Raw genomic sequence first — 116,891 nt, forward strand, 5'->3', positions numbered from 1 at the left:
TAGGAGTCACCTTCTAGAAAGACACTTCTCGGGCTTCCCTGGTGGCGCAGTGGTTGAGAGTCCGCCTGCCGATGCAGGGGACGCGGGTTCGTGGGCCGGTCCGGGAAGATCCCACATGCCGCGGAGCGGCTGGGCCCGTGAGCCGTGGCCGCTGCGCCTGCGCGTCCGGAGCCTGTGCTCCGCAACGGGAGAGGCCCACGTACCGAAAAAAAAAAAAAAAAAAGAAAGAAAGAAAGACACTTCTCATCATTCCTGACCCCCAATCAGAGACCTCCCATGGTGCCCCAGTGCTTCTCTCCTGGCTTTGGCTTTCGAACTCCATCCTTCTTGACTAGCCTCCCAGGCTCCCTCCTTTCCCCAGGCTCATCCTCCACGCTGTTGAGACCAAGCTCACATCTCACACTTCTCGTCCACTTTCCGAGCGGTCCCACCTCTAGACGCTTTGGAGTGGGCTGTGCCCTCTTCGCACAGTGCTCGTTGCTGTAGGCTGTACCCGGCTCCAATGCCCCTGGCCTGTGTATCTGAGCCGACCCAGGACGTACAAGCCCCTCCGGAGGCACGGCGGGAAGAGGCGGTGGTGGGGAGGAAGGAGGGAGATCAGGGGCCTTGGGGGCAGGTAGGCCACGATCCCTCTGAGCCGCAGTTTCTGCAAAATGGGAATATTCATCCCAGCTTTTCATGAGGTTTAATCACGATGTAGGTGAAAATGCCGACACGGTAGGTCTGTGGCCACCTGTTGAGATAAGTGTACGGCGGTCCCTCCTCCGCTTGTGGAGCCCAGCGAAGACCCACTGGTGTTGGCAATGCTGGAAAAGCCATCACCTGAGTCCCTTGTCCCTAGGGAGCCACCTACCCTCAGTCCCTCTCTGCTCTGGTCCCACCACTAACAGACTGGGAAGGGGCTTCTCCGTACACAAGGCAGCCCCCAGTGACCATCCTGGTGGCGGGCCCACCCCCCATCTCTGAGAGCCCAGCACCAACCGTCCCCCGCTCTGGGAGGGGGTGGGTGGCACCCTCTCTCCTCCACATCGCTGCCACCTCAAAGAGTCAGAATCCAGGGAGACGGTCTCCTGGCAGCACAGCTTCTGCTGCTGGCCCTGCCTGGGTGTCTGTGATGCTGTCACGCCCGGAGACCACAGGCGCTCGGGCATCAGGGCTGACTAGACCCCGGGAGTGGGCCGGGGGCCTGGCCAGGGAGGCTGGAGACAGGGCCAGCCCCAGGTGTGCACTTGCCAGGGGGCAGGTGACAGCGTGGCACACCCCGCAGGGAGCGTGGGCAGGCGAGACAGCGGTCCTGGCTGCCCGAGGCCTGTTCCACGACGAGCGAAAGCACCTGGCACAGGGACACGGCAGGTGCTCGTTGAGGGGGAGGAGCCTTCCCTGATGGGATTCTGAACGCTTCGGGTGCCAGCAGGGCCAGAATCCCCAGGGGAGGGGGTGGGCATTTGATCATGGCTGTTGAGAAGATGTGGCGTGTTCATTGTTTCTGCACATGAGGAACAGAAGTGGTGACCTCAACGCCACGACCCTCTCGTATCCGTCCCACCCCCCACCCCCCCCTCCGCATGCCCGCTCTGTGCCAGCCTCAGCCAGATGTGGGCAGAAGGTAATGAGGGCCGACCTGTCCTCCAGGACTTTATACCAACTTTGGGGCCATGGCGGAGCAGGTGCCAATGTAGCTCCTTGGTCCCAACATTTTTCTGCCTTTGGGGTGGACTTGAGGTCACAGGCCTGGCCCACCCATCTCCTGGGGGTCCCACCTCGCTGCCCAGACCCCTGGGCCCAGCTTCTGAGGTTCCCACCCCTGGAAACATGGATCCAAAAGCACATCTAAAGGTCCGTCTCAGCCAGGAGAGTCTAATTTTAAAAACGGACATTTTTTTAAAAATCACCAAAAAATTTTTAAAAAATAATTTACCTTTGTATTTTGAATAGGTAATGCATTCACAGGACTCAGAATTCAAAAGGACACATACCTGATTCACTTCGTTGTACAGCAGAACTAACACAACGTTGTAAAGCAACCACACCCCAATTAAAAAAAAATTCAAACGGGACCTACAGCGGAAGGCCATTCCTCTACTCCGGCCCGGCCACCCAGGTCCCCTCTCCAGAGAGGGGCACTGTTGCCAGCTCCTGTGTGTTCTTCCAGAGGTATTCTATTCCATGTATCAACCATCACCTTCATACCTGTTCTCATTTGCTCTGCTTTTAAAATGCATACACACCCTGCTCTGTACCTGGCTTTCTTCTCTTAAAACTATCTCTTGGGGCTTCCCTGGTGGCGCAGTGGTTGAGAGTCCGCCTGCCGATGCAGGGGTCACGGGTTCGTGCCCTGGTCCGGGAGGATCCCACATGCCGCGGAGCGACTAGGCCCGTGAGCCATGGCCGCTGGGCCTGCGCGTCCGGAGCCTGTGCTCCGCAGCGGGAGAGGCCACAGCAGTGAGAGGCCCACATACCACAAAACAAACAAACAAACAAACAAACAAACAAACAAAAAAACAAAAAAACTATCTCTTGGCTATTGTTGTATGTCAGTTGAAAAACCGTTCCCCATTCTTGCTTTATGGCTGCATATTACCTCATTGTATGGAGGGGCCAAAAATTATTTAACTGATCTACTGATGCACGTTTAGCTTGTTTCCAGTGTTGGGTAATAACATTAAATATTGTAATAAATAACTGTGTACGTATGCCACTTCAAATGTGTGCTAGTAAACCTACAGAGAAATTCCAACGAGTGGAACAGCTGATTGGGACGTGGGTACGAGCAGCCATAAAGGAAAGGAGGGAGTGAAATCGCCCTCACCGGGGCTGCGTGATGCTACCCTCCTGCCAGCCGTGTCTGCATTTGCCTGTTCTCCCATAGTTTTGCCACCACAGTGTTTTACCAAACTCGGTGAGCTTTGCCAATCAGATATTTGAATAATGGTACGTCACGGTGGTTAGAAATTTTAAAACAGCAATTATGGGACTTCTCTGGTGGCGCAGTGGTTAAGAATCCGCCTGCCAGTGCAGGGGACATGGATTCGAGCCCTGGTCTGGGAAGATCCCACATGCCGCAGAGCAACTAAGCCCGTGCGCCACAACTACTGAAGCCCACGCGCCTAGAGCCCGTGATCCACAACAAGAGAAGCCACCGCAGTGAGAAGCACCTGCACCGCATCGAGAGCAGCCCCCGCTCGCCGCAACTAGAGGAAGCCCGCGCGCAGCAACGAAGACCCAACGCAGCCAAAAATAAATAAATAAATTTAAATAAATAAATAGAGCAGCAAATATACCCGTGGCTGTTTCCTGAGCAGGAAGACACCGTGCCAGGCACGTGTTGCATGTGATGTTATGTTCATTTCTCACACAGAACAGTGGGAAGCAGATAGCAGTTGTCCCATTTTATACGGGAGAAAACTGAAGCCCAGAGAGGTTAGGTATTTCCCTAAGATCCCACAGCCTTGAAGAGGCAGAGGAGAGATTTGAACTCAGCTTGTCTGCCTGGAGCCCATGCCCCTTCCTCATTTCTGGCTGCCATCCAGTGCTGGGCTGCTGAAGATGCCCCAGGGTGAGGACCACCCCCTCCTTGCCCTCCCCAGCCCCACCCGGGCTCTGGGCCCACCCGTGGATGTTCCTCTCCAGGAGTAGGTGATGGACAAGACCTGGTTCCCCACAGCGCTGGCTGGGGATGGGGCCTCCCTGAGAAGGAGTCCCAGAGCCCCAGCGCTGCCCTTCGAGGGCAGAGGCTCAGCAGGGGGCGGACTCTGCTGGCCCTCAGCTCCAGGCAGGTTGGCATCCCCAGAGGGCAGAGCCAATACTAGCTCCCGTGGCACCCACGGGGGTACGTTTTCGCAGCAGCAACTTCTGCGGGCGGCTCCCCCAGGCCTCTCTCTTTCCAGAACCCTACCCCCCCTACCCTCCCCAGGCAACCCACAGCCTCAGCGACCTGTCCGCATTTAGCGCTGGGGCCCTCAGGCCTGGCCCCTCTGCTCCCTGAGTCCAGCTGGTGAATGTTTCTGGATTCTCCCCGGCAGGCCCAGAGGCCCTGGGCCCTCTGCCTCCCGGCCTCACCTCACCCACACCTCCTGCAAGCAAGAGTCAAGTGCCTCCCTGATCTGCCCCCTCTTCCAGGCTGGCCTCCGTCCCAAGAAGGCTGAGGAGACTCCAGCTGCCCAGGAGGGGCTGTTCCCCTTATACCACCCACCAGGCGGCTCTGGGGAGACTGTGAGGCCTTCACTACTAAGGCCTTTGTCTCCTGCTCCCCTCTTTCGAGCCCCAAAGGCCCAAGAACAGCTCTGAACTCTGGACCGGCCTGTCCAGCACGGTGAGGCAATGTCAATAGGATCAGAGGCTCTGATGGTCCAGTGGCTGAGTGTGATGTGACGTGACGTGATGGACGGTGGAGAAGGGCTCCCCGGGGCAGGGGTGTGCATGTGTGTGTGCATGTGCATATGTGCGTGAGGGCTGGGGAGAGAGAGAGAAAGAGAAAGAGTAAGTTTGCAAATGCAGATTGAGCCCGGAGAAGTATTCTGCCTGGAAGCCTTCCGAGGAGGCTGTGGACAGCCTCCCAGGGGGACTCAGAGTGACAGGTGTGTCACTCAGGCAAGGATGAGCTGTATCAAGCACCCACGGGGTGTCAAGCTCTGCACTGGTTGCGGCTGGGGTGGGTGGGAGCTGGAAGAGCAAAGAGAGAAGAACGTTTTCAGCCCTGGGGGCTTCCAGACACACGGAGGAGCGGGCAGGGGGCCGACTTAGAAAGATCTCTGGCCGTCGCCCTTGGGTCACCACCGAGTCCGAGGCTCAGAGAGGCTACGTGGAGGTCTCGAGGTCACTCAGCAAGCCCGGCGCAGATCGGGTCCTGAGCCCAGGACTCCTGGCCCCGTGCTGACTGCAGAGCACTGCACACCGCACAGCTGAGTGGGACAAACGCACAGACTCTCGGTGCCTGGTGCAGGGTGAGGAGGACATCTTTTCAGGTCTTCTGGGCTAAGTGGCCAGGAATGGTGGGGCTGAGGAAAGCGTAGAAACCTGCTCCCTGCATGTCGGAGACGATGGAGACCCGGGTCTGAGTCCCAGCCCCGCAACTCAGTGCGTCTCTGATCTTGCCAAGGGACTTCCTTCTCTGAACCTCAGTTTCCTCTCCTGGGACAGCAGGATGATAATAACAGAATGTTAGCAGGTTTAAAGGAAAGGCCCTGGCCTGTAGCAGGACTCCACGATTCTGCCCGGGAAGGCCAGTAAAGTCTCATGGAATGGAATTGGCCCTGGACAGAATCTGAGGGAAGCCAGGGAAGCAGAAAGGAGGGCTGGTTGGGGTCCAGTTGTTCTTGTCTGGCCCCTAGGACCTCTCAGCTGTGGAGCCAGTAGAACTGGTGGTGGAGATCCCAGGCAGACAGCCAGGGTCCAGCAGCATATGCGCCTCACCCCAGCAGCCAGAGCAGCCGTGCCGGGCCCTGCTGGGGTCCCTCCCCTCACCATACCCCGGAGCCCTCCTTGGGGAGGTGCCCGCAGCAGTGGGGAATCCCAGAGCTACCCAGTCCTGGGCACTACCCAGGACATCTGTTGTGCCCGTGTTGCCCAGGCTGCTGGCTGGCATACGGACAGGCCGGCAGGCTGGCCAGCGGGCACTCGGGAGTGTAAATTCCACATTTGCATCGTGGATATTCCTGGCCCCAAGGGCTGACCTTTACAGCTGCTGCCTCGGTCCTGCTTCCCCTTCCAGGCCTCTGGGCTCAGCCTGGCTGGCTGTCCCTTGGAGTCTTGTAGAAGAGCAGGAGGGGCAGGGGGCCAGGGGGCTGGGGACTGATGGGCAGCGCCCCTGAGAGGTGGGCCCTGCCTCTTCACCCAAGCAGGGGGAGCCCACTGTCCGCTGACTCAGCATCAGTTACCCAGTTACCCAGCCCAGTCACTGCCTGACTCACGGGCAGCTTGGGTTAGCTATGTCACTGAGACATCATTGGCCCGCAGCGGGCACCTCCCCAGGGATTGTCCCGTCTGTGCCGAGTGACAGCATGCTGGGCGCGCGGTCAGTTTTTCTGGGCTCAGCAGTCAGGCCTGCCCTTCTGAGGGGCAGAGACCCTGCCCGGGCCCACCCCTACCCCTCCTGGCCCCAGGGGACTGCTGTCCCGGGTGGCTCGGTCACCCAGCTGGCTGCGAGAATGCCCCAAGAAGCATGTAAATTAAAATCCATCTAAGGCCTTCCAGGAAGGTTCCTCTGCCCCGGGTCCTAGGAACATGGAGCTGGGAATGCTGAGTCCTACCCCTGGGGGCTCACAATCAGGAGACCCCATTTATTCATTTTTTATTGTCCGTCCCGCTTATCTCTCGAGGACCAGGTGCTGGGGATGCTTTGATGAGTGTTATGGGTTGAACTGGGTCCCCGCAGAGGCTACTTTGAAGTCCTTAACCCCCAGGACTTCAGAACAGGACCTTGTTGCGAAATAGGGTCATTGCAGATGTAATCAGGTTAAGAGGAGGTCACGCTGAAGTAGGGTGGCCCTTAATTCAATATGACTGTTGGTGTCTTTATAAGAAGAGGGAAGATGGCAGCGTGAAGACAGAGACACGAGAAGAGAACGCCATGTAGCAGCAGAGGCAGGGACTGGAGAGATGCATCTGCGTGCGTAGGGACGCCAGTATTGCTGGCGACGCTGGAAGCCAGGAAAAGGCAAGAGGGGATTCCCCACAGACTTCAAGGGCACCAGGGCCCCGCTGACACCTTGGCTTCAGACTTCCGGCCTCCAGAACTGTGAGGCGATACATTATTGTGGTTGTAAGGCACCCAGTTTGTGGTACTTTGTTGCAGCAGCTCTGGGAAATGAATACAAAGAGGGGCAGGGTCCTAAGCTACTGGAACTTACCGTCTAGCAAGGGGAGATGGGACTCATTAACAAGCAGGTGTAGAATCAGACAGCTGGCTCAACTAACAGTAGCTGACCTTTATGGAGTGTTAGCTACCTGCCTGGCACTGTTAAAAGACTTTTTAGATAACAGTTTTAATACCCACGGCAAAACTATGAAGTAGGTACTCTTAGGATGCCCATTTTACGGATGAAGAAACTGAGGGACAGAAAGTTTTTGGATAGCTTGCCTGAGGTCACACAGTTGGCGTATTGCAGAGAGAGGATTTGAACCCAGGCCGTTTGGCTCTGGATCCCGCGCACTTAACCACCACTCTCCATCTCCACGTAGGAAACAGGAGGAAAATCAAGAATATGGACTTTGGGGGTGGCGTTTAGAAAGACAACCAAGGATCCTCTTAAATACAGATGGGACCATATCACCTTCCTCTTGCTCAGACCTTCAACGGGCTCCCCGTTCGCCAAGTCCGGGCTCTGCTATTGGCCCCTCATCCCCCCTTCCAACGGCAGGCAGCCGAGCCACGTGGAGGCTAAGAGTGCAGACTCAGGAGGGAGGCAGACCTGAGCTTGAATCTCTGTCCTGCCGCCGACGAGCTGTGTGACTTCGGAGCCTCAGCCCCTTCACCTATGAAATGGGAGTGCAAGGAGGACCCCGTGGCTCTTGGCGGGTTTCACCCCCTCGCAGCAGTTACTGCGTAAGTTGTCCCCACCCCCACCACGTGCCTTGAGCTGCCCCGCACTGGGAGTTGCAGCAAAACGGACCCTGACAGGCTGGCAGTCCCCCATGCCTTTGCTCATGCCGTGCCCTCTGCCTGGGATGCCTTCCGTGCCCTCCTTTGCTTCCTCCAACTTGAAGCATCCTCTGCCCTGCCCTCCGCCCCCATTTGGGGTGGGGTGGCCCCCATCAGGGCCTCCCAGGAACGTCTCCCAAGGAGCCTGGAGACCCAGCCACAAGAGAAGTCCTACACATCAGCTCACTCTGTCCCTGGGGCAGGGGTGTAACCTCGGGCTTGCCTCAGTTTACCCACCCTGATGGTGCTGCGGCGCCTGGCATCCTTTCTCTGCCCCGAGCCCCACTGTCTTCTCTCACGTGCCTCTCTGCCTACCAGCTGGGCCCCCATCACCTCCTCCCTCACTGGCTGCCCTGCCATCCCCTGCCTGTCAAGTGTCAGCCCCAGCAGGGGGTAGAGGAGGGGGGGCTCCCCTCTCTCCAGCTGACAGGCAGATTATATGGCTGTCTCACCCAGAAAACAGTGGGTGACAAGGGTAATTAACTGCCTGTCAGCTAGCCACCCCGAGAAGCCTGCCCTGCCCCTGGGCGATGGGGGACAGTAGGGAAGGCCTCCTTCACCTCCCACTACGGTCCCTGTCTCTCCTCTTCCAGAACGATTCTGGGTGCGGGAGGCTTGGGGTCACCAGCTCCTGAGTCCTCTAATGGGGGCTTGGCAATGAAGTCATAGCTTGTTGGCCAGTGGGGACAGCAGAAAGAGTTCTGCCTGTGCGCTCTGAAGGCCTGGGCTTCAGTACTCCCTTGCTTTGCTGTGTGACCTTCGGCAAGTCACTTCCCCCTCTAAATCCTGGTGCCCTAATATACACATGGGGGGGATGAGCTTCAAGCCCCCTCCAGCATGTGGCTTGTGGCAAACGCTGCTGGCTGCCCACCTAATACCCATCCCCCTGCCTTGCTAGCCACAATCCAGTTTTTTTTCGGGGTTGCCTTGTCCCCCATCCTCATGGATGGATCAGGGATGATCTGAGCTAATCATGTTCCCCGATTTCCCAGCTTCCCCTGAGTCTATGGCTGACCAATGAGGCATAAACAGAAGTTGACTGTGGGAACTTCAGGAGAGTATTTGTTTGTTTGTTTGTTTTTTCATAAGGGGCAGACTGGGCTGGTAGGGTTCCTTTTGATTCCAACCTCCCTTCTTCTTTTTCTGATATAAATTTATTTATTTATTTATTTATTTATTTATTTATTTATTTATTCATTTATGTTTGGCTGCGTTGGGTCTTCGTTGCTGTGCGCAGGCTTTCTCTAGTTGCGGCGAGCGGGGGCTACTCTTAGTCACAGTGCGCAGGATTCTCATCCCGGTGGCTTCTCTTGTGGAGCACGGGCTCTAGGCACGCGGGCTTCAGTAGTTGTGGCTCGCGGGCTCTAAAGCACAGGCTCAGTAGTTGTGACGCACGGGCTTACTTGCTCTGCAGCGTGTGGGATCTTCCCGGGCTCAAGCCCGTGTCGCCTGCATTGGAAGGTGGATGCTTAACTACTGTGCCACCAGGGAAGTCCCAACCTCCCTTTTTCTTGCAAGGAACCTAGACATGATGCCTGGAGGTATGGCAGCCCCTGTGGCACCATGCGTTTGAAAACCAACCTCTAAGGATGGTAGAAGACATCATGAGGCCAGCCAGCCCTGGGCAGCTTACCTCTAGATTCCTTGTCATGCGAGAAGAGGAAGCCTTGAAATGTTTAAGCCACAGTTTTCAGGTTTTCTTTGACTTGTGCCCAAATGTGTTTCTCACAGATGCAGACTGAAATCTGTCTGTGGATGTCTCCATTGCTCTAGGCCACTGTAGGATATTTGGACCCTGTGCCTGGTAGCACTATTACATGTCTGTTGACTGACTGAGTGAGTGAATAGTAAGGATCAAGTTTATATAAGTTCATGATAATAATAATAAAAATTGTCATATCATCATCATCATTACAATCCCACATACTGAGGACTTGCTATACCCTCTATACGAAGCATTATCTCATTTAATCCTTACAGCAACGCTATGAAGTAGAACTGTAACTGTTCCCATTTTATAGATGAGGAAAACTGAGGTCAGGATGGGTCACACAGATGGCAGGTGGTGAGCCTGGAGTTTGCCCTGGGTCTGTGAGCTCCAATGCATGCTTTCTGTTCTCCTCACCTCACACCTTCAAGTTGAGGGAACCAGCTTGATCATTTTGTCTTTTGGCCGAAGAACAGTACAGGGAGAGAGGGTGGTCTTGCTAGACAGGGTGGCCTGGAGTTTCCCTGAATCTCAGCTGTCATGTGCAACTCTGCCGAGCTTGGAGAGCTGAGGGCTAGGGTGAGGGCTGGAAGTCAGGGGAGGCTGAAAGAGGGGACCTGGGAGGGAGGGAGTCAGAGAGCTCACGGTGGACCAGGCAAGGAAGAGTCTGTCCCCAGGGCCTCTGGCCTCAGCGACCCAGATCATGACGGGACCACGAGGTGCCGCCCACCTGGCCCCAGACCCCTCTGGGAGGAAACCACTTGTCCTCGGAGATGTCACCACCGAGGAAAAGGCTATGGAGGAAACCGGGCCCCGCATCTCTCCTAGCACTTTAGGGCTGCGCTTCCTTGCTCAGCCAACTTGGCCAGGGCCCTGTTCTGGGAGGGACCCCTGAGCCAGGCAGCAGGTTCCTGCCCTCTAAGGGCTCATCCTCTAGGTAAGAGGAGCGGGGCCAGGGCAACGTGAGAGCCACTGCCAGAGAAGAGAGAGGAGAAGGAGTGTTCCCGGGAGTGGGACCCGCATGGCAGAGGCTTGCTGGCTGGGCGGCGAGGAGGTTTCAGAACAGCAGCCTGAGGGGCAGAGGAGAGAGAGGAGGCTGGGGGGTAAGCGAGGGCTGGCCCTGGGGCTTGAAAAGCCACACTGTGCCGCAAGGAGGTGTGGCGTGTGGAAGGGTGAGGGGCAAGCCAGAAGGAACAGGCATTGGGCTAGCATTTGAAGCATCCCTCAGCTCTCTCCTGGCTTAGATGTTCTGTGTCTCTGAGGCCATAGTTTCAAAAACCACGCAGAATGGGTACCAGCCACGTGGAAACATTTTTGAGAATGAACCCGCAGGAATGGGAGACCCAGGGAAGGTCTGCAATTTCCCTCAGTCCCACCCTCAGACTAGGCGTCGAGAGTCACTTTCTGGTTCTTCTTCATGTACTAACTCTTGGTTCCAGCAGTTCTTGTGAATTAATGCAATATCCACAATGATGCCCGTGGTTGCTGAGGAACATTTATCTTGCAATGTTTAAACAATTTCTATTACTCCTGAATCTGTACATATAAATTTAGATGTAATGTGCATGGAGTGTGATACCATTTCTTTACATTACCAGCTAGATGGGCATTGAACACGAGAACTGCTAAGGACATTATTTTTTCAAAAATGTTTCATAACTAAGGTTTCAAGAGATTAATAAAAATTCAGATTTTATTTTAAATGTTTTCTTAATTAGAGTTTGTATCCTGCCTTTTGATTTCAGTAAATATCTTTTTTGAAAACTATTGTTAACTTTTTACATTTACTATTATCATTTTCGTGAAACCATTTTATTTCTTTAGTCTTTTCAGATCACTCCTTTTAGTAGAAAGCAAATTAGTATTTTTGGTGAAATGAAGGCATGAACATTTTTGTGGAATAAACCTATAATAATTCATGAATTATGTATGTCTTTATTTTGTCACTTGTTCAAAGAGAGCTGTTCTATCAACAGAATACCCAAACATGCCAGCTTTTAAGCATATATGAAACTTAGCTTTATACATACTCTTCAATTTTGCCACTATGGAGGTATATTTGTCAAGGTAAGAGAAGGGAACATATTTTATTTGATAGCTTGTTTGCTTGATTTTTAAACATTTAGGCATATGGTATGTGTATCTCCATTTATGCTCTTGCAAATATTAGAGACAGATCTGGGTTGTTTTATTGATATATAATTCACATACCATAAAGTCCAACCTTTTCAAGTGTACAATTCAGTAGTTTTTAGTATATTCATAAAGTTATTCATCTACAACCACCATCTTATTCTAGAACATCACGCCCCAAAGAAACTCTGCCCCCTTAGCAGTCCCTTCCTATCCTCCCCTGACCCCGAGCCCCTGGAAGTCACTAATCTACTTTCTGTTTCTATAAATTTGCCTATTCTGGGTATTTCATATAAATGGAATCATGTGTGTGGGCTTTGTGTCTGGATCTTTCACTTAGTATAATGTCTTCAAGGATCATTCATGTTGTACCATGTGCCAGAATTTCACCCTTTTTAAAGGTTGAATAACATTCCATCACATGGATACACCATGTTGCTATCCGTTCATCAGCTGATAGGCATTTGGATTGTTTGCACTCTTTTGGCTCTTATGAATAATGCAGCTGTGAACATTCATGTACAATTTTTTTGTGGACATATGTTTTCAGTTCTCTTGGGTATATACCTATGAGTGGAATTGCAGGGTCTTACGGTAATCCATATTTAATTTTTTGAGGAATTGCCAAACGGTTTTCCGAAGAGGCTGCGCCATGGTTTTGCATTCCCACCAGCAATGCACGGGGGCTCCGATTTCTTCGCATCCTCAGCAGCGTTTGTTATTGTCTGACTTTTTGACTCTAGCCATCCTAGTGGGTGTGAAGTGGATCTCGTTGTGGTTTCACTTTGCATTTCTGTGATGACGAATGGTGTCGAAAATCTTTCATGTGCTTGTTAGCCATTTGCAGCTCTTCTTTGGAGAAATGCTTATTCAATTCCTTTGCCTGCTTCTGAACTGGGTGATTCAGGTCTGGTTTTAATAGTTGTAAAGATAAAGCAACAGTTATTACCGATCCAACGATCCAACACAGAAGCCTTGTGCTTCCTTCCTCGTCAGCCTGTGCACGTTGGGATGCACAGACCAGCTTTTTTTTTTTTTTTCTTTTTTCTTTTTTTGTGGCTGCCCACGTAGCTTGCAGGATCTTAGTTCCCCGACCAGGGATCGAACCCGGGCCCTCAGCAGTGAAAGCGTGGAGTCCTAACCACTGGACCACCAGGGAACTCCTCAGACTGCCTTTTAGTCTTTGCAGAGTCAGTTCCTACTGCCTAGAATTCCTTCCCTTCTTACCTTCTCAGCAAAGCCTTCTAGGTAATCCTTCTCTACTTCACAGAGTGATAACTGATCACACTATGGTGGACCAGTGTCGCTTGTAGCCCGTGGCTAAGAACTCAGGCTCTGGAGCCAGCCTACATGGTTCATACCTGGAAGTTCCTACCCCAAGTCTCAGCTGTGCGAACCTGGGCAGCTAACTTCTCAGTGTCCTCCTCTGTGAGATGAGATTGCAATGCCTTCCTTATGGCCCTGTCGGAAGGACTTGCCGAGAACATACACGGAAATCCTGCTGCATATTATGCGTGATCAGTACTTGGTGGACGTCCCTCTGGGCAGAGCACTGCCAATGACAAGAGGGTCGCTACTTTCAGGGCAGGACTTGCCGTTTATGGATGATATGAATTGGAGGAAGCCGTTGGGGTATCTGGCTGAAAATCTCCTGCCTGTGATCTCCCCCTGCAGGGTCCTGGGGCAGCAGCCCCAGCTTCCTGAGCCCTTGAGTCTGGAGCGAAGGCTGTGGGTACCCCCACCTCTTCTGGCCCCAACCGTCCATCCACTCCTCCCCTCTGTGTCACCCATGCCTCCTCCCTCCTTCCCGAGTGGCGTGTGACTGCTCAGGGGACGGGAGAGGCAGCTGGAAATCAACACAACGTCCCTACTTACCCTTGTTCCTTCTATATCCCAGCACCTAAATTTAGCCAGCAGAGCCTGGGCACTGGGGACCCGGTTCCTCCCCACCAGACACCCCGCCCTCGACAGAGGCAGGAAAATGAGCCCCAGGACAGGGTTCCTTACCCAGCACCTGCTCCTCACCGCCCTGGGGGTGGGTCAGGGACGTTGCTAAGAGGGTGGCTGGGGGCACTGGGCTCCTAGAGGGATCCTTCCTGCCGCAGCTGCCAGCTGAGCCCCCAAGTCATGAGAGAGCAGAGTGCCACTTGCCCCCCCCTTCTTAATGATGGGGATGCCTATAGGATCTCCCAAGCAATGTAGTTGTGAAATTGAAATGAGATGATGCAAATGAAGCATGTAGCACCAAGTGGGTGCCCAACAGACTATTTCAAAGCCCACCCCCTCCAGGAAGTCTTCCTGGCTGACTCCAGCACAGGTCCCCCCATGTTCCCCAGGGGCAGAGTGTGTCTGCTGCAGACCACCATCCCCTCCCAGGCTCCAAGACAAGCTCCACAAGGGGAGGGCTTACTTGTTGCTTCTGTGAGCCTTTAAGGCTGCAGGACAGAGCTGCTGTGAACTACAAGTCACTGTCTATTTGGAAGAAATAGACAAATGGGGAGCCAGCAGGCGGGACTAGAAAAGTGAGTTGGGGTAGAAGATTGGAGCTGGAGGAAGAGAGTCAGCTGAGGAAGGTGTGCCCGGCCCACTCTGTACCCCAGGGAGGTGACAGTGGCTTCACCCCGGAGCCGGGAGGCCAGGATGTCCTGATCGGGGTGGGGGCCTCCAGGGTCGGTCAAGGCTGGGATTGACACGCCGTTTCTGGGTCTCTGGGCCTCAGTTCCTCATCTGCAGAATGGGGCAGTAAACGCCAGCCTCCTAGAGGTGGAGAGAGGATGAATTAGGGCAGGCGACTAGGCACCCACCCTGTGCGCCTCGTGGGTGGGCCCCCCAGCGGGCTGGGAAATCTGGATGGACCCTGAATCTCCTGTTTCACCTGAGGCAGGTATGGCCCCTCTGGGCAACTTCCCTGAGTACAGCTCTCTCTCTCTCACACACACATGCATGCATACACGCACACGCACACACAAACACTGCTTCTTGGCCGCACTGGAGCTCCAGAGCACCATCCCTCAGGAGCACAGAGGGAGGTGCTGTGGCGACCACTCTCCCTACTGCACTGGCTCCTGGTGTCCCCACACCACCAGCGCCGGCTGTTATCCCAGCTCATGCGGCACTTACTGTCTCACTGATTCATTATCCTGGGTCACCGGTGAGGAAACGGGGGCACAGAGGGGTTCCGGAATGTTCCAGAAGGACAGAACTTGGGTTCAGACCCAGGCAGTCTGGCCTCAGAGTCTGTGCTGGAAACTACTACACTTCTCCGCCTCCCTGGATGCATGAGACCTTCTCTCCTGCTGGGCTGGAGTGATTAGACAGCTTTACAAAGCGAGAGGTGATGTTTCAGGGTGTGTGCTAAGGTAGCAGCACCTCAAGAGTTAAATTCTTCTATGGGAACATATGTATATGTATAACTGATTCACTTTGTTGTAAAGGAGAAACTAACCCACTATTGTAAAACAGTTATACTCAAATAAAGATGTTAAAAAAAAAAAAAAAAAAAAAAAAAAAAAGAGTTAAATTCTTCACCGGAAGTTCCTTCACTGAGGGGACTCACTGAGTTTGAGCTTCTCTCTTGCAATATGTAATAGTAATAATCATCATAACAAACTAGCAGCTGATATTCTTCCAGCCCGTTTTATACACTGTGCGCCCACCCTAAAACTTGACATGTGTGAACTCATTTAATCCTCCCGACAGCCCAAAGAGGAAGGTATTGTGAATTTCTTCATTGTCCAGATGAGGAAACGGAGGCTCAGAGAGGATGAATCACTGGGCGAATCCCAGAGCCGCTGGTGGAGCCAGGATCAAACACAGGCATCCATTCATCCCAGGCCCTCTTAATCTCAGCCGCCTGCCTTCTCCCGCCATAGCTGGTGCAAAGAACCTCTCCCTTTCCCCCTGTCCACCCCCGTGCTGGGAAGCTGCATCCTGGCCACCAGGAGGGACCTTCCCCCAGCAGCCAGGATAATGAGCAATGGTCCGGGCAGTCCCCACCCACACCCCCGCCCAGGGAGGCGGGGGAGGCTTGGCCCCAGTGACAGCCCCGGGGGGTCGTGCTGGCAGAGCCCCTGCTGGCCCACGCCGCCTCCCGCTGCAGGCGTGGCCCGGCTGAAAGCTCTGGGAGCCTCACAGGCCACTACTGAACGCAAACGTAAGTCTCAGAGACAGAACAACCTGAGCCGCGTAGCGAGGAGGAAAACATTTCCCCCGGCTGCTTCCCTTTCTCAGCAGGGCTCCTGCCTGGATCCAGTAAGTGGCATGATCATAAGAGCAGCGCCCAGGCCTTTAACAGCTGCTGCCTCAGTCACGTAAGGAGGTTATTCCCGTAAAGGGCTCCATTAAATCCTTAGCCGAGGCCTGTATTCTCCATCTCAGCTGAGGGGGCGAGGCCGCTTGACCAGTCCTCTCAGACAGAGCTGAACGCTAGAGGGGCTTCAAAGTGGCAACTTACTATCATCATTATTTATCATTATCATTTCATCATGGCAGAGAGAAGACCACACAAGCCTATTGGGAAAGGGGTTAGAAGGACCCACCCAAGCACGCCAAGGGGGCTATAACTGAAGTTTCTTTCATGTATTTACTCCTCCAACCGTGAGTGGCTCAAGCCTCTGGTGCCTCTCTGAGCATGTGACTCTCAGGCCAGGGGATGGGGTCCGTGAGTCATGGCATCCAGAAGAACAGGTAGTCTGGCTTTCTCAGGATGTTGCATCTTATCTGCAGTAAAAGCAGTGCGTCTCCAAGCATCTTATTGAAACTACAGGGAAGGGAGACTCTGGAAAGGGTCCAGTGGATGAGGGTTGATACCTGGAATGGAATTGTACCGTGCCTGTTGTTACTGCTTAACAGGTATAAAAAAACCCTGGGGTTTTCCTTTTTTGTTTTGTTTTGTTCTGTTTACGGATTGATCGCAGTGGTAGATCAATTGGGTATAAGGGTTCTCAAGGTTCACTTCTGACCTGTGTGTTGTTTAGAATTACGTTCTGCCGAATGAGACAGAAAAGCTCAAAGAAACAGGGTGTCAAACAATATAGAAGTCTCTTTTCTCCCAAGTAAACAACATTTGGACATATCTCGTCTAGGACTGATGTGGCAGCTTCACGAACATCAGAACGCAGATCACTTCCTTCTGGTTGCTCATTGGGTCATCCTTAACACATGGTGTCTACCTCATGATCCAAGGTGGCTGCTCCAGCTCCAGCAATCATATGAATATTCCAACCAGTGGAAAGAAGAAGAGGCAGAAAGGGTGCAAACCTCTGTCTTTAAATAACATTTCTTACACCCCAGTGGTAGAGCTTATCCACGTGACCATAGCTAGCTATAAGGGAGGCTGGGAAATGTCTTTATTTCAAATGGTTATATGCCTAGCTAAAAATCAGGAGCACTAGGGCAAAGAAGACGGGGAGCACAGATTTGGGGGAGTCGTTAGCAGTCTCTAGCACACCATGACATTCTTCCATTCCACTGGGGAAGGATGGCCATGTACTTTCTGGCACTGTGTTCCAGGCAGCCTGGGCTTGCCCTCAGCTTGTTCTCATGTGTTATTCTTGACTCCCCCTCACAAAACCAGAACTAGTCTGAGAGCAAGACGCGGCTCCCAGAGCATAGCCCTCACCCTGGCATCCAAGGCCCTTGGGCATTGGGTTTCCTCACCCGTCACAACCCCCTGCAGCCTGCGCCCAGCGACCCCGAGCCCCCCCGCTGCTCCATTTCTTGCTTAACCAGATCGTTGCTGCTGCCTGAATTCCTCCTCCCAGGCCTCCTCTGCCAGGGCGACTCCTATTCAACCCCGAAGGCTCACCACGGAAATGTTGCCTTGTCATTGCAGCCTCACTGGGCCCCTCTGGGGAGAATCAGAATCCCTCTCTCCTGCTCTCCCTTGGGCTTCCGGAGCCTTCCACCATCCCTCTATTTATAGCCTGTTCAAGTCAGGTGGCCCTGGACATGTTGCCGGGACGGAGGGCGGGGCCCCAGGCTGGGAGAGCAGGTTCTGTGACCTTCCTGGGGAAGGGCTGGGAGTTTCCAGGATGATGGCTCTTCTGGCCCCCTTCATTCATCTGTCTATGGGGGAGACGGAGCTCCCACACCTGGAGCAGTCCCATCGTGGTGCATGTGGCTGGTCATGTGTCTCCCCAGGTTTGCCGCTTGTCCTGGGGGTTGGACCGCGCTCATCTTCGTCCCCCGAGGCCAGAGCCCGGCCCTGGGCCTCACACTGACTCCACCATTGCTGCCCTGATTAATGGCGTGGGGTTAGATGTCTCCATGCTGGGGAAGGGGCTGACTCAGCCCTGCTCTGGGGGGGCATCCTGGCTGGAATGCCCTGACTGGGTGGGAGGGCAGGGGCTGGCTGTAAGTTTGGGGAGGCTAGGAGGCTCTCTCCCCAGACGCTCGGCTTCCTTCCTGCTTTTCCTGGCTGATCCAGGCCCCCCGCCCTGGGTGGTAGAGAAGCATCCACGCTTCGGAAAGCCAATCAGGAAGATGAGGGCCCCGCAGCCTCACACTCTGCCACTGTCACCTCCCCTCCTGTCAGCTCTGCACCAACTGACACTGGATCCGTTGCTCAACACCCCTCCCCAGACGACAGCCTTCTCGGCCCATCTCCGAAGGCCTCTCCCCACCCCAGTTCCCCAGGCAGCTGCATCCTCAGTACTCCCATACGCTGACAAACCTGAATCCTAAGCCAGAGTGACCTGGGGCTCCTGAGCCCGACGCACGCCCCCTCCTCTCCCACCTCCCACGTGCACACCCACTCTCCTTTCCGGTAAAGATGTCGACACCCATGTCAAGGATATCCGCCAGCTGCCAACTGAGCGCCTCCCCTGCCCTTTCACAAGCCTCCATGCCCGCCCCTGACTGCCTGGACTGAAGGACATTTGGGGGAAGGCTCAGCCCTTTTGCCACCACCAGGGCTCACAGGCCCAGCTGACAAGGACCTTCCCGCCTGCCCTGGGACACCTGAAGGGCTGAGTCCAGTGCACGTGCCCAGAGCCTCCCCTGAACCAGGACTGGGCTCCGGCATCTAGAAGCAGACGAACCTGGCTGCGTGGCCTCAAGCAAGTTCCTAACCCTCTCTGAGCCTCTGACACTTGTAGCTGACCCCGATCTGGCACGTGGGGCTCCCAAGGGACCCAAAGAAGGAACCAATGGGCCCTGTGGGTTTGAGACCCCTCTCTTTTCTCCCTCAGCCTTGAAGAAGGCTCCTCCATAGGTGGTGGGTTGGGAGGGAGAGAGAGGACCAGTGTGCCTTCTGACCTTGCCCCAGGAGCTGGCAGCCCAGCCCCCCCAGCTCAGAGAGCACCCATCGGGCGGGGTGGGTGAGGGGGGAGACCACAAGGGCTGAGGAGGAAGGTGCTGGTGCCAACAGGAGGAGCGGTGTGGGGCGCCTCCTAGTGGACACCAAGGGAATGTCTACCTGGACAGAGAACACTCACCCGGCTTCTAGTCCAGCCGGGTAATGAACGGCTCTCAGCTTGGAGTCGGGGTCCAGTACTGACCCATCACTGCCAGCTCTGGCAGAGGTCACCTCTCCTCAGGGAACCTCAACTTCTTCATCCCTCAAACGGAGCTGGCGATAACGATACCACTCCTGGGACCACAGCGAGGCTCCAGTCGCGTGGCCCGGCCACGCCTCCTTGCACACAGCAGTGTTTCTCAAGGTCCAGAGAGGCAGGAGCTTGCCGGGGGCCACAGCGAGCTGGTGGCCAAGCCGGGGTGAGGAGCTGGGGGCTCAGACTCCTGGTCCAGTGCTCTTTCCACTCCTGGGTGCTGTTCAACTTGACCTTGGACTCTCCCGGGCCTGTTAATTCCTCTGTGTGGCTCTGGGCGTTTTCAGATGTTTTAGTGCTATTAGCATGCCTGTCCCAGGAACAAGCTTACGACCGTGTCCAATTAACCTTCCTGCCAACCATTATGGGATGTGATATCTTTTCAAGCGCTGGGAGGGATATCTCTGTTCCCATCTCTTTCCCAAAAGACAGAAGCCTCACTTGAGCCCGGAGGCAGCCGTCATGTCGTCATGTCGCTCCAGCTGGTGCCATGAGACCACAAGCAAGGCTGACCTGCTCAGCCAGGCCCCAGGTGGGACCTTGCTTCCGCTGCAGGAGAGAAACTGCGTGTGTCTGTTGTGGGGTCAGAGGAGAGAGGCCTCCCCAGGGGAGAAAGGGGATGTGGAAGGGGAGCCCCAGCCCCAGCCCCGGAGGACACGTTTATTTGGTCTCTCATGAAAAGGGCCCTTCCTGAAACACACGCTCCTGAATTCCTCTACGGTGGGGCTCGGGGTGACCTTGGGGACACAGAGGGGACCGGACGGGAACTGAGCCCAGCCCGATGCTGTGCTCGCACAGCAGGCTCTCTCTTTTTACTTGGGTTGCGTGCTTATCTGGGGGCAGCTGGAGACCCCCTACATCCCTCCCCTGGCTCCCTCAGGCCGACTCCATAATTCTGGGCCCCCAGAATCCCCTCTTTCCTGGGAAGGCCCTGGGGCCTCACTGAGAATCTGAAGGGGTTACATTCATATACCTGTACGCGCTGTGGCACACCCAGCTTTTAAGAAACATCCACAGGTGGGGCTTCCCTGGTGGTTCAGTGGTTGAGAATCCGCCTGCCAATGCAGGGCACACGGGTTCGAGCCCTGGTCCGGGAAGATCCCACGTGCCGTGGAGCAACTAAGCCCGTGCACCACAACTACTGAGCCCGCGTGCCGCAACTACTGAAGCCCAAGCGCCTAGAGCCTGTGCTCCACCATGAGAGAAGCCACCTCAATGAGAAGCCCGTGCACCACAACGAAGAGTAGCCCCCGCTCGCAGCAACTAGAGAAAGCCCACGTGTAGCAACGAAGACCCAATGCAGCCAAAAACAAATAAATAAAATAAATAAATTTATTAAAAAAAAAAAAAAAGAAACACCCACAGGTACACAGATGCACAGACAGGCAAAGACAGAGACTGCATGATCACATGACCCTGAAAAGACTCACACACACACACACACACACTCACAGCGTCCAAAGGATAGGGTCAGGCCCTTGGGAAGTGAGCTGAGCTATGGGTGTTATGGATGGTTGGGGCGCTGTGGCAGTTCCAAGCAAACAGAGCTGTGCCCCCTCCCAGGCAGAGCACCTTGCAGAGGGAGGCCCCCACGAGCTTGTGGAGCAGTGAGGACTCACTTAGGCCTGAAGCTGGTAAACTGATCCACACTGGGCATCTGACGGCTGCAGGAGGCCAGGGTGGAGCCAGCCCTGTAAGCTCTCCCCCACTGGGTCCCAGTTGAACAGACTTTTACCTTCTCCCTGCTCAGCCCTCACAGACCTCTTCTCCCCCCTCATCTTTCGCTGTTCTCCCAGCTCCCCCCGCCCCCAATCCCCTCCCCTCAGGGCCTTCCCCTCCTGGCTTTTGCCTAGCTGGCCCCTTACCCCGGTCCTTGACAGACACCAGCTTACCCTCCAAGGCCCAGCGCCGTGCCTCCTTCTCTGGGAAACTTTCCTGCCACCCCCTCCCTGAAGCAGGATTAATCCCTGCCTCCTGGTGCCCCAGGGCCCTTGCACAAACCTCTGCCATATCTCCAAAGGCTTCCTGGTGTAATGCTCCATGAACACACCTAACTCCTTGACTCTGCTGAGAGGGCTGTGCTTTTTTCTATTTCGTACTAAGGGCAACAGAATGCCGTGCAACGGTTTTACTGGAGCTGTGTAGGATCAGATTTGTGATTTGGAAAGGTCACGGGGCAGCTGCCTGGCAGAAAAAGGCAGGGAGAGAGGGCCTATGGGACTTTTCATCGTCAGGGTGGGTGGCCGAGGCGGGGGAGGTGGGCAGATTTGGGGCACATTCAGGGTATAGCTTCCCTGCCCCCAGGGGTCCCCAAGCCTGGCTGTGCACCCGATCCCTGGGGGAGAGTTGAAAAAATAGATTGCTAAGCTCTACCTCAGCTATACCTAAATAGGATCTCAGGAGTCAGGGACAGAATCAGTCATTTTTTTTTTAATTGTGGTAAAAAGCACGCTACATAAAATTTACCATCTTGATCATTTCTCAGGGTACCATGCAGTAGTGTTAAGTAAATCCACGTTGTTGTGAAACAGATCTCCAGAACTTTTTTTATCTCACAGATCTGAAATTCAACATGCATTAAACAGCTCACACACACACCCCGCCACCCAACCCGTGGTGACCACCATTCCTCTTTCTGTTTCTTGGAATTTGACTACTTTAGATGCCTCATGTAAGTAGAATCATGCAGTATTTTTGTCTTTTCGTGACTCAGACTCTGTACTTTTTCGAATCCCAAGTAGCTCTGATCCAGGTGGTGTGCGGCCCAGAGTTTGGAAACCACTGTCTACGTTAACCAAGCTGAAAGGGGCCCTCTCCCTGTCTCTTTGCTCTTAGGAGCAAATTCAGATCCTCGTGACCTCTGACCTTCAGGGGGTGCTCCCCTTGACCTCTGGGGAGAATTGTCTCTCAGACAGGGCCCTGTAGTCTACTAAAGTCAGACCAGATAATAACTCAGTCACCCACATTATTATTAGCTTTCATGACCTACGTTTATATAATGTTTTGGATCCTGGCTCCTCAAGTCTGGTCCCAAACCAGCAGTGACGGCATGCTTGGGGGCCGGTGAGAAATACAGGGTCTCAGGCCCAGCTTTAAGGCTTACAGAGTGGGTCGGCTGGGGGCTGGGGGAGGGAGGGGTAGTCGAGAGGCTGGGGAGGTGGCCCAGGCTGAAGTGGGCTTGATTTGTCTCTCCCACCCCATGGCCACAGTCTTGAACTTGAATAAGTTCCCCACACCAGGCTTAGCCCCTCTGTCGCCTGCCTCACGGTCAGCTCTCCAGGGCCTCGGCTACAAATTCCTGGGGCTTGGCCTCCGTGTGGGACACAGTCTGTCTCCTTCGCAGCCCAGCCGTGAAATGATGCCCTGGGCCTCTTCCTTCCCTGGCCTGGCCTGGCACTGACTCTTCCACCAGGCCACCAGCTCTTGTGACGTCCCAGCAATCCCATCTGGTCTTCACAATGACCCTGAGGGGTCATGGTCGTAATAATGGCTTACTGAACACTTATGAAGCCCCAGACACTGGGAAAAGGGCTCAGGCCTCCCAGGACTCCGTGAGGTTGCCACGGGGATTATCTCTACTTGGCAGACGAGGAAACCGAGGCTCAGAAAGGTGAAGTGACTTGTGCAAATTCCCATCACTCAGAACTGCTAGAGTTGGGGTTTGAATTCCCATCAGTGTGTCGCACCTGAGTTCTTAACAGGGATGCCTCTGTGCTTTCTGTCTTTTTACAGAAGGGGACTCTGAAATTCACTTCTGTGACATGCCCAAGGTCATATGGCTGGTAAGTGCCGGACCTGGGACTTGAACTCAGGACCGTATACGTCCGCACCCTGAATTCTTCACTGATGGGCCTGCTTTCTTTACCCCAGTAGCATCTCCGAGTGCTGGTCTGTGCGCCCCATTTCCGGCCGCATCAGACCCTTCCGCTTGGGTTGTCATGTCAATGATAACTGGCACCGGCGGACCAGGTCCCTGGAGTCACAGCTGCAGCCGAGAATGCACGGGAGCTCAGCAGTGCGAGTTGAAATGGAAAGTGACACTTCCTGGCCTCACGGCTCTGCGCCTGGGCGGGGGAGCAGATCGCGCACCTGGGCACAGGAGGTGGCAGAGAGAGCGCAGCAGCTGTCGGAGGATCAGGAGGCGGAGGGAATGGAAACTGACAGCTCACCCACCCGGGCACCGCTGGGCACTCACCACAGCTGGGATGGAAGCTGGCAGGGCCGGGGCTGCAGAGCTCCTGCGATGGCCTCTGGCTACCCAGGCAGGAAGGGGCAGGGGCTTTCAGCAGCCTCCCCATAAAAATGGCAGGAGGACTAGGGGCTACAAGCATGGATTCAAACAGCAGGTGACCCCTCACAACGAGCTCTGCAACTGCAGGCAAGTTGCTTAACCTCTCTGGGTCTCAGTGCCTCACGTATCAAACGTGGACGGCCATAGTATCTCTGGCGCCGCTAAGAGGCTTAGGCGTATCAGCATATATAAAATGCCTAGCAACCAGTAAATATCATCATCCAGGCTGACCAAGTATAAGAGAGGCAATTTACACCTGGGTGTTGTGGGGGACAGATGAATTATAAATAGGAGAAGCAAGTAGTACCTGGCATACAGCAAGCTTTTTATCAGTAATAGGTATGATTAATAGGAGCAGGGCAGGCTACATAACTTGCAGAACCCAGTACAAATGAACACGTGGGGCCTCTGCTAAAAAAGGATTAAGAATTTCAAGATGGTGACAGCAGACCGTTAAACCAAGCTTGGGGCCCTGAGCCACCGCACAGGTTAGCCCCCCGTGAAGCTGGCCCTGATCAGGAGGTAGGACACCCAGGTCCCTACAGTGGCTCCGCGGTCTTTCTTCGGGAAGGTTGTCTACCTGCTCAGTGCTGGAGCTGGATGGGAGCTTCCCTGACTCTGCCTTCCATGGTCTCCAGATTATTCCAGGAGACCCCCTTGTGACCGGGAGCTCCTGACAGCCCCCTCTCATTTAGCCCAGGCCCAGATTCACTTGTCCTGCGTAAGGGGAGGGCCTTGGGGCTGCCCTGGGCTTTGAACCCTTCCTGACAGCCCCAGAGTCTTTGAGTGTTAGGGCCCTTCGAGATCATCCCTGTACTCACCCCAAGACAGGCAGGCACCCGCCCGAGGGCACACAGGGCCCAGTGGCAGGATGAGGACCCGGCCTCTGACTGTCAGCCTGGGAGTTCTGTCTCGGGGAAATCGGCTCAGACACAACGGGGGGGTCCCAGGGCTGTGGTGGGAAAAGGGTGTGCCGGGGAAGGACATTCTTCCGTGGGGGAGGGGGGAGTTTCAGGACGGGGGAGTTTCTGTTCTCTTGGCTTCTCTGTGTTTTCTGCAATGGCACGAACTCCTTTTGTAATATCAGGAAAAAAAATAAAACATAAATGAACCTGCAGTTAAGGAAAAGCACGGCGTTCTCATAGGAACCAAGAAGACAAGCCCTTGATGCAAAGTATATTCAGAGGGAAGAAAATTTTTTGTAAAAATAGAGAGACGGTTAGATTAGAGCAACTGCTCTTGCTGTAACAGATCCTCAACGCTCACCCCCTCTGGTGTGAGGGGCTAAGACATCTTGGCCAGTCTCTGAGATTCCGGATAGGGGCCCGTCCCGTGTGTGTGTGTGTGTGTGTGTGTGTGAGTATATAGTGTGCTGTGTGTGTGAGTGACTGTGTGAGGTGAGGGACAGTCGGTCCCTCCAGAAGCCAGGCATGAGGTGCCCCAGGGGAGCTGAGGGAGGCAGATGGTCCCGGAAAGCACACAGGCTCTGGAGCTAGACCCAGGAGAGTCAGAATCCAGACCCATCAATGACTCTGGCACTTCATTGCTCTGAGCTGCAGTTTCCTCATTTATGAAATGGAGAAAATGACATCCGCTTCACAGGCTGGCAGCTGTGGGGATTAAAGAAAACGAGCTGGCACAAAGAGTTTGTGCATAGTAGGTGTTCCACCGCCATGAACCACCCCCCCAACAGTGACCCCTCCCTCTTACCCTGACATTGCGCTGGACAGTTTCAGAAGCTGATCCTCACCGTCATCTGTGATCTGACCCCAGGAGGGATCAAGGGGTATGGGTGGCATCCTGAAGGCCAGGGCATGGCAGCCCAAGCGGGTCGCCATCTAGCCTGTGCCCAGCGGGGCGGACCCTCCTCCCAAGTCAGCCAAGGCCAGCGGAACCCTTGGAGGGACCCTAGAGGAGCCATTGTGCGGAGCGTGGAGACCCCTAGTGGCCTCATGGGGCATTGCAGTCTCCTTGTGAAACCCACCAGCAGTGTGGCAACTATCCTCTGTGGCAATATTTCTTTTTCTTTTCTTTTTTTTTTTTTTTTTTTTTTTGCGGTACGCGGGCCTCTCACTGCTGTGGCCTCTCCCGTTGCGGAGCACAGGCTCCGGACGCGCAGGCTCAGCGGCCATGGCTCACGGGACCAGCCGCTCCGCGGCACGTGGGATCTTCCCGGACCGGGGCACGAACCCGCGTCCCCTGCATCGGCAGGCGGACTCTCAACCACTGCGCCACCAGGGAAGCCATGTGGCAATACTTCTTGAGTCCCTATTAAGTGTCAAGGCTTGTGCTAGGTGCTGTGGAAGCAAAGAGGAGAGAAGCCCACCACCCCAGAGAAGCCCACCACCAGGAGAGTTGCAGGGGCTGCCTCCCTGCCTTGTACGCCCACATCCATCCACAAAGAAGAGAACGCAGGGGTCATTCAGAGACCTGGGGCAAGACACCCCCTCTCCCACAAAGCACCTGGAATGAGCAAGATTTTTAAATTATTACGATTATTAAACGTATAAAAGGGCAAATGCATTGGGTTAGGGGTTATGCTCCCTTGCTTTTCTCAGAGCACGCTGGAAGCCGCTAGATACTTGCATAAAACAAGTGCTGACGCATATGGCATCTGTCTGATCCCTGAGGAACAGATACTACTAGCCTGTGGATGAGAAAACTAGCGCTCAGGGAGGTTTAGGTAATGAAGTAAGAGTTGGGATTTGAACCCAAGTCTACCTGGCTCCAGAGCCTATGCTCTTATGCAAGAGGTAATATGTCTGCCAAGTGAGGCAGCCTGTGACTTGTCAAGAAAATTGATTCACCTCTCCGGGTATCAGAGCCCTCCTCGGACAGGCCAGATGTTACACTTAGTTTGTTTTGTTGTTGTTGTTTTTCAAGCTCCCACGGACACCTGTTCTGAGTCCCGGCTGTGCATGGGATTCACTGGATTTCCTTGGTCTGGGTGCATCCAGGGCATTTGGGATGATAAAGCTTCCCAGGTGATTCTAAGGTGCAAGGAGGACTTGGGAGAGCCTTGCTGGCCATGACACAGAGATTAAACTTTATTCTGCTCGGTATTAAGCCTGTGGGGCTCCCTCCAGCATTCCTCCTTCTAAAGTGTACAGTTCACTGGGTTTTAGTATTTTCACAAGGTTGTACAAGCATTCCATATCAGATTGCAGGAAGTTTTCATCACTTGGAAAAGAAACCCTGTACCTGTTAGCAATCCCTCCCCATCAGCTCTCCCTGGCAATCACTAATCTACCTTCTGTCTCTGCAGATTTGCCTCTTCTGGACATTTTATGTAAATGGAATCATTCAGTACGTGGCTTTATGTGTTCAGCTTCTTTCATTTACCTTTATAACTTCAAGGTTCATCCTCATTGTAACGTGTACCAGTTCCTTTTTATTGCTGAATAATACTCCATCATATGGCTAGATCACATGTAAAATATCCATTCATCAGTTAACAGATGGTTTGAAGGCTCTGATGTCCTCTTGGCCAAGAGAGGTGACTTGATTTACCCAGGTGGAGGGGCCAAGAGAGGAAAAAGGGACCCCAGACAATGCCTCTCATGCCTGCATGAAGGAAAACCCAGAGGGGCAGAGATGTGAAAATCAACCCTCAGAAGCTCCAAGGGGGCACAGTGGGACAGAACCTGAGCAGCCGTGAGAGGTGGGTCATACCTGGTCCCCCACTTCCTTTCACAAAGATAACCAGGGACCCAGCAAAGCTGTATGCACAAAGCTGCATTATTGCCACATAGCTGAACAGTGAAAAACAGAAATAACCTGGGTGTCCAACAATAGGGAACTTGTTCAGTAAGCGGTGCTACTTCTATCCAAGGGGATACCATGCGGTCAAAAATGATGCAGTTATCAGCTCACTTTTATTATAGTGCCAAACCCTCCTTGTGCATTTCACATGTGCCGACTCACTCAATCCTCAGGGCAACCCCATAAAGTAGGTGCTCTTAGGATCCCTGTTTTAAATGAGGAGATGGAAGTAGAGAACAGTTAGGTAACTTGCCCAATGCTGTGGAGCTAGAAAGTGATAGGGCTAAGATTTGAACCAGGGTCCGCTTGCTTAATATATCAGCTCTACCACCTCTCCGAGGGTAGAAAAAAATATTTACCAACAAGAGAAACCGTTCACAAAATATTGGTTCAGTGAATAAATCAGATTGTGGAATAGGATGCAGGGTACGAAGCAAGACTTGAAGGAAATATACCAGACTCTGGATAGGACAGATCTCTGCAGAGCCAGAGCAAATATAATTTGTGCTTTCTGCTTTGTGTTTGCATTTTCCCAGTTTCACACAAGGAGCATGTTTTCGTTTTTAGGAAGAAAAATATTTTATTTGATTCACTTTAAAAGATAAATGACTTTCATATATTCCTGGTGGGAATTCAATATGGCGCATTCCCTAAGAAAGGCAACTTTGTAGTATTTATCAAAGTTGCAAATGCATTTGCCCTTTGACTCAGCAATCCTGAATCTACATTTTATCCTATAGGTAGAGCTGTTCATGGATGACATATGAGGCTACTCCCTACACCATTGCTTATTATATAGCAAAAGATTGGAAACAAATTAAACATGCACTGTATAGGGGTTTGGTTAAATAATCTTTGAAAGGAATACTATACAGCTGTAAAAAAGAATGAGGACGCTTTCTATACTTCTCGGGAAAGGGCACTGGGATATTTTTTAATGAAAAGGGCAACATTCAGAACACTGTATTCATAACTTCTGTGTGAAAGACAGGAAGGGAGAAAATATATTTTGTATCCGCTTGTACTTTATCATAATGATGCTGAAAGGCACGGTGACAATGAGAATATTTAACAGCTAGTACACAACAGATTACAGCTGGCCTTAGAACCACTGAAGAAGGGGAACCCAAGAAACTAAAGAAGTAGCTGCCCTTAGAGACGGGAAAGTGGGATGCACAGGACAGGGGTTGTGACAAGACTGACTTCTCAGACTCTGCCATTTTATACCGTTTTAATTTTTGAACCATGGAACTGTATTACCTGGTCAAAAAATAATAATTTCAAAAACACCACACACCAAATAGTGGCTTTCAGTCCCTGTTAACCCCACCCCTGAGACATGAGGAAGGGGAGACGGCTCGTTGGATTGCGTGAGCAATGGGTATCAGGACGTCCCCTGTTGTACTGGCCCAGGCTTGTAGAAGACGGCATAGGTAAAGGTCAGGGGTGTTCCTCCTGTCCTCAAAGACCTCCACAGGCTTCCTGGTGGGAGCAAAGGCCTTGGGGCTTTCTTGGCTGCCTCAGCCTGGCACAGAGCCTGGCACAGTGCCTGGCACATGGCAGGCTCTTAGTAAGCGTATGTCTAATTAATTGCTCTGCCGCTGGCCTGATTATTTCACCCTTGGGGTGTAGGTAAGCCTCTTACCTACACAGATCTGCCCCCGTGGCTTAAGCCGTGGAGTTGCTGGTATGTGGGGCCATATTACTTTAATCAGATAATCAGATTACTCTTTCCCCTTGCATCTGGCAGAGACCAGGGCATTACTGAACGGGAAAGGAAAGCATAAAGCGTCCATCCCGTTGGGGAGATGTTTATCAAGTACGTGCCATGCACGGGCCCCAGGCCTAGGATCTGCAATACAACATGCCCTTGGACTTCTTCTCCCAGGGCAGCCGTTCTCTGTGCACCCCCTTGCAGCTAATGTCTATGCAGCACTCACACGCAGCATCTCTCTTGGTCCTCCCTCTAGCCCTGCATGAGAAGCGCTTTCATTATTCAGTGCCTGCGGGTGCAAGTGACACAAACCAGATTCGAACTCACTTAAGCAAGAGGAGATTTTTTTTTTAATAAATTTATTTATTTTATTTTTGGTTGTGTTGGGTCTTCGTTGCTGCACGTGGTCTTTCTGTAGTTGCGGTGAGCAGGGGCTACTCTTCATTGCGGTGCGCGGGCTTCTCATTGCAGTGGCTACTCTTGTTGCAGAGCACGGGCTCTAGGTGTGCGGGCTTCAGTAGTTGTGGCGCGTGGGCTCAGTAGTTGTGGCTCGCAGGCTCTAGAGAGCAGGCTCAGTCGTTGTGGCGCACGGGCTTAGTTGCTCCGTGGCATGTGGGATCTTCCCGGACCAGGGCTGGAACCCGTGTCCCCTGAATTGGCAGGCGGATTCTTAACTACTGCACCACCAGGGAAGCCCAAGAGGAGATTCTTATTGGCTTGTACAACTGAAGGTTAGTAGGTTTCAGGTATGGTGAAATCAAGGCTCTGGCTGTTTCTGTTTTCTTCTGTATCCACTTTGTCCTGAGGCCGGCTTCCCTCATAGCAGTGAGATGTCAGCAGTAACAGGGGGCAGTATGTTTCCCTGTTCATGTTCATCAGAAGAGAGACTGAGCTTTCCAGTTCTCTCTCTCAAGAATAAGAAGATTCTTTCCCAAAAGCCTTGAGTAAACCTAACCTCACATCTCATTAGCACACATTGGCTTAGACTTTCCCACCCCCAAATCCAGTGGTTCTCAACCCTGGGCTGCACATCAGAATTACACAGGGAGTTTTTGAAAAAATATCTGGTGCCCAAGTCCTTCTACCCTGGTCCTATTAAATCAGAAAATTTGTAGGGGGGCCCAGGCATCAGCATTTTATGAAAGCTTCCCAGGTGTTTCTTTTTTTTTCTTTCTTTTTTTTTTTTTTTTGTGGTACACGGGCCTCTCACCACTGCAGCCTCTCCCGTTGCAGAGCACAGGCTCTGGATGAACAGGCCCAGCGGCCATGGCTCACGGGCCCAGTCGCTCCGCGGCATGTGGGATCCTCCCGGACCGGGGCACGAACCCGCGTCCCCTGCATCGGCAGGCGGACTCTCAACCACTGCGCCACCAGGGAAGCCCCTCTTTTCTTTCTTTTTTAAAAAAATTATTTATTTAGGCTGCGCCGGGTCTTCATTGCGGCATGAAGGATCTCTACTTGCAGCATGCAGACTGTCAGTTGCGGCATGCATGTGAGATCTAGTTCCCCAACCAGGGATCGAACCCGGGCCCCCTGCATGGGGAGCACAGAGTCTTACCCACTGGACCACCAGGGAAGTCCCTTCCTACGTGTTTCTAATGCACAATGAGGGCCTCAGGATTAGGCTTGGGGAATTTTCTCCCAAGGAAGTCATCTGTCCAGTGACAGAGAGCCTGGCCTGACTGAATCAGAAAACTTCACACTTGTAGCCCATTGCTGGACTCCGCCGCCTGTCACACCAGCAATTAATAATTTTAATAAATCCTATAATTTTCTTGTGAATAGCGTAATTATATTGCTTAGCAATTTGTGTGTGTACTAAAAGCATTAATTTGTTAAATGTAAACATCTAAAATATGCCACAATTATTGTAAGCCCTGTTAGCATGTCTTGGTTTTTTAATAAGCTGGGAGCTTCCAGAACTGGATGTAGCCCAGGCCTCTAGGCTTCTGGGAGAGTCCCAGCCTGATGTCCAGCCCCAGGCTGAGTCACCCAGCCCCGGACCCTTCCTTTTTTTGGAATTTGAAGTACTGATCCCAATTCTTCATTGCCCTGTAGTGGTTTGGGCAATACCCCTTCACAGGGGCCTTGTGGTGGGTCGGGTGCCCTCCCTGCTCTTGACCGTGAGCTTGATCACGTGACTTGCTTTGACTGGTGGGGGATGAGGTGAACCAAGGCTTGAAATGTGCTTTCCTGGCGAAGCTTGTTCCCTACCTTGAACATCTGTCAGAGCCCCTGGAGAACCACATCCCAGATGCGTGGCCCCTTCAGTCGGGGCCGAGGATGAGACATGCATCCGAGCCGAGCTGGATCTGCTGCCTGGAGCAGAGCCACATAGCCAAGCCCAACCCTGCTGCAGACCCATGAGTGTGAGAAGTCGTGATTGTCCTTTTAAGCCACTGAGTTTGGGCGTGTCTTGTTATACATCACGATTGCCGCATTCATTGCCTGATGTAGCTTCTCAAACTGTGCGGTGGACAGACATATCAGCCCCAAGCTCTTTGGCCCCAGAGGACATGAGGGACCAAGCATGGTGACAAGGAGAGTCTGAACAGAAAGCATTTCTCTTCTGCGACCCAGGGATAGCACCCAATGCTTATGAAGGTTATGGCCAAGCCTTAGTCTAAGTGTAGTGATTACAAGAATAGGTTAATTTGGAGTCAGTTTGCCTGGATTTAAAGCCCAGCTCCACCACTTACATGCTGTGTGACCTTGAACAGGTCACTTAACTTCTCTGGGCCTCAGGTACCTCATCTGTCAAATGAGGATGTTAATAAGAATACCTACCTCTGTTGTGAAGATTAAACAAATTAATGTGTATAAGATGCGTAAAGCAGTGCTTGACACATAATAAACAGTATACAAGTGTGAGTTCCTATTACTAAGCACTCTCCATGCGTTTAATTCTCTCAACAAAGCAACCAGAGGATCTTATCACCGTTTTGTGGATAAAGGAACTGAGGTTAAGAGAGGTCAAATAACTTGTCCAAGGTTACATAACATGTGAGTCACTGAGCCAAGGTATGAAAACAATGCCATCTGATTCCAAAACATTTTTTTATCTCTGTATCCCCACATTTAGTGCGAACTTGGTGCCCGTCAGGAAACGATGCATGTTGATGAATGAATGAACAGGCATGGCTGGTGGGCAGCAGGCTGGACTGTGACCAGAACTCCTTATCCAGTGCTCTCTTTACTTCTCCCAGTTTTTAACTGGGCTGGGCCTGGTTGATGAGTGGGAACCTACCACAGGATGGAGTGGGGGATGGGGTGCCATGGAAGCTGCCCCACGTTGGGAGGCCAGGTCCCACATTCCAGTCCTGGCTCTGCCCCGTCCAGCTGTGTGTCCCAAGGCCAGAGGCTTTGAAAACTCCCCGAGACTCCGTTTACTCTCCGATTAAAGCAGGATCCTGCGGGAAGGAGAGCCAGGGAGCAGCAGGGCAGCCAAAGCCAAGGTCTCCCCTCTGTCCTCTGCTGCCTGCAGAAAGGCTCTGTCCCCCGAGGGAAATCTGAGCCCTGCTGAGCTGGCACATTCTGGGGTCCAGACAGCTGTGTCCCCTTTACCCCCAGCCCAGAGTGAAGGCCTGCGCCTCCAAAAGGCAAGGACAGGTATGGGGCCTTCTCAGGATAGCAACGTGCCCTGGGCTGGACCCATAGGCTGAGCCCAGAGGGCTCAAGGGCCCGACACACCGAGGTGTCTCCTAACGGAAAAGGGCAGGCCGAGCCCTGTGGCCCGGTGTAAGGGAGAGAAAGGACCCGGAGGCAGAGCCCAGGCCTCACGTCCCAGCTCTGGTCTCTCAGCCACGTGGAGCCTCAGTTTCGTCGGAATGGGAATCATAGTTCCTGCATCTCAGGGTTGCGCCGGAGCTACAAAGGGGGGTCCTGGAGGGAGAGGGCCCTCTGTAAACTGTAAGGGCATCTGCTCCAGGAGGCTGCTTTCTGGATCTCAGTTTCCATGTCTTAAATGACAGCAGGGAGCTCAAAGGAGGCGTCTAGCTGGGAAGACCCTTGGCCCAGCCCTCTAAGAAATGGTGACCATAAGTCAGCATCCCTTATGAGACATTAGGCGGCTTCTGGTGTGCTGCATTGCCAAGGAGACCACCACCAACCACCCTCCAGGAGTCCTCGTCCAAAACGCCTCATAACTGGAGTCCAACAATTTTCCTGGCGGTACAGCAGACAAAGGGATGAACTCAACAAGGCAAGAGGGAAACAGGGAAACAAATCCTGCAGGTGGAGCATTTGGCAAGACAACCGGTCTCGTCCTCACAAATCACTGTCATAAGGAAAGGACCTGCCAAACCCAAAGAGACCTAAGTGCAGCCAACCAGAGGGTCCTGATAGCACCCTAGTTTACACAAATCAGCTTAAAGGACGTTTGGAGGACAAGGAGGGAATTTGAATATGTGCTGTGCCCTAGATAAGATAAAAATGTATCGATGGAGAGGCCGAGATTGTTAATGTTAAAAAAAATCAGATTACAATGCAGCAAGGACATTTTGAGCTTGTCTTAATAAAAATATAGGGACTGCCCTGGTGGCGCAGTGGTTAAGAATCCGCCTGCCGATGCAGGGGACACGGGTTCGAGCCCTGGTCCGGGAAGATCCCACGTGCCATGGAGCAACTAAGCCCATGCGCCACAACTACTGAGCCTGTGCTCTAAAGCCCGCAAGCCATAAGCACTGGGGCCCGTGCGCCTAGAGCTTGTGTTCCGCAACAAGAGAGGCCACCACAGTGAGAGGCCCGCGCACCGCAATGAAGAGTGGACCCCACTCGCCGCAACTAGAGAAGGCCCGCGTGCAGCAATAAAGACCCAGTGCAGCCAAAAATAAATAAATTAAATTAATTAATTTTAAAAAAAAAAAAGAATCTGCCTGCCAATACAGGGGACACGGGTTCGAGCCCTGGTCCAGGAAGATCCCACATGCCGCAGAGCTACTAAGCCCGTGCGCCACAAACAACTGAGCCTGTGCTCTAGAGCCTGTGAGCCACAACTACTGAAGCCTGTGCGCCTGTAGCCCGAGGAGCCACTGCAATGAAGAGTAGCCCCTGCTCGCCGAAACTAGAAAAAGCCACGCGCAGCAATGAAGAACCAATGCAGCCAAAAATAAATAAATAAATAAATAAAATTTAAAAATATATATGTATATATATTCATAAAAAGAGATCTGGGAAGACAGACAAGAAGGTGTTTACAGCCATCCTTCCCAGATGGTAGGAATAGAGTGGTTTGTTTTATTTTTGCTTATCTGCATGTTCCAACTTTCTACAATGCACATATACAGCTTTGGTGATAGTCAAAGGTTATTTTCTTTTATTTATTTATTTGCCGAGTCATGCAGCATGTAGGATCTTAGTTCCCCATCCAGGGATCAAACCCAAGTCCCTGCACTGGGAGCATGGAGTCTTAACCACTGGACCGCCAGAGAAGTCCCTCAAAGGTTATTTTAAATTAGAGAAGTTCTCTGCACAGTCCCTAACTCTGATGGTCCCCTCAGGCCTCAGCCTCCTCTCCCGAGCTCCTGCCGCATCTGGGACCTGCTATGGACACCGATCAGGCACTGGTGTCTCCCTCCCTCCCTCCCTCCCATCATGTTTCCCCCATGGAGGAGTGTCCGTTGAATTACAGTAAGATTCCAGCCTCTCCCATGAAGCTCACTCCCTCCTTCTCCCCTGCAGAGAAGTGACTGATGGTCAAGTTTCAGAGGAGCTCTTGGGCACACCCAGCCCAGCCCCTTCTCTTTTGGAAGCCTTTACTGCATCCCCACTTGGGCCAGGGATTGGGTAGTTTTGGTGGGTGAATGTCAATTTCAAGGGTGGGATTGTAGGAAGCCCCCTTGGTCACCGATCTGAAAATATTTCCCTGAAGAGGGAAATGTTTTGACCTCTGTCTGGGTGGCTGCTGTGTGCTTCTCTCAGTGGGTTCCAGGCTTGGATGGGGAAGAGGAGTGTTCTTTGCTGAATTCTCTAAAACCCGCATCTTGCTCTCCCTCCCCCAGTGGCCACTGCTTCCCTGCTCAACTCCAGGCCTCAGAGGAAACCCATCTTCTACCAGTGGAACTTCAGGACAGAGTTTCTACTGAAGAGGAGCATAAGGCATCCCTGGGTGTGAAACCATGCACCTCAGATTGGGACTTGAACCCACGTGCTGGGCCTCTAACCCAGCCTAAACCCAGATTGGGACTCGAACCCAAGCAGCCAGGACTCAAACCTGGCCAAAACCCATGGCCTTCCAAATGAGATCACACGCCTGCTTTCAGGACTTAATGAAGCTCAGGTTCTTTTTTTTTTTTTTTTGGCAGTACGCGGGCCTCTCACCGCTGTGGCCTCCTCTCCCGTTGCGGAGCACAGGCTCCAGACGCGCAGGCTCAGCGGCCACGGCTCACGGGCCCAGCTGCTCCGCCCATGTGGGATCTTCCCGGACCGGGGCACGAAACCGTGTCCCCCGCATCGGCAGGCGGGCTCTCAACCACTGCGCCACCAGGGAAGCCCAGGCTCAGGTTCTTGATGTCTCATGGCAGGAAGAATTCAGTGAGAGAAAGTGATAGGGTAGAAGTGGATTTATTTAGAGAGAAACACACTCCACAGACTACGTGTGGGCCGTCTCAGAAGGTGGGAGTGGCCCCAGGGTATGGGGTTGCCGGTTTTTATAGGGGTGGGTAATTTCATAGGCTAATGAGTGGGAGGAGTATTCCAGCTATTTTGGGAAGGGGCGGGGATTTCCAGGAATTGGGCCACCGCCCCCTTTTTGATCTGTATTGTCTGCCTTGGAACTGTCATGGCGCCTGTGGGTATGTCATTCAGCTTGCTGACGTGTTACAATGAGTGTATACTGAAGTTCAAGGTCTAGGCGACTTGTCCGCCATCTTGGACCCATTTGGTTCTAATCCGTTTATGTCCTGTCCTTGGGCTACATCATTTTTTCAAAGGTTGTGCCCTCCCCCCTTCCCTCCTGTTTCCAATCAGAGTTTTGTTGGGTTTGAGTCCCAATGTGAGTTGCACGGTTTCAGGTGGATGGAGCTGAGAGTGGTGGTGAGGCTCAGGCATCCAGACAGAGGAAGCGGCCTGGGCCCAGGTACAAAGGCTGGATGGCAAGGTGGGAGGGAGAAGTGAGCAGAGAGGAAGCCGTGCCCTGTGCCCAGGCTCAGCGGGCACCCTGCAAGCCAGGCTGAGGGAGTCGAATGTGGGGCCACAGACCGGTTTTAGGTCCCGATGGGGCACAGTCACCTTCAGATATTGCGACCATCACCTGGGGCCACTTTGTGAGGACAGACCAAGGAGGAAGTGGCCTAGGAGTGAGGGGACTTGGCAGTGAGATGGTTAACCCAGAACATTTACAGGGAAGGAAAAAAAAAAAATTTACAGGGGAGAGGAAAAAGAGCTGTTTAAAATAAATGATGGCAGCAGCCTCCACATTCAAGTGAGCTGAGAACTTCAGTTCAGAGACAAATCACTCCTGGTCGGCAAGAGCTCAGGAGTGGGCTCTTAATTATGCATAGGTGGACCCTTGAGCAGTGGCTGGCAACCCCAGCAGACCCAAGCACCCTTTGGATGACAAATATTTTGTAACTACCCCTGTTACCAAGCAGAAATGAAATTCCTAAGTAAACACACGTGACCTCATAAATGCTTTTTAAAAAAAAAATCAGGGCTTCCCTGGTGGCGCAGTGGTTGAGAGTCCACCTGCCGATGCAGGGGACGCGGGTTCGTGCCCCGGTCTGGGAAGATCCCGCATGCCGCGGAGCGGCTGGGCCCGTGAGCCATGGCCACTGAGCCTGAGCATCCGGAGCCTGTGCTCCGCAGCGGGAGAAGCCACAACAGTGAGAGGCCTGCATACAGCAAAAAAATAAAAATAAAAAATAAATAAAAAATAAAAAATCAGTGTAATATCCTAACTATAATATGCAGGAGAAATTAAAGGAAAGTAATTTATAATAAAATCATTTCAAGGACTTCCCTGGTGGTGCAGTGATTAAGAATCCACCTGCCAATGCAGGGGACACGGGTTCGAGCCCTGGTCCGGGAAGATCCCACACGCCATGGAGCAGCTAAGCCCGTGCGCCACAACTACTGAGCCCGCATGCCTAGAGCCTGTGCTCCGCAACAAGAGAAGCCACCGCAATGAGAAACCTGCACACCGCAGCGAAGAGTAACCCCCGCTTGCTGCAACTAGAGGAAGCCCACGCACAACAACAAAGACCCAACGCAGCCAAAAATATTTAAATAAAATAAAAAATAAATTTATAAAAAAACATCATTTCAGGGTGAAAACGCACAAGCCGACTGCAGAGGAGATGGGATGACGTGGCCCTGACACTTGATCCTAGTGTGACCACTGGGAATACGACAGCCAGGAAGGCAGACGGACCCAGGTGGTCCTGATGGTGACTCAGACACCACGAGCCGTGCTGTGGCTGGTGATGTGAAATGGGCAACAAGTCTTGGCAAAATTCCAAACAGAACAAGGGACAATCTTTTCCTTCCGTGTACGTAATAGTCGTGTTACTGGAAAATTCTGTGTGTATTAGAAGCATGCAGAATTACTTTGTGTTTATATATAGTGACTGGTTACACACACATTGTGACAAAGAAAAATGCCCTTACAGATTTCCCTGACCCCTCCTAACAGGGCTGTCTGGGTCTCACTGAGCATCCTTGTCTTAGAGCCTCTTCTGCAACGACAGCAATTGAAGCCAAAATGTAGATGCCCTGAAAAATCAACTTTGCGTCTTCTGGTGGCTGAGAAGGGGGCAGAAGCCTATGTAAGTGGGAGGAGGGTATGGAAAAGGGGATGGTGGGCAAGCCCCAAGAAATGGCATCAGATCTGGGCCAGAGGAGGCAGCGGGCTGGTGAGACACTTCCTGAGATGGGCATGGACAAGAGATGCTAAACACGGTGAGGTCCGTGGTTCAGCTGTAAACTGTTCTGAGGCTGCACTGTAATCCCCCTCCTCTGTCCCCAGACCTTCCATAAAATCAGTTATAAATAGTAATGCTCAGTGGGGGATAAATAAAAATGATGGCTCATGCCCTGTAACTGCCAGGCACTGGAGGCTTTACCCACATCAACTCATGTGACCTTCAACCAGCCCAAAGAGGAGGGGCCACACTAGCCCCTAGTTTATAAATTTATTTATTTTTTGTTTATTTATTTTTGGCTGCGTTGGGTCTTCATTGCGGCGCACGGGCTTTCTCTAGTTGCGGCGAGCAGGGGGTTACTCTTTGTTGTGGTGCAGAGGCTCCTCACGGAGGTGGCTTCTCTTGTTGCAGAGCACGGGCTCTAGGCACGCGGGCTCTAGAGCGCGGGCTCGGTAGTTGTGGTGCACGGGCTTAGTTGCCCCGCGGCACGTGGGATCTTCCCGGACCAGGGATCGAACCCGTCTCCCCTGCATTGGCAGGCGGATTCTTAACCGCTGCGCTACCAGGGAAGCCCGCCCCTATTTTATAATGAGAAAATCAAAGCCCAGAGGGACAAAGAACCTTGCCCAAGGTCAGGCAGCTGTCTGTCAATAGCAGAGCTGGGCTTTGAACCTGGACAGTCTTGCCGTTGTGGTCCCGCTTGATCACCCCATCAGCAAGGGCCAGGCCTGTGCTTGGGTGAAGCACTATGGAGAAAAATCGCTGCAGGGGGGACCTGAGACAAGGTTGCAGAAATCTGGACTAGGAGGAACCAGGAGGGTGGTCATGAGCGTCTATTGGTGATTCTCAGAGACGCAGAGAAGGACGCCAGACTTCCCCACTACAAAGAAGAGGGACTCTGGGCTTCCCTGGTGGCGCAGTGGTTGAGAATCCGCCTGCCGATGCAGGGGATACGGGTTCGTGCCCCGGTCCGGGAAGATCCCACATGCCGCGGAGCGGCTGGGCCCGTGAGCCATGGCCGCTGAGCCTGCGCGTCCGGAGCCTGTGCCCCGCAACGGGAGAGGCCACAACAGTGAGAGGCCCGCGTACCACAAAAAAAAAAAAAAAAAAAGAAGAGGGACTCAAGCCACTTCAGCTGGATCTTTGGGGGAAGGGTGACTCGAGGGAGGTGGAAGACTTGAAACATTCCATCTCCCCCCACATTTTGGTTACCCCCAAATGGCCATACTGGCTGACATCCAGGGCCGACTGATCTCTTTTTGTTTTCTGAACTCCTACATTTCAGTTTCACCTATTCCCACCCCATTTATCAACAGTTGTATTTTTTAATTTTATTTTTTATTTCTTTTGCGGTACGCGGGCCTCTCACTGTTGTGGCCCCTCCCGTTGCGGAGCACAGGCTCCAGACGCGCAGGCGCAGCGGCCACGGCTCACGGGCCCAGCCGCTCCGCGGCACGTGGGATCTTCCCGGACCGGGGCGCGAACCCGCGTCCCCTGCATCGGCAGGCGGACTCTCAACCGCTGCGCCACCAGGGAAGCCCAACAGTTGTATTTTTGTGAATTCACTAAGAAAATATAACACAAAGACGACTGTGAATACTGAAAAGCTTTCAGTAAACTTGAATGTTATTAATCACAATGGGATCCACATACATTGAAAAACATTACATACGCAGAAGCCAAATGCTTTCCAGCTACAATGCTTGAGGACCTACAGGTGATGCTGGGTTAAGGGCACAGGTGGGAACCAGAGGCATAGTAGGGGCAGGCGATGCATCAGTCACACAGTTCTCCCAGGCCCCAGATCACCCCATGGTCGGGGTGGGGGGGGAAGGCGCTTAGGGTCACCACAACAGTACTGATCCATATCACCGGCTCCCTGCTGGTACTATCCGTCCTGAGGAAGGGCTTTGACTGGGTGGTCCTAATGCCACACTTTTTGAGATTCCTGGACCCAATTTCAATGTGTGTGGGGGGCTTCCCTGCACCAACAAGCAATTCCGCCGCACCATCGGGGTGTCTGAGAATTCAGCTCAATCCTGACGCCATCTACCCACATAGCATCAGTTTCCACAGGTTAAGGGCTCCGTTCCGCAAGACTGCTAGTCACAAGCCCAGGTTATTACCTGTGCTTCTGGCCGACCAGCTGTAAATCAAAAGTTCCTCCTTGGGTTCAGTTAATTTGCTAGAGCGAAGCCAGTTTACTCACCAGATTACAGCTTTATCACAAAGGACACGAGTCAACAGCCAGATGAAGAGGGTGAGGTCTCAAACAAAGGAGCTTCTGTCCTCAGGCAGTTTGGGGCTGGACCTGGTGGCCCATGGAAGCATTCTGGTTCCCCAACCTGGAAGCTCTTCCAACCCCCATCCCTTTTGTTTTTTTAATGGAGACTTTATTACTTAAGCATGATTGATTAACTCTTTGTCAATGTGATTGATTCAACCTCCAGCCCTTCGCCCCAACCTGGGAATCAGCCCCACCTCTCCCTCTGCGCCTGGTGGTTCCCCTGACAACCAGCCACCATTAGGCACTTTCCAGAAGCCACCTCATTAACATAAACCCAGTTGGGGTGGAAAGGGGTTGGTTATGAAAAAACAAAACACCCATTTCACCTGTATGTATGTGGAGAGATTTCAGGAACTGAGGACAAGAGGCCAAATATTGTTATGATGATTTTTTAAATAAATAAATTATTTATTTATTTTTGGCTGCGTTGGGTCTTTGTTGCTGCGCACGGGCTTTCTCCGGTTGTGGTGCCCGGGCTTCTCATTGCGGTGACTTCTCTTTTTGCGGAGCACGGGCTCTAGGTGCGTGGGCTTCAGTAGTTGCGGCATGTGGGCTCAGTAGTTGTGGCACACGGGCTTAGTTGCTCTGAGGCATGTGGGATCTTCCCGGATCAGGGCTCGAACCCGTGTCCCCTGCATCAGCAGGTGGATTCTTAACCACTGCACCACCAGGGAAGCCCTAAATACTATTATAAAAGATGCTCCCATTGGTCTTACTGCAAAGGAAATTCCAACGGTTTTGGGAGCTGCGAGCCAGGAACCATGGACAAAAGCCAAATATATGAGAAATATATGTTTGGCCATCTGAATGACCAAATATATATTTCTTATGTATCTGTCACAGCATCAAAAACTCATTATAGTGTGACTCCATGGGGTGGAGCTTAGATCAACCCCCACCAGGGGGTTAACTGACCTTCTGTCCAGTCCGTAGAGAGGTGCCTTCAGACCAGGCGCCAGCACAGGGCAATCAGCTCTGACCAATAGAGTCACTGCAGGGAGTGGGAAGGGGAACAAGTTGGGTCACATTAGCTGGAAAGTTGGCTAAAACTCAAAGGAGAGACACTACCAAATGTTGGCAAGGATGTGGAGCAATGGGAACTCTCGTACATGGTTGGTAGGAGTGTAAATCGGTAAAGGCACTTTGTGAAACTGGAAGAATTGACCAAACCTAACATACATATATCCTATGACCCAGCAAATCTACCCCTTGGAATATACTCAACAGAAATGGGTGCATGCATATGCTCACCAAGACATATAAACAAATGCTCATAGCAGCAAATATCTATCGACTATAGAGTGGATAAATATTAGATTGAACCTTATGAAATGGTCTTTTATATTGTAGATTAAGAGGCTGAAGATTTGCAATTTCATAATAGATTGTAGTATAGCCATGCAATGGAATACTACACAGCAATGAAAAAGAATGAGCGACTACTATATGCAGTGATATTAATGAATCTCACAGATATAACAAAGAGTGAAAGAAGCCAATAACAAAAAGAAACACACTCTATGATTCCATTTATTTGAAGTTCTAGAAAAGGTAACATTATCCATGGTGATATACATCAGAATGGTAGTTTCCTTCATGGAATACTGACTGGGGGGGAGCCACAAGGACTCTTCTGGGATGCTGGAATGTTCTAAGTTTTGATCTGTATGATGGTTACCCATTTGTTTAATAAATTAATCAAGCTGCACACACTGAAGATTTGTATGTAACTTATACCTCAATAAGAATAAAAAAGAAAAAAAAACTACTTAGAAATGGCCAATAAGCACATGAAAAGATGCTGAACATCACAAATCAAAATCACAGTGAGAGGGACTCCCCTGGTGGTACAGTGGTTAAGAATCCGCCTGCTAATGCAGGGAACACGGGTTCGAGCCCTGGTCCGGGAAGATCCCACATGCTGCAGAGCAACTAAGCCCGTGCACCACAACTACAGAGCCTGCGCTCTAGAGCTCATGAGCCACAACTACTGAGCCCGCGTGCTACAACTACTGAAGCCAGCGCTCCTAGAGTCTGTGCTCCGAAACAAGAGAAGCCACCGCAATGAGAAGCCCGCACACCGCAGCGAAGAGTAACCCCCGCTCGCCGCAACTAGAGAAAGCCCATGGGCAGCAATGAAGACCCAATGCAGCCGTAAATAAATAAAGAAACAAATTTTTAAAATCACAGTGAGACACCACTTCACATCCATTAGGATGGCTATGATAAAAAATAAACAAATAGGGAATTCCCTATGGTTAGGACTCTGTGTTCTCACTGCCCAGGTTCAATCCCTGGTTGGGGAATTAAGATCCCACAGGCCATGCCGTGTGGCCAAAAAATAAACAAAAAACAAACAGAACATAAGTGTTGGCATGGATGTGGAGAAATTGGAACACTTGGGCATTACTGGTGGGAATGTAAAACGTGTAGCTGCTATGGTAAACAGTATGGTGGTTCCTCAAAATATTAAACGTAGAATTACCATATGATCCAGCAATTCCACTTCTGGGTGTTAAAAACAAGATAACAGGCCCAAAATAAAGTTGCTTAAACCCCATGTCACCAAACTGAGACTTAATTAGTTCTGGCTTTCCCAGAAATGGAATCTTAAACCAGCCAATCAGGAATCGCCTGGCCAGTATTAGTTAGTTCCTCTTCCTGATAGACCCCTAGCAACCCCTAAAGAAAAGTAGTTTTTCAATAACCAACCTGCTTTTTTGCCTAGTGTAATTTGCTTGTTCCCATTCCCTTCTGCCCATAGAAGTCTTTCCTTCTATTCAGATCCTCAGAGCTCCTTTCTATCTGCTAGTTGGATGCTGCCTGATTCGAATCAATTTTTGTTCAAATTATTAAAATTTTTAATATGCCTCAGTTTATCTTTTGACATAGGTATATACCCAACAGAATTGAAAGCAGGGGCTTGATCAGATATTAGTACATCCATGTTCACAGCACTACTATTGTTATTATTACCAAAAGGTAGAAATAACCCAAATGCCCATTGATGGATGAAATGTAGTCTATACATACAATGGTATATTATTGGGCCTTAGAAAGGAAGGAAATTCTGTCACATGCTATAATATGGATGAGCCTTGAAGACATGATGTCCAAGTGAAAAAAGCCAGACACAGAAGGAAAAATATTGTGTGATGCCACTTATAGGAGGTACCTAGTGTAGTCAAATTCATCCAGACAGAAAGTAGAACAGTGGTTATAAGGGGCTGGGGAGAGAGGGAAATGGTGAGTTCTTGTTTAATGATACAGAGTTTCTGGATGGGGTGAAGAAGAAGTTCCGGAAACGGTTGCACAGCACTGCGAATGTACTTAATGCCACTGAACGGTACACTTAAAAATGGTTAAAATGGGGCTTCCCTGGTGGCGCAGTGGTTGAGGGTCCGCCTGCCGATGCGGGGGACACGGGTTCGTGCCCCGGTCCGGGAGGATCCCACATGCCGCGGAGAGGCTGGGCCAGTGAGCCATGGCCGCTGAGCCTGCGCGTCCGGAGCCTGTGCTCCGCAACGGGAGAGGCCACAACGGTGAGAGTCCCGCGTACCGCCAAAAAAAAAAAAAAAAAAAAGGGTTAATTTTAGCTCATGTATATTTCACTGTGCGCGCCCGCGCACGCGCATACACACACACACACACACACGTTTTTGAACCGCTAAGAAAAGGGTGTCTGAGAGCTAGTCCTGAGGCCAGTCCTGAGGTTTCCTGAGTTCATCCTGCCCACTGCAGCCCATCAAGTTCTGTCCCCTCTGATATATGCTCTCCCAAGAAGACCCATCACAAACCTGCTTCCAGTGCCCTGTGGTGCAAATGCCAGCTTACCCTTCTTGAGGTAGCTTCAAAAGGCAAGGAAAACAACAGGGTCCTGCTGTAGAGCACAGGGAACTATATTCAATACCCTGTGATAAACCATAATGGCAAAGAATATGAAAAAGAATGTATATATATGAATAATTGAATCACTTTGCTGTACAGTAGAAATTAACACAACATTGTAAATCAGTCATACTTCAATAAAACAAATTTTTTTTAAAAAAGGCAGGGAAGGGAATTCCCTAGAAGTCCAATGGTTAGGACTGTGAGCTTCCAATGCCGGGGGCCCAGGTTCAATCCCTGGTTGGGGAACTAGGATCCCACAAGCCACTCCTTGTGGCCAAAAAAAAAAAAAAAAAAAAAGTTAAAAAAAAAAAAACGGCAGGGAAGTCTCTGAAAGGTGCCCCATCCCCTTAGAGCCCATTGGGAAGCCATTTGCATACATGAAATTACCACCTTCTGACTCACAGCTCAGGATGAGGATGGATGACATCAGTTTGTCCAATCAGGGGATCAGCCTTGAGTTCCTGCTAACTGTGCTCACGTCCAGCCTAAAATGTCAGTGAGACCCCAGGGCAAAGGCTCCGGGAAAGCACCTTGGCTGAGCACCTAAGAGGGTGCCCAGCGCCATACATGGCATCCTCACCACCCCCAAGCCGGGCAGTGTTATTAGACTCATTTTCCTGATTAGGAAACTGAGCCTCGTGGAGGGTTTTACAGCCAGGAAAAGCAGGGGTGGGGGTTGTTTATCTGGCTCTACTTGGCTCCAAAACCTGCTTGCAGACTCTCCAGCTTGGGACTGGCCTGGGGAGAAGCAGCCTCCTTGAGCTTGGAGCCAGCTCCGTCCTTCCTCCGAGGTGAGAGGAGGTGGCGGGGAGGGCAAGGTCCAGCCTGTGAAGCTCATCCACATAGATTTCCCTCCACACCTTGCAAGTCTGTTTGGTAGAGGAGGCTTCAAGCTAGAGGGACTTCTGGTGTTTTCTACAGAATTTATGTCTCCTCCCCCCTTTGCCTGTCTCCTCACCCACTGCGAGGGTCACCCTGACCCTTCCCAGCAGGGAAGCCTTGGAAGAGGATGTGGGGGGGGGGGCGGGGGCGGGTCTGTAGGGGGAGAGCTTGAAAGGAGGAGGAGCTGATGACTCAGAACAGGGCTGAGAGGGGTGGGGCAGGCGGGAGTAGAGGTGGGGCACTCCTAAGTTGTACGGAGTGGAAAGACCCCTGGAACAGGAATCAAAGTCTTGAGCTTTAGTCCTAACTCAGCCTCCACCATGCTGTGCAACCTGGGGCAGGTCCCTTCCCTCTCTGTGCTTCTGTTTCCTTATCTGTACAAGGACAAGGTTAGAGTTCATAATTGCTAAGGGTTCATCCACTAGGTACACAAATATTCACTGAGCTCCAGCCACCAGCCGAGGTCCGGGAACACAGAATACAGACCCGTGCCCTGCCCTCCTGAAGCTGAGTCTAGTGCGGAAGACAGACGTGGCGTGACGAGGAAGTATACGCGCACTGCGTGCTCTGGGGAAGAAGTATGGGGGTGCTACAGACACCCACAGCCAGCAGATCCAACCCAGCCACAAGTATTGGGCTCAAAGAACAACCTGCTTCCTGCCTGGCCTTGACCCTGGATCCCCAAGAGGCTCCCCGGGTGCTCCAGCTCCCAGCAGGGGCACAAGGATCCCAGACGGGGGCTCTCACACCTGCTTTCCTAATGAGCCTGGGGGTAACGGGAACTGTCCTTCTCTGAAACGGACCCTCTCCGGAATCAACCAGAAACGGCTGAGAGGAGCTGAGAGCAGGAGGGCCTACAGCAGAGTGCTTTGCAAAGGGGAGCAGCTGAGGCTGCGGGGTTTCCCAAGGCTCTTCCAGGAGACAAAGGCAGAACTATCGTGCCCTTAGCAGCCAAGAAGCGAGTTCTGCTACACAGTGGTTCTCAACCTCAGCTGCCTGCTGGAATCGCCAGGGGAGCTTTGAAAACCCCTGATGCCTGAGTCCAACCCCCAGAGATTCTGCTGTAATCGGCCCGCGGTACAGTCTGGACAGAATTCTAAGGTTTTAAGTTGAGAACCAGTGTCCTGGCAGCAGGCTGGGGGTCCGCTCAGAGGCTGGGGACCGTGAGTCAAGGAGGCCAACGAGGTCAGAGGGTGGCCAGCTCTGTCCAGGGGACAAACAGGCTGTGTGTCCTGGAGAGCATGAGGGCTCCGGTCCCCAGATAGGCCTGCTTAGTAGTGAAGCAGGGACTAACCCTCACCCCACTCCTGCAACCACATTGCCAGACAAAATATAGGATGCCCAGTTAACTTTGAATTTCAGAAGAATGACAATAATTATGTAGTATAAGTAGGTCCCATATTATACTTGGGACCTACTTATACTAAAAAATTATTTGTTGTTCATCTGAAATTCTAATTGAATTGGGCATCCTGTTTTTTTATTTATTTATTTTTATTTTTTTATTTTTTTGCTGTACGCGAGCCTCTCACTGCTGTGGCCTCTCCCGTTGAGGAGCACAGGCTCCGGACGCGCAGGCCCAGCGGCCATGGCTCACGGGCCCAGCCGCTCCGCGGCACGCAGGATCCTCCGGGACCGGGGCACAAACCCAGGTCCCCTGCGTCGGCAGGCGGACTCCCAACCACTGCGCCACCAGGGAAGCCCGGGCATCCTGTTTTTTAATTTGCTAAATCTGTCATCCCTACCCTACCCCACTACTGAGCTGGGAGTCAAGAGCCCCACTCTCAGGTCCCAGCTCTGATTCTAACATGTTGGGGAGCCCACTGCCTCTCTTGGAGTCTTGGTCATCTCCAGACTCATATATAACACCTCTCCTGCCTCAGGGGCCAGGCTGACTGTTTCCAAGGCAGTAAGTATGAGTCACAGGTCCCTGCAAAGGCATCAAGCTGTCTGTAAAGGAATACAGGGCCTTTCTCACTAAGAGATCAGCATTTCACTCCTGAGGGTTTGATTCACATGAATGGTTTCCAAAAGCCTTCTTGCCCTGGGGATGCTGGTGAAATGAGACTGAAACTGAGGGCAGAATCTGGGCCTTGGTGGTCTCCAGGGTGTGTGTTTCTGTCTTTCCTCCTGTCTCCTTTCTTCCCCTTCCTTCCCCTTCTCCTCACTTCCTCTGACATCCTCACTGTACCCAGACATCTCCCCCTCCCTATCAAAGAGAAGTTTATTCATTCGATAGGGAGGAGGTAGCTGCGGTGGGCCCACTGTGTGCCAGGCTCTGGAGCTATGTGCTAAGGACATGGAGGTGACCCACTCCCTACCCACATGGAGCTTCTAGTCTGGGGATGGGGTCTTGGGGAGGAGATGGGGGGCAAACTCAACCACCTAGATGAATATGTCATGGCAAGCCTTGACAAGTGGCCTGGAGGAAAAGAAAAGCGTGCTTGGATAGCACATCAGTAACTGAGAACCTGACCTTCTTTCCCTGAGGAAGCATCCTGGGAACTGACAGCTAAAGAGTGGAGGAGGGGAGAGCCTTGCCAGCAGAGGGAACAGCACACGTAAAGGGCACCTCTGAGGAACATCGTGGTTGGCTTGCCTGATGTGGCTGGAGGGCAGAGAGAAGAGCCGAGAGTGGCCCAGGTTGGGGGTGGACACGTTGGCAGGGCCAGACACGCTGGGTGGTGGAGATCACAAGAAGAATTTGAGTCTTTTGCCCATCCTACGACCCAGCAATTCCACTCCTAAGCATCTACCTGTATTGGTTTCCTATTGCAGCTGTTATGAATTGCCACAAAGTTGGTGGCTTAAAACAAATCTATGTCTTAGAGTTCTGAAGGTCAGAGGTCCAGAATGAGTCTCACTGGGCTAAAATCAAGGTGTCGGTCGGGCTGTGCTCCTTCTGGAGCCTCTAGAAAGATGATCTGTTTCCTTGCCTTTTCCGACTCCTTGGCTCATCTTCAAAGCCAGCAATGGCTTGTTGAGTCTTTCTCACGCTGTCCTCTCTCCGGTTCTCTCACCTAGCTTCTCTCTCCCAGTTATAAGGACGCTTGTGATTACTCTGAGCCCACCCAGATAAGCCAGGATAATCTCCCATCTCAAAGTTAACTGATTAGCAACCTTAATTCCACCTGCAATCTGAATTCCCCTTTTTCATGCACTCGAAGCTATTTACAGGTTCTGGGGATTAGGACGTGGACATCACTGGGGGACCGTATTCTGCCTTCCACCCAACCTAAGAGAAATAAGTGCAATGTCCACCAAAAGACTTGTACAAGAATGTTCATAGCAGCCTTATTCATTAGAGCCCCAAGCTGGAAAAAGCCATATATCCATCAACAGCAGAATAGACAAACCAATCATGGTCTACTTATCTAATGAAATATCACACAGCAATAAAAAGAATGAACTATTTATACACATAATAACGTGGATGAATCTCACAGACATAATGTTGTGCAAAAGAAGCCAGAAACAAAAGAGTATGTCCTCTATGATTCCATTTGTAGGAAGTTCAGGAATAGACAAACCTCTGGCATAGAAGTCACATAGTGTTTGCTTCTGGCGGGTGGCTATCGACCATTAAGGACACAAAGAACTGGAAATGTTCTGTATCTTTGTCTGGGTCTGGTCACAGGTATGGTATATACACATGTAGAAATTCATTATCTGTACACTTTACTGTATACCCAACAAAAATTGGGGTCTGTATTTTAAGAGCGATAAGAAACCAGAGCAGGGTTTTAAGCAGTGGCATGATATAAGCTGATGTTCATTTATAGAAGGTCACTGTACCTGTTTGGTGCAAAATCGATGAGAAGTAAGAGCAGTTAGGAGTCTATGGCAGTGGCCCTAAAGAGACAAGTGTGTCCTGGACTTGGGTGGTACTGCTAGCAATGGACAGAAGTGGGTAGTTGCAAAGATATTTAGGAGAAAAAAATCAACTGGACGTGATTTAGGACATAGTTGGGTGGATGGATGGGTGGATGGATGGAAGAGTTGATGGATAGATAGGTGGATGGGTGGATGGGTTGATGGATCTGTGGGTGAGTAGATGGGTGGGTAGGTGGATGGAGGAGTGAGTAGATGGGTAGATAAGTGGGCAATGGACAGACTGGGTAGAAGAATGGGTGAGTGGGTGAATGGGTGGGTGAAGAGGCAGGTGGGAGAATGAGTTGTTGGGTGAATGGGTGGATGGATGGAGTACTCTCTACTCTTGTTATTATTGTCCAGAAAGCGCAGATGAATCACACTAGTCAGTAAGCAGGCAATCTTTCCCCTGAGACATCTGTGTTTACATCCCATAGCTCCCTAGTGCCCCAAGGAGAAAAACTAGTTACTACAATGCTCATTAGGGACCAGACGCTTACAAATAGGCTGGTTTAATGAGATGCAAGGATCCCCCAATCCTCTGAGCATTACAGTGAAAGTGCTGGTGATACCCAAGTGAATGGAGGATGAGGTGGGAATGGAAAAACCCCTTGGAAGCCATCAGTCCTCTTTCTCCTCCTTATCATCACCACCACCTAGACTACCATCACTCTCACCTCCTCCAGCATCTCCACTATTATCACTCCATCACCACAGAGATTTGTCGAGACCCTGACGGCAAATTATGCTTACTCAGGTAAAAGGTATGGGTTGTAGGCTCCCCTCTGGTGGGAGGGGACAACTTGCTTCTTGTACAGGACCTCAGCACATCCCAGTGGTGGCTGATCTTTTAATCCGTGGCTGGTCCAGCCCCTACTTCCAGGTTATTTGCCCGCATGACACATACCTGTACCTCACAGCAGGAGGAACAAGAAGGCAGGAAAGAAGCTGTTTTCAGAGGGAAGGAGGATTGAAATCCTGCCAGGAGATAGCCAGGATGATTCTGAGCTGGGTCCAGGTGTCCCAAACCCCAATTCGTATGCATTGTCTAGACCTCGCAACTGGCTAATTTCTCTCCCTGTGGGAGTCTGACAGCTCAGCCTCCAGAGCTTTTCTCTCGCCTCCCCAGGCAGGCTGGGTTTGTGCTATGTGGGTAAACAACGTTCCCCTTGGTTGTCAGATGCAAACATTTACCTGGTGGTGGGACTGAGTGATTCCTTCCCATTCACCCCATCATGGGTACTGGGATCCTGGGTGAGAGCCAGCACTGTACAACACTCAGAGATGGGGGACCCAGCATCTGGGAGTGGTCAGTGATCTCACACTGACGACTGGGAAAGGCATTCACTGTCTCACTCAGGGGCCTCCCTGGATTTTTGCATTTGGGAACAAGCCAGGCTAAAGTCGCCATGCACGGAACTATGATTTCGTCCATTATCCGATACCCTGCATCCAAGCTAAAATGCAGTCATTGGATCTCCTGTGGCCATAAGCAGATACTATATACTTCAAAACACTGCATGCTTTGAATTCCCGCAGCCTTAAGCCAGTATGCCACATTGGCTTTCCTTCCCTCGGGTTGTGAGGAAAGGCAGTCAGTCGCTGGGACCACAGGGCAATGCAGTCAGGGGGTTGGTACCCAGCTCAGGAATTCTGCAGTTGTCTTTCTGCAGGCAGTTCTAACCTGATGCAATCACCAGCCAAGCTATCCCATCCTGCAGCTGCTGGGAGCTGAAAGTCTGGGGCAGGGCACAGCTGTGCCAGCTGTCGGAGACAGATTATTCTACAAAGCTGGGCCTTGACTCACGTTCCAGTACAGGGGAAATGAGCAAAAGTTATACACCGACTTTGGGGGGTGCCAAAAATCACCTTGGTTTTGTCTTGCAGGGTGTTCGGCTTGCCGAGCATGGGGCAGACGGAGGAAGAGGGCGGGGAGGAGGCGAGGGGAGCAGATCCGTCTCCAGTCTACTCTGCCTGTCACACACACGCCATTACTCTAATAACAACACGCAGCATTTAATCAGCCCCTGTGTGGAAGCAGACGAGGTCACACTCATTAATTAGTTAATCCACACAGCGCCCCTGGGAGGAGGAGCCATGTTATTATCCCCACTGGGACCTAGAGGGAAACTGAGGCCAAAGTGGGAATTTGGCACCGAGCTGAGGGAACACAGCCTGGCAGCTGGACCGGGACCAACCTGTGGGCTTGTGGCCCATTCTGGAACCCTCACTCTTGTCCTCCTCCCCTGCTCCACTCTGCTGACAATGCTCGTAGCTGTCTCCAAAGACACCTGGTCAGACTCTGTCAGAATGGGGCCGGAGGGCATTCAGAGGGGAGGACAAACGTGATGTTGGAGTGGAGGGGGAGCAGCCTGGTGGCTGGAGCAGGTAAGGCCCCCAGCGAATGCGTGCTCTGAACCAGACATCTGTTATGGTATGTTTCCTCCAAAGGGTCTGGGAACTAGGGGTGGAGGCGGTGATGTGAGTTTCACAATTGTCAAAATGCCTGCTGTCTGGTTCCTGTTCAGGCAATTCTGAGTTTTGATTGTCTGGTGGTCTTAGAACTGAAGGGAGGAACATTTCCACCAGGAGGCACAATAGTGGTTCCACTGAATTGGACACTGGGACTGCCACCTGGCCACTTGGGGATCGTCACCTCACACACACACACACACACACACACACAGGAAGGATATGGGTGGAACGCAGGGTCCCTGTGGAGTACCTCCTACACCATCATGCCCAGTGGTAAAGGCAGACACAATTCTGCTGTGATGCTTTACAGCCAGGATCACCAACGGCTCAGGCCCTCAAGGATGGAGACTCGGGTCAGTCCCCCAGGAAAATGAGATGCAGGCAGGAGGCAAGTGAACCAAGGAATAAAGAGTTAGAGGAAGAAAGCCATAAACACCTTTTAGGAGTTTGCAACCGGGTGCAAAAATAAAGACTGCAGCCGCTACCTTGATGGTTACTGGAGTTGGTTATTTCTTTGTTGGTTACTGGAGTTGCTGAAGATTAAATAATTAATCCCTCCCCCTTTTCTTTTTAAACAGCAATGATCACCATGGAAAAGCATTTTTCATACATTTCCTTTTCCTTTCCATCCATATTTATAATAGCAGTGCTTCTCCAACTGTAATGTGCATACAGATCACCGGGGGATCTTTTCAACCTGCCGAGATGTGGGGGCCTGAGATTCTGCATTTCTCACAAGCTCCTCGATGGTGCTAATGCCACCCTTTGTGCAGCGAGAGTTCGAAGGACATGTCTGTGGTAGTTAAATGCACCCTTTAATTCAGTTGCTAGATGCCCAGATGGGATCACCAGAAACCTTGAAGAAAAAGAGACATGGACATCACCTTGAAGACCTTGAACTTGGATTTTGATCATGACAGCAAGTCTGGAGGTGGCCGACCAGAGAATATTGGAACACAATATTGTTTGGTGAAGATGACTTTGGATGAATGGAAGGAAGGTGTGTGCGTGGATGTGGGTGTGCGTACATGTGTGAATTTGAGTGCACTGGGCAGCTAAGGGGGTAGAATGTAGCTGCTGTGATTGACCATGGCCCAAGCTGGACCAACAAACTTCTTTCTTTTGGGAATCTAGAACTTTGAACCAAGAGACATTACATCTGGCAGTTTTGATTCTGATTAATTGTAAAATGATCTAGACAGAAGGTCGCCACACTGCTATGTTACAGTCAGTCCTTAAAGCCTCCCTGATACTCTGCCCTTCCTGAGGCTGGGAGGACCCAACTCTTTCTTGAATCCCCTGAGGTATCCCACCCAGTATTTGCCCTCCCCAGCCCCATTTTTTTAAAAAAATAAGTCGGAGTTTGCCTTCAAAATAACCATGGGTAATACAGAATTCCAGAAGTAGGTCCCACCTGCTTCGGCAGAGGGGAAGACTGCCCTGGACTCAGAGTCTCACTTTAAACCGAGAAGTCCGGGCTTCCTTGGTGGCGCAGTGGTTAAGAATCCACCTGCCAATGCAGGGGACACGGGTTCGAGCCCTGGTCCGGGAAGATCCCACATGCTGCGGAGCAACTAAGCCCGTGCGCCACAACTACTGAGCCTGTGCTCTAGAGCCCGCGTGCCACAACTACTGAGCCCACGTGCCACAACTACTGAAGCCCGCGTGCCTAGAGCCTGTGCTCCACAACAAGAGAAGCCACCACAATGAGAAGCCCGTGCACTGCAACAGAGAGTATGCCCCGCTCACCGCAACTAGAGAAAGCCCGCGCCCCAAAACGAAGACCCAACACAGCCAAAAATTAAAAATAAAATAAATAAATTTATTTAAAAAAAACAAAACAAAACCCAGAAGTCCAGATAATTTTCAGGCAGATACTCCACCGCAGGCCCCTGTACACATAGCTCTTTACGTTCCCACTTACACTAAACTGCCGTGTATCACACTGTTTTCTTGGGATGACAACAGGGCCCAGAGAACATTTTAGAGGCACTCCCCCTGCTGAAACATGCTACTCCCCTTTTTGCCTCTGAATTCTACTCCACCTTTGAGACCCAGGTGGGTCATCTCAGCCTCCGGACCCAACTCCCTCCCCCACGGCTTGCTTAAGTGCCCCTCAGAGAGCTCCACCCGCCCTCTCTGCTGAGCTCCTACACCACAAGCACCCTGTACTGTGATGGTCTAGTAACCCCTAGACCGAACTGAAGGGCAGGGCCTGGGTTCTGCTTGTCTTTGGGCTCACTCATTCCCCCAGCTTAGCACAAGGCACGTGGACAGTGATGCTCCCATTCAAGGCTAGCTCTCAGGGAAGGTGTGTTAAGTGAATGAATGGATGCGTGTGAAGCAGACTAGGAAGGGCAATTTTCTGTATTTTCCAGGAATTCAAAATTGACCAAGCGCCCTTTTGGATGCCAGGCACGATGCTGGGCCCTGCAGGGCTAGACGGTGAGGGGAGGACACAGATGATTATGATGTGCTCTGATCCCTCCCCCCCAAGGAGCGCTCAGCACCCCGAGGAGGTGGAACCCATCTCTCTCTTTCCTCCCCCCAAATGAACCAGTTCTCCAGTGATCCTTCATGCTTTTTTGCCTCTCCCACGCTGAACCCGGTCACGCGGGGCCTGAAGGAGGGGGACCCAGGCGGCTCCGTTCCCCGCATGCAGCGCGGCCGGTCCTGCCCCTCCCGGCCGCCCACGAAGCTGCAGCGGCGGCTGGAGTCCTGCGCCCACCGCCCCCACGCGTGGAGCCCCGCGAAAGACTCTGCTCACTCCTGCCTCGGCGCCGCTCCCCTCCCTGGCACCAGGGGGCGCTGCCGCCCCGCGGTCGTCGCCATGGTCACCGCTGGCGGCGGAGTGGGGTTTACGTAAAGGACGCAACGTCCCCCGGGGGGCGGAGGCGGCCTTCGCGCCGGCGCCGGCGCCCTGCGGAAGCGGCGTTAGTGAATTGGGGCCTTGGGGAGCCCAGGATGGAGGTGGCGGTCGCGGTGGCGGCCGCGGGCCGAGCCCTGCGGCGGGCTGGAGGTAAGGGGGGCCGCGGGTGCGGCGGGCCGGGCCCCGGACTCGGGCATGGTGTGAGCGGTGCGGCAGCTGGGCAGTGTCCAGGGCGCGCGGTGTGGCAGGTGTGAGATCCGTGGAGCCCCTGGCACCAGTGTGGGAACGGTGACACCCGTGGCACGGGCGTGGGCAGCGTGGGTCTGGCACCGGCAGCGTGGTTTTCCCGGCACGGGTGTCAGAAGACTCACCCCCACCTTGGTGCGGTGGTGGCTGCCCAGGTGTGAGGCGGGCGCAGCCCTCAGTGCAGGTTGGTGATGGGCTCGACACTTGGACTGGTTCTGGAGTGGCGGTGGCCAGCTTGTGGGCGCATGGTGGTGCCCCTGGCAGGGGTGTGACGAAGTGCTCTCATTAATAAGGTGTCGGATGGTTCTGGCTTTGACATGGTCTGGAGTGATGGCACCCAGGGCTTGAAGAATTCGTGTCCTCAGTGTGGCAGGAGTTCCTAGCGTGACTGTGAGAAATGGCCCTGGCACAGCGTGGTGCCGGGGCAGCCTGGCCCTGCGAGGGGAGAATCCATGGCCCTCAGACCCTGGTGGATGGGAAGGGTAAATGCCCATCCTCCCACTCTGGTGACGATGAGGGGGCATTGCCTCTGGCACTGCGGGCCCAGCTTTAATATCTGTTGGGTACGCTGGACTGAGGAAGGCAGAAAGCTGAGAGAAGGTTGGTGTCCTTTATAATGGACGTGAAAGAGAGATGCCTGGAGATGCTTCTACCCTGAGGACGCTGATGGTGACCCAGATGGAGACCTGTCCTAGCGTTGTCCTGGGCTCATGAATTCATCCAGCTTTGGGGAGGAGAGGAGAGGTGGACAGTTCTCAGCCCTGTTCACTCTCCCTGAACATGTGTCCTGAGGAATGTGCAGGGCTGAGAGGTGGGTCATGTTGGTTGGGGGGGGGGGGGGGTGTTGCTCCATCCATCTGTAGTTCCCGGGCCCTGCCTTTTCCTTCGCTCCTGGGTGTCTGGGAGTTGCCTCTCTTCTGTGATGCTTGGAAGCCTTTGGGTCCAGAGGATCATTTGGGTGATGTCTGAAAGATGAGTCTGCAGCCACCAGGAGTGTGCTAGGGTTGCGTCTGCCTTCACCAGTCCTTTGAGAAGCTCTGGGTGAGGGTCACACTCAGCATCACATGTGTTCTACTTCACAGAGGGGCAATTTACGACCCCCAGAGAAGCCTTAGGATGTGGGGGAATTTGTTAGGTCTTTGTGGATCTCTTGGGGGTAGAAGAATAAATGAGGCTGGGCCTAGAGAAGACCTTTAGGAGTCCAGAAAGACCAAGTTGAGGGTATGGGAGACTAGGGTGGGGGTGGCAGCTCACTTGCCAAAGTGGGTGCTTGGAGATGCTGCTGAGGTTCCTCAAAGCTAGAGTGTTGTCCAGTGCATCAGGGGCCAGAAAACTTGAATTGCAGTCTTGCCGGTGTGACCTTGAGCAGGTGACTTTACCTCTCAGAGCCACATCAGAAAGTGGTAGCAGAGGATGAAAGATGGTCGCTGTGGAAACCGTTTGTGAAAGGCTGTCCAAAGGTCAGGGATTTTCATCAGGTAAAGAGACCACGGCAGGAGGCAGAGGAAATGGAAGCGTGGAACGTGACTGGGGAGGAAGGCAGCCGGAAGTTTGAGGGCCTGTCATAGGGAATTAGAGGCCCTGAGCGTAAGTAAGGGCTCCTGGTGGGGAAAGTGGGATCTGTTGACATTGTGAGTCAGCTGCCGAATAGGAACCAGGCCCCAGGGCTTCCGAGGACTGTCCGAGCGTGGCCGTGGCCGCAGCAACTGTAGCATCCTGCAGGAGTGGCCAGAGCAAGAGGCAGCCCTTCGCCGGGGGCTGCAGACGTGCTCGTGGCCGCGCAGGGCTGGGAGGTGTCCTTGGCTGACAGATCTGGGGTACCTGGATGGGAGTGAGACTTGGAAGTGTGCACTTTCTCTTGAGAATTTCCTTTGGCTCTGGGTTCAGAGGCTGGGGGTGGGGAGCGGCCCCATCAGAGTTTGGGGGGCTGTGGCCTGGAGAAAGCCCAGTGGGTCAGAGTCACCAGAGGGATGCAGGGCTGGGTGGTCCTGTGAGCGAGGTTGAGGCTGGTTGGCAGGAGGCTGGGGCCCATGGGGGATGCCCTCGGATACACGGGGCAAGGAGAAGGGGTGATGGGCACCCTCATAGGGGGGTGTCTGAGGGCAGACAGGTGTAGCAGGAATTCCCCAGGACGTGGGCCCACTTCTGCCTGAAGGGCCTTCCCAGGTGGAGAAGCTGAGGGTGGCTGCCAGTTGCTTTACTTTCTGCCACCGGGGCCTAGTTCCTGATAATGGGCTGCAGAGCCTGGATTACATACCCCACGGCTAGAAGGCTTTGCACTGAAAAGCACGATTCCGTGAACCCAGGCCCGGTTTCTCCAGCATTCCATGTGAGTGTCTGCCTTAGCCAGCAACCCATTTCACAAGCTTGGTCCCGAGGCAGAAAGTTTTTGTCCTGTGTCCATGCTGCAGTGTCAAGCCACAAGGGGAGAAAGAGGACAAGGCCCCCCCAGCCACCTGCCCAGGGGTTGCCGCCTGGACACCGCCTGGCGCTGCAAGTGCCTCCTCGGCCACTTATTCCCGGGTCATCCGTGGGGTGTCCGAGGCCTGTCTCACGTGCTCCCTGGGCCCCTTTGGCTGCCTCCGCAGGAGTTTCCAGCACTTCAGCTCCTGCTTGGAAAGCTCTCCTAGTGCAAGTCCATTAAGAGGAAGCCTCAGGCCTCCCTGATGTGAATATTCAGCATTCACGTCCCCTCAGCTCACCCTCCACACCTCCGCCTGTTTGTTCTGATTTGTGGCTCAGCCTCAGGGTTTGGGGATCCAGGAGCCACCCCTTTGCAGCCACCCCTTGCCATCTGCTTGGGATGCTGGGACTCTGCACAGCAGAGCTGGGTGCCAGGTGGGGCAGATCAGAGACATCGACAGGAGGAATTGGCCTCTGGTTCCCAAAAGCAGAGCAGGGCTTTCTTCTGAGTCCTCAGGGTTTGAGGCCACAGGGAGCCCAGCCAGGTCGCCACCACCCCTCATCGTGCTGCACAGCTGCTGCCTTTGAGCAGATTCCAGCTGGGGCAGGGGGCTGGTAACGCAGGAGTGGCCATCGAGGGCAAGTGGCTCTCTGGAGCTGAGATTGTTTTCAACTCTGGTCCTCAGTCCTATTCCTATTTCTTTGTCCATGTTTCTCCAAAAGTTGCTTAACTCAGCTCCTGGCAACCTTTCCTTCCTCAGCCACCTCATAAATCATGGTGCCCGGTGGCTCAGCTTCAGGGGTGCCAGGGAATCAGGCATCTTTGGACAGAGGCTTCCTGGGCCACAGCTGAAGGCCCGGACCCTCCCCGCAGTCCCCCTCGCCGGGACCAGAAAGGGATCCCCCTTAGGGTTTAATCGCCTGTTGGCCCGCGTTCCATCTGAGTTCCGTTTCTCTCTGGAATCGCTTTACATTACAGTCTAGTGGACTGGGTGAGTGGCGCTGGGGAAATTTCAATGAGCGTGTGGTCAGAGGACAATAAATCTTTTAGAGCCATGGAGCCCAGGACACTGTGGGATGTGGTTACATCTCAGCGGGTAGGGCTAAAGACTGTTAATCTTGATTTTTCTTTTTCCTTTCTGATACCGACTTTGGCTGGACTGGATCTCCCTGGGTGGACGGGACACTGGGCGTGTAGGCGAGGAGGATCCAGGAAAGCCCCTTCCCTGTGGGGGACTCTCGGCTGCTGAGGGGGGTCCAGGGAGGTGATGTGGAGGGGAGTGGTTTGGTGGGCAGGAGTGCCCAAGTCCTCTGCAGGATCACGGTGGAGACGGGCAGGGGTGGGGCCGTTGTCACTGCATGGCTGCCGGGCGATTGCACGTGTGCAAAGCCGCGTGTGCCCGTAAGTAAGCGTTTCTGTGGGAAGTGAGGGCTGAGGGGGTGCGGAGCGCCTGGTGGCGGGGGAGCCTGTGGGCTCCTGTGTCTGGCTGGCCTGGTGTCAGTGGGTGTGTGCAGTGGGGTGTTGCTGGGCCCCACGAAGCAGGAGAGAACAGTGGGAGTCGGGGGGAGGTCTCCTTTCAGCTCCAGGAGGGTGAGTTTAACGTCTCCATGTGATTCTTACGAGAGCAACCTTTCTGCTTTCTCAGTATTCCTTAGAAGGACGCCCAGGCTGGGGGTGTGGCTCTCTGCCGCCCCTATGTACTCACACACGCCTGCTTCCGCCTCCTCCCCAAGCCCACTGGGAAGTCACCGGGGGACAGTCCGCCCGGGTGACAGAAGAGAGCACTGTGGCCCAGAGGCCTTACGACTTGGGACTCTGAAGTCAGACCCGAGTTTGAATCCTGCTATCTCTTTACACATCAGTTTCCCCATCTGTAAGATGGGGGCAGTAAAACCTCCCACAGGGGTTGTTGTAAGAATCCCATGCCTGAAAGCAGTTACATCATGATCTGCATACGTTAGCACCAGGGGGGATGTCATAGGTCACGTCCCTTTTCTCGATAGAGAAATCAGCTCCACCCTACCCTTGGCATGGGTGGAATCTGGCCTATCTGTTAATAGAATCACACGCGAGATAATGTTTTGGCCCCTGGGGAGTGGTTCCACTCCGACTCCGGAGTCGATAGGTATTTCTTGAGCATCCACCAGAGGGTTGGGGTCATTGAGGGTCATGAAGATGAAGTGGACACACTAGCACCTCTACGGTGTAGATTCTGGTGTCCACAATCTATTGAGAAGATATGAGACGGACACAGAGGTCTACGCTGTAACGTCAAGAGGCGGGTGCCACTGGCGGTCAAAGGAGATCAGGGGAGACTTAAGTGGTGGTGACCCTTAACCTGGGCCAGCCAGGTGATCGTAGAGGAAACGGCAGCAACGGGGGGTATGGCTGGGAAAGCGAGGGGCTGACCGTCTGTGCTCTGGCTTGACTATGGGCGCCGGAAACGGGAGTGATGAAAAGTTGAGATCGTGAGTTGGGGCTGGGTCCCCAAGAGCCACGACAGTGAGGCTGAAGGTTTGGCCCGTGAACGTGGGCAGGCACTCAAGTGTTCTGAGCGAGAGTCTGGCAGCCAGGGCCGGCGGGACCGGGGGTCGGGGGGGCAGGAGTGGGGAGGCCAGCTGGAGTCTCGGGCAGGTGCCGGGTTTGGAGGGCTTGAACCGGGGGCAGGGGCCGCCCTGGGGAGGGCGGGGAGAGACCACCCTGACTGCTTACGGAGGGGAGGTGGAGGCCCCGAGGTTTGTCACTTTGGTCAGTAGAGGCGGGCCCCGGAACAGGGCCTCTTCCCTGCCTCTGATGCGGCTCCCACACTTGACTTTCAGCTGCTTTGACTCTGGTGGGTTGCAGGCCCAGAGTGTGAGTGGGAGGCTGTTGGGGATCCCCTGAAGGAGGCTGTTCTCGTCCCTGAAGACCCGCTGAGGGGGTTCCAGTATTCTTAGCACTTATTTCCCGGTGTTTGATCATTTTCTCACCAAATTACCCCTTGAAATTTCTCCTGCCTGAGTTCAGCCCAGGGGGTTACTATTCTGGGAAGTTTCATCAAAACCCTCTGGGCATTTGAGAGTTCTCTGAGCCTTGGGGGTGGGGTGGGCCGGAGGGGAGAGGGGATGGGGATGGGGAGGGGTTGGGGGAGAGCGGGGCTTATCTTCACCTGTGTTTGGGGAGCTGCTCCTGAGAACCAGTTCCTCCACCTGGAGATGCTCCTGGCCACAGGGCCTGCAGGCGGGGGCCAGAGAGGGTGGGCTGTGCCGTGTAAGGTGAGGCAGGATGCCGCCTCTGATTCATCCCAAAGAGGCCCCTTGTCCTCGTGTCTCCTGGAGCCATTTAATTAATTTATGATTGATGTTCCTGGACTTACTTGAGGTTAATTTATTATTGATGTCTCTTCTATAGACAGTCTACCCTGCACCTCCCAGCACATGGCTGCGCCTGCCGGGCAGGCCTCACTGTGGGGTGAGCTTGGTGGGGCTGCTCCTCTGGCCCCCACCCCCACCCCAGGGACAAGCGCCCTGCACTTGGCTGTTGCCAAACCCTCTCAGGTTTGGGGGTCGGGAGGCCTCAGGGCATCTGTCTCCAGGAGCCTTTGCTCAGCCACAAAATAACAGTAATAATATCAATAGTTTCCATTATGAATAAACCAATAGTTTCCATAGTGAATTCGGGGAACTCAACCTGGCACAGCATACAGTGTAGAAAGGATCCCATTTACTCCTTGTACTAGGTATCCCTCTACTCCCCCCATCCCTCTACCCCTGTCTTACAGGAGGCTCAGACAGGGTGAGTTACCTGCCCAAGGACACACAGCAAGTAGGTGGGAAGCCAGAGTTTGAAACCCCTCCCTCTGCTCTGTGAGCCCTGCCTCTCCTTCAGGTCCACACAGCGCCCCTCTCCTTTGACGCCTTTCTTCCAGCCCCATTGCACTCCAGGACTGTCCTGCGTGACGTGCTCAGGGGACAGAGCACTGGCGCCCCTCTGAGCGTGTGTTGTTAAACGTTCGTGGCTTGTTCCCCTCACTAATCCGTGTCCTCATCGAAGGCTAACGGTGATGGCAAATAGCACTTACTGAGTGTACATGCCAGGCGCCACGCTAAGTCCTTTACATGCGTGAGCTCACGCGAGAGGCAGGTGGTATTAACCCATTTTATAGGTGAGGTTTAGAAATGTGCTCTAGGCGCTCGGCTAATAGAGGGCAGGGCCTCCTGGACTCCAGCGGCCTTGAGATACAGGATGCTGGTCTCGTTCTTCCTGTAATTCTCATCTCTCTCCATCTCCTCTGGCCTGTATATCAGATATCTGTATATTTATCCAACGCCTCAAACCTTTCGCCTGTCTGGCCTGATGTGTCGGGCGCCCTCCTTTGCCATGGGGACCAGGAGTACCCACTCCTGGGATCCTAAGATGGGTGATTTTAGGGAGACAGCAAGGCAGGTGGAGGGTGCTGGGCCTGGATTCTGCCCCTGGCTCTGCTGGGCAACTTCAGATGAGTCACTCAGCCTTTCTGAGCCTCAGTCACCCCAGTTGTATAAGAGCAACAATGATTCTGTCCCTCCTTCATGGGCTGCCCCCATGCTCAGAGGTGATGCTGGATGGGAAAGACACCGTACTGATCAAGGGTTAGAATTGCTTGTGTGTGAGATTCAAAACTTCAGGAGCTGGCGTGAAGGCCAGGAATGCTTAAGACGGGGCATAGTCCCGGGCCGGGGCATCTGCACCCACCCTGTGAGTTGCCCGGATGGGCTAGTGAATTCCATGGTTTGCCAGCTGGAAGGCCTTGCTCAAGGACCCTGTTGGGCCAAGAGCTGGGCAGGAGGTCCCTAGAGTGGGGGCCAGACCGCAGTCCGGTGTCCCGGTTGGCTGACCGGTGCCTGGGCCCTTGGAGGCCGCCCCACCTGCGCTGGGGCCTTGGGTTGTGTGGAAGTGCGTGGGGCCCACCTGGGGTTCTGGACCTCACCACCCCCCTGGTCTCCCACACGCCTGTGCAGCCTGACCAGGTCGCTTCAGGCAGGGTTTGGTGAGGAAGGAGGGTAGCTCACCACACAGCTGCCGGGACCTCTCCTCACCCCTCAAAATATGCAGAAAGCCTGGTGAAGAGGTGAGCCCTGCCTCTGTTCCGGAAAGCAGTGAGACTGTCAGCCTCTCGGTGGCAGGCTTCCCAGGGCGTTGGCTAGAAACCCTCTGCTTTCTCATCAGCTTTACTCCGAGCACGTTTCAGCGCCGAGCTGGACGTGGGGAGCGCAACGTGTGCTTCCAGGGCTCCCCCGGGCCCCGGAGAGGAGGGCAGAGGCCTCAGACTGTGGGTAGGGGCGAGGCCTGCCTGGCATGACTGTTGGAAATCTGTGGCCGGGCTGCAGTGAGGTGACAGCTGGTTTCACTTCCCAAGTTTCCACCCTCTGCAGGCGGGGATTACATCAGGCACTTCCTCCACGCTCCTGCCCTGCCCTGGGACAGCTGCCCTGCTGCAGCTCAGGCCAGCTGCGGGACCTCCCGGCAGCCCTGGGCCCAGCAGCCGAGGGCACTGTCCTGGCCTTTGCAGTCTCACTGGATGCGCCACCTCCCAGTTGGCACTGCCCACCTGGCCCGCTCGGGACTGCCGGGTCTCCAAGACGATGCTGCCCTTTCCTTCCTCCCATCACCCACCTCTGATTCATTTTCTTTCTCTTTAAATTCAGTGTAACATAGGCCTGCAGACATGGACTTTAGCATAAAGCTCCATTCGAGTCCACTACTACTTGGGCAAGTCACTTAACCTCTCAGAGCCTCGGTTTCCTCCTCATCTCTAAAATGGGGGCTCTCGTGGAATATGGCACACTGGGCGGCTGTCAGGATCAAATGAGACGCTACCTCTTTGGAAGTTCCACCCAATGCCAAGAGCACTGTCAGTGTTACCTGCTGTCTACTCTTCTGTCCCCCCAGGCAGTGCTAAACTGAGAGGACCCTCCCTTTCCTGAGGCTGCGTCCTGCAGCCAGGCAACCCTTGCACCACCCCTGGCACTTCTCGGGGCTGGCAGGGTCTCAGTGTCCCTCTGGCACTGACCCTGTTCCCGCCCCAGCGCTCTCTGAGGCTGGCCGTCCTTCTTTGGTTCCTCTCCTCGTTTGGTTTCCTTCCCTTTGGCGCCTCTTCCATCCGGCTGCCTTTTTTTTTTTTTTTTTGGTCCACCTTTTCCTCCCCTGAGGCCTTTGGGGGAAGCCAGGTCTTTCCTTAGAGACTCTGACCCCTCCTGTGCCAAGTGGCAGCCCCCCAGCCCCTCCCGCTCCCCTCCGCTGTGGGAAGATGGCCTGTGGGTGAGCTTGTGATCCTGAGCATGGCAGTCAGGACTTCGCCTCACAGCCAAGAACACTGGCAGCCTTGACAAGTCCAGAGTCCCGTCTGGTCTGTTCCAGCCCTGGGAGCCTGTCGGTTGGGGCAGCGACTGGAGAAGGAGGCCAGCCTGCGGGGCCACAAAGCCCCACCTGAGGCTGGAGGTTCCCGTCGCAGCAAACCCTCCCCGTCCTCCTCGGTTCCAGGGACGTGTGGAAGGAGAAGGCCAGAGTCAACCCCAGCGTCCCGGAGCCAGAAAAACCAGGCGCATCTGGAGTCTCTTTCCTCCTGGGAAGCCAAGGAATTTTTCTCAAGAGGTGGTTTCAGCCTCATACCTTTGAGAGAACTTGGTCTTCTGCCGACACCGTCCCCAGGACTGGGGCCAGATTGCGGAGCAGGCAATGGTCCTGCCACTTGTAAACTCCCGTCCACCCGTTCTCAGGGACACTTGTCAAGCAGCTACTGCATGCTTACCTCCGTGCCTGGAGCTGGGTATCAGAAAAGTTACCACCACTTCCTCAGAGAGTTCCCAGGTCAAGGACTGACACATACAGACAAGTGTAACAACAGCAACAATAGCAAAGCAGTCCTCTCTGCCAGGCACCTTCCTCAGTGCTCTACGCGGCGTGGTGACTCATTTAATGCGAAGGATAGCAACCTGTCTTGCGCGGTAGGCGCTCACCATGCTCTGTGCTGGGGCACTGCCCTGGGAGGGAGGCGCGTGTGTTTGACAGCTGAGGGACAGGTTGAGGATCTCAGCTTCCTTGGAGAACTGAAGGGACCTGCCAGAGGCAGGGCCTCGGACCCCCGTTTGTCTGGCCCCTGCTCTCGGGGTGTTCCTTCTTGCTCCCCCATCTTGCATCAGGTTCGGGGACCCCGTGAACCACAGGAAGGACAGACAGGTTCCTACAAGAGGAAGACCCCCTGTGGCCCCCCTGGTGCTGAGAGGACGAGCCTGCCCACTCCTTGGCCATTGCGCGTGCGTGGGCCTGTCTGTGGCTCAGACCCCGCACCTCGCCGCCCTGGCAGGCAGCACAGGAGGCTTCCTCTCACCCCCATGCCCCCTGCCAGTGGTGCTGAGCTGCTGAAGATTGTTCTCCTTGCTGCCTGCCCGCTCTACCGTGCAGTTTAATAAACAGCTAACAGAGGGCCCCCGTGCTCTGGGGCCACCTTCTCCATTTCTTGGCCCTTTCAGAGAGCCTTACCCGCCCCCACCCCAGGTGAACCCTATTCGGCAGGCTTCCGGCGGCGGTAACTAAGCCGGGGCGCCCAGCCCACCACCTGCTCAGGACTTTATAAAAGTTTAACCTTAATGATGTAATGAACGCCCATCATAAAGCAGCTGGAGCAGTGCATCTTGGGATGTATAAATTATAGGAGCCCTCTGAAGTTGTAATTGGAAATGGCAGCAAGTGGAAGGTTGAAAGGGGCCGGCCTCGTTGGGCTGAGCACGGCTATTCTCTGCTGCCTTTCAAAAGGCCCACTGAGCTGAGTCTGGCTGCGAAGAAAAGAATGTCCTCAGACCCAACTAAACTGGTTGCTCCGCCCCGGTTCCCACTTCCTGCCCCCCGACTGTGTCCGCAGAGCCTGCGGGCTTAGGAGGCGGAACCCCTACCCCGGCCTGGGCCGCAGAGCGAGTGGGCTGGGAGGGAAGAGCACAGGCGTGGACGCAGCAGACGGGGAGGCCCCCCGGCCCGCCGTTTCCCGGGGAGCGCTTCGGAGCGGTGGGTCTGACTCCCCACCCCCCACCGCGGTCTCCGAGGTCTCATCTGTAAAGTGCAGAGTCCGAGGCCACCTCTCACAGCGGTTGTGGGGCTTGAACAGGAATCCGCAGGGGGTGTTGTGATTGGGGGTGAGGGGCTCTGGAGCTGGACCGTACCGCTTCTGGTTGCAGCTCCTGCTGGCAGCACTTGTGAGACCTTAACCAAGTCATTTAACCTCACAGCTGCAGAATCTCAGCCGGAAAATCAGGGGCATAATTGACCTGCGTCTGAGGAGTGTTAGGAGGATGGGGTTAAGGTCTCAGCAAAGCGCTGCTTTAGGGACTTCCCTGGCGGTCCAGTGGTTAGGACTCCGAGCTTCCACTTCAGGGGGCTCAGGTTCGATCCCTGGTCAGGGAACTAAGATCCTGCAAGCCTCGAGGTGCTGCCATAAAAAATTTAAAAATTAAAAGTGCTGCTTTAATGGGCACTCAGATCCCCAGGGAGCTTGCCAATGCAGATTCCCGTTGAGGCTGGTTGGGACCCCAGATCTGCTCCCCGGGACGTGGCTCACGGAGCACACCTTGAGCGGCCAGGGCACAGTGCCCGTCGCCGGCACCTGCACATGGTACCCACACGGGTTTAGTTGAGCGCTCCTGAGTGTGGCCCGTGAGCCAGCAGCAGCCCCTGGGAACAGGTTAGAAAAGCAGAATCTCAGGGCGCCCCTCCCTCCCTCCGCGGAGTCAGCATCTCTGGAGTGGGGCCCAGGACTCTGCAGTTTAACCAGCTCCGAGGTGCTGCCTCTGCCTGCTCAGGTTGGAGGAGCACCGCTGGGCTTCATCCTCGAGAGCAGGGCTTCTCTGAGTGCAGGGAGGTTCGGGATCTCCTGGGGCTGGCCATGATGGGGCTTGCTCAGCCATGGGCTCCTGGGCCCTGCCTTGGACCAGCTGCTTCAGAATGTCTGGTAGGGCCTGGAAACCTGCATTCACCCATCTCCTTCCTGCCAATGCAAGTTTGAGAGTCACTGGAAATCACTCCCTGTCTGAGAGCTGTGGAGAAGGGCAGGACCCCCCTCCCTACCCCCCTCCCCATGTTCTGCACAAGGCTCCGCCTCTGCTGGGGGAGAATGAACCCTAGAGAGAGCCAGGAGCCCCCGGGCTCCAGCACCATCCTGTGGGGGCCTGGAGCTGCTCATCCTGGGGCCCAGCTGTGGGGCTTTTCTCACAGCAAGAAGAGGGAAACAGCCTAAGGGCCACCAGTAGGGAACTGGTTGAATAAACTCACATACTCCATGTACATGGACTGCTCCACAGTAATGAGGGAAGGTAGGGCTGGAAAAATGTTAAATGAGGAGAAACGTTCACCTTCTCTAGCTCAGTGAGAAAAAACGGTAGGTACGGAATGATCCCATATTTGAACAGGGAAAAAAAAAACTAGACAGATGTTAATAGTTAATAATTTTCCTGGAGGGATCATGGATGATTTCTATTTTCTTTCTTTCTCTCTTTTTTTGGTTTCTGTTTTCTGCGGAGAACATGTACTTTGTGATAAGAAGGAAAAAGTAGGCATAGATAAGCATGTCTGGTCCAGGGTCCTCAGGACACAGGTGCCAGTGGCAGCCCCAGACTCCCAGGACAGGGTTTCTCTTGCTCGACCTACCTGCTGGGGTACCCTTCACCTTGGTCCCTCTCCTCCAGGCTGTGCCCAGTGTTCCCCAGTCCTTCCTGCTCTTTCTCCCACTTTTTCACTTCCTCTCTGCTCTGAGTCTTCCCTGGTGATGGCAGGGCACGTCCTCACCAAGTGGGGAGGGGAGAGCCGAGGGATGGGTGACTCCCCGTCTTGCAAGCCTCTGGGGCAGAGTTCAGTTTTCATCAGGGCATCACCTAGGAGCCTAAGCCTGAGTTCCAGAATCTAGGCACATAGCATGTGCTTGAGAAGTAATGGTTGAATGAATGAGGCTTGGAATGCAGCCAACAAGAGGACAAGGACCCATAGCTGTGTGACCTTGGGCACATCAGCACACCTCTCTGGGCTTAAGAGTCTTCATCGCTAAGAGTCAGGGAGTCTTGAACTCTGATTTCCCCGGGCCCTTCCAGCTCTCATCTCTGGTGAGTCACATACCTTCCCACTCCTGCTCCTTTGCCTGATTTTCTAAGCAATTTGTGTTGTCCAGGAAGACCCCACCTGTCCGTTCCAGCTGCCCAGTAAGAGTGTGTGCAAAAGCAGCTGCTCAGGGCAGGGCCCTCAAGGCAAGGGACAAAGGGAGGAGCAGGAGGAAGGGAGACCCATGGTGCAGAGAAAGCCACCAATGGTAGAGGGCTTGAGGGCATTTGAGCGTTCCTGGATCTGATAGTGGACTCCCACGAACCCTTCGTTGCCTGTGTGTCATTTTTCATCTTCTCCTGACCAAAGCTGCCTTTATCCCAGTGCCTCTTGCCTGGCTTTGCAGCTGAGACCCAGTTTCCATCAAGCCCCAGCAGCCCCGAGTGTGGCCCGTTGAGCTGCTGTTTTCCAATGAGTGGCTCAGTGGAGAGAAGGGGTGGGAGAAATCCATTCAAGCCATTTGTTTTAAAGACATTTCAGTAAACTCATGGGATCTGTGGTCACATCTTTTCAATGTTCTTTCAGAGAAATGGGTGGGTTTCTGGGTCTTTCCAACTGCCAACTCCCCTGTCTGGCAGCAACCTAGAGGCAGGTGCCTCCCTAGGCAGGGAGCTAACGGCCGTGCTCAGCACAGAGCGCTTCCAGGGCAGAGGAGAGGGAGACAGGCTCTGTGCTGGTTGGGGCCCAGCCCCTGCACAAGATGCATTGGCCCCCCGGGGGTTCTGGGAGGCTTCTGTGTGTGGGGTTGCTGGGGGGAGGTGGCGGAAAGAATGAGCCTGGTTTCCCCCCTCTTTCTGCCTGGTGGTGAACTCCTGCTCAGCTGTGAGCACCCTACTGGAAGCCTTCTCTGTCTGCCTTGGGCTAAGCAGCTGACCTTGCTGTGGGGTCCCTGGCATCAGAGCCTGGTATTCACTGACCTGCATGTGGATTTCCTCCTCATTCTGCACGGTGAGTGCCTCAGGGTTGGGGCTTGTCATCTTCACGTCATAGTCCCAGAGGCTCCTTCTGGTTTTTGTTTTGTTTTGTTTTGTTTTGTTTTTAATTTACTTATTCTTTAAATTTTATTTTTGGCTGCATTGGGTCTTCGTTGCTGCGCACGGGCTTTCTCTAGTTGCGGCGAGCGGGGGCTTCTCTTCGTTGCGGTGCGCGGGCTTCTTATTGCGGTGGATTCTCTTGTTGTGGAGCACGGGCTCTAGGTGCGCGGGCTTCAGTAGTTGTAGCACGTGGGCTCAGAAGTTGTGGCTCGTGGGCTCTAGAGCGCAGGCTCAGTCATCGTGGTGCACAGGCTTAGTTGCTCCGTGGTGTGTGGGATCTTCCCGGACCAGGGCTCGAATCCGTGTCCCCTGCATCGGCAGGCGGATTCTCAACCACTGCGCCACCAGGGAAGTCCCCAGAGGCTCCTTCTTAAGATCCCGTTGAGCGCATCTGAAGCCTCGGCTGGGCGGGTCTGCTTCCCCACCCTGGTCTTGGAGCCCACCTGAGGCAGTGGGTGGGGTGGACTCAGAACATCACCCTCCCCTTACCTATGCCCAGAACGTGGTCCTTCCTGGGCAGGTGTCAGGCTGGAAGGGATTGGAGTAATGGAGTAGGTGGCATTCAACAGTGAGGGACCGGCCCGGCAGGACCTTGCCCACCAGGCCCCCTGCACACTCAGGCAGCCGGAAGCAGTGGGGTGGCCGCTAATGCCAGCCGCCAACCGCCAACCGGTCTGGCGGGTTTGCGGGGACCTGGCCGGGTTTCTTGAGGGATGGGATGTCCTGCTGGGAGCAGGTTTTGTGCCTGTCCTTTCTGTCTTTACCCTTTCAGGCTGCTCCTCTCCTGGCCTTGCTCTCCTCTTTGCCCCGCCTCCCTCCTCTTGGGCAGAGCCTTGACCCTGCCCTTCCTGGGGTTCAGGGCAGCCTGTAGTGGAGGTGCCCAGGCAGGAGACTAGCCAGGGCCCCACAGGAACGAGGTGGCCCCGTGAAGGCCTAGAGGCACCAGGAGGCAGGATGCCCAGTGGCTGGGGAGAAGACGGCACAGGGCCAGAGCTGGCAGTGGCCTTGGCGACCGTGCTCCCACCCCCTTCCCCACTGCTGCGTCAAGCATAAGGGACCAGAGCCCCGAAGAGGCCACAGGGCAAGGCCCAGGGCCTGAGCCCTCACTTGTAGGGCTCCTCTGAGCCCTGACTCCTCCCTGCCCCGCAGCCAGGCTCCCCTCTCAGGGAGCAGGAAAATGGGGGCGTTCTCTCGCCCTCTGCCGGGAGGGGCTAGGCACCCCGCTCCGTAGGTGTCAGCGGAACTGTCACCACCAGCGGTGGGTGCGGGTGCCGGGATTTCCCTGGCTGACTCACTCACCCCGGCCTGGCTGTGCCTCAGCCCAGGCGGGAGCTGTTTGTGAAGGTGTCTGGGTAGCAAGAGCGGCTCACACGAAGGGAGTCCCGGGAACTGGGGGAGTGGGGGCCGGGGGGAGGGGGGCAGTTCCCTCCACAGAGCCCGCAGGCCTCCCTCCTGCCCCACGGCACGCCCCCCGCCCCTCCCCGCCTGACCCCACACCTCCATCGTGCATAGCGACCCCACTTCTCAGCGCGGGAGGAGCCGTGAGGCATGGAGGGTCCTGAGCCCAAAGAGCGGGCCTGGCTGCTCCCTGCCTCCCTGAAAGATGCCCCCAAGGGTGATGAAACGCCTTCCCTCCAAAGAACAGAGAAGCCATTGATTCCCTTGATCCCCAGGCACTTCACAGACAGGGCGGCCCGGTGGGGGTGCCGAGAGGCAGGAAGTGGGGCCAGCACAGTGACCCAGCCTGGGGGCCAAGGACCCTTGCGGAAAGGGTGAAAATTGTCGGCTCCCCTCCCGAAGAATTCACACAGGCCTGTGCGCAATTTCCGGGCCCACAGATGCCCCGGAGCACGGCTTCAGGCCCTGCGGGCTGCCAACGGCCTGTGCCGCCCTCGGGAGAGCAGGCCGCAGGACGAAGGTGTCGCAGTTACGCAGTTACGCAGTTACGGTGTGTGGGGGCCTGGGGAGGACGGAGCAGACAGAATGTGGAGCGCACGGCTGGAGAGCGGGCCTGTGGGGGCGGCAGCAGCAGTGCCGCGTGGGGCGCGCTGGGCTGGGCGTGGGAGGGGACATACAGTTCTGGGTGATTGCCCCAGAGCCCCTGCCTTCCGCTTGCCAAAGCGAGGGGGAGTCGGCCCCCTGACCTCTCCAGGCTGGAATGGCAGGGGCCGGCACCCCCCCTCCCACCCTGGGGGCCAGGCTGCCGGGGCTGAGGTCCCGGGGCGACATTCAGGACCCTGGCACAGTTCAGTCTAGGTGGGCGGGCTTCTCAGCCCCCTACCCAGCCTCCTGGTCTGGTGAGAGAGGCAGCGGTTTTTGTTGGCTGGGTGCCGGCCGGGAGCTCCAGTGTCTCTGATGAGCGGGCTGCCTAGCCCCCTGGCCAGCACGTCCAGCCTTGCCGGCCACACTAACCCCTCTGTGAGCAGGCTCAGGGCAGGGTGGCCCGGGAAACGAATGGGGTTCGCGGGCCCAGCCTCCAGAGCAGTGGAGCTGAAGGCACAGCCATGAGGACAGGGCTCTCCCTCCCCGGCTCTCAGCTCAGCCCCCTGCTGCGGTCGGGCATGGAGGCTGCTTCGCAGCAGCCCGAGGAGGCAGGGCACGAGGGAGGCCTGGCCCGAACCGGGATGGGCCCTCAAGACAGGGCCAGCACACCTCAGCCCTCCAGGGGCAGCTTTCTTTAAAGGCCAGAGGACAGCCCTGCACAGGAGCCTGCGGAGGCCCTGGGAGCTGGGTTGCAGGCCAGGGGTCATGTTCTGCTGCTGACCTGCTGCTGACCTTGGTGTGGCCTGGGGCGGGTCTCTGCATCCTTAGCCCTCACTTTCCTCCCTGAAATGAGCATGTGTGACTCAGTGGCCCAGAAGGTTCCTTCCCACCCAAATGTTCTCCTGTTCACTGAGCCCCCAGCTTAGAGACTGAGGGAGGGCCCGAGGACCTTCTCCTGATGGGCCTAGGTGGCCAGGTGCCCCCCGCACCGCGGAGCAGGGCAAAGGTCCTCTCTTGGACTCTCCATGTCTCCTCCCTCCTCCCTGGGGTGATGGGCTAAAGTGAGATAAATGGCCACAAGCTCCCAGTACAAGACCCCTGGCAGGTCGTTGGGCTCTCGCTAAATAGGAGTTGGTATTGTCACCCTTATTATCATTATGTTTGAGATGTTACTACTGTGGTGGAGGTGGCGCCCCAGAGCTTACAGGGGGCTCCCTGGAAGGGGTGGTGCGGCCCATGCCCTGGGCTGGCATCCGGGCCCCCGGTCTGCTTGAGAAGCAGGAGGTCAGAGGGGGGCAGCTGGAGGGTCTGGGCAGGCGGGAGGGGGCCTGGCCCCCTTCAGGCGTGGCTGAGCCACCGGCTCCCATCTGCAGAGGGGTGGCCCGCCCTCCGCGAGTTGGCTGGGAGACCTCAGAGCTGAGGAGTGCGTGTCCCCCAGGCATCTTGTTCACGGCAGATGGCAGCCACAACTCGCTTTCTCCCTGCAGTTCCGGCTGCACTTCCCTTTCCTGTGCTCACCCTCCTGTTAACTTTGCTTTCTGCTTTTGGAGGTGGAGAGGCAGCCTGCAGCCCCCGAAGCCGCCTCTGACTGTGGGGAAGCCTGGTGCTCAGAGCGTGGACAGTGTCCGGGGGGAGGGAAACCTCGAGCCCCCGTCTGCTTCGTCAGGGAGGCTGTCTTGCCCAGGTTCCCACACTCCGTCTGAAGTCTCTTTGGCCGAACAGACCAGCAGCGTGATCTCAGAAGAACAAGGGCCTGGGCCTGGTTTGACTTTTCTGGAGCAGCTGCTAGGCACCAGGCACTGTCTGGGTGCCAAGGACACAGGCAGAAGGTGCAGCCCCGCCCTCTAGGAGCTCCCAGCCTGGTGGGGAACCAGGGTACCTGGGGCAGGAATGGAGGGGCGCTGATCAGGTCTGCCTCTTGGTTGACAGGCTTCTGTGGGCTTCACCGAGGAGGTGGTGTTTAGGCTAAACCCTTGGAGGGCTGAGGAGTTCCCAGGAGAACAGGATTAGAAAAGGCATCCTGTGCAGCGAGAACGGCCTGTGCAAAGGCACGGAGGCACGAAGAGCTCAGACCCTGCAGAGCGCTCGACTGTGGCAAATAGTAGAGCAGATAAAGGCCAAGCTGCTTCATCAGCGTGCACCGTTCAACCCCAGGGTGGGGTCTGCGAGGAGTAGACAGTGCCCCTCTGGCTGCTTGTGGGGCAGGGCCAGCCTGAAGCAGGAGCCCTGCATGGGGCCCAGTGGGGCCCTAAGCAGCTGGAGGGAATTCCCGGATCTGACTTATGGCTGCCCTGAGTTTGGGGCCAGCGGGAGCATCCCCTGCTGGTGGAGTAGCCCCTACTGGTGGTGGAGCATCCCCTGCTGGTGGAGCAGCCCCTACTGGTGGAGCAGCCCCTGCTGGTGGAGCAGCCCCTGCTGGTGGAGCAGCCCCTACGGGTGGTGGAGCAGCCCCTGCTGGTGGAGCAGCCCCTGCTGGTGAAGCAGCCCCTGCTGGTTGATCCGTAGGTTAGAAGTCTCCGCCGGGGGCTGAGGCCAGGAGGCCGTGAACGAGCATGCCCTCGGAGGGTGTGGTGCAGACTTCCACGGTGCTGCCCCTCGTTCTGTGACCTGTCCCAGCTTCACCCCACATCCACATGGCACTGGACAGAGCCCCCATGAATCGAGACCCTAGTCTATGCCAAACCGCGCTGACTGCTCCCACGCGGGCCTCCTTCCATTTAACCTTCATGAGAGTGGTACACGTGGGCATCACCCCAAGGTCCTGAGACTCGTTCAGAGTCACCCAGCCAGGACGTGGCCAAGCTCCAGGCCCAGGTCAGCCTGACCCTCTCCTTGCATGCCTCCTGCAGGGTCACGTACCCTGTCCCCTAGAGAAGTCTCAGTGTGCAGGGTGGGGTGGGGGTGACCCACAGTATTTGCTTTTCCCAACCCTGCTTTTGCTGCGCCGCCAGCACCTGGCTGACTGTTTGCCCAAGGGTTCGTCCTCCAGGAAGATGGGTGGGGCTGGACGGGGGTGTCAGGCAAGTGGTCTGCTGCTTCTGGGCTCCCAGCTTTCCTGCATAACTGAGAAGGGCTGCACTGCCCATAAGCGCCACACCCTGCGGTCCACGCTGCCGCCCCGGCAGTGCCTGGCCTCACCCACGCAGAGCATGTGACTTTGCAGCGCTGGGCCTGGCATGCCTGGCGTGCCAGGGCAGCAGCAGCAGCGGCAGCTGGACAGTCAGCAAGGAGCAAGAGAGGTTCCCAGAGCCCTTGTGTCAGGGCACCAGTGTGGAGGCGAGGGGTGGCCTCAATGGGACTTTTGTGTGGCCAGGGGCAGAGGAGCACATGGCCCTAGCCAGGAGCGTTCCACCAGACCCCTCTGCCCCTTCCTTTCCTGGGGTTGCTGCGCCTGTCCACGGCCCCTGCCCTTCCTCCCAGCCAGGAGAGCCTGCCTGGATCCAACCAATCCCTGGCCTGCCCTCACCCCCTTTCAGAAGAATCAGCCGCAGGAACTTCCCTGGCCCTGGGCCCTCCCCTCCGCCTGCCCTCCTGAGAGTGGCTTTCACTGACCCCGAATGTGCTGGCGGCTCCCTGCGGCCAGGGGCCTGGTCCTGGGGGCCAAGGGAAACAGATCAGGTAAACAGAGGCTGGGAGGGCCTGGTGTCCCAGGGGAGAGGGAGCCCTTTCTTCCCCGGAGCTGGGACCCCAGGGAGACGCCTGCATTAGCTGGGCAGGGAGCCGGCACCTCCCTCCCCGCAGTCCTGCCTGTGGCTCCAGTCCTGGGAGGATGAGGAATCTCGCCTCACTGCGAGGGGACCCACCTTGCTTTGCACCGTGGCCTTTAGCAAGCCCACTGCTGTGGCCTGTGGTCACTCCACCACTCGGTACCTGTCAGACAAGCGGTGAGGAATAGCAGGCTGTCACCAGGAGGCTGTACTGTGCCCACCATGGGCAAAGAGCTCTGTACCCAGAGGGGAGCCCGGAGAGCGTCCTCGCTCAGGCCTGGGGACAGCCTTCGCAGGTGCGCGCAGCTGCAAGAGGTTGTCCGGTCCCCCATGCTGGCCCTTGGGGGGCGGGCTGTGTGCTGGCGCTGGGGTGGCAGCCTGGCCCCTCCACCTCTTACCCGGGGAGCAGGACCGACATGGAAGAGGGGAGTGCTACTCTCCTTTTAAGTCACAGTGGCCGCCAGGCCCTGCTCAGCCCTCTCTCCTGCTGCTGGTCAGGGGTGGGCGCCCGCTTGGGGATGGACACAGAGTCTGCAGGCTCGGGCGGCGTTTTAAACAGCCCCATCCTCAGGCCTTTCATCCAGAAACGCACCTTGCGCTCAAGCAGCCCCTGCCAAGCACTCGACTGTCACCCCCCGGGAAGGGGAAACGCGAACGCTGTGAGGCTGGTGCCCTCGCAGTCGCCGTTTGCAGGTCGTACTGTAACCACTCCGATCTTATCTCCCACCGCTTTTCCAGGGATCGGGGCTCCAAGAGGTTGCAACTTGCCCACAGTTAGTAGCGGCCGAGCCCAGTACCAAGCGTGGATTCTCTGACAGCGAGCCCCTTGCGGCTCCCCCTCTGGCCCCGACTGGAACCAAAGTGCTAATGAGTGAGCACACTGATACATAATTCATCCCACCTTGGATCCCTCTGGGCTTTCTTCTCTGAGGAACTCTGAGCCCTTCCCAGACGTGATCTCATGTGTCCTCCCAAGGCCCAGAAGAGTTGAGAGGAGGCCAGGCGCTGAGGGTGGTGGAAGGGCCGCACGGAGCGGGCCACGGGGCCTGGAAACCAGCCTGCCCGCCGTCCAGGCCCCTTTAGCCCTCTGCCTCTGGTAGGGGAGGTGCTGGGGCGGGGACGTGTCTCCCGGTGGGCCCGCGCTCTGCCTCTGGTCTCCCCGGTTGTGACGCTGGGAGAATCCTGATGAGGCCCCACGGAGGGGGGGGGGGGCGCGGCGGGGGATGTCGAAGCCCAGGGCTCTGTCTTAAAGGGAAGTAATCACATTGTGAGGCTTTTTATAGTGCTTTCCTTCTAAGAAGCCTCCGCTCTGTCTTGTTTGTTCTCCTCACATTCCTAGGAAGTTGGCAGAGAGCAGATGAGGGTCACGGCGGGGGCTGGGGTGGGGGAGGCAGATGAGGATCCGCAGGGCAGGCCCTTCACCACATCATCCCCGCCCCCCGTGTCCCCGGCAGCCCAGGAGGCAGCCCCTGTTCCCGTCTCCATTGTCTGGAGAGGAGCGAGGCTTAGAGGCTCCAGGGTCACAGGCAGGTCCCCGACGGCCTAGGTTTTGGCCTTGGTTCTGATTGATTTAAAACACTGTGCCTACAGTGGTCCTTCCTGGCCCATCTCCCTCCCAGGGCAGCCGTTCAGTGGCATCAGTATTTCAGCATCTTCCCTGGGACTGTGCCCCCCAGGCAGAGGCCCAAGGCCCTTGGCAGTTGAGCGTTCAGGGGAATAAAAAAGCGAGTGGTGGGGAAACGGGAGATCGCTGAGGCTCTAAGAGGGGAGTCATTCCCCAAGTGCCCCCTTTCCTCCTTGCCGACAGCGGGCCCCAGGATCCCAGGGAGCCCCCCTGGCCACCCGGGCTGCAGGCACATGGGTCCCTCAGGGACCCTGTCGCTGGGAGGGGACTCGAGTGCCCACTGCATCCCGAGAGCACGGCCTGCGGTGCCCTCCCCGCTGATGTGTGCCCGCCCCCCAGTGGCAGGTGGGCACTATAAGCCGCCCTCCCACGGACAGGCCAGCTCATCCGTGCAGTGGAGCCCCTCAGTGGGGCGTGGGGCTGGGGTGGTGGTTGACCAGCAGACAGAGAGAGACACCCTCTCCCCGAGCCTGTTTCCCCTCCTGTAGGCGGTCCGCATCAACTCTGAGGTCTCCTCTGCCTGAGTTACGGCCCCCTCCGTGTGGTCGTATCCGTGGTCAGAACCAGGGTCCGGAAGAGTAAGGAGGTGAACATGGAAGAAGACATGCCTCCAACCTCAAGCTCATCGTGGGGAGCTCTCAGGTGTGGGAGCAGAGCCCAGGGACCACCCCTGAATGGGTGCCTGCTGGACCGACACCCTGGCCTGTGGCACACCCGAGGGCAGGACTGGGCCGAGCTGAAACTCTGGGCAGTGCGTTCCTCCAGGATCGGGTGAAGCAGGGCGCGGTCCATCCTTCCCGAGCGGCAGGAAGTGCTCCAGAGCGGGCCGGCCCCGGCCCCGGCGTCTCAGGGCTCCGAGGGCTGATGCAGCGCCGGCCCCTCCGCCTGTCCAGCTGCACGGCAGTCAGGCCGCGGCACGCTCGGCGGCACCCATCCCGTCTCTCCCCACTGTCTCTGCTGGGCCTCAGTCTGAGCCCTGCTCCTCTCCCCACCCCCGCCGCGCCCGCCGCTCCCAGGATGAAGCCCGGCTCGCGAGACCCCAGGAGCGTGTCCAGCTTGGCCCTCCCCTCTGCTCCCGTCTGGCCGGTCTGGTCTCTAATCCATCCTCCAGGCTCCGCACACGGGCCTATTCCATGTGTTCCCCCGCTGCCCTCTCTTTGCGGCCGCCTTACTCTGTCTTATCCTTCAGACCTCAGCTCCGGCTCCCGGTTCTTAAGACAGCCGCCCCTCACCTCCGTGCTCAAGCTCTGACACACGACCCCTCTTCTGAGCACAGGTCGTAGAATTTTTCACCGTTGTGTGTGAAGATTAGCTTGAAACCCGTTTGCTTCTAGCCTGTCAGCTCCGGGAGGGCTGGCCCCACCCGGGCCTCTATTTACCGCCGTGGCCCCTGGCATGGAGCGGGCACTCCGTGCGGTGGAGGGTGGAGGGGGGCTGCATGCGTGAACTTAACTTTGACTAGGCTTCACCTGTGTTCACACCCCCAGGCCCCACCTGGAGAGCTGTTCCCAGCCTCTTCTCGCCTCACGTCCCGGCGCCGCCCTAAGCCCGGGATTCTGAAACCAAACTCTGGCCACGTGTGAGGGCTGGGGTCCTCACCGCTGCCAGGCCCCGGGCCGCCTCGTGTCCTGTGCTCCTGGGTCAGCCCAGCCTGGGGTTTGGGGCCCGGGTCCGCCCGGGGTCTCTTGAGGAGGGGAGGGCTCACTCAGACGCCTGCCACCAGTTAGAAGAAGGACAGTCACCGTCGGGTGCCTCCAGGGAGGCTTCTGGGGAGATGGCAAGTTTGGAAGCCAGGTGGGGTTGCCGAGGAACTGTGGACTGAGGAGGGGGCCGGGGAGCCGGGGTCGAGGGGCCTTGGAGCCTTCGGGCTTGAGCATGGAGGCTGCGGTGGGTGGTTACGGGCCTCGCCTCCTGTCTCCTCTGTGGGTCGGCCAGGCCTTCGCTCTCTGGGGACCCAGGGTCCCCGGCACTTGCCGCCAAGGTGGTAGAAAGGACGGCTGTGGGAGACGCGGGGTCGGGAAGCCACAGCCGTCCCCTCAGTGTCGGGGTCTTCCCAGCCCTGGCGGGGGCCCCACTCAGAGTGGGGGTGGGCTGTCGGGCTGCAGGGACGTTCTGGTCGGGCGGCTCCATCTGACGCTGGCAGGGAGGGGCACCCAGGAGGCCCCAGAGCCCACGATTCTAGGTCACCTCCTGCACCATCCAGAGGCAGGAGTGGTATTTATAGCAGCCAGCAGCCGCCGAGGGTGGGGCAGTCAGCAGGAGCCGTGACGCAGGCCGCCCCCCCTCCGGTCCCCTAGCTCTCACCGACTCCCTCGCCCCCGCCCCCCCCCCCCCCGGCCCCACTCCAGAGCCTTCCTGGGCAAGCGGTGAAGGGCTGGGCCTGCCGAGGGAACAGGCATTGTCGCACTCCCCCCCGAGCCCCAGAGGAGACAAGGTGCCACTTTCCGCCTGGCAGGAGCCTCGGCCTCAGCTGGTCTGGCCAGGACCCTGTCCGTCTCCTGAACCCCAGGCGGGCATCCCGTTAGCACTCAGTGCCCGGCCCTGCTGGTCTCTCTCGATGGCGCCATCAGCTCTCGTTGAAAGGTTCGTCCCCTGGAGTCACCAGCAGCTTTGCCGACCTCCGCAGGGCCGGCAGGTGCAGTGCAAGGCCTGTCTCGTCCCTACTGGTAGTGGGCAGTTAATGGGGCCATGGGCACCTGCGCCAGGTTGACTGGGAGAGGCCCCGCCAAATGCCCATTAGCTCCCCGCCGTGACCTTGTTAAGTGGTTGTGGAGTGCCACTCAGGGCTGGAAGGCGGGCAGCAGTCTAGCCCTCGGTCACCAGGGCTGTGCCGGGCAAGTGGCCCCAGCTCCACCTCCTGCCACACCCAGGGAGGAGGCCGGGAAGTGGAGGCCACAGAAGTGACAGTGTGACGAGGCTGGGGCCCCAGGCCCTGAGGGTGAGTCCTCTGGGAAGGAAAGTGACACCCAGCTCCGGAGCCCGAGGTCGGGCCCTGCTCTCTCCGAGCCGTCAGCTGCCCAGATACAGGGCAGGACCGGAGGGCGTGAGGAGGCGGAAGGCTGACCTTTATCCGGTGCCTGATGGGGGGGCCCCACTGTGGAGGCCAGTGCTCCCCCGCTTCCAGCCGACGTGGCCCCGAGCCTCTGGGCCCATCCCGCAGGCCAGGAGAGAAGGAGGGGGAGGCCAAGCTTTCCTCCTTGGGGGCCTCCAGCGTAGCAGAGAAGGTGAGGCAGGGGCTCCCGGAGCCTGCAGGAAGGCAGGCTGCCACTTCGCTGGTTAGCCACGGGCCGACCGACCGGGGCTGGGGCTTAAGGCCAGCTGGACAGGCCCTGAGCTTCGCCAGGGAGGAACCCCTGAAGTGAGCAGGCGTCTGGAGAGCAGGGAGCCCCGGGCGGGGCTCCATGGATGCGCGGGGAGATAGACACGGGAGCAGGAAACAGGCTTGCCCAGAGGCAGGGCCGGAGGGGGCTGGTGGTGGAGAGCTTTGGAGCTGATGGTTGGGAGTTTTCATCTTATTTAAAGGGCAGTTAGGAGCCCTAATGCACTTTTGAGGAGGGGGTTGATTTAACTAAAACTGTAAACGACGTGTGTGCGTGTAGCTAATGCTACCAAGCGCCCGCTCTGTGCCGGACCCGGCTCTCGGCACTTCACAGCTTTGAAGTCACCTTGTCCTCTTCCACGGGGGAGGCGCTGCCATCGCCATCCCGTTTTACCAAGGGGGAGGAAGCAGTGGTTGGCTCGTCTTGGGAAGTGACTCCGTGCCGCACTGTACTTTGAGGGTCACGGCTCAGTGCACGTCTGGGTGGACAGAAGCACTGGGACAAAAGGCCCAGCCCCGTCCTCCATCCAGTGGCCTCCGGAGCCCGCACCGCTTCCTGGAGGCCTGCGGTCACGTGCCTGGGTCTGGCTTTGTCATGCCTGGGGAGGTGCGAGGGGATGAGGGGCCTGTAGGAGTCTCTGAGCACCTGGCTCGGTGTTTCCTTTGGCCCTTTGTGGCTCAGGCCAAGCAGACACGTGTGATGGTCGGATTAGCTGGGGCTCCTGGGTGGAGCCGTCCTGCACCAAAATAGCAAGTAGAACTCTAGAAGTCAAGGCCAGAGTGGACCTGACAGGTCATCCTGTCCAGGGCCTCTCAAATGTTTTTTTGTTGTGTTGTGGTTTTTTTTTTTTTTTGCGGTACGCGGGCCTCTCACTGCCGTGGCCTCTCCCGTTGCGGAGCACGGGCTCCGGACGCGCAGGCTCAGCGGCCATGGCTCACGGGCCCAGCCGCTCCACGGCACGTGGGATCTTCCCGGACCGGGGCACGAACCCGCGTCCCCCTGCATCGGCAGGTGGACTCTCAACCACTGCGCCACCGGGGAAGCCCCTTCTCAAACGTTTTTAAGCACTGAGACTGTTTAGCTCAAACACAATGTTACGAGGAGCCCCAGTTTGTAACAGAGGTAAAAGCAGCTCTGACCATCATAGCCTGCCAACCCTAGCCTGCTGTGACCGTCTCCCCTCATCTGGGGGTGCCTGAGGGTTTCCAGAAACCCACTTGGGAGAGCACTGCCATCCGCTCACTGGGCACAGGAGAGGAGGGCCACAGAGGGGCAGGGCCTGGGCTGAGGCCTGAGGGCCGTTGGAAGCAGCACCTGCCGCCTCCGGCGATGCTCTGTGGGGGACAGGGGACGCTGGCCCTCCGGTCGCACACGGGAACTCTGCAGACCTCCTCCCCCGGGAAAGAGCTTGTGTTACGCAGTCACTCGATCCCTGCCTGCTTCTGCAATGCCCAGGGAATGGCTGAAGTGAAACTCAATAGCCTGCATGCGGGCCTGTGCCCTAGATGGCCGTGCTGCCCGGGCAGGTGGCCCCTCCGCAGATCCTCCATGGCCCACGCAGCCTCCCGGAGTCTGGAGGGCATTTCCCCCAGTGCAGGCAGAGGAGGCAGGCGCGATAGGACCGTGGTGGCACAGGGTACGCTGGGCGTGGGTTCCCAGAGGCGGGGTGTCCGGCTAGGTGTGCCCACTTAGCATCCTCGTTAGCAGCCTCGCTAGGGGGCCCCTCATGAAGTGGAGGGTGCTAATTCCTCTCAGAGGTGTTGCCAGCACCTGGAACAGGGAGTCTCTTCTCGGCAGCTCTTGGGAAGCCGGCCAGAGCATTGCAGATGAACTGCCTACTGGGGTGCTCCCAGGCACCGGCTCGCAGGAGAGCAGAGGCCCTGGGGGAGGCGAGGGGCGAGAGGGCCTGGCGGGGACGGCCAGTAGGGTGCAGAACTGGGCAGATGGGCGTGAGCCGTGGGCATCCAGAGTCTGAGCTGGGAAGGGGCCTGCAGTGGGGCACTGGGAAGCTCAGAGACACAGACAGGCAGGGGCATTCCGCAGGAGCTCCCCAGCCCCAGCTGAGCCGTGGGATGGTGACCCCCATCTCAGTGGCTCTTCGTGGATTAAGGAGGCAGGGCCAGTGAAGCCTCAGCCTGGCCGGCGGGGCTCTTAGGAGAAGCTGCCATCCCTGCCTGAGAAGGTAGGTCAGGGCATTACGTAGGCTGGCACGGGTGAGGGCAGGCACGGGTCAGCCTGGCGCCAGGGGTCGGGAGCAGGGCCCTTCCGTGTGGGAGGCTTGACTTCCCTCCCAGAGATCAGCAGCCCTGCCACAACTCGGGCAGTGAGGACGAGGTCTGAGCATTCTCAGGAGAGATGCTGGGTAAATAATAATGATACCAACGGATACTTCCCAAGAGCTGAGTGCTTTATGTGCATTATTTCACTTACTCCTTATGACTCCCTGTGAAGCGGGTACCTCCATTGTCCTCTTTTGCAGATGAGGAAACTGAGGCTCCGAGAAATGAAGTTCACAGGCAACTAGAAGTGACAGAACCAAGATCCAAACTCGGGGCTGTCCCACTCCAGGGCAGGAGGGAAGGCAGCGGCAGAGGCTCCTTGGATGAGCCGTCACCCTCCAGGTGCACACATTTGAGAGGGGGTGGGTTCCAGGGGAGGCGGGGTGAGGACGTTTTAGCACGTGAGGGACCATGAGAAGACCACCCGGGCAGCACAGAAAGGACTCCGCCTGGAGAGAAACACACCTGGGGTGGGTGCCCGCATCCATCCACAGACAGACGGGAGGAACTGGCCAGGGGCTGGGAAACCCAGGTGCCGTGGGTGTCTGTTAGGAGGCCAGCAGAGCCCACCTCTCTGGGCTACCCCAGGGCACCTCTTCCCCGGGCACCAGAATGAGTGTGGCCGTTCCTAGTTTCAGGAAAATAAACAATCTCCAAGGAAGAATTCAGAAATAAAACCTGGCCTGGCCAGAGGGGAACCTCTTCCACTATGGGAAACAGGTCCATTCCGGCCCAGGACTAAGTAAGCCCTGGTGTAACCGCGCCCCCCCCGCCCCGCCCCCAAGGAGAGCACGGGGAGGGCTGCGGAGTAGCCACGGGAGGATCCTCCTGCCTCCCGGCCCTCCCTCCTCGTTCCCCAGCAGCCAGGCCACTCTGCCAGAACAGCTAGTTGGTTCCCGGGGAGCTGGCTGGTGGCAGTGGCAGGGCCCGTGGCAGATGGCAAATTCTGCTTGTTGTAGATGAGTGGAAAATAATTAGCGTGAGAAGGAGAGGCTGGAGCCTCTGTGATAAAGGGAGCCCTGATGAGGGCTCGGGAGGGGCTGAGAGCACAGACCGGAGCCTCGCGGCCTGGCCCTCACCAGCTGAGTGACCTTGGGCAAGTTTCTTAACTTCTCTGGGCCTGTTTCCTCATCTGTAAAGTGGGTCAACAATAGCACTTACCTCATAGGGTTGCTCAAAGGATGAAATTAAAGTAGGTAATATCTGTGAGCTGCTTGCTACTACCGTACCTGGCATGTAGTAGATGCCACATAAGAATTTTTTTTTTTTTTTAAATAACTGGTGATAGAATAATTGTTGGAGCTATTTCTGGGTCCAGCCCAGCATGACCGTAGCCGTGACCCCCAGTAGTTGGGGCCCCTCCTTTTCATCCTCTTCCCTGAACTCTGTGCCCAGCTACCAGATTGCTCTTTCGTGGGGAGGGGCTCTGGCCAGCAAGCACGTGGACGTGGAGAGAACGCAGCAGAGAGGCCTGGCTTCGAAGCTGACTTGGCCTCCCGCTCCCTGGGTTATTTAACCTTGGAGCCTCGGCTTCCCCATCTGTGACATGAGGACAGCCGTACCCACCCATGGGCTCATGGTGAGGGGCATAGGAGGCTCTTCCCCTGGTCCTTCAAGGCTGCCCTGGGGCGGGGGGGGAGGGCCGGGAAGGGGCTTGCGAGTCTGAGCCTCTGCGGGGGGAGGGAAGCGGAGGCAGCAGCATCCCCCCTCCTGCCCACACTGGTTTCAGGCCCACCGTTTCAGTCCCAGGGCCTGGGCGTGTGAGGACCCATCTCTTGCCGAAATCCGGCCTCAGCCCTGGGCTGGCTCGACTCTGCCTTCTGCTTTGGCACAGCTGATGTGTGAAAAGCAACAGCCTTCCGGCCCCTAACTTGGGTTGCACACACCCAGGCCCAGGCTGGCTGTGCACGTGGCCCCCGGCCCACGCGCGCTCCTTCTCCGTCACCTCCTTCGCTGCCCTCCCCCTCCCCATGCCTCCCAGAGCCCAGCTTCTGTGTGGGACCCCACACCTGGGAGGGAGAGGGACTTGAAGGGCTGAAGGAACACGTGGGAGTAAGGAATTGCACTGATGGGCGGGCCTCTCACTGCTGTGGCCTCTCCCGTTGCGGAGCACAGGCTCCGGACGCGCAGGCTCAGCGGCCGTGGCTCACGGGCCCAGCCGCTCCGCGGCATGTGGGATCCTCCCGGACCGGGGCGCGAACCCGTGTCCCCTGCATCGGCAGGCGGACCCTCAACCACTGCGCCACCAGGGAAGCCCATAAGAGGATCACTTTTTTTTTTTTTTTTTTTTTTCCGCCTCGTCTTTGTCATGGGATCTTCGGGCAAGCCATTGCCCCTCTGTGACCTCAGTTTCTCCATCTGTAAAGCTGGGGTGGTACCCCTACTGTCTTATGAGGCTGGAATAAGAGGATGTAAAGTTTCTAGCCCTGGGCCCACCCCCCACGCACCTCCAGGCAGCCCGTGGACTCACCCCCCCGACCCCCGGGCTCAGTTTTCCTTATCTGCAGAGTGGGGCCAATGCCCACAGTCTCCCTGTGGCGGTGTGACCAGGAGTCTGGAGCCACAGGAAGACCCAGAGAGCTCTTTGTGGCCCCTCACTCCTTGGGGGACACGGGATGCCTGCTCCTGGGTTCGGAAACAGGCCTTTAGCTGAATCCTGCTCCTCAGAAGCAGCAGTTAAAACACGGGCTCTGGAACTCGGCTGTGTGACCCGGAGCAAGTCACTTCATCTCATCTGTAAAACGTGGTAATGGCGGTGCCTACCTCACAGAGTTACTCTGAGGGTTAAGTGAGTTACGTTTGCAAAGGGCTTAGACAAGGCCCAGGACGTGGTAGGCAACTGACAGATGCTGGAGGGAGCAGAACAACTGGGTCCCCAACTTCAGGTGGGCTGAGCTCTCCTCCATCACCCTGGAACCGCCCTGCAGCCTCGTGAAATGATTCTAGTGAACACGTGCGGATCCCCTCTCTCTGCAGATGCTCCCTCATTGAAGCCTCACAAGCCAGCAGAGAGATTAACTAGCTCTCTTAACTAGCCACACAGCTGAGAAGTGGAGGTGCTGGGATTTGACCATCCCTGGAGCCCATGCTCTGGACACGGCTAAAGAGGGCAGGAGCCGTCTTCCAGCCCACGTAGGCCAGGGGGCGGCCCCTGGTGAGCCCACCCCAGCTGGGACAGAAGCTCTGGGGGCCACCACTCACCCTGCAGGCTGCCCGGGGTCCAGTCTCCCTGCAGTCAGTCCCCCAAGTCAGATGCACCCCTCAAGACTAGTCAAGCTCCAGCGCCCAACACAGACAGGCCCAGAGGGTCTAGCAGGCAGCAGGTACCTGTCCCTTTCTCTGTTTATGGAGCATCTTCGCATTTCAAAGCCCTGTCACATGGGGCACCCCATTCATTATAGGAATGGGAGTCCTGGGCCCTCCCCTCAGGGCCCCAAGGATTGCAACACGTTACAGAGCTAAAAGAGTCCTTACCCAATTTACCTTTTAACTTTGGCCACCAGGAAGCCTGGAGTCTAATGACAGTTTCACATGTAGCTCCTGTGAGGGCCTTTATGTCTTACACAGGTACAACAATTTCCCCAACCTTCTATTTTAATCTACTTACTTTTTGTTCTGAAGTTTGTTTCTACATTTATATTCCGCCTTTTCATTGTTTGTGGTTCCTATATAGGCACACGCAGCCTTCGCTGTGGATGCAAATAAATATTAACAAATACAAAAATACAAGCCTCCCCTTAGTCCAGGCTCCTCACTCTTCAGAAGAGGTAACTGAGGTCTGGAGGGGTGGTGACTTTCTGGCCTGGGGATGCTGTCCTTGGTCTCGGACTGGCAGCTCTGGCCCCGTCACCGGGCCTCAGCAGGTTAGGGCTAAACGGGGTCTAGGGAAGGTGGGCTTGAGGCTGAGGTGTGCTCTTCTTCACCAGCTGAGCCGCAGAGTGACGGGGACCCCAGCCGCGGAGAGGTGGAGAGCTAGCCACTGATGACTCTGCGTGAAACCGTACAAATGATTGATGCCTCCTTTCGGGTTGATCTCCAGCGAGGGAGCTCATGTGGATTTTGCCAGCTTCCAAGAGAGTTATGTATCAAGAGTGCAAAAGAGAGGATCTCAGCCCAGGCTCCCTGGGGTGATACTCTGCTAATGGGAGTGCCTCTCGGGGAGTTCGAGAAGGGTGTACCGTGAGGAAGGGGAAGGGCTGGGCCAGCTTGGGAACGCTGTGTGTTCAGCACCAGGTGGGGTGGAGGGAATGGGAAAGCTGGGAGCCTCTGGGGCCTTTCTGAGCCTTGGTTTACTCACCCATAAAAGGGGGCCCCAGGACTGTTTCCAAGGCCCTTTCTAACCCCGACGTTCCTGCAGCGGGTGTGGGCTTTGGACGGCAGAAGGAAGGACCTGTGTCTCTTGCCTGCTCAGCCTCCTGCTCCTCTGAAGGTGTGGGGCAGAGTCTCTGAGCCTCAGCCTCCTCGTTCTTCAATAGAAATATTTAGCGGAAGAGCCAGATTCACTGAGCACCTAGTCTGTAACACGTGCTGGCTTAAGTGTATGACTCATTTAACCCTTGTGACAACTCTGAGGTAGCTACTGTTCTTAACCTCACTTTAGAGATAAGGAACCGTGGCACAGAGAGGTTAAGTAACTTGTCCAAGGTCACACAGCCTGTAAGTGCAGAGGCAGGACTCAGACACAGCCTGCTTTTAGAGCGTGTGGAGTGAGGGCGAGGCCGCCACCCTGCATCACTGCGGTGAGGATGGCAGGTGATTAGTCCAGGACGTGGGAGGTGCTCAGTTGATGTCAGATGTATCCCAGTGGCCCGGACCTTTCAGGGTGAACTTCTAGCACATTTTTGGCCCGGATGCCTGGTGGGAAATCTCATGGGTTGACCTAGAGGCTGCTGGTGACACTGGACGGGCCTCCTACAGCATATCATCCTGTCCTCTGTGGTTCACACCGACTCTGGTGTCCTGGCCCCCCTGCAGGCAAGCGAGGTGACCTCCCATGGCCCACCAGCCCCGAGCTGGAACTCTCTGTCCCGGAGGCGGCCCGTGCCCTCCTCCCTTCCCTGGGAGCTCTCAGCACCCCACCAGCTGGGACCCACTGCCAAGGGGCACTTCTCCCTGAAACGTGCTCCCTGGACCAAGCCCAAGGGGACCTTAGGATCAGGGGATGGGGCCCAGCCCAGGGCGCTTTAAATAGCAGCCCCGCTTCTCAAGGCGCGTGGCGGGAGCAGGTTACACTGTCAGGGCTCCTATGTGCTCAGTCCGGCCCTTACTGATCAGCTGGAGCCAGTCATGGGCATCAGCAGCTCCTGCCCAAACCCCAGCACCTGTCGCAGATCACCCTGCCACGAAGTCCCCAGAAGCCCCTCAGGAGCCCTGTTGATATGATGCCCAACCAACCCCCACCCAACGTGAATGGAGCCCTGGGCTCCGCCAGGACCTACGCAGACCTCTGTGACCTCGTCCCAGCCAGCTCTCGCTGCAGCCTTCCGTGGGCATGATGTTGTCCCCGTTTTGCAGCTGAAGAAACCAAAGCCCTAGCACAGTTAAGACAGCCAGAGGAGAGGATGGTCAGGGAGAGCACTGGGGAGGGACATTTCCCCAAAACTGAAGGATTTGAGCGAAGACGGGAAGGAGCCATGCCTCCAGCGCTTATGGCAGCTGCTTCAGGGGGATGGAGCGGTGGTTTGGAGGGGCCAGGGCTGCCCAGGGGGAGAGGCGGTGTGAAGGAGAGCAATGCTGCAAGGCCCCCGCCCTCTGGGACTCTCGGTTGAGCTGGGACAGGGATGCGCAGCAAGGAATCAGCAAGTTTAAGACAGTGTGCCCAGGGCTGCATTGGGATGAGGGATCCCATAAGGGAGCAGCCTGTTCTGCATGAGAGGAGTGGGGGCTGCTGTCAGGGAGGGTTTCAAAGGGTGGGTGACTTCTGGTCGGCCTAGAAAGATGAGTAGGATTTTGCCCGGCTGAGGAACTGGGGTAAACAAAGCCCAGATTCCAATGAGGTGTTTTTAGGGAGCAGCAAGTCTGGGGGGGGTCAGGAAAGGAGGGTGAAGCAGTGTGAGAAGGGGCTGGGGTACCTCCCCAGGCAGAAGGCAGCCCTGTGCCTGTCTATGCCTGGGATCCTTAGGGCTTGGGGAGTATCTTCCTGCTCCAGGATTCAGAGAGGGCAAGGCACCTGCCCAAGGTTGCACAGCCTGCCTGCCAGTTACTGAGGCCATTAGCTGCTACCTGAGAGGCTTGGACTTTATCCTGCAGACCACTGGAGCCATGGAAGGTTTTTAAAGTAGGGGTCAGCATGTGCATTTTAGAAAACAGTTTTGCATTTTTAGAGAGAGGAACTCCCCGCATGGTTAATACTTAACTTGGGGGCCTGAATCTCCATCAGGGAAGTCGGGCTTTGTGGGTGGAGGAAGAAGGGGGCCTCGGAGTGCCACTCAAGTCATTCCATCCACGTGGGGGGGGGTGTCCTGGTGCCCCCCCCCTCACACCTGCCTCTGTTGGGGGTTGCCCAGCCAGGGGCATGGGAGGAGCCCAGCAGTGCCCCTGTCCTCCCCCACCCGCCGGAGGGGGTGCCACACCTCCCCTGGAAGTGCCCCTGGTCTGGGTAAGGAAGGGAGGCTGTGCACTGCCCCCACTGAGGTTACTGAAGGGCACGGACCCTGTGCCCTAGGGGAGGAGAGCCAGAGGTGGTGCTTTGTGGCAGCCCCGGACCAGGAAGTAGCCTCTGCCCTCCCCCATCCTGAGACATTTCCTCCGGATGAAATCACATCCCCAGCAGGGGAACAGGCCCCCATTGTGAAGGGCTGGGGTCTCGAGAGAAAGGGCGTCTTTCAGGCCCTTAAAAATAGCAGCCCTGAGATGTATGAATCTGCATGGAGTAGAGTGGCCCATCCTCCCCCCAGCAGCAGCACAGGCCCTGTCACCCCCCAGCCCACACCATGACCTGGTGGTGACCAGCTGGAGAATCCACTAACCCAGGCCGGGGAGGGGCTGCTGGTCCACCGGGTTCACGCACTCTCCCTCTGCTTCGCCCGCCTGAGCTAAGACCGTCACTGGCTTTGTCCAGCACTGCTGGGCCCTCTCGTATGGTCCGCGTTAGACCCTTAGCAGGTGGGGATAATCGACACTTTACAGATGAGGAAACTGAGGCACAACTAGTAAGTCATACCTTTAGTGGGTGATGGAGCCCGTGTTGGAAGCCAGGCAGCGCTGGGCCTGGATTCTGCAGTGGTGGGCTGGGCCTGGGTGCAGGCTGGAGGGCGCGGGGTGTGGTCCCCAGGCCTGTAATGGGGCACTCAGTGGGGTCAGCCCGCGGCAGCCCTGCCACGTGGCCAAGGTGGGGCTGGCACTGACCACAGCTGTCGGCTGGGCACTCCCTGAGCTGGGGGACAGAGGCTGCCACTGGCCGTATCACTCCAGGGTCTTGACAGGTCTTCGGCCACTTCGGCAGGGGTGCCGGGCTCGCCTCCCCTCTCCCGCCTGAGAGCAGGGAGGGCGGGGCCGCGGGCACGCAAGGTTGTTAAGTGAATGATACGTGTGAGTTGAGGGAGTTTTAGCCATTGTAGACTCCCAAGAGGTGAAGGGCGGGGTGAGAGCAGGGCGACTGGGAAGGGTTCACCCTTCCATCCCTCCGAATGAGATGTTCTAGGCTCCTGGCAGGGCAGCTCTCACCCGCCAGCCCCTCTGGGACAGCCCTCCCCTTCCTCTGCCGGGGTCTGGCTTGATTAGAGCGGCGCCGCAGCACCTGCTGGGACCTCTCAGCCACTTCATTTGTGTGGGGGGCCCCTGAGCCCAACCCCAAGCTCCAGCTCACCCTCCGTGGGCCACCTGGAATCAGGGAAGGGCTGTAGAGAGCTGGCGGCGAAAATACCAGCTGTTGGCAGCTCTGTCCTTCCCAGCCCTGCTGCCACCCGTGGAGTCCCAGCCCCTCCCATCCCGTCCGTCCTTTCAAACCGGAGCCACTGCGGTCAGCCACTTGTCACAGACACAGGACTGGAGCCCCAGCCTCCTGCAGTTCCAGACCCCCCACCCCCCGGACACCCCGCCGCGCAGCTCCGCGCTCTCCATCCTTCTCCCGCTTCCCAGAATCCGTGCTCCGACTCCTCCTTGGAGAGAGTTGAATGATGTCACTTCCTGAGGGTGGGGGGAGGAGTAGGCACGACCCCAGCAGGCTAGCCCGCCAGCCTGCCCGCCAGGCCGCCACCTCTCTGGGAGCAGCCTGGCAGCGGCTGGATGAAGTGGCTGCACCAGGGAGAGGGCGACCGAGACAGGCTGGGCTGGACGTGCTGGCCGGCCACCTGGCTCCACACCCCATCGCCCACCCTGAGGGCCGCGCCCACCGGCCGGGGAGACTTGGCCACTTCCCGAGTGATGCTGGTCTCCGCAGACACTCTTTTTCCCTGGAGCCGTCACCGGGGAGAGGAGGACTTGCCGCCCACCTCTGGACCAGGTGCCATGTAAGCCTCTGCCAGCCTGGGGGCAGCTGCCCACCAGCACCCAGCCTCCCGCAGCAGGGGTTCCTCCGCACAGTTGAGCGCAGTGCTGTCCCGGAGCCCCTCGCCCGTGTCTCCCGGGCCCCCCCCCCCACCGTGGGGAGCCAACCAGCCGGCGCCCCTGCCCTGGTTCCTGGGGCTCTAGGGAGGGGGGGGGCCCGGATTCCTGGGCCCCCTCCTCCCTGAGCTTGCCTGTGGCTAACTTGAATTCAGCTACTTCAGAGAGTTGGGATCTGGGCGGTAAAGGCTGCATGGTCCAGGGTGGGTGTGGGAGCCGTGGTCCCAGGAGGATGGGATACCCGCAGGGCTTGCCCACTGGCCTTCCGGCAGAGGGGCTGGGCACCCCAGCTACGCTCCTGACCCCCCATCTCAACCACGTCCTTCCCTGCCAAGAGGCATAGCTGTGGTTGGGAAATCCGTCTGATGGGTGCAAAATCAAGTCATGGAGCGCGCTCCCGGCATTCCAGCAAAGCACAAGACGGAAGACATCCTTCCGCAAATATTTACTGAACACCTGCTGTGTGCTCCCGTCCTCCATGTGCGCCAGCCCCACGCATGCCCTCACCCCCACCTTCCCCAAGGCCTTCGGCCCTCCACCTGCCCGGCTCAGCTCATGCCGGGAGACAGGCTCAGGCTTGGCCCTGGGGAGCCCTCACCCAGCCCCAAGGACAGCATGAACTGGGCAGCAGGCGGTGGGTGAGGGGGCTCCCTGATCCCATGGAAAGGGAAGCAGGGGTGAGCCCAGGTCTTTAAAGGAGCTGAGCAGTTCCTGCTGGGGTAAGCCCAGCCAGAGCCGATCCCAAGGGGTCTGTGCCAGCCTTGGGGGAGGAGAATCCTCCGGGGTAAGGCTGAAGCCAGTGTCTGGCTGCTACAGTTTTAGATGTCGCCTCCAGGGGGTGGATACGGTGGGAGGTGGATCCTGCCCAGGGATAGGCCTGAAAGCCCTGGGGCTGTAGGGCCTGGGAGAGATGCCTCTGCTGCAGGGCACGTCTGAGCAGGAGCGCGGCGGCCCCCGGGTGCCGCAGCAGCCCGGGCAGCCTCAGGGTCCTCTGCTGTGTTTCAGGAGGTGAGCGCCAGGCCCGCTGAGCCTCTGCAGAGCTGCCAGCCATGCCCGGGATCGTGGTGTTCCGGCGGCGCTGGTCTGTGGGCAGCGATGACCTCGTCCTGCCAGCCGTCTTCCTCTTCCTCCTGCATACCACCTGGTGAGTCTCGGGGCCACGCCGCGGGCCCGGAAGGAGGCCTTCTGGCCGTCTGTCCCCACCCTGTTGTGTTCCCAGCTCCCCGGAGTTGGTGCCGAAACAGCGACGCCTTTAGGGCGATACCCCCGTGGAGCCCAGAGGCCCCGCCTGGCCACCCCCGGACCTGACCCCAGCACTGGGCGGGGCTGCTGTGCTGTCTGCCCACGGCTGGTGGCTGGGCTCCCCGACCTTGCTCCCCTGTCCCTGGATGCGCGTGTCCTCAGAGGGACTTGCTGCCAGGTCGACAGCGGTCCTGCTCCCAGAGCAGGGCAGCCCTCCGCCCGGAGTCCAGGCCGCGCGCGGCCGCCCGCCAGAGGCCGTGGGAGGTGTGTGGGCCGCCCGGCGCCTCTCACGTGCACATTCCCCCAGGTTTGTGATCCTGTCCGTGGTGCTGTTCGGCCTGGTCTACAACCCGAACGAGGCCTGCTCCCTGAACCTGGTGGACCACGGCCGCGGTTACCTGGGCATTTTGCTGAGCTGCATGATCGCTGAGATGGCCATCATCTGGCTGAGCATGCGCGGCGGCATCCTCTACACGGAGCCCCGCGAATCCATGCAGTACGTGCTCTACGTGCGCCTGGGTAAGGGCCCCCTGCCGTGGGAGAGGGTGCCGCTCCGGCCCACCCCCACCCCCACCCCCACCCTCCTCCTGGGCCCAGCGTTCTTTCAGCCCCACACGGTGGGCTGGGCCCTGTGCCAGCACCGGGGCCAGCAGCGAACAGGCAGACTTACTGGGCCCGCTTCTGGAACCGGGGGGTGGGCAGACTGCGGCCTAAGGGCCAAGCGCAGCCCGCCGTCCGTTTTTTAAATAAAGTTTTATTGGAACCCAGCCACACTCATTCATTTAGTACTTACTGCCTCTGGCTGCTTTTGCACGGCCGCAGCAGAGCCGAGTAGGTGTGACGGACGTTATGACCCACAACACCTAAAAATATTACTTACTCTGTGGCCCTTTACAGAAAAAGGTTGCCGACCGCGGCTCCATCTAGGCTGTGCATATCTCTTCAGCAACTTTGTGATCCTTCCCCAGACAGCCCCCCGCCCTCCCAGGGGAGCCCCTCGGCGGCCTGGACCAGCTCCCGGAGGACCCGCCTAGCTCCTCTTCCTGGGCTCGGGTTGCAGCCGCCTCTCTCAGTCACTCCTGGTGGACGCTCTTGTGCTCCTGTGGCCTGTGCTAAGGCCTCTTCCCGTGTTAACTCAGGAAGGAGCCACTGTTGGTCTCATTTTGCAGATGAGGAGTCTGGGGCCCAGCGAGGTTACTTTGCTCTCTTAAGGTCACATGGCTAGTAAGCATATGAGTGTCAGAGCTGAGATTTGAGCCCAAGTTGTCTGGCTCTAAAGCCTGGGCTCTCGGCTGCCGTACTGGGATGCCTGTAGAGCTGGGGCTTCCAATGCTGCCCCCTGGGGGGGGGCGTCAATTCTCCCACCTGCCTCCCTAACCCCATCTCAGCCCTGGGCCCACCGCTCTGGTCTGGGCAGGGCACCTTGGGCAGCTGGCTGCTGGGGCCCCTTCCCCCTCCTGCCTCAAGTGCCAGAGGCCTCCTCCTGGGAATAGCAGTTTCCATTAAATGAACACCCCGTCACCCAGTTCTCACAGCCCTGTACCATGGACCTTGTCACCCCCATTTTACAGACGAGGAAATGGAGGCTCAGAGAGATTAGGTAACTTGCGTAAGATGCGTCTGATCCCAGGGTCCACGGGGATAGTTCTAATTCCTGAACGAACAGAGAAACGCCTCTTCGTCATGCACCTTCGCGGTCACCTTCTCAGGGAGGCGTCGGGGCCTGAGGGCACATGAGTAGAACAGGCGGGGGGACAGTCACGCTCCCTGGGCCCTCTGCGCCACGAGGCCTGTGTGGCAGGGGCGGCGGGGCAGTCGGCTGCCAAGCTGGAGGGCATCCTGTGGCAGGAGGAGCCGGGCCCGGGTTCCAGGGCCTCCCCGTCCTTCAGCTGGGGCCCTGCTCTCCTTGCAGCCATCCTGGTGATCGAGTTCATCTATGCCATCGTGGGCATCGTCTGGCTCACTCAGTACTACACCTCCTGCAATGACCTCACTGCCAAAAACGTCACTCTCGGTATGTTGGTCGGCCCAGGGGTGGAGGGGCCGGGGCCATCCCTAACCCTAACCCTGACCCTGACCCTGACCCTAACCCTAACCCTAACCCTGGCGTGGAGGGCACAGGGCCAGGTTAGACAGGGCAGCCCTGGGGTGGAGGGGACGGGTCAGGTTAGAGAATAGGAAGCTCAGGCACCGTGATAGGGAAACCGTTTCCATGAGGGCGCCGGGCAGGTTGCCTTCCTCCTGCAGTCTGCCACACCCCCTTGCGGAACCCTGGCTTTCGGGGGCTGCAGCAGGCACAGCGCTGCCCGGGGCTCCAGAAACCCACATAGCCGTCTGCTCGTGCCAAGGATGGGCCTGGGGGGGTCACGGCTCAGCCAGGGGACGGCTGTGTGGCCAGAGGCTAGGGCCAGGGCCTTTGGAGCCTTGCTGTCGGGCCCCAAAAGCAGTTGGGGGTAGGGAGGCTCCAGTGCCCCTTCTTCAGAGCCAGAGAGGCGTCCCCAGCACCACGACCCTTGGCTCCCCACGCCCGCCTCCACAGGGATGGTTGTCTGCAACTGGGTGGTCATCCTGAGCGTCTGTATCACCGTCCTCTGCGTCTTCGACCCCACGGGCCGCACCTTTGTCAAGCTGAGGGCCACCAAGAGGAGGCAGCGCAACCTGCGGACCTACAACCTGCGGTCAGTGGGCCGGGTGGGCGGGCGTCCCCCGCGGGGTTTGCTGACAGTGGGCAGAGGCCGGCCCCACGCCTGCCTCCCGGCGTCTCAACCTGCGTGAGCCCCGGCCGCCGGCCAAAGGCTTGCCTCAGGTTCCCGGTCTGTAAGGTGGGAACCGCAGTAATTCCTGCCTCGTGCTCTGCTGTGAGCTTTAACAGAGTGATGATTAACACCAGGCTGATGGGAGGTTCGTGCTCAGTACATGGTAGCACCGTTATCACCTTTAGCGCTAACAACACGAGAGTGATGGTCGGAAGCGCTCGGACGGCGGGCCACGAATTGCACGTATTAACTTGCAGTAACTCCCTGAGGCAGCTGTCAGCGTCATGCCCGTAGTACAGAGGAAGAAACAGAGGCACAGAGGGCTTATGTGGGTTGTCTGAGGTGACACAGCTGGTAAATGGTGGCGCTGGGCTCAAGCCTAGGCAGTCTGGCTTTAGAGCCCTTGCTCTTAAGCACTAGGCAAGGCTGCCTCTAGGATTAAGGGGGCTGGAGGAGGTTAACCAAGGAAGGCTTCCTGGAGGGGAGATGTTTTGCACAGTGTTTTGGAGAAGGGGGGAGGCCGTGCCATGGCAGAGAAAACGCGGGAGGACATCCAGGCACATTCACAGGGTTCCTGTTTATTGAAAGCAAAAGAGAGAGGGGTGCTTCCAGGGTGGGTCACAGCGACTCCTACATATTGAGCTTCTGTTCTGCATTAGGCCCTGCACTGAGCCCCTTCCGCCATCAGCCTGTTTAATCCTTCTGCCAACCCTGGTGCGGTTGTGAGACCCATTCTACAGATGAGGGGTCCAAGTCCCAGAGAGGGCAGGTCACTTACTTGCCCCAGGTCAGGCTGGTGGGGAGTGGAACTGACACTCCATCCCCAGCCCAGGGCAGCAGGGTCAGGAGCCCTCAGCCAGGGGCGTGTGCTGCCCAGGCCCCCACCCCACCCTCACGCGCCTCTGTGTCCCAGCTCCCCTGGGCCCTCCACGTCAGCTCGGCACTGCAGCCAGAGCCTCACCTGTGCCTGGGCTGGCCACTTCCCAGCCCCCAATGCCAGGTTTTGGAGCCAAGGCCCCAGAGCCCCTTGTTCTTCTGGCCGCAGCTGGCCACTACCACCGGTACTATTCTGCTCATTCTAAGCACATGCCCCCACCTGGCCTGGTTTCTGGGCTCCTGAGGTCCTGGGGAAAAAACTCTGCCCTCCCCAACTCTGGGTAATTGCCTTTGGGGCCCAGGGCAGCCAACGCCTTTGTAGTTGACGGTTGTTGGTGGCTTTCATCTGAATTAGAAAGTTTGCCAGCGGTGCCAGGCCCTGGGCGGTTAGTGAGAGTCCTCAAGCTCACAGGTCCCCCCCTGTTGTGGTTGGTCCAGCTTTTAAGCGGGCTTGGGAGGGCAGCCCAGGCCACAGCTGGGTTGCTGTGACCACCTCTCAGGCTCTTCCGGGCTCGCCCTCCCGCTGCTCTGAAACCAACAGACAGTTTTTCTAACAGGGACGTTTTCAAGGCTGCTGACCCTCATCAGCTTCCAGGTTTGGGGCTGTGCACAAGCCCTGCTGCCTCACACCAACGGGTTATTTTAGTCTCTGGGAGTCAGGGAGCTGTTTAAGTCCTTCGCTCTTTCTCCTTCCAGTGAACTCTGGTGGGGTTTGGGGTGGGTTCCCACCACTACTTCCTAGGAGCCTGACCTTGGATCTTTGCGGAAGGAGTGTGTCTCCCTTCGCTTTAGTGAGCCCCGGGGCGGGGGGTGCTGGGTCCATGAACTTTCTGTCCAGACTTTTTAAAAAATGTATTTATTTTTTAAATTTATTTTTGGCTGCGTTGGGTCTCCGTTGCTGCGCACGGGCTTTTCTCTAGTCGCGGCGAGCGGGGGCTACTCTTCGTTGCGGTGCACAGGTTTCTCATTGCGGTGGCTTCTCTTGTTCCGGAGCACGGGCTCTAGGTGCGCAGGTTTCAGTAGTTGTGGCACGCCGGCTCAGTAGTTGTGGTTCACGGGTCCTAGAGCGCAGGCTCAGTAGTTGTGGTGCACGGGCTTAGTTTGCTCCACAGCATGTGGGATCTTTCCGGACCAGGGCTGGAACCCGTGTCCCCTGCATTGGCAGGTGGATTCTTAACCACTGTGCCACCAGAGAAGCCCACTTTCTGTGCAGATTGAGTGTGTCTCTCCCTGTCTTGGTCTATGTAGCCTAACCGATGCTGTAGGCCAAATGTGTCATTGGCTCCATCTGCCCCCTGGTGGGCATAAGGGGTACTGCAGTAGAGTATACAGCACTTAACGTCTGCCAGAGGGAAGGAAGGAATTTCTCTTCGAATGTTTAAAAGCCAATTTGGTTAGAAAGGGTTAAAGAACGTGATGCTCTGGGAACTCAGCTTGGCCAGCATGCTGTCCCTTCATCAAGTCCCAAGTAAGGGGGACGTTGGCTTAGGATGTGAGGCTACCCAAGTCCCTTAGGGCTGGCAGGTCCCAGAAATAGGAAATCCCTTGCACCGTTTCCTAACCCCCTCCTGTAGCCCTGGAAGACTCTGTGGCTTTCCCTGTCCTTGTGGCCCATGGCCGGTGGAACCAGGGTTGGGAGCAGGAAGCGTCCCTTAGTTGCAAAGAGGAGCCGAGAGGCAGGGGAGGAGGACCCGGTCTGTCACTCCTGATGGATGCTAAGTGCCTTGCAGGCATCCAGGGCCACCCGTGTCTGCCCCTCCTGACCACCCAGCACCAGGCTCTGAAGGAGCTGATGGGAGAGCACATGTCACAAAAGCAAGCCAGCCCCTCTTGCTCAGTCTGGAAATTTACTTTATTATTATTTTTTGTGTGTGTGGTATGCGGGCCTCTCACTGTTGTGGCCTCTCCCGTTGCGGAGCACAGGCTCCGGACGCGCAGGCTCAGCGGCCACGGCTCACGGGCCCAGCCGCTCCGCGGCACGTGGGATCCTCCCGGACCGGGGCACGAACCCACGTCCCCTGCATCGGCAGGCGGACTCTCAACCACTGCGCCACCAGGGAAGCCCTGGAAATTTACATTTTTAATATTGCATCTGTTATCTTTATGCTCAAAACACACCGACTTCTGGGCACCCAGCATTGGAAGGGTCTCCGTGGATAATCGGTCAATTGCTCTCCCTTTGGGTACAGACTCCTGGGTACCCTGACTCCCCATCAGAGCAGCCAGACCCATTGGGGCTGGGGTTGAGGGGTGGAACAGACAGGGGCCAGCCATGCAGATGAAGGGCAGGGGCCCTCTCCCCTCTAATGTAACAGATCCAAGGAGTTGAAGAATGCAGAGCCTCCTTCAGCCCCTTAAACTTCCCCAAGTACAGACAACGTGAGAAATCCTTTCTGAGAGGGGAAACAGGTCTCTGCGGCAGGTTTGCTCCAGGCCAGGAAACAAGTCGGCAGAGAGGCCAGCACCCTGCCGCCATCTCCCAGGGCTCTTGATTTGAGCTTTTGGAGTGGGCCGCAGGGCAGCCCCCGGTTCGGGCTGCCAGCTCTGAAGCCCCCAGAGTGTGCTTTTCTCAGTCTGCCAGAAGCTGGGAGTGTAGGCCCTGGCCTCGGCCAACAGTACACCATCTTAGGCCATCAGGGGCCCCCCAGGGAGAGCCCTGCTGGCTGATAGCCCGGTCACTGGCCGGCCAGCCAGCCTTGGCCGGACCCAGGCCTATTCTCCCCTAGACCCTCCTACCGGGGAGCCCTTTGCTGGGGTCCTGGGAACAGGCTGTCCTGTTTCTGTAATGTCTGGGCCCGGCTCTTCTGGTCGGGCCCTCTGACCTCACACATACCAACTCTCCCCCACTGCAGGCACCGCTTAGAAGAGGGTCAGGCCACCAGCTGGTCGCGCCGGCTCAAAGTGTTTCTCTGCTGTACTCGGACGAAGGACTCCCAGTCAGTAAGTACTGGGAAGTCGCCGTCCTGGGGCTCACGTGCTGCTGTAGGCGACTCAGCTCTGCCGGGTGGGGCAGGGCTGGGCTTTGAGAGGTGACAGCCTGCTCCTAAGAGGACCTGTTATTATTCACTGAAGGACTCCCTCCAGCATATGAAACATCCAACCCCTTGCTTTGTCAAGGAGACAGAAAAATGTGAAGACCTTTTATCCATCCCCTTGGAACTCAAGAGTTTAGTTTAGGGGAAGAGATACTCAAATATCAGGGCAACCTAAAGACAGAGAAAAGCAGCATCTCAGCAGCTGCAGGTCCCTCTGGAAGATCCGTCCCTCAATGTGTACTGTTAGACCTCTGCACCCGCCAGGGCGCTGCGGGTCAGTGGTGGGTGGCCCCCGGGTTGGGGAGGGGAGGCAGGGCCCTGGGGGGGCCCTCAGCGGAGCCCACCCCCCCCAGCGCTGGCAGGGCCCTTAGGGGTTATCTAGTCCACCCCTCGTTTTGCAGATCACGCAGCTGAGGCCCAGAGAGGTGGAGTGACTCGCTTAGCATTCCACAGCTAGTTAGTGGCAGAGCTAGTGAGGTCAGGAGGCCACTGCTTCCCAAGCCAGACAGGAGGTGCCCTCCATGGAAGCCCCCGGAAGCCTTGAGTGGCTCCTATCCACTAGCAGCCCCTTGTGAGCTGTGGAGTGAGTAATGAAACGTAAGAAAGTCCCTCCTACCCAGAGGTTCCCTGGTGGGTGGGAAGCCCCCCCTGACCTCCGGGGCTCTCGGGGAAGTCTGAGGGGGTCTCAGCTCAGGACATGCAGGGGACACACCCACCCCTCCTGGCAGACAGCTTCAGGGCTGGCATTGGAGCCTGGGGAAAAAGCAGAACGTCTTTTCTCAAAAAGGCCGGGGATCCCCCAAACCTAGGTCCCATCCAACACTGATGGCCTGGGGGTCAGGTCGGGTCAGGTCCAGCCCAGAGAACGTTTTTGATCAACTCATGCTGTGTTGCTTAAAAATTTGAATGGGTTGCCAACATTTAAAAATCAGGGCAGTTTAGGTAAAGTTCCGTATTTCTCGATTTACCCAAGGTGGGCCTCTCAAAGCAGTAGCCGGCTCTGTCTGGCCCCATTCGGCTTTTGAGTTTGCAACGCTTGATTTTTCCTCTCTACCATGTGCCAGACACTCAAGGGTGAAACCCAGCGAGAGAAAACCAGTTGCCATGAGTTTCTTCCCACCACAGCCTCTCCTGACCAGTTAGGAAAGAGGTTCCAGACTTCAGCTTGTCGTGAGGCAGAGAAGCCTGCACTCTGCTGGCAGGGCTGCGTCTGTCTGCCTTGCCTCCCGCCCCCAGGCCCCAAGCATGGCCTGTCCTGAGAACACAGCTGGCAGGACAGCTAGCGGGGCCAGTGGCCCCAGGTCACATGCCCCTTCTACAGGCACATAGTGGGGGTCCCTGAGCCTACAAGTGTGGACAGGTGGGGGAGGAGGCCTGAGACCCAGGGCCCGTACAGCCCTTAGCAGGGCATTCAAGGTCACAACGGGGGGGAGGCAGGAAGAATTCCCGTGTGGGGAAAGCAGCCAGGAGCTCGGTTGTGGTTCCTCTTAGAGAGGAAGGCCGAAGGAGAAACAGGCCAGGCCCAGGCCTTGATTCCTAGTCCTGGGGAAAGAACGGGAAACGGCTCCCCGGGGGCATCTGTGCGGGGTAGACGGTCCCCGGCGAGCGCCGAAGGAGAAGGGTCCGCGGTGTCTGGGACAGCTTCTGCCGGGTCTTCAGGGGCCCGGAGCCGAGGACGGGGCCCTCAGGGTCACGGCTGCAGAGGGCCGCATGTGGGGGGCTGGGGGGAACTTGCACAGGGGACCCCGAGCAGACACGCAGCCCCGGGCATTCACGCCCCGTGTCTCGTCCTCTCTCCTGCTCCCCTGCCGCCGCCTCCTGCCTCCCTGGACCTCGTAGGACGCCTACTCGGAAATCGCCTACCTCTTTGCCGAGTTTTTCCGAGACCTGGACATCGTGCCCTCCGACATCATCGCTGGCCTGGTGTTGCTCCGGCAGCGGCAGCGGGCCAAGCGCAACGCCGTGCTGGACGAGGTGAGCACGCGGCCATCCTCAGGCCACCTCCCCGCACCGCCCTGCTCCCGGGCCCTCCCTGCCGCCCCTGCTGCCCGCCCCGGGTTCGCCCACCCTTTTGGCCCAGGAGGCCACCCTTTGACGTTCACTCCCCTCCCTTCCCCAGCTCACCCTTCACCTCTCGTGGCTCTCGCTTGAGCGACTTCCCTCTGCGGGGCTGCGAGGCTGCCTCCAGGGCCCCGGGGGACGTCTAATCACGGGCCCAATGAAGCATCCAGCTCCACGCTCCAGCCTCTGCGCTTGCCTCTCCACCCCACCCCAGCCAACACACCAGTCCTAGTTGGGGTCTCCCGGCATCCCATGCAAAATACGTCTTCTCCCGGCCTGGGCTAGCGATGTCCCAGGGGACTGATGCTTTGGGTGGAAGGGGAGCAGCTGGAGATATGAGGAGACCTCAGATTTTGGAAAACTGGCCGGGTCACGGAAGAGCTAGAAACCACACGCTACTTTGGGCTCTCAGGCCCTGGGGAGGCAGGCGGGGTGCAGAGCTGGGGGCCTGGACCCCTTTCTCAGCCGTGCAGCTGGGCCCGGGGCCGTCACCCTAACGTGCCTGTCTTCCAGGCCAACAATGACATCCTGGCCTTCCTGTCTGGGATGCCGGTGACCAGAAACACCAAGTACCTCGACCTCAAGAACTCAGTGAGTCAGAACCACCCGCCTCCACCCCGTGCTGGCTCCCTCCCTCCCTCTGCCTGGACGACCCCAGCAGACCACCTGCCCCCCCTGCCCTTGCAGTCGGGCACACCTGCTCTGCACGGGACCCCCTCAGCCCTCCAGGCGGCGGCCCCCCTTCTCAGTGTGCGCTCCCTTCCTCCCGCGTCCCCCCCAGCGGCCCCACCCCCACCCCTGCTTCACCGCCGGTTCTACAGAAAAGACCCCTGAATCAGCCTCAAGGTGCTCAGAACGCTTGGTCCTGGCGTCCTGAGGTGATAAAGGGCTTCAGGAGGGTGAGCTGTTACTATTATTGCCACGCTCGTTACGGTTACAAAAGGCAGCAGGACACAGCGCTTTGGTTTCCAAGCTTTTTTGAGTAGCAGAACCTCTTAAGCGCCTGTAGGAGAGATCCGGTGTGTGTGTCCCAGTAAAGGAGCTCCTCACCCAGGGCTGCAACTGCAGCTGGAGAGCCGGCCCTGCCCCAGAAGCAAAGCGATTCAGTGTAGCGGGGGGCTGTGACCTTGAGCAAGTCCCTGACCCCTCCGAGTCTGTCCCTGCAGCAGCATAAACGGCGCTGGGCCTGCCTTTCACCCAGAGCCCCGGCGGGGAGGGGACCAGCCATCCGGAGCCCCGTTCCCTGCACGGCGCCAGTATACAGTGGTGCCAGTCGGGACAGTGTTAGAAAGGATTCATCCTGCACATCTGAATCCCCTGGAAAAGCCTGTTCTCCGTTTGCCCCCGCTCCCCAAAATGGGCATTCGTATCCCCTCGTAAAATAGCCTGTCCATAGCGTGTGCCCAGAGCAGCCGTCCCAGCCTCCCGGGGCTGCCCAGGCTCCCTCTCACGGTGCCCTCTCTCGCCTGTGAGGGGCAGGGGAGGGGCAGCTGAGCCTCCGGGTGCCAGCGCCCCGCCCTCCTGCCTGAGCCCAAGAAGGTAACTACCTTCTCCAGTGCTTTCCTGGACAGCAGGCAGAGCAGCCAGGGGGCGGTTCTACCCCTCGGGGCCCCGATGAAGGTGCTGTTTATTTCACTTCACAAGATGACTAATCACCCCCTTCACCTTTTACAAGGTGACTAATTCCCTCTAAGTGCAGGCGTCCCCAGTGCCTGGGGCACCCAGCACACTGGAAGCCGCTTGGCTGGGATACCTGCTTGCCTTCCTGCAGGCTGATAACAGCCACCGGCCTCAGACACCAGCTTTCCAACAGGCGCCTTTCTCAGAGATCCCAATGTGCCCAGAGCCCCTGACGGTGGGCCACTGGTCTGGTCCCCAGCATGTCCATGTCTCCAGGGCCGGCCCTGCTGCTCTGTGGCCTGGGCAGCCCCCTCCGGAGGGTCCGGGCCTCTCAGGGTTAAATTACCCTTTTCGATGGAGGGGGGGGCCTGATTGCCGCGGTGGGCGATTGTCGCTGTAACCTCCCCCTCTCTTTCCTTCTCGGGAAAACGGGCCAGGAAATCGATCCAGTGCTCTGAGTGTTTTTCTGTCCCCAAATCATTAATTTCTGAGATTGGAGCAATGGGACAGGTCTTAGGAGGATTCGTGCCCTGGTTACATGGAGATAATTAGGGAAATGCAATTATCTGGAGGAGCGGGTCCTCCGAGGCGGGGGTGGGGGTGGGGGTGGTCTGCAGCCCGTTGGGAGGGCAGCTCCTGCCTCCATCCTCCATCGAGGGGAGCCCATGGGCCCCGAGGCTACAGGCAGGAAGGGCAGGAGGTGACCGCCCTCTGCCTCTTCTCTTCCAGCAAGAGATGCTCCGCTACAAAGAGGTCTGCTACTACATGCTCTTTGCCCTGGCTGCCTACGGGTGGCCCATGTACCTGATGCGGAAGCCGGCCTGCGGCCTCTGCCAGCTGGCCCGGTCCTGCTCGTGAGTATTCCGGCCCGTCCCCCTAGCTGGCGGCATGTGCAGAGGGGCCGTGGTCACAATGCTGGGCCTGCCCACGGGGGGGCGCTCCCTAAACGGACTGTACCTGCTACCCTGCCCCCTGCGGTCCGCGTTGCTTCTCTTCTGCACCATCTCTGGGCCTCAGCCTTTCTAGTTCGGCGTTATCCCTGGATGGGGAAAAGCGTGGACTTTGGAATCACACGGTATCAGGTTTGAATCCACGCTGTGTCACTGGCAGCCTTGAGCAAACCGGTCTACCTCTGCAAGCCTCAGTTTCCTCAGCTGTAAAATGGGGATGGTGATACATACCTCCTGGGGTTGTTGTGAGAGGACGAAATGAGACGTTGCCCAGCATCTGGCTGTGCAGCTCACCCCTGTCCCATCTCTCTCCCTGCCCCCTCAACTACTCCCCTCCGCCCTCATCTTCCTTCTCCCGGCTCCCTTCCTGTGCTCTGCGTTTCTGGAAGAAAGGCCTTTCCCGTTTGAGGCCCAATCCATAGAAGCCTCTGGAAGGGCAGCAAGAAGGTCCTTTGTGAAAGGCTCCAGCCCTCTTCACAAGGAGTTGGCATGGCTTCAGCCGGGTGCCGCCCTTAGCCCACCGCCAGGGGCCGGGGTGGACTCTGCTTTCCTAAGTGGGCCAGAGGAGGGCTCGGCTGCACGAGGGCCCCTCCCCTCCTTTGGTGTCTCCATGCTCTGCCCAGGCCGGGCAGAAGGAGGACAGCTCCCTGGGCTCCCTGTTCCGGAAAGGCTGGCACGCTGGGCGGGCAGCTTCTGTTCCCCGACACGACCGCCCTTGGGGCCCAAGTGGCCACTCCCTTCTTCAGCGTCCCTTTTCCCAGAAAGCTGGGGGGCTCTCAGGCTTGTTCTCACCATCCCCCAGCGACTGACACAGCTGACCAGGGCCTCCCCACGCCCCGCCCCGTCTTTGCCAGCCTGCACACTGCTTCTCCCCGCCAGCATCCTTGGGAGCCCCTGCAGCAGCCGAGAGGCTTCTCCAAATGCGCGTGCCGCCGGGAGTCCTGAGACCTGGGCTCCGACAGCCCGGCTCCGTCATCTGTACAGGCGGTGTTCGTCCTGCCCACCCTGTGGGGTATCTCAGAAGCCGGGCGGTCACCGGCAGCCCGGGCACTTGAGGGGCTCTGCAGACAGGAGCGAGGCTGCACTTGCAGCAGCTTCTCGACGCTGCAGGGGCAGGAAGCAAAAGGACCTCAGACCCCGTGAGGGCTCGGTGAGAGCCCGGCCCCGGGGCGCGGAGGGGAGGCGGGCTCAAGTCCCGGCCTGTGCACAGCAGCCCGGAGTCCCAGCGCTGGCTGGAGGAAGGAGGGCAGCCCACCTGCCTCAGGCCCAGGCCCTTCACCTGGAGCCGTCCTCCCGTCCCACACAGAGCATGTGCAGGCCACGCCTGCCTGTGGCCCCGCCGCCCTGGCGACACCCCACTCGGCTCCAGCCCTGCCCTGGACGTGTGGTCAGTCTCCTGTGGGCAGGAGAGGCCCTGCCATGGGCCAAGCGGGTCCTCAGGCTCCCAGGACCTTGGAGCCCCTCGGCGCCCCAGCCTCCTCTGGGCGGGAGTGCTGGCCTTGAGGGTGCCACGGGCCCCTCCCTTCCAGGCTGCTGGCCCCGCTGCTCTCATCGGTTCCCCTGGCCCTCAGATCACTGACTCAGGGGCAGCCTTCTCCCCGGAGAGAGGGAGCGCCGCCATTTATCGGGTGCCTATGGTATGCCAGGTGCTTCCTGCATCTTGGGCCTTTGATCCCACCCCGGCCTTGTGGAGCAGCTATCCGCACCTGCCCACCAGGCCCTGGCGGTCAGGAAGGGCCGGCAGAGCAAGGATTCAAGCCCAGGTCTCTGTCTCCGAAGACTACGTACACTTTGGCAGCCACGTGCTCGCTGCTAGAGGGCGGGGCTGAGGTTGGAGAGGGGCCACAGCTGCCTGAAAACGGGGGCCCGGCCCACAGGCCCGGCCCCGTCCCCGCTTGGCCCAGCAGTGGTGGGGGAGGGGTGGGGTGGGGTCTCCCCGAGTAAATGGAGGCGGTTGCCCACCCCAGGCCTGGTTGCTTCCGAGACTTGGCTCGACCTTGGGTTTTTTCAGTGAGGCCTTTTCCCGTTGGGGGGTATGTATCAGTCCCTCAGGTGCTGCTCGAGTGAAGACAGACCTCTGCATCACCAAGATCTAGGATTCTTAGTATCAATAAAATCTCAGCCATCAAGGCAAGGAAGCAGGCAGACACGGGTCACATGCTCTCCGGGCGCCAGGGCCCCATCTGTTGGGTGCTGGCTCCCTCTGGTGGCCCGAGGAGCAGCTGCACTCGAGCTGGGTGCCCAGCTCAGCCGCTCCCCCGTTCATTTGGGGGAAATCGTGCTATATGCCTGGGGCTGTTTTTGGTGCTGGGGACGTAACTGTGAACCAAGCAGAGCAAACCCTGCCCTGTGGAGCCCACCGCCTGGTGGCAAGGCACAGACAAGGAAATGCAGCCCATTGGAGCACATCAGTGTTTTGGAGAAAAAATAGGCTGGCTGTGTTGTCAGGCTTGGCAGGGGCTAGCTATGTCAGATGAGGTGGCCCGGCCCAGGCGGCAGACCTACCATAGCGTAACATTTGAGCAGAGGCCTGAAGGAGCGAGGGATCCGGCCGCACAGAAACCACGAGAAGAATGTTCCGGGCACAGGGAACCACGGTGCAAAGAGGCTGAGGCAGGAATATGGCCAACGCATCCGAGGGGAGTCGGAGGCAACAGGCCAGAGGACCAGGGCCGGGTGGAGCAGGGCCCTCGGCCCTTGCAAGAACTCTGGCCTTTACACTGGACAGGAAGGGCAGCGTCGGAGGGTTTTGAGTGCAGTGATGTGGCTTGACATATATCTTAAAGGGCCACTCTGGCAGCCACGTTGAGAACGTAAGAGGCGAGTAGAAATGAGGACCAGTCAGGAGGCCCCTGTGACACTCCAAGGCAGGGATAAGGTGGCTTGGAGCAAGGTGGGGGGTGGCGGCGAAGGCAAGCGTTGGGAGTCCAGATCTGAATTTGAAGGCAGAGCTAGCGGACAGTGCTGACGGACTGGTGTGGGATGTGAGGTGGGGTGAGGACCCCACGGCGCCCAGCGAGCCCTGAGGGCTGGGGGTGGGGACTGCCGGAGCACAGGAGGCGGGGACTGGGGCCTGGAAAGGTTGCAGTCCTGTGGGACATCTGGGAGGAGGTGTTGCACAAGCAGTTGAATGTGAGCAGGTCTCTGGGGCTCTTTGGCGCATAGGTGGTATTTAAAGCCCAAGACTGGATGAGGCCCCAGGAGCGAGTGTCGCTAGAGAGAAGAGGAGCTCCAGGGCTGACCTCTGGGTCCTCAGTGAGAGGAGGAGTACAAGGAGGCTGCCCCTGAGGGAGAAGCAGCCCAGGAGAGAGGGTGCCTCCAGCCGAATGGGGAGAGCGTTTCAAGGGGGAGGGCGAGTCCCACTGGGTCTTGTGCTGCCGAGAGAGGCCGAGTGAGATGAGGGCTGGGCCCTGGGCCGGGCCCTGGGCCGGGCCGGCGGAGCTTTGCGGGGGAGGCTTTGGAGAGGGGGCAGGGCTGCAAGAACCAGTTGCAGAGAGGATGGGGGAGACTGCTGCCCCGTCGGGGTCCCTGGCTCTGAGCCCTCTGCCACCCGCCCAGGTGCTGCCTGTGTCCCGCACGGCCCCGCTTTGCCCCTGGAGTTACCATCGAGGAAGACAACTGCTGCGGCTGCAACGCCATCGCCATCCGGCGCCACTTCCTGGACGAGAACATGACCGCCGTGGACATCGTCTACACCTCCTGCCATGACGCGGTGAGGAACTGGGGCGGGCTTGCCAGGCTGGTGCAGCCTCCGCCCAAGCCTCGGTCCTCCACAGGCCACTGGAGGCAGGCAGCGCTGCACCTGGGGTGTGTACGCCGTCCCCCCTCAGCGGCAGGGGCCCTCGGCTTGGCTGGCATGGCTGGCCGAAGCCTCCAGTCCTCCCCTCGCTGGGCAGACCAGAGATGGGCCGCCTCCTTCTCCCCACATCCTGGCCTGCATCCGCTCTGGGGCTAGGAAGTGGACCCCAGCCCCGCACCCGGCACTGGGGCTTCCTGGCCCCAGCCTCTGGGGGAAGGACTTGAGAGGGAAGAATCAGGAGGCACCGGGGAGGGGGTAGCCCCTCGGGACGGCAGCACTCAAGGGCTCCCGGGTCAGCGGAATTAGGAAGGCCAGGTAGGCTGTGTGCCGGCTTGTGGGGGGACCTACCGTGACCCTTGCAGGCGTCAGGGGCCCAGTGGCCAGTGGAGCCAGATTCCCGGGCCCTGAAGGAGACCGGCTTCAGTCACCTCCCCAGATCCGGCTCCACCCTGGGGGCCGTTCAGGCTCATGAGCCGCCCTCCTCCTAGGTCTATGAAACTCCCTTCTACGTGGCAGTGGACCACGACAAGAAGAAGGTGGTGATCAGTATCCGGGGAACCCTGTCCCCCAAGGTACGCTGCCCGGTGACCCAGCCCACCCCGTGGACCCCCCACAGCCCCCGAGGGTGCCCGCCTCCTTTTTCCTGTCCCCAGTCCCGCCCCTCACCGCCCTCTCTCCCCACAAGGACGCCCTGACAGACCTGACCGGTGACGCCGAGCGCCTCCCTGTGGAGGGGCACCATGGCACCTGGCTGGGACACAAGGTACCCCTCCTCGCGGGCAGCCCCTGGCCCTCTCCTCTCCGCTGCCAGCACGCAGGCCTGTCCTGTTGGGGTGGGGGTTCCTCCGGGGTCGCTGGGCTCACCAGGAGAGACTGGTCAGAGAGGTACGGACTCGTCTGCAAAGTCCACTGCCCCCCCCTCCACTTGCCAGGACCCCCACAGCCCTGCCCGGTGCAGATCCTGTCCCACAAGAGCTCAAGGAGGCCACTGGGAAGAGATCTCACTGGTTCCTATTAGGCACACCATCCCTCTGAGCCTCAGTTTTCTCATCTGTGAAATGGAACTGATGGGGTAAAGTGTCCGCCAGCGCCCCCAGCCAGCTTGTCACGAGGACCAAAGGGGGAAACGGGAGGGACAGGGTTAGTGAGCTTCCCATCCCTGTGGCTTTGCTGGTCCCTGACAGGCCCTCCCTCCCTCCCTGTGACACCCACCTCTGTTCCTCCTCCCCCAGGGAATGGTCCTCTCGGCTGAGTACATCAAAAAGAAGCTGGAGCAGGAGATGGTCCTGTCCCAGGCCTTCGGGCGAGACCTGGTGAGGCGTTTTCCATGCCATGAGCCCTTGCCACACCCAGCTCGCCCTCCCCCAGGGTAACAGGCTGGGGGACGGGACAGGTGAATGATGGAGCCTCCCCCGCAGGCCAGGCTCCTACACTCTCCTTCCATCCCTGGCTCCCAGCACCCTCCTCATTTGCTCAGTCCCTCCCACCCCCTCTGGCCCTTTCTTCTTTGGTACCAGCTCCTCTCGAACATTCCTGCTCAGCCCCACGCAGTTGTGAGCACCTGCTCGGTGCCAGGCACTGGAGGCTAAAGATGGCCCTGTTCTGGGGCTTCCAAAATGTTGAGTAGAACGCACACAGAAAATAATTGCAGAACAGATAAAAGGGGTGCTGCTCTGGTTGAGGGCGATCTGGGCCCTGCCCACTGCCCACTCCTCCCCGTGCAGGCAGGCAGCCCCTGAGGTGCTTGCTCCCAACTGCCCCTCCCAAAGCCAAGCAGTCCCTGGCCTCAGGAGACCCCAGTCTAGTGGTTGGGGCACAGGGATGGGAGCGGGTGACCAAATGATTATAATAGAGTGTAATCATTGTATTTAAAGGTCTATCCCAGGTGCAGATGCAGTATCTAGAAGGGAGCAAGCCTCTCCTGGAAAATCAGGAAGGGCTTCTCCAAGGAGGTAACCTCTGAGCAAGGTTTTGAAGGATGAATAGGAGTTTGTTATATAGTCTCCCCAAGAAGTTGCTCTGAGGGGGCCTAGCTTGGCCCTTCCTCTGCCCCAGAAGCCACACAGCACAGACATGATCCCAGGACTCTGCGAAGCCCCCTCTGCCTCCCTGGTGTCAGCTTGGCAGGCAGCGGGGCAGGACTCTCAGGGCTTCTCTCGGTCCCCAGGGCCGCGGAACCAAACACTACGGCCTGATAGTGGTGGGCCACTCCCTGGGCGCAGGCACTGCTGCCATCCTCTCCTTCCTCCTGCGCCCCCAGTACCCGACCCTCAAGTGCTTTGCCTACTCCCCCCCAGGGGGCCTGCTGAGGTGAGCAGTCTGGGGCCTCAGACTTGGCTGAGGGCGACGGGTGGACCGCGCCGGGAGCTGGCTCGCTCAGAGGGCCGGACCGGGCAGTCTGGGTTCCGATCACAAGGGAACCCGGGAACGGCCTGGAGAGTGGAGGCGGGGGTTCTGGCAAAAGCCACGTGGACCCTGGGATCTCGCCCCAGCAAAGCCTTGCTGACGGGATAGGCGGGCAGGGAGCAGGCAGCCCCCCTCCCCAGAGGGTCTCGGAGTGCTGGAGCCGAGCCCGCTTGGGAACACCGCGCCCCTCGCCTGCCTCAGCACCCCCTCGGCTTCCCTTGCAGCGAGGACGCCATGGAGTATTCCAAGGAGTTTGTGACAGCTGTGGTCCTGGGCAAAGACCTTGTCCCCAGGCAAGTCGCTCCCTCTCTCCACCTGCCTGGCCTGGGCTCTTCTCCCACCTCGGGGCCTCACCCAGGTGCCCCGTCTCTCTCACTCAAATTCCCACCTCCTCGAGGGACCCCAGGATCCCCGCGACTCAGGTGTCCGGGGTGAGAGATCAAGGTCGGCCTGCCCTGCCTGGCCTCCCCTTCCTGGCTGGGCCCTGCCGAGCTGCAGGCTCTTCACCCTCCCCGTGACCCTGATGGCCTGGTCTTCCTGTTCCCGGGGGCCCTGCTGCCCCTCCCCCCCGCCCATCTCCCCGTCCCGGGCCAGCTCAGGCTGACGGCCCCGACTTGCTTCCTTCTCCAGGATCGGCCTCTCCCAGCTGGAAGGCTTCCGCAGACAGCTGCTGGATGTCCTGCAGAGAAGCACCAAGCCCAAAGTGAGCTCACTCCCCTCCCTGCCGCCGGGGCACCCTGGGCTCCGGGCTCCCCGTTTGTCTTCTAACCCACCTGCCCCTCGGCCCCCGCCACGTGAGGCCAGGCTGGGGTATGGTTGACGTCTTGGGGACGTCGGGCCATCATTCAGGACTGGAACCGAGGGCTCCTGAGTCCTGACTCCTGTGGCACAGAGCTGCCTGCAGTCGGGACAAAGCAGTCCCGAGGTCAGTGCTCCGAGTGTGACAGGAAGGCCTCCTCCAGAGCCCACTGCGATGCCCAGGCTCAGGGAGGCTGGAGGTCGCCTGGGGCGGGGCTCTGGGGGCAGTTTGTTCTGGTTTTCCCTGCAGCTGAGCCGAGAGGACCAGCCCTCCCTAACCCTTCCTCGGGCCTGCAGGGGACACTGGGGGCTCTTCCTGTAGCATGGCCTTCAGCGTTCCAGGCTGGGGGTGGCCGGCCAGGCCCAGCAGGGCCTCTGTGCCCCCAGGCCCGCCCTCACCCCATTCACCCTCTCAGCCCAGTTGGGACCGTTGCCAGCCTTGGTGCCCGTGACCATCTGGCAGGCAGGGCACCAGGTGCCGGGGTGAGCAGGCAACGAAGGCATAGGAGGAGCCTAAGGACATGGAACTGCTCCTCTCAGACCCAGTCCCGGGTGCTTATCAGGCCCAGGAGGCAGGTGGCAGGGAGCCGACCCCGATGTGGCCGGGCCTGGTGGGTGCAGCCGGACTGGGCTTCGGGGTCTGTTCTGCCTCTGACTTATGAGACAACCTAGAGCGAGTCCCCTCCCTTCGCTGGGCCTGTTTCCCTTCCGCTAGCTAAGGGGTTGCCTGGCGTTCGCAGCCCTGAAGTTCAGCCATTCCACGTCCTCTGTCCTTGGCACCTTTCTGGCATCGTGGCCGCTGGACACCTCAGCCCCCGCCTCTTCACGGGGCGCTGCCCTGCCTCCTGCCCCACGGCCACCCCAGCTCCCCCACCATCACCTGTGAGCTCTCCCGGGCGGCGCCACTCAGCTCCATCCCCCTCTTCTCCCTGTCCCCGCAGTGGCGCATCATTGTCGGGGCCACAAAATGCATCCCCAAGTCGGAGCTGCCCGAGGAGCTGGAGGTGACCGCCCTGGCCAGCACGCGGCTCTGGACCCACCCCAGTGACCTGACCATCGCCCTGTCGGCCAGCACCCCTCTCTACCCCCCCGGCCGTATCATCCACGTGGTCCACAACCACCCAGCGGAACAGTGCTGGTAGGTGCTGCCCGCACCCCGGTCAGCTGGGAGGCGGCGGCGGCTGGGGCAGGGGAGTGGAGGGTGGGGCCAGCCTTCATTCTGTCACCCTCGGGGCGTAGGTGCAGAGGCTGGTGACGGTGGCCCAGGGCGCCCACAGCCTCGGGCCCTGGAAGTGCAGCGACAGGCCGATCCAGAGCAGGACTCCAGTCTCCTCTCTTGACGGTCCCCGGTCTTCGTCCCCAGTGTCCCCCAGGACAGCTGTCCCCACTCGCATCCATTTGAAAGCGGACGCCCTGGAGGGTCACCCTAAAGCCCTAGCCAAGCTCACGCCTCAGTTGTCACTTGGCATCGCGGCTGCGATGAGTTGACAGACAGCTGGCGGGGGCAGGAGAGAGAGCGGGAGAGGACCCCTTCCCGCGCTCTCAGAGGGTTGGGCTGCCTCCTCGACAAACGGCTTGCGAGCCGGGACCCTCCCTGGGGTGGAGCAGGTATGGCCCAGGCCACAAGCAGGGGACGGGCTATGCAGGGATCGGGGCTGAGGCTCAAGGTCAGGCTTTCCGGCTCCGTGTGGCATAAATGTTCCCGGCCGCGGAGGGCTGGTGGCGAGGGCTGAGGTGAGGCAGAAGCAAGGAGCCCGGGGACACAGCCCTGCTGCTCCAGCCGGGCAGGGCGTCTCCAAGGCCACCCCACCCCCACCAAGCCAAGGCAGAGAGCAGGGCCGGGGGCCTGGGGGCCAAGGCCAGGCTGCCCCCCGCCCGCCCGCTTCCCTCTGGCCCCTGCGCCCCTCAGCTGCTGCGAGCAAGAGGAGCCCACGTACTTCGCCATCTGGGGCGACAACAAGGCCTTCAACGAGGTGATCATCTCGCCGGCCATGCTGCACGAGCACCTCCCCTACGTGGTCATGGAGGGGCTCCACAAGGTGAGCCCCACAGCGCCTGGCTGGCCGGGTCTCCGTCCCCACGTTACGCACAAGGGTGCGACGCTCCCTGGACACTCAGTGGGCCAGGGAGCCCACTCGTGTCCTGGGCCCCACGCCCGCCTCTGTCCGCACCGCCGTGTGGCCCCGTGGTGGGTAGGGGCTAGGAGACACCCAGGAACCTGTCCCTGAGGCAGGCTGAGCTCAAACCCTGAAGGCCACCTGGCACTTGGTGGACGCGTGGCCAAGCAGGGGCAGCCTTGGCCATTGCCCGGCCATGGAAGGGCCGACCGCAGGGCAGGAAGAGTCCAACCCGTCCTCCCATCTGTGGGGCGGGCCAGGCACGATCACGGGGCCCGGCCCCGACCTTCCGGGAGGAGCCGGGCCCTGTGCGGGGAGGAGAGCAGGCCCGGCTGACCCCGTGAAGCTCTGCTGGGCCTGAGAGGCCGGGCCTGCCGCCCCGCCTCCACACGTCATTGTCACCCCTCCGCCACCACCAGCTTCCCGGTCCCGTCCCCAGGTGCTGGAGAACTACAACAAGGGGAAGACGGCCCTGCTCTCTGCTGCCAAGGTCATGGTGAGCCCCACAGAGGTGGACCTGACTCCCGAGCTCATCTTCCAGCAGCAGCCGCTGCCCACGGGACCACCCGTGCCCGCCGGCCTGGCCCTGGAGCTGCCCGCCGCAGACCCCCGAAACAGCAGTGTCAGGTGAGCGCCGTCGCCCCGCAGCCCCGCCCGTGCTTTCAGCGCGCGAATGCTCGTGCACACGTGCATTCTGTGTAGGCGCCGGGCTCTCGTACGTTCACGCCACCCTGTACACGTGCGCAGGAGGGACTGAACTCGCCTCTGCCGCTCGGGGTCTCTCCTGCTCGGCCCCCACTGCCCCCCAGCCCGCCACCACCGAAGCTCACGTGGGCTAGTAGGCATCTGGGGATGCACAGACCCCTGACCACAAACGCACAGATTCACTCATAGCTGTTACACACGTGGCGGGCAGCCACGTGTGTAAATCATGGGTGCACCTGTGCCCAGACCCAGCCTCTCAGATACATGGGCCGACTGACATACAGATGCCTGATATACGCGCAGAAACACAGGCGCGTACACGCTTCCAGACGCAAACACACCCCACATTCACACGCACTCTTTTGGGGGTTGGGCTCTGAGGCCGTGGCTTCTGGGGTGGGTGGGTATCCTCCTGCCTCTCTGGGACCCTTCCCGCTCAGGTCCTGGGTCCAGGTTACAGATCTGGCCTAGAGGCTGCTCAAGAGGGTGATGGCTGCTTCCTGGCCCTTGGTGGGGACACCTGGACCTCTCTCCCTATCTTACAAGCATTTCCCATAGCGGCTGCGTGACCAGATGGGGGAGCCAGTGTCTGTTCGCAGCCGCAGTGACTGCTGCGTCCCCCACCCTGGCCCTTCACTCACTCCCTGCAGGCCCTTGTGCGGAGACAAGGGGCTCCAGGGCCCCATCCAGCAGAGGGCTACACTCCATGGGAGAGGTGGGAGGAACCCCCGGGTGAGGAAGGAAGCGATAGGAGCTCAGGAAGGGGGCCCAGAGGGGTGCTGGCCCAGAGGGTGGGGTTGGACCCAGCGGGGGTGGCTCTGGGCCGTGCTCTCTCCCTCCCTACCTTCCCTCGTTCCCTCTCTACCCTTCCACCTCTGCCTCCAGTGACCTGGGGCAGCCAGTCTCTCTGGGCCTCAGTCTCCAGGTGGGTACAGCAACGTCGGTGCAGTGATGGACACCAGTGCAGGCCCCCGGCCCCCTCTCCCCAGCTCAGCCCTGCATCGACTCTCTTGTCTTCTGTCTTGGGGTCTCGTGAGCTGGTTTTTAAAAGGGAGGGTTCCCTGTCCCCAGACTGTTCAACCACTTTCCCCTCCTCCCCCTCCCCAAGTTCCCTCCTGCCGGGGAGCTAGGGGTGGGCCCCAGCCCCGCTGAATCTCACCCCTCCCTGCCCCCTCAGGAGCAAGTCCCAGTCTGAGATGAGCCTGGAGGGCTTCTCGGAGGGGCAGCTGCTGTCCCCTGTGGCCGCGGCAACCCGCCAGGACCCCGTGGAACTGCTGCTGCTGTCCACCCAGGAGCGGCTGGCGGCCGAGCTGCAGGCGCGGCGGGCGCCGCTGGCCACCATGGAGAGCCTCTCGGACACGGAGTCGCTGTACAGCTTTGACTCGCGCCGCTCCTCCGGCTTCCGCAGCATCCGCGGCTCGCCCAGCCTCCACGCCGTGCTGGAGCGCGACGAGGGCCACCTCTTCTACATCGACCCTGCCATCCCCGAGGAGAACCCGTCCCTGAGCTCGCGCACCGAGCTGCTGGCGGCCGACAGCCTGTCCAAGCACTCGCAGGACACGCAGCCCCTGGAGGCCACCCTGGGCAGTGGGGGCATCACCCCCGAGCGGCCCCCCAGCGCAGCCGCCCACGACGAGCCGGAAGAAGGGGGTGGCGGCGGGGCAGCCCCCCGCAGCGGAGAGCTGGCGCTGCACGACGGACGCCTGGGGGACTCGCCCAGCCCTCAGGTGCTGGAGTTCGCCGAGTTCATCGACAGCCTCTTCAACCTGGACAGCAAGAGCAGCTCTTTCCAGGACCTCTACTGCATGGTGGTGCCCGAGAGCCCCACCAGCGACTACGCCGAGGGCCCGAAGTCCCCCAGCCAGCAAGAGATCCTGCTCCGCGCCCAGTTCGAGCCCAACCTGGTGCCCAAGCCCCCAAGGCTCTTCGCTGGCTCGGCTGACCCTTCCTCGGGCATCTCGTTGTCGCCCTCCTTCCCACTCAGCTCCTCGGGCGAGCTCATGGACCTGACACCCACGGGCCTCAGCAGCCAGGAGTGCCTGGTAGTGGACAAGATCCGGACTTCCACCCCCACCGGCCATGGGGCCAGCCCCGCCAAGCAGGATGACCTGGTCATCTCGGCACGCTAGCAGCCCAGGAGTTGCTGCCAGCTGAGGCCCGGGCCAGAGCAGGTCGCTCCTCAGGCTTCTGGTGGCTGCCCCCCAGGCCGGGCAGCTTTGAGGAGAGGCCCCCGCGGGGCCAGTGTAGCCTCAGGCATTGGGCATTGCTGCTGAGCTGGGGGGTCCGCATCCCTACCTCAGCTTTGGAACCCCCAGAGCCAAGGCAGCTGGGATCTGGGCCCTCCAGATAGGGAGTGACAGGGAGGGGCGTGGAGCAGGGAGAAGCCTGGGGCAGCCTGCCAGGTGGACAGGGCAACACTCCGCCCTCTCAGCCTGAGTGCCCCCCACAGGGGCATCCTGGCACCTCCTATTCCGGGACAGGCCACGAGTATGCTGACTCCCCGTCACCGCCCTCTGGCTGCTCTCCCAGGGTGGACACGGAGAGCGGCCCCCTCCCCACGTATTCTCATCTGTGGTCCAGGCTGGCATCTGCCCTGGCCACCCCCAGATCTGGTGCCTGCTGGCCAGCCCCCTGGGGTGACCCCCCCCCCCACCAAGGTGGCCCGCAGTGCTGTGTATGTTTACAGAAGCTGCTGGGCTGGGCTCAGGATGTGTCCTGGGCTTGCAGGCCCCCTGACCCCTGCTGCAATCATGTGTTTAGTAGCCCCTTTCTGGGCAGGCAGGCGCCAGCCTCTACAGGGCCCAAGGCAGCCATGGGGCCTGGAGGGGCCTACAGGAGGGTGGGGTCAGGGCCGCCCCTTCTCTGCTTGATATCCCTCATGCTGGTCCCTCGGTCCATGGGTCCTGGGTACCCAGGCCTGCCCCATTACCTCCTGGCCTGCCTTCTACCCCCGGGGATCCTGGCCACTCAGAGGGTGGAGGGCACAGGTGTGACCAGCCCTGCCTGCAGAGTCAGTGCCCTGGAAGGAAGGAGGGCCCCACCAAACCCCCTTTTAATCACCTCCCCCCAGGCCTAGGCACCCCAGGCCCTGGGCTCTGCAGCCAGACACGCCTCCACTCTGCGCAGCTGCCCCTCCCCGCTGGCCTGGGCTCTCTCCTGGGAGCGGGCCTCTCCTCCTTCCCACCCCCTAATGTCCTGTTGGCACTAAGTGGAGCCAGGCATCGGGTATTGGGGGACCCGGCTAGAGACCCAGGAGGGCCAGGGGCCCTGGGGCCATCCCGGCTTAGCCTGAGGCCTCCACAGCCCCCACTCGGGAGGGTTCCTTCCCTGCTGGGTTGGAGAAGCAGCGGGGAAGTGGAGCCCCCGCCTGTCCCCAGAGGCGGAGTGGGCAGGGGGCGCAGGCCGGCGCGGGGCGTGTGTGTGCATGTGCATGCGTGTGTGCCGAGGAAGGGGCCGCTGGGGCGCCCTCCCCGCCCTGCCCGCCCGCTGCCCCTCCCAGCCTGCCAAGAAAACAGGCAGCAAGCATGATGCGCACCGTGTGGCGGCGGCCGCGGACGAGCTCGGCTTCGGACACGGCCCCTCCCCCTCGTCTCGCCGGCTGCTCGGACCCCTGGTTTGGAAAACTGGTGTGTGCCGAGGCGTTGACCGCCCGCTTGTGCCTTCATTCCCTTGGAGGCAAGGTCCCCCAACTCTGGGCCCGCCCGTGGCCTCCCGGGGTCGGCTAGGCTCCCCTGACCAAGACCCCTGTCTCATGCTCCCTGGTACCTGGGACCTCTGTCCACCCTGACACATGGGGACAGAGACCTGGGAGCTGGGCCTCCCTCACCCTCCGCGACTCCCAAACCTCATCACACGCATCAGGCTCCTGCCCCTGCTGGGCCCACCCCCTTTCCCGCACAGAAGCAAGATGGAATCAGTGGCTCTTAAAGTTTAAAAAAAAAAAAAAAAAAAAAATAAGACAAATCATAAACCAGAGTAGAGTTCCAACAGGCACCCCAGCCCGTAGCAGGGAGACTTGGGGTCTGGCCTTTTAACTCCTCCTCCCTCCACCAGGGTGGGCCTGGGATCTCTGAGGGGGCGTGGTACCCACCCATGCCCAGGACTGAGCCATCAGGGACAGACCCCCCCACCCCCAAGGCTGCAGCCACACAGGGTTACAGGCTTGGGGCTGGGGCAGGCTCGGACTCAGCCCTGGACGCTCCAGGGTCAGCCCACATCTCACACGCCCCCTCCCCCCCCCCCCCTGCAGGATGGGCCCGCTGCGTGTCTCTCCCTTCCTCTGCACACCACACTTGGGGGGTCTGAGCCATCCCCCTCAGCCCAGCTCGGCTCAGACCGACCCCCCACTCTGTCCCCCAGACCTGCAGCACAAGGTTTCCCGGCCGTACGCTGGCCTGTCCTCCCAGGGGCCCGGGCGACCTCCATATGCAATGGGTAGTGAGCAGCTGGGCCCCGCAGATACTCGTGCACTGTACGTGCCATTCTCCCATGACTTTTTTTGTACTTAATGTATGAAAGATCCAAACTAATATTGCTGTAAAAAGGAGAGACAAATTAATATAGCTTATTCTATAAATATATCTGTATATAAAGTTTTCTGTATATTGTATAGAGCTGTGTATAAACTGGATGTAGAAGCACACTGGCCGCCTTGAGTGACCTCTCTTCCCCGCAGGTGGGGTGGAGGCTGGGTCTGTGTGGCAGATTGGCGGGGGGGACCTCTGCGGTTGGCTGTCACCGCTGCCGATGCCCTGGTCCGGGACCACACTTTGAGTCGCAGTGAGAGAGAGACCAGAAGACCCTCAGGGCCCCATTTGAATGGGGGGCAGCTCCTTGTTGAACCCTACCTGCGTGAGGTGCGTGCCAGGGGCTCCGTCTGACCTCATTAGGGCCTTGAAAGATGGGGCTTCTTGGCCCCTTCTCCCTGAGGGATCTGGGGCTCTGAGAGGGTAAGTAAACTGCCCAAGACCACAGAGGTAGTGATGGGGTACCAGGCAGGTCTGACAGTGCCTGCCCCTTCCCCCCAGTGCTGACAGCCAGGGTGGGGTGAGGGCACTAACACTCCCTGGCCGGGTAGCGCTGGAATGCAGGGCCCCCCTGGAAGTCTTCGCTGAGGGCTTCTCTAGGAGGGTGCAAAAGACCTGGCCAGGCCCAGGGCACCCCAGGGACGCCCTCCCAGCCTGGCCCCAGGACAGGGAGGCCCGGCGAGTGGCTGCAAGGCCACGGTGGGCAGGCAGCTGGGCCTCCAGCCAGCCCCGTGCCCGGGCCTGCCCCCCTCCACGCAGCAGATGGCGCTGTTCCTCCAGCCAGTCCCAACCGGACCTACGCCGCGCGGCCCAGGCACTGACCCAGCCGAGT

The 116,891-nt window shown here is 57.4% G+C and overlaps 1 protein-coding gene across 4 annotated transcripts; it reads left to right on the forward strand.

The window, feature by feature from the left end:
* Positions 1-53,975: 53,975 nt before the first annotated feature.
* On the forward strand, positions 53,976-115,465 carry DAGLA (diacylglycerol lipase alpha). 4 transcript variants are annotated; one of them, XM_067037393.1, is made up of 21 exons: positions 53,997-54,079; positions 80,825-80,966; positions 90,174-90,312; positions 90,718-90,929; positions 92,323-92,424; positions 92,950-93,088; positions 96,895-96,982; positions 98,917-99,051; positions 99,652-99,729; positions 101,488-101,612; positions 105,267-105,420; positions 105,996-106,079; positions 106,193-106,270; positions 106,740-106,820; positions 107,675-107,817; positions 108,138-108,206; positions 108,544-108,616; positions 109,653-109,849; positions 110,621-110,750; positions 111,268-111,455; positions 112,711-115,465. In XM_067037393.1, exons 3-21 carry the CDS (start codon positions 90,218-90,220, stop codon positions 113,660-113,662), a joined length of 3,123 nt encoding a protein of 1,040 aa, XP_066893494.1. In that variant the 5' UTR covers positions 53,997-54,079; positions 80,825-80,966; positions 90,174-90,217; the 3' UTR covers positions 113,663-115,465. The 4 variants fall into 4 exon arrangements, with proteins under 4 accessions (XP_058925251.1, XP_066893494.1, XP_066893495.1 ...); XM_059069268.2 differs by lacking the exon at positions 80,825-80,966 and having other exon boundaries at positions 53,976-54,079; XM_067037394.1 differs by lacking the exons at positions 53,997-54,079; positions 80,825-80,966 and adding an exon at positions 87,983-89,074.
* The last annotated feature ends 1,426 nt before the right edge of the window (positions 115,466-116,891 follow it).

The sequence above is a fragment of the Kogia breviceps genome, chromosome 7 (genome assembly GCF_026419965.1).
Source record: "Kogia breviceps isolate mKogBre1 chromosome 7, mKogBre1 haplotype 1, whole genome shotgun sequence".
In the NCBI taxonomy this organism is placed as follows: Eukaryota; Metazoa; Chordata; class Mammalia; order Artiodactyla; family Physeteridae; genus Kogia; species Kogia breviceps.

What these genes read in the sequence shown, in the direction of transcription:
- DAGLA (XM_059069268.2), top strand. Translation starts at nt 90,218, where the DNA reads ATGCCCGGGATCGTGGTGTTCCGGCGGCGCTGGTCTGTGGGCAGCGAT. An exon ending in CCCCCAGGGGGCCTGCTGAG is followed by an intron (nt 107,818 to 108,137) that starts GTGAGCAGTCTG and finishes CTTCCCTTGCAG; the next exon opens with CGAGGACGCCATGGAGTATT. An exon ending in CACCCAGCGGAACAGTGCTG is followed by an intron (nt 109,850 to 110,620) that starts GTAGGTGCTGCC and finishes TGCGCCCCTCAG; the next exon opens with CTGCTGCGAGCAAGAGGAGC.